This window comes from Neodiprion fabricii, chromosome 3 (assembly GCF_021155785.1).
Source record: "Neodiprion fabricii isolate iyNeoFabr1 chromosome 3, iyNeoFabr1.1, whole genome shotgun sequence".
Taxonomy (NCBI): domain Eukaryota; kingdom Metazoa; phylum Arthropoda; class Insecta; order Hymenoptera; family Diprionidae; genus Neodiprion; species Neodiprion fabricii.
In genome coordinates, this window is record NC_060241.1 from 39697555 (window position 1) to 39841733 (window position 144179).

Consider the following 144179-nt stretch of genomic DNA (forward strand, 5'->3'; position numbering starts at 1 on the left):
TTATTCAAAGAACCCTCTTGAATATGTGTCTCGTACGAATTTCAATATAAACTTAAAACCAATTGACTGAACGAAAAGACGATCGAAGCTACATATATGCAACTTGATGAAGAATGAAAAGTTTCTGTAAGTCCGAGGATTACTGATAAGGGAAATAAACTGTTTTCTCTCTTCGTTATCATCACTTTGTCGCTAACAACGACGAGTCCACTTTCTTGAAAAGCCTCCAGACTTGAAACCGAGTACTTGGGAAATTCTTGGCATGCGTGACGCGAGGCTTTGCAGGGCTTAAACGTGCAAGTTTGAAGTCGCGGATCTCCTCAAGCCCCTCGAAATATCGCGTGGCTTACAAGACTGTACGACGGTGCGACGAAATTCAGGCGACCGTCGACCCCCGGACCTAGTCAAACACCGTAGAATAACTTTACCACCCCCTTACCGCGTTCCTCAGGATGCTAAAAGTCGTTGGCAGTTTTCTCATTCTCGCACTTTTACTCACCTACGTATGTATACGCGGTCTCAGGCGGCCCTACCAGCGATGCCGGCCCCTGGGAAATTACCTTGAATTCCAAAACATGCGGGAACAGGTAACAATAGTACAGTAAAAATGCACCACATGGGATTCGCGAGTTATAGGTGCAAGAACTTTTCAAAACTAGCGAGAAGACGGTAATTTCAAAAATTCAGCAAAATACGTAATACGTTTCCAAGCTTACACTGACAAGTACTGTACATCGGATTCAGGGTTTTAGGAATGGAATGGCGGTGATTCCGGTTCCCCGAGGTGTTTTGACACCAGGTGCTACCGAGGCCAATGAAAAGGCTTGTCGGCGAGAAGAAGCCTCCGTATAAACTTCTCCAATAAAATGCTCGGAGGTACAGTGGTAACGGAGAAATCCTCGCCAATGGGAGAATTCCTCCGTTTCCGTTGCCCGGACCAATCCGGGAGTTTCCCAGATTCGGATGTGACTGCGGTACCGGATCGAACCTACGTTTCTAGGGGTGTAGGAGTGGCTCTTCGGTTGGCGAAGTCGTCCTGCGCGCAGCGGAGAGAAGTCGCGAGGATTTCGTTCGCGGCGAGTTTCCCGTATTTGTGCTCTTCATTGGTCTGTGAGTGTCGCCGGAACCAATGGCATTCCCCGATGCCGACTGCAGCCCTCACCGGCGGCGGGGTGGCAGCGACGGCTCCGGGGGCTGAGGGTGCCAGCCGGAGGTCGGGAGGCGGTAACGCCCCGACGTTCCCGACGAGAACAGAGAGGGCGACGCTTCGATCCCAGAAAGAGGGACGTCGGTGGGTGGACGGGAGGAACGTGGCGGAGGGAGGGAATCCTGGAGAGAGAGTTCTGGGTTCGATCCCAGAAGGAGACAGACACTCGGCAGCGAAGCACTTAAGCTCCCAACCCTCCGCCTCCCCCGCCCGCCCCCTTCCCCCCATCCCATCCCATCCCATCCCATCCAACTCGCGACGCCCTAAAGCTCACCGGCGAAGCTAAGACCCAGCCGAGTTCTCAGGAATACGAGGATTTTTTGTTACTTCGAGCGAGCAGATGGTGTGCTTCCAGGAAAATGCCGCGAAACTACCACACCTATACACGTACCTACATGTGCGTGCGTGTGTGTGTGTGTGTGTGCGGAGAGGGGAAACGCGAGGGTGCAGAATACCGCAGAGCACAATCTACGAACGCAAAATTCCCCCCCCTTTTATTTTTATGATTCCTACATCCGCACGTGGATTCTTTCAAACTTTCATATATGTACGCATGCCAACGCGTGTCTGCATACCGACTAAATTTACAAATACTAGATATTACAACAGAAAACAAACTCACTAAACGAGAATATATTGTTAAAATGCAGCGTCGACGTGACGCCTGACGTTTATCTGATGAACTATCCATCCATGCCCATATTTACACTTACGAGTAGCCAGAGTAGAACGATTTTGCTAGAGTCTATAAGTTTTGGGACATCCTTGGTCGATAGTTTAGAATTGGAGGAGTTTTTCAACGTGTCACCTCTGTCGATCTGAACTCGAATCATACCGCACCGCACTGTTGACTGGAAGAACCCACATTTACCTGGAAATATGATTGCTGGCCGTATCGATCTAGAGGCACTGTCCTCTTAAAGAGATAGAACGTCTTCCACTCTGACACTACACCGCGCAGCGGGAATTTCGTGGTGGATTTTGATGGAAAATCTCGACACCGTGAGATGTTCACATCCATTTTAGTGCTTTGACGGGCGTTTACAGAGGACCCAAATATCCATAAGCGTTTGATTAAATCCCCTGATGAATATTCAACGAATGAAAACAGACTGTGAAAAAATAGAAATTGATGATCAAGTCTCTCCGAACATCACGTTCACGTAGCTTTCTATGATTGAAAGCTTAACATCTTGGCTTAGCGGAAAATCACCAGGTATCACGGGCTTGAAAATGAAATGAAATTGCGTTAATCCTGGAAATTTGTCACTAGTTACTACTGCAGAATTTATGCTTCTCAATTTTTGGTCATTTTCAGCATTGAGGGCGTATCGAATGGTATCCTTCTTACCACGGACCATTTTCTCTCGATGCCTAACAATCGCTTTACGGGATACTGTAATGCGTGCAGTGTTGCATACCGTGCAGGCTGTAACCGCACATGTAAAGCCGTAGAGTATACCTGTAAATGTTCACATAGCGTTTATGTAGCAGAAACCGAAATGAACATTTGCAGTGTTTACTTTGAGCTATCCGATTTTTCTTCATACTTTTTTTCAAATTTTACAATTCTGTTGAATTTAAAAAATGGCGCGCGTCGCGTCCTTGGCCGAAAGCAAAAACACTTCTTTTATCAGAGCACCGACAATAAACCGCACCCCCTCGCCCTTCCTTGAACGGCAGGTTACGCTGGTTTCTGCCTCTTTCTCCCTCCCCCCCGCCCACTCCCACCCTCGCTTTATTTCTTTCTCCTCTTCTCTCGCATTCTCCGTACCTTCATCTCCACCCCCCGACTTTATCCCTCCACCCAACCTTCCTTTCCAACCTTACCAAGGAAAATATAAAAATCCATACAGAGAGAGAGTCGCTCGGAGAAAATATCCGTCATTTAAAATGGATGGATTTAGGTGGATATAAAAGTTAGGGGCGGTGGTGGCGGTACCGGGACCGAGAAGGTAGCGGGGATCAGCTCCGAACGGAACCAGCAGTGGGTGCTGTGCTGCTGGTGTTGGAGATTTAAGGGGGACATTTAAAATGGATGGTTCTCTCGGTAATATCTACTGGTGTGCCTCGCTCCGCGGCAAACGGGGGAAATGGAGGGAGGAGGACCTCTATAAGAGTAAGAGGAGAAGAGGGGAGGATTGACGAGGGGCCGTTGAAGCACCAGAGAAACAGACAAGGCTGCACCAAAATGGCAGCCGCAAAAACATTCCTTCGTAAATTCAAAACCAGGGCAAATATTTTTACTTCCGTTTGGCACCGAGCACAGAACTGTCAGGTACCAGAGCATGAAACGAAACGAATGAAGCCCGACTTTAAAAGTGACGTTGTGAAAACATGACGATCCGCAGGTTGCAAGCCTGGCGACCAACTATGTAATAAGTGTAGCGATACGTGGAGATCCGTGCACCTGAAGAGTGAGAATATCTGGTTGATAAATAGCCCCTCTAGGAGCACGAGAAAAGTTGACGAGAGTACACAATCCACTGGATAATCTGTTAAGAAGAAGAAGAAGAAGAAAAATAAAGTGAGCCGGCGAATGGGACCTCGGAGTAAAATTTGTCGGAACCGCAAGCCTAGGATGGTCCTGATACTTTACGTCGCAAGCCAAGACTCTCGAAACTTGGCCGAACAATGAGCCGAGTTAAAGGTCAGCTGCGTCAACGCGCGATCCCGCGACTCCGGGCTCCCAGCCTTAAGATATGGAAGGCGGCGGTGGAGGAACTGCGTCGCGACAACGACGGCGGAGGCGGGAGGCGGGGGGCGGCAGACGACATGTATTATTGATGTGACTCTGTCGCCATCCGCCCCTGCAACGCCGCCTCGTCCCACCGCGTCTTCCGTCGCCCTGAGAGCCTTACACCCGCCTCCCTGAGCTGCACCCACGTCCCGGCGATGACGTCTTGCGAAGCGTTGATCGTGTTTTAGGTTAAGGTATCCGAGGTATAACTGATAAGCGGGCGAATATGCGGACTTGGATGACCGTTTGACGGAACAACGGACCGCGAATCGGGAGGCGAAGAGGAGCGAGGATCTTATATGCCAAGCTCGAGGAGGACGCCGAGTGAGATATATCGGCGAATTATACAAGATGGCGCACCGCACGGTAGGAACGCGTTCTCCACTCCGTCAATTATGCTAATTCTGATTTCCCCGAGATTAATGGAGGATAGCATCTGCCTCGGATCCGGCCCGCGAAATCATGGCGTTGGACCATTCGGACCTGCCCGACTGTATAATGCAATTCGCTGCCAGTCGCCATTTTGGCACGCTACAAGATGACCTGGCAAAAATAACCTCCAGTTAAACCGTCCGCACAAACGATGAATCAATTATAAAGCACGTCATATCTGATTCTCAATTTTTCTCTCAACAACAGGCTGAATATTATATTCCAACTTCTCGTATCTGCGCTCAATTTCGTTAATTGTAGGTGATATTGAGCACGGTTAAAATAAGTGTTCACAATCTTCCACGAACGAAAACTTTAAATCGACGTGATTATAAATAAAAAGTCTCGTTCGGAAACGATCGTTCTAATCGTGAATCGCATTCCGTCGTTCCAGCGTAACAGGAATACTCGGTAAATAAGGAGCTCGGTTGGACGATAAATGACAACTCCACACCCGTCCTTGTATCTTGGAAACGAAATCAATCCCCTCAGGTTAACGTCCAGATGGCCTACTGCGGTAGTAGTTCAAGGCCGCGCAGAGAGAGGAAAGAAACTGCTTCTCGACGACTAGATACTAGTAGACGGATAAGAGGACGCTCATCAGTCGATCTCCGTTCCTTTCGGAGATGAAGCCTGTAAGATGAGAGTAGCGATGAGGAAGGAGGAGTAGAATTGGGGATGGGGAAAGGTGAGTCCGGGTGATCGAGCTGCACGTAGAGAACGAAAAAGGGAGAAAGACGGACGTAGGCCTTTCGGGAAAGACGGTTTAATCCAGGGTCCCACTTAATCGCAATCTCGACTTTTTCTTTCCCGCGGGTATAATGTAAGGCGGTGGGTGGTGAGGCTGCCGCTACCGCTGCCCGCATCTTGAGCAAGACGTATCGACTCGGATTTTTTCACGGAGTCATTTATCAAAGCCTGCCTTCTCTGCACTTCCCTTCACCTCCACCTCCGTCTTCAGTTCCGGCTTCGGCTCCGGCTCTCGTCTATGCCACTCGATACAGAAGTAGAGGGTCCCAGCCTCACCGGGAGGCGGTGGTCGCGGTGCCGATGGCGATGCCGAGAAGAAGTCGAAGAAAGAAAGGAAGGAAGGAAGGAAGGAAGGAAGTAAGGAAGGAAGGAAGGTATGGAAAGGTGGCCGCCTAGCAAGGCACGGTACACCGTCTATCTATCATTGCCTTGCACGCCGACATCCATCTTTCCTTGGCGCAGGGGCTGATCGAGTATTGGATGCTTGCGGTACACCTCGCGATGTTATAAGTTCCTATCGTAAACAGCAAATACTTGGAGTCCCTTTTGTCGTTGGTAGGCGCGCACTGCAGTCGACGATACCACCCTGCAATTCGGAAGAGAACTTCGAGGCGCCATTGCTTTGGCGTTCTTCAAAAACCGGGGACCGAAAAGCTTCACCTGAAGCTCTTGCTTTTAATATGGGCAGCTTTCCGTAGTTCTATTGCTTATATTGGAATACGTAAACGCAATCCCTGGATCCCATCATGCGTAGAATCATCTCTGAAACAGTCTAGAACAACTTGACTCTGTCCACCAAAAACGATTCTTCAAACTGACGTACGTACGTGCCCTTAATTCTTTTCTATTATAGAACGACGCGTGTTTCTGATTTAAATTTCTTCTGTAAAATATAAACCAACGTGAGATACCCCCATGTAGCCAGCACAGTGTCTTGGAGCAACAATGTGAAAATCAAACAGGAATGAAGCGAACTTGTAACATATACTTATAAATGAGACAAATAGCCCACCACCCATCAGATAACATATTTATACAGATCGTACGACAAGCGCGCCCCCTGGCGAAAATATATGTATTTGATTAGGGTGAGTTTGTATATTGGGTGACTGTGTATGGAGTGTGTCGACGCATACGTAAATAGGTCCGAAGTAGGGGCAGGGCACTCGTCCAAAGGCAAATACTTACACGTGCCCTCAAGATAAGGTTCCAAGTGAAAATCAGGATCTAATACGAGGAGAGTCCTACGTGATTCGTTTTGTTGCGATAAAGGACTGGAGCCCTAGCGCTATTGGAAAACCTTGGAAAGCGCCTCTATGCTCTGTGCAAAGTATCTTCAAACACCCCGTGACATTTGTTGATGCCGTTCGCGAATTTACCACCAGAGTTATTTTTCGCCACCCTGTACATCCTGCGGCTCAAGTTCGGAGAGCCTTCGGTGCAGCCTTGACGTCGAGCCGTCCTGCAAGCTTCTAGTTCGAAACTTCCATCTCGCGCTGCAGGAGCAGTACTGCAAATTGTTATTGAATTTCAAGTTCGTCAACGCCGCGAGGAGAATTTTCTCCATGCAGTCCTTGAGAGCATCCCTTATAACTAATGCAGATGCTTCCCGTCTACCACCTGCCCCTACCTTGGGATAGTGGAAATCGCCAATGAAACTATGGTGGAAATAATACCATGCACGAATCTATTCGTGATGATTGCGAAGGTCAAAAGACAGATTGCAATGTCATAGCCACGACGCTCGATGCTGCACGACGGTTCGAGATGGGTTGCAAAATGGCCTCTCAACGCGATCGAAGGTAGATACTAAAGATGCCTGAAATCCCGGGTTTCATTCGCGATGCTCTGACCCATCGGATCGGACCTCGCCGAGCAAGCAGCTCTCTACCCTAGGTTAGTTAAGCTGGTCCTTGGCACGGAGCAAATAGGCCATTCAACTCGTTCGACGAGTTTTGGGCCCTTTAAATTGGGACTCTCAACCTTCCCGGACCGGCATCGCGTCGGCTGGCGCAGGTTCACGACCTCACACAAAATAGACGGTTGTAATGGTACCCCGAAGCGTTCTTCGCTCTTCTTCTTTCACTGCTTTATTTTTTACAACCGCGTTCTTTACTCGCCTCTCCTGCATGCAGTATGCACCGAACCCTGCATAGCCTGAAAGAGGCGACGATACGCCGGGAGACGCAATGGAGAGAATATTTCTTGATATTTCGAATCAACCTGACCTTCCAAGACCAAGGGGAGAAAGGGTGCTGGGCGGGGTGGCTTGGCGGGGAGGGGTAAGACGAAACCGAAGGAGTGCACTGGCCACGAAAGACCCGCGATGCTGCTGCAGCCAAGAGGAAAATCGAGCCGAGTGTCTCTCGACTTGTACAGTGCGAGTGCTCAATTTTTTCTGGCTCATCAATATTTGGGACTGAGAATGTTGTTATGCTGCCGAGGCACGGGAGGCCTTTTGGCCGAGTGCCCGTCCGTTCGACTCTTACCTCCTCCGGACGGTTGACAACCCCTTCGTACGAACCAACGAAGGACCGTGACCTTACCTAAAAACTTTCCCAATTCCATCCTAACCGGAAAATCTACTTCTCACTCTTTGCCATCGCTGTCAGCGAATCTCCTTACCTGCGCGATATTTTGGGCTCTTTACGAATGGTCCGTTTAAGTATTCACAGTAATTTCGGATCGGCCGGCCAGCAGAATTTTCACCTTGTCGAATTCAATCGGATCAACGGAATAGGCGATATCGTGGCTTTTGACTAATTGTAAAAAAAAAAACTGAACTAGCAAAGCAGTCTTTCTTGTTCTGTACGATATTTGATAAGTCATTCTGATTTCACCTTATCCAGCCTTACTGATACTTCAATTCACTTCCATCTCAATTTTTGACTTGATCCTGCGGCTTTAACTATACATCATCAAGGAATCTTTATCGTCACCGCATTGCAATCATTTCTTCTTAACTGAGACAACTTTCGTCCATGTAATTCAAGTATAAGTAAACGCTTATTTGGACAAGCTTTACGGTAATAATATTACATTATCTGCGTAATGGAGAACAGAGAATAAAAATGGCTCGACAACGATATGGTGATAATTATTGAATGGTGTGCGGCGAAGAGACATGTTAGAAAAAGTGAATGTGGATAGATCGGGATTGTAAACGCGGAAAGTGTGTCAGATGTTTAGAATGACGCCGGAGGGTTTAACTCGGGACAAAAATAGCTGTTCCATGTTCACCTCTGACGAGTCTCTTACAATAGGTAGCTTATTTGACCCAGAGATAATTCATTCCTTTGTGATATTGTAACGTCGTGCCTTGATCATATTCGTATGAAAATATTCTTGTGCCATTTGTTTCCCCGTACAATAACCGTCGAATCTATATCGTTAAAAGTGGCTGTACAATATCCGTTTGCATCGAGCAAGGGACCCGATATTACCTGTACCATTAGATGAATACCATCAACGAATAATCGAGTGCCAATAATTCCCATCCATACTCCTCGTACAATAAAATACAATTTTCAATATTCTCGCGAATGATTTTGCGCGGTAATATCTTTTCTCTTGTGGCACGAAAACTTTGAGGACATCGGCTGAGTTTCATATTTCTTATTCATGAGAGTAGACGCGTCGTTATTCTGGGAAATTGGAAAATATAAAAAGAAGTCGTAAAGAAGAAAAAAAAAAAAAGAGTGAAAATAATCCCGCGAAGTATAAATTACTGATGTCGAGTACACCAAGGAGGTCTTCTACTAGTTTCTTGTCTGTATTTGCACCCTGAATAAAGGATCACTCCTCGGTGCAAGAGTTAACGATCGGTACGTTCAACAACGACGCTAAGAGAATAAATCAGAGATGAACGGTAATCGTGTAAAGTTGTAAGAAAAACAAAAAAAAAAAAAAAATCATTCTATCAAAAAACTAAACCGATGAATCCCTATTTGCAAAATGTTTAACCAATTGACCATTTCGCTTCGAGGTCAACTGTTTCGAGTCTTAAAATAATTTTGAAAAAAGAAATGGTACAATTAACCGAGCAGAACAGTCGCAGAATCAAGGATAATCATGGTCTTGGCTTCAAAAATCGTGCAGAAGATCGGGCAAAGTATTTTCAACTTTGGAACCGACGTTGAATGGTGGATACTTATTTTTATAAAAAATATCCGAGATAATGCAAAGGCGATGTTAAAGACGAGATACACCCGGTGACTTGGACTGCGGAGTGGTGGCAGAGAGGGCTATATAAGTCGAAAGGGGACCGAGGCACTTACCAGTTCAACATTAAGCAACGAATTAGAAGTTCCCCGCTGAAGGTCCGACGAAACACTACGGCCGAAAACCGAAGGGTCCACCGAGACATTGCGGATTTCCAACTGTTGACGGAGTTCGCGTTCATATCCGAACCGGAAGTGAGACGTCGTAGGGTAAATTATTCCCACATTGTCACCCAAGCTTCTACAGAGTGAAACAAGCAAACCTTTGTTTCCATTAATTGGCTCGCTTTTGATTGGAAATAATTGTCTACCCCACGTGTTTACCAAATCAATGTCGATCACCCTGCAGGTGTTCTTAGAACTCCAAGACCATGTATAAACCAGCCCTCTACACGGCGGCCAACGGTCTTCAACGATCGGATGCTCATGACATCACGGAGGAGTACGCCAAAGAAATCGGCCATATGTCGGGACGATGCCTCGACATTGGATCCGGTCCTGGGGACGTGGTGAACGATTTTATTTTGCCGAAGCTACACCCAAAGGCCACCGTATTATGTGAGTACGTCTCGTTTGGCCAGTCGTGCGAACACCTTGTCAAACTAAAAAAAAAAACATGCATTCCGCCACACTCCAGGTTCGGATATATCCGAGTCCATGCTCAATTTCGGGAAGTCGAAATACAGGGACAACAAACGACTGTCCTTTATCAAACTGGACATTGAGTCTTCCGATCTGCCTAAGGATTTAATTGAGCATTTCGATCACGTCGTATCATACAACTGTTTACATTGGTGCCAGAACATGCGGTGAGTTCTCGACAGTTGTCTTGATTAGACAATTGTTCATTACCTTTGATAAATTTCTAAAGAAGCAGAAATGACGATCGGTCTTTCGGAGACTCGTTTTAATTCCGCAATCGATCGGTAATTTATTATTCCCGCATATAGCTGCTGGTCGAGAGTCGGATTGGTTCTAGACGAGTCCCGAAATATTTATGCAAATTCCTGATCCGGTCTAACTGTTTCAGCAAGGCGTTTGAAAACATCTTTACTCTGCTTCGACCAGGAGGAAGCACCCTATTGGTATTCCTGGCTAACAACCCTGGCTTCAAAGCGTATGAGACGTTGGCTGCTATGCCTCGCTATCAACCCTACATGAAGGTGAGTTCTTTTCACACTCGACAACTTTCCATCCGACCGAAACGTCATCTGAGCTTCCTCGATTTGTTTACAGGACGTGGATCGCTACATTCCGCTATTTCAGCACACCGAACAACGCCGTGAGACTTTGAAGAGTTTGGTCCAAGACGAAGGGTTCGAGGTTCTTCACTGCAGCCGCAGAGAAAGAAGTTACATCTTTGACACACCGGATACCTTGACCAGTAAGATGTATTTTTGTTTAATCACTAGGAAGTAATCGTGGTAGGTGACGACTTGCCTATAGCATCATCATCGTCAAGTGTACAAGTCTATTCTCATCGTGTGATCGTGATGCTTATTTCAGAATTCATGCTGGCGGTGAATCCTTTTATAGAACGCATGCCGGTCGACCTCAGGTCAGAATATGTTAAAGATCTGGTGGCAGAAGCGGTGAAAGAAACGATTATTTTCAACAAAAGTAACAGCAACGAAAATAAATATAGTATGTTGTCTAGATATTACATATTTGTACTTTACTTAAGGAAACCAATTGCCAAGTGATATTAAAAATGAGAAAAAGAAATTGTTATCTAGTTTCTTAAGTATAACATAAAATACGCACCGGTAATCTAACAACGCAAGTATTGTTCTTCTCTTAAAATTTACATGTATATATGTTGTCACGTGGTATTTTAAACTGCGTCACATGGGTTATAATAAAGCACTCCCTCCTTCTCAGAATAACGCGAAACACGACGAAGGCACGTCTAAGACCAATACCCCAAAGGAACGACTATCTAATTTTAAGTGAAATTTATTCATTAACCTTCTACCAATCCATTTTCTACCTTTGTATCTCACTACGTGAACCACCTTCAAGAACATCGCTTCAAGGGAACCGTATATCGCAACCCAGAGGCCACGGACCGGGTCAACAACGTCACACCGTCAGCTACAGAGGGCAGCATACCGCCGATCCGACTCCAGATGGATGCCTATCCGAATTGCGTACAATGTCATGCGTCAAAACCACAACAAAGCCTCCCGTCGACGACACTTATCACTTATCAGCCTTTATTTTAACTTGAAGCAAGCTGGACGTGGTTGCCTCACGCACGCGTTTTATCGAAGGACAAGCATGGGGATCCGGTACGAGGACCATCGCGACCAAGACGTCTTGGTACAAGGGCTCTAATGAACGAGTTGGCAGAGGATCTGTACCTTCTCGATATCGATGCCGCAATTACAATGTAAGATCGTTGCATCTTCAATTACCGTCGTTTTAACTGCAAGATCTACTCACGCATCGATACTGCAATACCTTGAGAGGCACACCTTCCTCCCCTTCTTACCCGTAGAGCGAAGCAACTGAGTGCAACCCCTTTACGTATCGATCGACGGATTGATATTTCAGCACATGCCAACGAAGGAGGAGAAGACGAGTGAAGATGGACTACCGTCCGTCCTACTTGTGACCCGTCTCACGTGACCTGCTCGCCCAATTAGCGATCGAACAAGATAAGAAGAAAATTATTAGGTCCTATCATAATTCGGTGGTCACTTTTATTTCTTCACAGTTGTCCACCTGTTTGTGATAAGTTTGAGGTTATGTTACTGTTATGTAGTGTTGACGTTTAAATTTCAGAAAACATACGCAATTTGTTTTTACGCCCCGTTGTGACAATGGAAGAATTGAAAAAGTCTGTAACTGTGCAAAAACAACGCGCATTTTTGAAAATTTGTATTCTGCTGAATTATTCAACCGGACTATCGGAAAATCTTTTGCAAAAAGCAGTAAGCAAGAACGCGATCAAGAAAAGTGCAGTGATTAATTGGATGAAATCGTTCAAGGAGGGACGGACAAATACTGAGGATGCACCGAGGTCGGGTCGACCGAGATCGCCTTCCAGACAAGAAAGGCAAGAACGAATTCAGGAACTGTTGCGATGCTCTAGTAGAGTGACGTCTCTATCTCAATCAATGATATGACAACAAACCAGAATTGGATTCCGCCATTAACACCGCAATTACTAGCCTTAATGAAGATGGAACATTTAATGGGGTCAATGACCTACCGTCAGTCTGGCAGCGTGTCATCGATAGCGGAGGGGACTACTAATTGTTAAACAAGAATATCTTTTATTACCAAATAAAAGATAAAAGATTAGTTGAAAAATAAAAGTGACCACCGACTTATGATAAGACCTAATACGTGACAGCAGCACGTCAAACGCGGTCTGCGCAGTGTACAGACAGACGCGTTCTCGTTCGGTAGTTCTCTAATCGCATCTTCCTTAACGTCCTATCCTGTCTGTACATCAGTTTTCTTCTACCTGCATCTGCATCGTTGTTTCTACTCTCTCGTGAGATTTTATTTTGTCTATTCTGCGAAGCCACGAAGTTACTTGTGTTATACCTTATCCTATATCTTCTCTCTTTTCTTGTCTTTACTCGCAGTGTTCTCTGTGTGAGCCACGGCCGCTCGTGTCTATCATTTTTCGTGTCTAATGTCGCAAGTAACATGGCGACTGGTTTATACTTATTTAATGTGTAGTAACTATTGCCTATTTTCTTGATCTCGCTTTGCTTGAATTGACGAATGATCCGATATCGCTGAATAGCAACGCTTTACTATTTCTTTGTTTACGTTTGATTAGAATATCTCCAATTGCCTTGCTTTACTTGAATTTGGTAATTCATCGTTTCTCCGTAGTGATTGGTAAATTAGTTGACTTATAAATTTTCACCGTTTATCCTTGCCTCCGATTTGATTATAAGTTGCTTCCTTACCTAATATTTTTAAGTAATTAACATCTTTTCTTAATGCGTGAGGAATATCTGTGCTCTTTTCTATGCCTTATCGCTATCTCTTATCTACCGCGTATGTCGCAAGCTAGACACTACGTATTTCCTTTCTAATTTCTAACTTAGTATATATTTTCTAAATATTTCTTTGAGCATCTTTTTCCCGTAAATTGCTACCTTAATTTCGTTATCACCTGATCGACTTGTATTTCCTGCTTTCTGTATCAGTTCTAATATCTTTCTGCTTTACCTGAAAATTACCTTGACTGTTCACTTCTGCTGTGATAATACTATTCTCTCGCTATATTATTCTACATACTTTCGCTTGAATTGCTAAGATTTAATTTAAGGATCTTAGATTGTGCATTCCATGCTAGCCTACCTTTAATCAACTATTGTAAAACTTGCCGATTGTTGCTCCGAGTGATAATATCACGGCTACACATCTCTATCTCTCGCTTATCACACAATACCTGTCTCGCTAGTTTGTTAATTCTCACTTTCACCTCTTCCTCTAACTGTATCTAATTCTCTGGCTGTATTTGTATTTCTTGAATTGTTTAATTGTACCTAAATTTCTCAAATTCCTTGATTCTATTACTTTTTGCTGTTATTTATTTTAGTGTAAACACGCTAAGCTTCACCTGATCACCAACTATGATGCAAAATTTGCGGTTCGGTTGATATTTCGCATAAAAATATGCGTTTTATAGGATTAAACGTTGGCTTACCAGGAGCTTACAAATTTACGTAGCTTGTTACCATTTTTCTTACGAATATATTTGAAATCGAATAACAGCAATAATCTTTATACTTTGATATCCGTCAAAGTTACCTATTTTCTGTAAACGTTTCTATCGTGGTATGTGCAATACCAATTTATGAAAAATGTATGGGAACTGCTTGTTCATATTTTTTTTATGGAACAGAGTTTGGAATAAACGGATAATTTTCGATACACAATTACTTTACATGGTCAATGACGCAATATTCTCGTATTAAAAAATCTAATATCTTTCATAAAGCAAATTTTGAAATGATTATACCCTGCATCTCACAATTTTCCCCATATCCGTACATCATAAATTGTAACTTGTACAATATTTTGACGAGTAGTCAAAGTAAGGCATGTCAAGAGGCGATTTGGCAGTTTCACCCACAAGAACGTAACATTCTTTAGACAATCCGACTGGAAAAATTTGCTCGCAACGAGAAATGAAAAATGTAATTTTCTCAACTGAAAAAGAAAACTGCCATACCACCCCTTGACACGCCTTACTTTGGAGGGTGATTTGCATCCCCTTAAAGTGTTTAATGGCAGATAAAACAAAATACGTGTCGCTTAGTTTTTAATCTACAATAACATGTTACAAAAGATATCAAATCGGAGAGATCGACCTGGGATACCTTCCTTGTTAAAGAAATACGTGCGGCCGTTATAGAGATCGAAATTGGACCCGGCCAAAATCCTTCCAGATAATTTTATCAGCTGATCGGCCTAACTAATACGTAAGAAACTGTCTGTAAGCTACAACCCCTCTAGTACATCATACCTACTTAAGGGGGTGCCCTGGTCGATTTTGACGTTGACGTACATGTCTCCAAACATTGAGGTTCACGTATCTTATCGCGAATAAAGGCTCAACAGCCGATGCAGAATTCTGACCAAAAACGCTCCAATACATTTCAATACTCCACGGACTCTACTAAATCGCAATAGTAAGTTCGTAAAATTCATTCATACGGGAATAAATACTGATACTCCTTTGCAGCATATTTTCTTAACCGTGAAACCTTGCCAGTGACGAGAGTCATCCTTGAAACGATGTTCGAACCAGCCTTGTACTCAGCCAACGACAAACAGGTTCGTGAGGAGACCAGCGAATACATTGAAGAGTTTTCCGATGAAATTGGCCAAATGTCAGGACGGTGCCTTGATATTGGAAGTGGACCCGGCCATATAGTAGTCGATTTACTCCTTCCAAAGTTGAATCCGAAGTCTACCGTTATCTGTAAGTCTCAACTAGCGCATTGATCACAAGGCTAACAATAACTTTATTCCACACTAATTGTAAATGAATATTATGAACACAGGCTCTGACATTTCCCGACCGATGTTGGACTACGCTAAAGAAAAATATGGCGCGGAAGAGCGAATATCTTTCCTCGAGCTGGACATTGAGTCCCCAACGCTGGTCGAATATCTAGGTGAAAAATTTGATCACGTCACATCGTTCTATTGTTTACAGTTTTGTCAAGACATGCGGTAAGTTCCTGTCATTAATTTCCTTCAACAGCCCAATCAATCACTGTTACTGCCTTACAAAATCACATCATTCAGCCAAGTCGTCAAGAACATCTTCGACCTATTGCAACCTGGAGGTACTGTTCTCTTCACCTCAGTGTGCAATCATCCTTGTGAGGACGCTTACAAGATACTGGCAGCTGTACCTCGATACAAGCGCTACATGATGGTATGTTTTTGCTTTCAAACTCGTTATAAAAGTAACGTATTTTTATTTTTAATGTATTCTTGTATTATATCCATGCCTATGTAGCGATTGTATAACGCTTGAGTTTATATACACTATATTACAATTGGACTCGAGCCACGAAATTAATACGCTTCGTCAAGTGCACGTCAGCGGTTATCTCGGAATTTTTTTACCCAACATCATCCTCGATTACAGATGATAGATATTCAACACTCTCCCTGGAGTAGCGGATCTCTCCAGAAAATCGTATGATTGACCATTGCGTCGATGAAAATATTATTCATGGTTCCAATTGGCAACTCAATCTCGTTGCCTTTAATAAACAGTACATTTAGGAGAGCGTGAGAATACCAGATTTTCTCAAAAGTACCCATATTTTAGTAACACCATAGAGTATTTACGCTCATCTGAAATGGTTAACAACAGTTTCAATCTCATTACACTCAATTGCAGGATGTGGACCGTTTCGTTGGGGTATTTCAGCACGCTGAACGCCCGCGTGAGACTCTGAAAAGTTTGCTTCGAGACGTTGGCTTTGAGGTCTGCCACTGCAGTAACAGACACACGAGTTACATTTACGACACTCCCGATGCTCATACCGGTAAGTTGTCTGTTTTGGTTGATCAACACAGCAATGTCATTGAATTTAATCAATTGACAGGATTCATGGCGTCTATCGACCCCTTCATGTCCCGCATGCCGGATGAACTACAGCGGGAGTACTTGATAGATCTGGGCATAGAAGCAAGAAGGCACACATTCATCGTCAACAAGGATGGGAATGACGATTGTAGCATACTGTCCAGACGCCATACCTTTGTAGTTTACTTGAAAAAGCCATTGGTCCACCGATAAACAGCCAAATAATTAATAAAAGTCGATATATCAATCGTCGTTCACGTTCTGAAATGTTCGAATGTTCAACTAACCAGCTTTTCTTTCAAATTCGTCGCATTGAGATGAAAAATTTGTGTGAAACTACAGAGTTGACGTAGGCTTTGAGATTAATCTTGGAAACGTCGACTTGGAACCATATAATTAATACGGATTTTTAGTACTATTCAAGAACGCAATGACAACCTGATTCAAAACCTTAATCAGATAAGCTACTAAATGATATAAATAGTTGTTACTTACCCAAGCTGTTACTTTTATCTCGAAACGAGAAAATCTAAATAAACAGATATAACCCGAAGGTTATGATCATTGATCTAAGAAACCCAAAAAAGCCCTGTCTTTGGAAAATTCAAATATATTGTTCTATGTCACCGTCTTCTTGAATATCTGCAGAAGTTCTCGTATTATCAACAAAAAAAAAAAAAAAACGAAGAAGAAGAAACAACAAACAAGCCGGAAAAACAGTTTTTTTGCGATACTTTTCATTGCCATTGAGAAGCTAAGAGTCTGCGATCCGTCCGACGAACTTGCGCGATGATCTGGTAAGTGGATTATAGATGAATAATCCGAAACTGAGGACTTGGCAAACAAAAAAAGAATAAATATTAAACGAAAAATTTGAAAAAATGAAATTTGTAATAATCAAAAAATTGAGAAAAGTGTGAGAATTCAGCGCGAGGGGAATGAAATTAGCTGAGTAAGAGGTATAACGAGTGGCGTGGGACAAAGATAGGAGATAGGAGGACAGGCTAGAGGCCGTAGAGTTAATGTAAGAATAAGGAGCAATAAGTGGGGGAAAAAGTGCAGTGGTACGTCTGACGTAACACACTTAATTATATTTTTTTATCCGCGAGAATATTTTTTCCATAAATTAAAAACTAGTTTCGAGTCATTGACGTAAGTTGTTGCTCTACGAGTAATAAAATAGCTAACGTATCTTCAGCTGTGTAATCTTGTTCAATGATTTACTATTTCCAGGAAATATGTTTGACCAATCGGAACTCTTTGATTCACATAAAAATTGTCTCTGTTTATTTGCACATTCTCGAACGGGACATGATGCTGAATACTTTATTGATTATTATAGAAGAGTGACAAGAGGAAAAATAATTATTCAAAACAATAATTTGAAGTGCATACTTTGGTCGTGAATCCACTTTTGCTAAGAACTAGCGAATAATTATGGTTGTATCATAGGTCTTGGAGGGCTATCATCCCTTAGTCCTCCATTACCGTAAAGAAATCATAAGTCAAATGTAACTTAACAACGAATCAGCATGTGGCTGATCGAGAATTGAGGCTTACTCTTCTAGAAGAAACGGGCAGTTTTTCGATAATACATGTGTGTAAATCATGAAACGACAAAAATCTGATAAAATGGTGAGTGCTTTTTTTAGGTTGTAGAATCACATAAAAAATAATGAAGCAAATTGGCGGTGGTCAGGGAAAATGACCTCTCAGTTGGCATGGAATACCTCATATAGATACATACTGATTTCGAGCGGGGAATGGTGAACCAGATTCTCATAAGGTGAGTGTCCCAGTTATTGAGCTTGTTAACCTTTTTCGGTTGGATCTAATTGATCCTTAATTTTCAAATGACCAAAAAATACATTTTTAGCGTCTAACTCTGTATCAATTGGTTTTAGTCATCGAAAAATTCACAATTTGTGCCGTCAATTAATAGTTTTGTAAAATGTAAGGTTCAATAACACTTACCTTACTTATATTCTCAATTTTTTTCCCATGCACTTACAAACCTAGCTGAGAATTTTTTTCCCTCATTTGTAATATCACTTAGCAACAGGTTCACTATACTCATTTTCGTTTCTGTTGCTTTCGTTGAATATAATCGTTTCTTTCACCCCTCCTGCCAGCTGGTCTTTGACATATCCTGCCCCGAGGTCGACCGGCATGAGTTCTATAAAAGGATTCACCGCCAGTATGAATTTTGAAATAAGCATCACGATCGCACGATGAGAATAGACTTGTACACTTGACGATGATGATGCTATAGGCAATTCGTCACCTACCACGATTACTTCCTAGTGATTAAACAAAAATACATTTTACTCATCAAGACCTCCGTTGTGTCTAAGATGCAACATCTTTCCCTACGGCTGCAGTGAAGAACCTCGAACAATCGGACCAGATCACGAACGTGTGTTGAATAAACCGATATGGATATGTTGTTTATTGGTGTACTTGATCCATTGAAATTATGTATCACACACATACACAGGCATGGATATTACGCAAATGAAATAAAATTTATATCGATAGAATCGCGCTCCGCGTATTATCAGTATTTTGTTCTGTTAATGCATCGTCCCTCATGCACCTTTCCAAAAGTGCGAATGCCAAGTGATTAACCTTTAGTTGGCATCTTTATCTGGAACCTCGGGGTCATGCACCGAAGCAATTTAATGTTTTTACTTGAATTTTTTTATTTTGTTTTTGTTTTGTACTCACCGAAGTGTCTTTTATAAGATAAAAACGGTAGCAGCAACAATTTTTAATTTTAAGGTAGTACCATTCTTTCAAAGGGCAGAAACTTTCAAGTTACGAAAATCTCGATTAAAAACCCTTGGGTCACGAACGGCATTAAGGTGCCAGGTAAAGGTTAAAGTTAACGTGGAGCCAACGGATTAAATAATCTGTTATAACAGTTTTTTTTAAATACTTATCATCGCCATCCGTTAAACTGACCGGACGAACACACCTGAACATTTAGTGGCTATTTTTTTACCCGTAGACCGGCAACTTACGTTAATGAATCGAATCTAATGTTGAATTCCATAAAAAAACGTTTTTGCGGATAAAAAAATATAAAGCTGTGTGCGAGATTCAAGGCTATCAAGTATAACTTTACTTCAAATTTGATGTATTTATTGATCTCGGATTTCTCTTACCACCACCTTCGCCTTGCTCTTAAAGGCTAAACGCTGACCCCGTGAATATATAAATCGCACTATCGTCAGCTATAGTCAGTTACTAGTCGCGGTTAAAATCTCCGACTCCGCCGACTCTCCACTATTGCTTGTTGATCAACAAGTTCACCAGTCCGAGTGTTCAAGGCAGACTGAGTAATCATAGTCGCAAGGTACGCGTGTAATTAATAAATCCTTTTTACCATAAACACTTTTTACTTTTCATCACCTTTGGTAATCCAAGAAAGGTATTGGTTACGGTTAAAAATCACTTTTTTATAATTTCAACGAATCTTTACGTTTTCGAAGATCGTTTAGAATCCGAAAAACAGGTTTTTCAAAAAATATCGGTCTGCCGGTCTATCCGACAAACTCACACCATGATCTTGGAAACGGCTGGATGAAAAAAATTCGAAACTTACAGGATTTAACAATCAACCTATGCGCGTGAAAACTTGCCATTTCCCGTTTAATTTTAACTTCCGGTTCTACCGGAAATAAATAAATTTTCAATCTTTTACCAACAAACGTGCACTATTTCCTCCTCAATACTTTTTCAAAATAAACGATCATGTTTTTCCCAGTTTAAATATTTTTTTTCTGAAATTCGTAACTCATTCGTTGTTCAGAAATTTTCTGTTCAACTTTTTTTTCAAAACTTTTTCATTTCGCTGCCAACTCTTATCAGTTTCAGAATTTTCACTCAGCCATTTTCGAGATCATCGCGGAAATTTGTCGGACAGACCGGACAGATTCTTCCCTTTTGACAGAGATCAAAAGTATCGAGAAAAAAGCTGTTTTTCCGCAGTATGTGACGGAGTTCGAAATCTCTTTAACACCAGAACTATTACACCAGTCAAAATGACTGGTCTTTGATAATATCTAATAATATAATATATTTGCATGAATATAATATGACTTTTTTTTTATGCGGTATTTTTTGAAGACCAGTCACTTTGGTAAAGATAGCTTTGTCTCAATTACGGTACTTCTAATGTTACTGACCTTTAAGATTTCCGTATCAGTAAAAATAAACTTTCGTAAGCAGTACCTGTATCAGGCATTGAAATTAATTCGTAGCGTTTTAAAAACATATTTTCATACACAATTATCTGTGTTTTGATAAAAACAGGTTTGTAAAACGTTACGAATTGATTTGGAAAGAACATTGTGAGAGCAGAGTTCGATTGAATTTTCACGTACCTCATTCTATTACATAATGTTCGTATTTTGTTTATTTTTATTTATTCGCGTGCTGCATATTTCTATATTGCTGATTTCATCGCAGAAGCACACAAGCAACCATATATCCAATATGCAAATATGTGCAATTGGAATGCAGCTCAGTAAGCTACTTTAGCCTTAACTAGACATGCCCGAAAGTTAAAGGAGTGATATATGAAGACGATATATCAATTATTAGCGAGAATAAATTTTTAGAGCAACTATTATTCTTTTTGTTTATAAATACATAAATATATATGTTTTCAGTTACAGTACTAATTTGCCAAAAAATAAACTTGACATGTGTCTGCAGAAAAAAAAATACCGTCACTGAAAGATTGAGTGAAAAAGAAAAGGAACAGGCGCAACTCGACTCTTGGATCGCGTGGCCAAGATTTATCACATATCTATCTATCAAGATTGAATTTAAAATCTCGCAAATTTTGTAGAAATGCGGTGCAATTCTTATCGAATTGTCATTCGCTGCAACTAATAGTCGTCTGCGTGTTCCTAATTGTTAGATTAAGGTAGAAGATGCTTTACACTAGTTTTTTTTCCGTCTGGCACCGAATTTTACATTTTATCATAAACAATCTTATTACGCGGCAAAGCAGAAGAGAATCTGTCGTACTGTAGATACCAGGATTTAATGCGTTACTCGCAAAAATACACTAGTCATTAGAATAAGTACCTTGTATTTAGATAAATACTGAGGAACATCAGAGGTTATTTATACACCGCGGAACCTTTCCAGTGAGAGGAGTAAGTTTTGGAACGATGTTCAAACCAGCCGAGTACTCTGCAAACGACAAACTAGCGCGTTGCGAGACTAGCGACTTTATACAGGAGTATTCCAATGAAATTGGTCAGATGTCAGGAAGATGCCTTGATATCGGATGCGGACCCTGCGACCTAGTCGTCGATTCTCTCCTTCCGGTACTGAATCCAAAGGCTACCGTTGTCTGTAAGTTTCGACCGGCACCCTCATAACCAGTGTTACCAAGACTTAATTCCACCGAATGATTATACTCTGACTTCAGGCTCGGACATTTCCAAGCCCATGTTGGACTACGCAAAGGAAAAATACGGCGCCAACGATCGGCTATCCTTTCTCCAGCTGGACATCGAGTCTCCGACGCTGGCCGAAGATCTAGTTGAACAATTCGATCACGTTACGTCGTTCTATTGTTTACACTGGTGCGAAGACATGCGGTAGGTTCTCGTCACTCGTCTCCTCGGATGGCTCGATCATTATCTCTGGCTTACGGAGTCACACCGTGATATCGTCCCTGCTTTCAGCCAAGCCTTCGAGAACATCTTTGATCTGCTGCGTCCTGGAGGTTCGGGCTTCTTGACCTTTGTGAGCGATTTTCCTTGCATGGACGCGTACAAGGTGCTGGCGGCTATGCCTCGATACCAGCGTTACATGACGGTATGTCGTTGCTTTCAACCTCGTTGTAAAATCCACGTCATTCTTTTATTCTTATAAACTATCTGAAAATTTTCCTAAGACGCGTGATTTGTGATCTCAGTTAATACTTATTCCGCATTACGATAACAGTAGTGCGTCTCTGGAGATCCTGAAAATTTCCATATTCAGAGGAAAACAGGCTCACAAGTCTAGCCTGTCTTGTCATCAGCCCACGGAAGACTTGTCAGATCTTTTGATATCCACGCCAAACAACATTCTTCATTTAATTAATCGTATTCAATTACAGGATGCGGACCGTTTCATTCCAGTATTTCAGCACGCTAAACGTCCGCGCGAGTCTCTGAAAATGCTGCTCGAAAAGGTCGGCTTTGAGGTCTGTCACTGCAGTAGCAGAGAAAAAGTTTACATCTACGAAACCCCGGATGCTTTCGCCAGTAAGTTGTTTGTTTGGGCTTATTGTCGTAGCAATGTCATTGATTTTGAACCGTTTTCAGAATTCATGGCATGCGTGAACCCCTTCATACACCGCATGCCGTCTGATCTACAGCAGGAGTACAGAATAGATCTGGACATAGAAGCAAGAAAGCACACATTCATCGTCAACAAGGATAGGAATGACGATTATAATATACTGTCCAGACGCCATACCTTTGTAGTTTACTTGAAAAAGCCATTGGTCCACTGATAGACAGCCAAATAATTAATAAAAGTCGATATATTAATCATCGTTCGTGTTCCGAATGGCTTACGTGTCCCATTAACCACGTCTTTTTTTTTAATTCGATACATTGAGAAGAACGTGCGTTATATGGTGAATCTGCAAATGAAATAAAGACTTGAAAAGTTGATCAGCAAAGCTGATCTCGTACTGTAGCAACAACGTTTTCTCAAGGAACTATTCACTAACCGCAGATAAGGTGACAAGCGATTACAAAATTTCACACGATTCTCAATAATTTTACTCGACTTCGGAAACGGTTTGAAGCGATTTCAGATGATTTTAATATCAAGGATATTCAGTGGTTACGAAGAACTTCTACCGTGATTTCAAACGATTTCAAGTGATAACCGGTTGAATTCGAATTGATTTGTGCTTGGGTTCAACTTTGTTGTAAGCCTGAGTATAAATGTATAATGTGTTTCTTGTAATTATTAAAATATCACACTGTAACAGCGTTGTCTTTCTGAATGCATCTACCAGCATTTCCAAGATACAAATCTGGAACAAACTTCGCTTTCACCGTTTCGAACGTATGACGACTAATATGCTTAGAAGATTTTCCTCAAAAAAACCACTAAACGTAATATTATTTTCAAAAGTAATGATAGCGACAAATATGACAAATATTTGTCCAACTTGATGATTTCGAAATTAATATATTCTCGTAAATTTGGCGAAGTGTAGACGGAAATAAATGATTCGCTGCACCAGAAAGTTTCAGTGTTGATATTAAGACACCGGGAAGAATTGAGCGCAGCGGTTGGAAATTTTCAAGTTTAACAGGCTAGCTAAATTGAAAAGCTCACTTGGCACAATGTTTGCTATTACAGTAAAAATTCTTGCTTCGGCAGCAAGAATTCTGGCCGTGTGTATGTGAATATTATACAATTCGCTAGACCAGAACATTCTTTTTTTCCGTTACAGATATTATTTTCTTACGAGTTTGAGCCCCGTAGGAGATAAAACGTTCCCTACTGACGGTGTTGGATAAAAATACAATGAAAAATAATCCCATCATTCTCTACGTAATTTTGACGTCCCGTTTCTTTGTTCCCAAAGGTAAAAAAGGAAGTTGTTGTAATCACCCCGAAAATTAAAGTTGTGTTGTCGGTAGATCTCCACGTTTTTGAAGTCCAGAGAGAATCGCCTCCAATCATTTTCAGATTATGATGTGTATATATATGTACGTGTGGTTTGCGACATGCGTTTCGGCGGATCCAGAAAAAATTATTTCACAGCTTAGAATGCACCAAGATACGACCCCGGGACCTTTGCTTTTCGAAAGATTGCTCCGACCACTGATTACGAGCTGATCAGGCCGCAGCCGAATCATCTTTCCGAACCGCTACTCAACTGTGTCAAGAAATGCCACGTTACATAATGTAAGTATGTAATCAATATTTTTATCCGACGATATCTAGAACTAGTTATCAAATTTTTATGGCATTGGTCTCAATCTGCGCCGCTCTTCCAAACTTCGACCTGAAAAGATATTGGCCACAACAGATGAAAAATTTTACTTACGATCAGAATCCGGAGAAAGTTGGCAAGTCGGTTACTATTCACCTGAATGTGAGATGTGGTCAAGATCGAGATAACCGCAAAACAAAAATTGGACATCGTGTAGAACTCGCCAGAGTGAATGTAATAGGATGTAGAAAGAAAAAACTGGTAATTCTCGAAATTCAAAAGTTCCGCCTGGATATTTTTTTATGACGACAAGTCAATTTATTCAGTCAGCTTGTACACTGTTGACTGTGCATTGGCAATTTAGCGAACATTCGCGAAAGTTGTGACTACGTTTTCTGCCAGCATACATTACGCTTTGATCGATCCAAAAGTATCCATTCGTGTTTCCCTCGACGCATTATTTTTTGTACGTCTGAATCAACGCGATGAAATTGCATCTGCACTGCAGTATGACTTCATTTAGAACTATAAAATTCCAAACCTTGATTGACGTCGATGGAGATTATCAGCACATATCGTTATAAATATCGGTTGTTTTTATCTACAACTGTCCGATATCACAGATTTCTAGAATGACAGAAGCAATGGAATGCAGTGCGTAGACAGTTGCACATTGTACCGTGACAGGTCCGCATAATTTTAATAAGTTTACTTTAATAGTTTGTTTGCACGGTCGGCTCACCGTCGAAGAGTAAGAAAATTAGCCAATTAATAAATACGTTGATTTGCGATTCTTTAAATATCTTTTCTTCGTCTTCCCCACAAAGTGAATTTGGCCACAACCACACCTATCGGCATCCGTTATGCAATCAGCCAGTATCGCAGTGAACTTTCTCAAGTAGTGGTTAAGGAAGACCCATCATATTATCGGTTTTCAAATCGATATGTCCTCTAATCGTACGCCTGAAAAAAGGGGTATACAGGAAATCGGCAGACTAATCACTACACACGACAATCCACGCGATATTTTCCAGATTCGATCGTATCGTTGATTTTTTAAGATTAGACTGTGAATATTGTGAACATTAGAATGCCCCACCCAAACAAAATTAAAATGGTAATTCTTTGGGCTTTGCTGAAATCTGATGCTGTGAAGTATTTTGTACAAAATTTAGATACGCAAAACTTGTGCGGATTCACGAGAAAATTCCGGAATTTCGAAAAACAGTTGAGAAACTTTTTAAATACAGTACGTGTGACGTAGTATCAAGTAAAACTAAAATTCTTCGGGGTGATTTTGAAATTCAGGTTTGGGAAATTCGAAATTGCAGAATGAAATTAATAGAGATGCATATTAATTCCTTTCGCTAGAATAAATTTTTTATTTTAACTGTTAATTCCAAATACCGTATAGCAAGTGAATGGTAAATTTACAAATATAATAAATATACTACATAATTTAGTAAATTCAGAATAGGCTTTTGCGTTTCTCCAAACGAATTGAGCTAACCTACAAAATTTTATTGCGTACTTAATGAGAATGCTTGGTAACGACACTTTTGTGTAATAAATGTGTAGTAAATTTGCAAACATTTTAACAGTGTAGGTAGCCACATCGCATTGAGATGAAGACAAAAAAACTTTTCAGCATTTTTATACATCGCAGAACGTTGCTAGTAAGAGAAGTAAGTCTCACAGTAGAACGATGTTCAAACCAGACCTGTACTCTAAAATCAACAATGAGGCGCGTCGTGATACCAGCGACTTCATCGAAGAATATTCTAATGAAATTGGCCAAATGTCAGGACGGTGCCTTGACATCGGAAGCGGTCCATGTGACGTAGTCACCGATTTTCTCCTTCCAAAATTAAACCCGAAGTCTACCGTTGTCTGTAAGTTTCGACCAGCACCCTCATAACCAGTGTTACCAAGACTTAATTCCACCGAATGATTATACTCTGACTTCAGGCTCGGACATTTCCAAGCCCATGTTGGACTACGCAAAGGAAAAATACGGCGCCAACGATCGGCTATCCTTTCTCCAGCTGGACATCGAGTCTCCGACGCTGGCCGAAGATCTAGTTGAACAATTCGATCACGTTACGTCGTTCTATTGTTTACACTGGTGCAAAGACATGCGGTAGGTTCTCGTCACTCGTCTCCTCGGATGGCTCGATCATTATCTCTGGCTTACGGAGTCACACCGTGATATCGTCCCTGCTTTCAGCCAAGCCTTCGAGAACATCTTTGATCTGCTGCGTCCTGGAGGTTCGGGCTTCTTGACCTTTGTGAGCGATTTTCCTTGCATGGACGCGTACAAGGTCCTGGCGGCTATGCCTCGATACCAGCGTTACATGACGGTATGTTGTTTTAAAACTGGTAAAATCCACGTCATTTTAGTATCTATCAGCGTTTACGTAATTTTTGCATTTATAAATCATTTATCACAATCCGACACGTGTGTCGCAGTACATTTGTCGAGTTCAGAAATAATCTCATAATTTTGCTTATCAAAGGTTGTTTATAATGTGTCAAATTTGATAGCAGATATTTTTTAATACAAAATAATATTTGCGAGTTGGGGAGAGGCCAACCCCACTCCTCCGTCTTTGCTCCCTCCCGTGGAGCTGACGGTACTATGCTCACTGCTTCTCTTTCCGTCTTCGTCTCGACGTTTCGAGTACCGAAATCTTCTCCCCTCTTCAGGAATTGCCGATCTGGCGACGGCCGCGTACATTCAGTAAATACTTATTTCGCATCATGACAAAAGTGCGAATCTCTTATAAGGATTCTGAGACTCGCTAAATTGTGAGGATAACACATTTGCAAGATGCAGGCCAAACAATACTCCCGATTTATTCATATTCAATTACAGGATGCGGACAGGTTCATTCCCGTATTTCAGCACGCCGAACATCCACGCGAGAACCTGAAAAAATTGCTTCGAGAGGTCGGCTTTGAGATCAGCCACTGCAGTCGCAGAGAAATAAGCAACATTTACGACACTCCGAATGATTTCGGCAGTAAGTATAATTGTCTTCGCGATAGATTATATCATTACAGCAGTCTCGTCAGGATTTTAATCCGTTTTTAGGAGTAATGGCAGCCGTCAACCCGTTCATTCACCGCATGCCGGCTCAACTACAGCGAGAGTATGAAGTAGATTTGGGCATAGAAGCGGCGAAGAACGGGATTGTCTTCAACAAGGATAACAATGGTGGCTATAACATACTCTGCAGACATCACATGTTTGTAGTTTACTTGAAAAAATCTTCGATCAATTAATAGACAGCCAGATAACCAACGAATGTCTGTATCTTGATCTTTCTTCGTATTCTTTGTTATTGATAAAAACGATTACTTTCACTTAGAAAATTGAAAATATAATTTAAGCAGTATCGCTCGTGCAGTTGGAGTATGAAAACATACACGAGATCTAACAATAAGTTTGGTGAAAAATAGAAAATGTACGTTTTCTCCATCACTGCCTTGATTGTAACGAGTAGCTTTCGCACTTTTGAAAAGAGAAAACGCCCTGTTGTCTTACTTTTGCTAGCTATATTATGGTTCTAGCTTTTGATTTTTCTTACTGTACTTGTAGGCTCCTTATTATCATTTTACGAATAATCGTCAGAGCTAACAATTACTTTTATTATTACTAGTTATATTATGTATCATTATTAATTTTACTATTATTTTTATCTATTGATTTCCAAAAAACAAAACCGTCAACATGGGCCCTGGCAATGAATCTACCATGATATAGAATCCATCCAACAGCCACCAATAGCTTCACGACACCACCAATACCTTAACACTCAAAGTATGACTTGACGAACAATCAAATCTAGCACATCATTTTCTTCAAAATTGGAAATACAAGCACAAATTTTGGGTCTCTCAGCAACTTGTTACTTCTCCAAAAGATTCTCCTGATTTTTCCGCGACCTCGTACAGCACATCATTCCTATCCATGTATCTGATTTACCATAATATCTAAGCGTAATTGCCATTGCTTCTCAGTATCATCTTTAACGGAGAGTCTGTGAATGTTTCGAGTAGAATTAAAATCTTTCCTATAGATCTGCTGATGTTACTTACTTTACTTTTTAACGCTTCATGTGTTCGTCGGGTAAGGTCAGAAAGGCCAACCAAGTTTATTTAACCCTTTGTGGGGTTTGAGGCGACCTATTTTATTTTATTTTTTTTTTTTTTATTATTATTTCTTCGATGTTTCGTGACTTTTACCTGTACTAAGGCGTTTTTCAGACTCTTAGGTTCCTTAATGTATTCATTATGAGAAATTGGATCAACTGACTTGTTTTGTTTTGATTCTTAAAAGCAATCAATTTAAAAAAATCAATCTCTTCCGAAAAAATCGGCTATGGGTAAACGTATAAAGCTAGAGGTTTGAAAATTTTTATAAATCCTTTCTATTCTTAGTACTATTATATGTACATATATGTTTTTTACAAATTTTTGACACGCCAGTCTTTGCAAAAAGAAAAATTTATAATTTTGAATAACCCCAAAACCCAATAACCTTATAATCAAATGTGACATATCCATGTTTTACGGTGCGCTGAGTACGTAATACAATTTTACACGAGGCAAATGGCGAATGATTCCATATTCCAGCATTAGATGGCGAATACAAACCCGCAATCAAAAATCAACTCTTGAATACTTATAACTAGAGCTATTGTCGCATAGAACATTGTCTTTTCTTTGCGTTTTTTCCATTTGAGTGGAAGAATGAGAAATCATAAATAATCTAAAAACACGAAGAAAAAACAAAAAAGTAACTAATTTCATTCCATGTCCACGTCGTTAGTCCTGGGTCACGCTGAAAGGGAGAATAAGCGCCTTATTTCATTTTATGTTCAGGACTTTGGAAATGATAGTCACGACCTTGGATCCACCATCTTGAATAATGCAAATCTGATGTCTGCTTCGTAATCAGCGATTCCAAAAACCCCCGGATATCAAATTTGGCATGAATCGGTCGATTTTTCAAAATTTCGTCCGCCATCTGGAATTTCGCAAATCTAATCTCAGATTCGTAATCAGCGACCGCGAAAACCCTTTGGACCACTTGGACTCTGGTGATTGGTTTTATTTTTAAATGTGCCCCTCAAAGGGTTAATTAACGACATTTCGGCTGGCCCAGCCAATTAATCATTGATTAAATAAACTTTGTGGTCCTTTTTGACCTTACCCGACGAATACGAGGAGCAGTGCACCTCAAGTAATTAATCAGGCCCTGAAACTGCCGTGTCCCTACCTCGTTCTGGCCATTCTTGCAGTCCTCTGTTTTGTCCTTTTCAATTTTCACTCAAGTATCCATTACCGGTTGTCCACATCATTTCCTACCCGTATTTGAAGTAAATATATTCAGTTTATGACCACGTATCACTATTTACACGTTTTGAAACCGATCCAATTCTATCAGCATGCATAAAATACGTTGCCACCCCTGTGTACCATTGGATTGGAAAATTCGGGTAAATCCAATGTTCTACATTTGGATCGGTAGACGGTAGAGTTGATACGTACCGACAACACCTTAGTTTCTTCGTTGGGAATTATAAAAAAAGATTCTGGAATTTAACCATCTGCCGGAGTAAGAAATACAGCAAAAGCTTTTTTACATTGTTAAGATTCATCACAACGCTGCAACGTCAATCCATGCCAGATGTTAGAGTAAACGTGAGCTGCGTTTCTGGTCGTACAATTGAGCTTGTGATCACGACCATTTGTACTACTTATTATAATATATGATCATATATTTTTTAACTCACCATCTCTCATTGAATGTATACTTTCTACAAACGTGAATCATCAAGATTCTATACGAGTCAGAACCCATCGGGTAAACCTATTCTGAGCACATCATCGTTAGAACCTTTGGAACGATAGTCAAATATCGAAGAAGTACTGTCGTACTGACTAAGTAACTGATGCCGACATTACATTCATGTTTAAATTCCCGATTTACGTGGAGATGTTTAAAAATGCTAGTCCTGTCAGATTTCAATTAAGGGTGAAATCCGGCACGTCTACACCTGGTAATGTATGCAACTGTCCCCACACGCGCATGTCAGCGTTGATCTTTTCACGAAGTCGGAATACCAGCGTAACTCGCACAGTTCAGAAAACCTGCATAAATGATCTAATATCTTGGAATTAGAGCTGCATTTATAACTATGATTTTATGCAATTCTGAGTATTATGAGGGATAGTTCAATCTTGGACCGTTTTGGCACAGTTCAAAAGCAGTAGAAACAGCAGTTAGTAAAACGAATCCGAGCATAATAACTTAAGCAAATTACGCGGTCGACGTCGTATCAGATCCGTGTTACGTTATCAGCTTTGAGATAATTACGCCATTCTCGGAAGCCATCTACATTGATCCCAGAAAAAATGAACGGTCCACGCAGTTTTAGCACAACTTACTATCAGTTATTATTGGGTCGGCATTCGCTGAAGTCATAAGAACAGGAACTGTAATTAGAGCGGATATCTCAATATTCCCAGAAGGTAAGTGACTACATTAGTGCAAACTGTGGTTGAATGTTGAGGAGGTCCTACGATAGCTCATTAAAATATTCCGCAAAATGCTGAAGTGTATAATACGATTTACTAACGATAAGGCATGTCTTACAACAATACACCAATTCCAAGGAAAAATACGTTCCTACGTATAACGAAGATGAACGATGAGGAGATTTTCAGCGTATTTATAAACCGTAGGACCTTGCCGGTGAAAGCGATAACCATTAAAACGATGTTCAAACCAGCCCTGTACTCTAACATCAACAAAACGGCACGTCGTGATACCAGCGACTTCATCGAAGAATGTTCTAATGAAATTGGCCAAATGTCAGGACGGTGCCTTGACATCGGAAGCGGTCCATGTGACGTAGTCACCGATTTTCTCCTTCCAAAATTAAACCCGAAGTCTACCGTTGTCTGTAAGTTTCGACCAGCACCCTCATAACCAGTGTTACCAAGACTTAATTACACCGAATGATTATACTCTGACTTCAGGCTCGGACATTTCCAAGCCCATGTTGGACTACGCAAAGGAAAAATACGGCGCCAACGATCGGCTATCCTTTCTCCAGCTGGACATCGAGTCTCCGACGCTGGCCGAAGATCTAGTTGAACAATTCGATCACGTTACGTCGTTCTATTGTTTACACTGGTGCGAAGACATGCGGTAGGTTCTCGTCACTCGTCTCCTCGGATGGCTCGATCATTATCTCTGGCTTACGGAGTCACACCGTGATATCGTCCCTGCTTTCAGCCAAGCCTTCGAGAACATCTTTGATCTGCTGCGTCCTGGAGGTTCGGGCTTCTTGACATTTTTGAGCGATGATCTTTGCATGGACGCGTACAGGGTGCTGGCGACTGTCCCTCGATACCAGCGTTACATGACGGTATGTTGTTTTTGGGTGTACTTTCGTTTAGAACATACCTCCGATCGATCTGAAATTTGGTATACCTATGTATTTTGATGCGCTGATCAAGAATATCATACTCAAAACGGATAAACTTACGTTTAGAACATACCCCCGATCAATGCGAAATTTGGTATACTTATGTATTTTGATGCGCTGATCAAGAATATCAAACTCAAAACACCCGCAAATTCGATTTTCAAAGTCAAATCGACAAAAAATCGATTTTTTAAATGTTTTTCACATTTATTGCAATAAATATAAGGAAAAACCCAAACCCAAATCTAAACAAACCCACACATACACACACACACACACACACACACACACAAAAAAAATTGATTTGACCTTGAAAATCGAATTTGCGGGTATTTTTAGTTTGATATTCTTGATCAGCGCATCAAAATACATAAGTATACCAAATTTCGCATTGATCGGAGGTATGTTCTGTGACGTGGATTTTTCCCGCTCCTCGGTCACTCGGAGAAAATGACCGAGAACTTACCGCGTGCACAATAATTTGGCGTCCACGATGTACCCTGGATCTAAAACAATATCGCAAAGTTTTTGTTGGGCGCCTGGCGTGATTAACACGCCTCGAAATCATTAATACGCTATTCCTCGGGCATATGCTCGATAGCTCAGTACCGCGGAGAGGGGAGGGGTAATTTTTGGAGAGAGAGAGAGACACTCGAAATATATACGCTATTTAACAAAAGTAAAATAAAATCTTATATTTCACAATAGCGGTGATACAAAACAAAAAAAAATATAATTCAAAAATCGCTCATCGCGAGTCTACAACTAAACAGAATTACACGTAACCTACTCTATTTCTTACTCTAATGAGCTCGCGGCTCCCTAACTAAAACGTCACTCGACGATCGCAAAATCCTCATACGCAATTCTCAATTCGCAAATTCGCCATTTGTTCTCTATGGCGATTACTGCTCGAAACGAAACTAAAACTAATTATTCGACGGTGCGCCGTCAGGTCTCGCAACTTAAAACACCATGCTCAAACTTCTCGTCTCAACTGCTGCGCAACGCAACGGCAATTTCGACTATACATCGCCTAACCTCGACTAAACACTATCTTAACTAAACGTAAACTTAACTAAGCGCAAGCACCACTACATTTAACTTCAACTATACACAAGCTCAAAGTAACTCAACTCAACCTACATTATCTTAACTAACGGGTACGGAACTCAATGCAGGCGCAACTAAACGTAACCTAAACTATACGCAATCGCAACGCATCCGAACGTAATTCTTTTCAAAATCCTCCAAAACGTTACCCGCTAATCCGAGCACTCCAATTCGGTGCTTCCCGACCTACTCGAGAGGTGACACAAAAAGAAAACGATAACGCGGCTCGACTCGGTACGGCGAAATTCGGCTATACTTGGTTTCACTACCGAGAAAGATTCAACTAAAACCCGTGACTCTACTCAACTTTTTCAGAAACTCAAAATTTACTTTACTCTAACCCGCGTACTCAGGCTACGGTCATCAAGCAAGAGAATCGGCAAAAGAATTTCGAGTACTTTTCTACAACGCAAATCCAAAACGGCTATCCGTTACACGGCAAGCCTTTTCACAATTAGGCTCGAAATTCAATCGCGGGGATAGAAGCAGCGCTTACCTTCTACATCCTTGCAACCCCCTTTCCATTCCCTTCGCGATTTTTGGGCGACTCCATTGCTTCGCGAAACTCCCCCAAAACGTGACTACTAATCACAACCGCCAGAACTAGAGTGGTTTCAAAAACCTACCACCTGCCGCAACACGGATCTCGATACGCCATCCCACACGTGACGTCATACCCCCAAGAATACGCAATGATCGATCCGTCATCGATTTCGTCGATCGCGCAACTCGACGCGCACCTTCGATAGCATCGCTGCGCAGAACTTAAAGCTAGGTCGCAATCTCGTCCTCCGCGCAGCTCCATGATGTCTTGGCGGTGAGCGTGGTGCTCCCTCGTCGCTAGTCGGTCCGTCGCAAGTTCGCCGGTCAATTGTTGGCGGGGTGAAGGGGAGAGAGGCTGCGGCGCGCCGGCCGCCAGCGGGAATCGCGTCCACCTTGGATTCCCGCGATGCGGGGATCTGCGTCGGCTCCCCCTCCGCAGCCTCGACATCCTTCCTTTGCAATTGTCGCTAGTCCGCCACTTCGCACTTTCCTCGAATTCGGTGTCGACTTCTTGCCTGATGCCGTTGTAGCTCGAAAAATAAAAAAACAAAAAAAACTGAAATATCTTACGCTGGTCGCTAAAGTGTCCCCTCTCGTAGTTTCGGATGCGTGACTCTAGTCCTGGCGCTCTTTTCCAAAAACTTCGCGACTCAATTTCGGAAATTCCTAAATGTTTGGTTCCGCCCAGGGTTCAAGGAGCCCCTTGTAACGGGCATCAAAAATGCCACGTTACAGTTCTAAACGGAAGTTTATCCTTGTTTTTAAACTGGTAAAATCCATGTCATTTTAATATCTATCAGCGTTTACGTAATTTTTGCATTTATAAATCGTTTATCACAATCCGACACGTGTGTCGCAGTACATTTGTCGAGTTCAGAAATAATCTCATAATTTTGCTTATCAAAGGTTGTTTATAATGTGTGAAATTTGATAGCAGATATTTCTTAATACAAAATAATATTTGCGAGTTGGGGAGAGGCCAACCCCACTCCTCCGTCTTTGCTCCCTCCCGTGGAGCTGACGGTACTATGCTCACTGCTTCTCTTTCCGTCTTCGTCTCGACGTTTCGAGTACCGAAATCTGCTCCCCTCTTCAGGAATTGCCGATCTGGCGACGGCCGCGTACATTCAGTAAATACTTATTTCGCATCATGACAAAAGTGCGAATCTCTTATAAGGATTCCGAGACTCGCTAAAGTGTGAGGGTAACACATTTGCAAGATGCAGCCCAAACAATACTCCCGATTGATTCATATTCAATTACAGGATGCGGACAGGTTCATTCCCGTATTTCAGCACGCCGAACATCCACGCGAGAACCTGAAAAAATTGCTTCGAGAGGTCGGCTTTGAGATCAGCCACTGCAGTCGCAGAGAAATAAGCAACATTTACGACACTCCGACTGATTTCGGCAGTAAGTATAATTGTCTTCGCGATAGATTATATCATTACAGCAGTCTCGTCAGGATTTTAATCCGTTTTTAGGAGTAATGGCAGCTATCAACCCGTTCATTCACCGCATGCCGGCTCAACTACAGCGAGAGTATGAAGTAGATTTGGGCATAGAAGCGACGAAGAACGCGATTGTCTTTAACAAGGATAACAATGGTGGCTATAACATACTCTGCAGACATCACATGTTTGTAGTTTACTTGAAAAAACCTTCGATCAAATAATAGACAGCCAGATAACCAACGAATGTCTGTATCTTGATCATTCTTCGTATTCTGATATATTCAAATATCCGATCATCCAGTTTTCTTGCGCTTTTTTTTTTCAAATTCATCGAATCAAGGAAAAAATGTATGACGTGAACCTGCAGACTGAGTGAGCGACGGTTTTTCAGTTTTGTACAAGCCCCGACAGTAACTTCATCCATAAATTAAAATGAGATAAGTAACTAAGCGCAGTAAATAATTGTTATTGATAAAAACGATTACTTTCACTTAGAAAATTGAAAATATAATTTAAGCTATATCGCTTGTATACTTGGAGTATGAAAACATACACGGGATCTAACAATAAGTTTGGTAAAAAATAGAAAATGTACGTTTTCTCCATCACTGCCTTGATTGTAACGAGGAGCTTTCGCACTCTTGAAAAAAGAAAATGCACTGTTATCTTACTGTTGCTAAACCGTCGACTCTCCTTCGATTCGAAGGGGGTATTAAAAAAACTAAACATTAATAACACCCTGAGCGTGATCCTATCACATTAAATTTTATTATACGTACGTGTGTTTATATGTATATGCGTGTCCATGTATATGTGTATATATATACATATATATATATATACTACATACGCTGTCTTTGGTTTTACACGATTTAATACAGCCATTCATCATGCATAGGTACGTAAACGTCCTATAATACCTTATCTATTCGTTATTCAAAAATCCTTCCGCATCTGCCTTTTCTCTCCGCGCGCGCGCGTGTCATTTGTGTGTTTTCTCGGTGGTAGTTGGTATTCATTTTCACAGAGTAGGTAACAATTTCACTATAATCTAGCATCTAAAAAAACACACTCAAGTGTAGGTGTACATACATTAATCAATAGACATACATTTTTAATTACATATTTCGAACACCGACAATACCGGCACGCTGTTAGACGCAAAAGTCTATCGCCGATCGCGTTTTCAACTCTCACCTCGCGTCATCGGGCTGACGATATTTGGCGACAAACGGCAGAGAAAATTTGTGCGCAATTTCCGGGATAGAAAGGTTATGAGTATAACAGCTTGCCGAAATTTACAAAAATGGAAGCAACGCAATCGTAACCGTATAACTTATGTACTTGCGCGGGTATATAATATAATATATAATATATATATATATGTATGTATATATATGTATAATAATGTATATGGTATACGTATGATATTATGCTTATTACGTACGCACATGTATTCTAACAATCAATCGGTAACAACATATCGGAAATACTTTTACCTACTCCCGAACCTCTTACATGTATTATACGCTATACAATATTACGTGGTTATACATTTAATTCTCTCGGCCATAAATCGGTTTACAGATACAACGTGTTTCGGAAGAATATAAAAACTACGTGCTACTTTTCATACATCGTACGTGTCTCGCGCTATCAAACCCCGTTGTTTAACATGAACCGTACCGGGTAGACCATAATTTTAATTATTCAACAATTGATACTTAGTAAAAAAAATCTTCCTCGCTCGATTATGATCGTTATAATGCCGACTAACAATCTTATCAAAATCTTGCAGCACCTGCTCTGGAACTCGATTACGCAACAATTGCATACCAATCACAATTATCATTCACATTCACATTGCGATTCCTAATCATGCAAAAATCATCAGCTTCCCAGATTTAGGAATTTTTCATGCAACTTTACTTGCAAGCGTATATGAGTGTTAAAGAGGACACGTGATGTCTGATTATTAAACAGAAAATTTTTATTCGATCAAGTGGAAGTATCCCTCTGTCAAATTGATCATTGTTAGCGTTTGACGATATAGCAAATTACGTGACGCAAGCTGCATTCGTCTTGAAAATATATATGCGTAGAACTGATTTTTTATCAAAGTATTTTTTACACCGTATATGTACCAAGTTTAGAAAATTGTGAACTTCAGAGTATCGAAAATCGGTAATCGAAAATTTAAACAACTTGACCGAATCAGAATTTTCTAAAAATATAATAATTAGCCAAGTCGCAAGATATCCATGCAGATTCAAACAATTTGTAACATTGGTATTTCTTCTCTCAAAAACACCTTCTTCTGTCAACCTCGTATGTATATTATAATATTTTTGTGTCATTAGGTTCATGACGAACAAACGAAGCAGAAAACCTCGTACACACTATATTACTTCATCTAATTTTCACTATTCACGATACAGTATAGTATAATATGCATGTGTGCATGTACATACATACATATTGTAATCTTTATCGTTAATCTATTTATTACATATATACAGAGTGACTTCCTAACGACTGCATAGTCCGTAATGTGCTAAAATTTAATGCGCATGCGCTAGAAGTTGAGAACAACTGCTTTCCAGGGCTACCAACTGTCTTTAACCTCAACAATTTTTACAGCCGTCAGTGGCAGTTGTGCTCAATTCAGAACTGTCAAAATTTCGCCCTGACAAACAATTGCTCTCAACTTCTAGCGCGTGCCCATTAAATTTTTGCCGAACACGGACCCGTGCAATCGTTGGGAATTCACTCTGTATACGTTCACAGTGTGGCGCAGCTACGTATCTAATTGTAAGCTGTCAACAGTACGAACATATTTTCATTTAGGTATCGGAAAGAAGTTCGGAACACAGGTGTGTCTAAATTAAACATCGTTCGATACTGACAAATTGAAAGAAGAAGAAGGCATAAGGTAGGTTTGAAAAGTCAATTTTTCGATTCAATTGCAATGTGGGAAAAAGGAAGTTACATATTTTGAAAGAACCTCTCGTCACAAGCTAATAGCACGAAAAAAAATACATTCGGATTATGAATCTGAATTTCATTATATCTGCTGTATATCACGGTTCGACATGACGTGCAAAAATTAGATCGTAACTCTTTTTATGAATATCATACAAGTAGGTATGCATTAAACACTGCAGTGTATAATATTGCTAATGCCGCAGTACCTCAAATTATTGCGGCAATATTCCGTGCCACATATACGATTATAGCTATATCATGGTTCTAGGTTTTAATCTTTCTTACTTTACTTGTACGCTCTTTATTATTAATTTACAAATAATCCTTAGAGCTAATAATTATTTTCATCATTATCAGTTATATTGTGTATCATTGATAATTTTATTATTATTCTTTTAATCGTTATTCATTAATTCGTGTGTAAGTGTGTATGTGTGTGTATATGCATGTATATATTAATACCATGATGTTATACGTTATCCTACGTAGAAGCAAACATCGAACATGGAATACATTCACGTGAGAGAGTAAATAAATTTGAAAAAAATATGGTTTACACAGTAGATGTATATGTATAATAGTGAGGTGGAGGGGTGGGGGGTGGAGGGTGATTGAGGGCAAGGCACAAGTGAGTCAAAGAGAGATAGAGAGAGGGAGATAGAGAGTGAGAGAGAGAGAGAGAGAGAGAGATAGAAAGAGAAAGTATGATCACATCCGAACTATAGAAATACTTCGGTGACTTTCACATAATCGTGATTTTTTTTTTGTTATTACTTATTTTTCAATTGAAATATGGGCAAAGACATTAATTTGCATCACCGTTTAATAATATTAACATCAATTAATAAAGCTTAGATTACAAAGATTATATATCAATTTTCAAATTTCCTATTTATCATTGTACGAAAAGATATTTCAATTGGTAAAATTTCGATCTGTGAAAAAAAAAAAAAAATGATGCGCTTCGTCGATTTTACTTGTGACGATGTATAATTGTGCGGTTCATTTTTTTTAACTCTATTCTTTAGAATAGTACTTTCAGTTTAATGTTTTCCCAGCGTTTGAATCCGACAAAAATCCCCATCCTAATCTTGACCAAGTTTCATTGGCTACCCTTAGGATTCGAAGTATACTAAATCATGTCACGAATTTAGCTTATAATTAATTTTCTGGTCTTCAACGTGTCGGAATTTATAATGTTATAATTTTACTTTTTTTTTTTTTTTTTGTTATTTCTATCATATTTTCGTCTTTTCCGTTCATCCAAATCTGGATCGTGTGTCGCTACATAATAAACAAAAACGTTATTCTTTATTTTTATCGTCTTAGCAAAACGACAACTTCGGAGTTTAATATGATGAAGAAATATTACTTTAGTATTGAAATATGCGTATTCAGCATGCATGAATAGTTTTTTCTTTCGTGTCGGCAACGTATTTTCTTAGAGCATAATTCAGATTCATAAAAAGCGGTGTGCAATCAGTGAACGATATACGTGTAAATAAATCGGAGTTTCAATGACTACAGAATTTATTTTTTACTGACGAAGTATAAACGTACAGAGGTGAAGCATTAAACAAGTATAAATGCCTTTGTAATACTGTCACTACGATTATATATGAACGATTTCCTCAAGTGACACTCATTTCATATTCATTCGTATAATAATAATTATTAACAAAAAAAGAATGAAAATAACAAATCGCAATTTTAATGTAAAAAGACAAAAAAAGCTCTAGCTAATGTCGTCAGTGCCTCTATAGAAAATAGAATGTAAAGTAGTTGTTATACATGTGTATATTGTATCGTAAATGTACAATGTACGTATAATATAATTTCTATTACGTTAAGATTTAAATACTTTCAGTGTAAAATATAATATTTCATGGCATATATATATCGATGTAGGTTATATAGGTAATTATACATTATATGTAAAAGTTATGCGTAATAAGTAATGGTCAATGGAAAACAACGGTAATATATGTGTAACGCATTTATACAAGCATTAAAAATACAACCATGCAGAGAATCATACATATATATATATATATATGTGTATATAATATATAAATATATTTCGTTCGAAAATCGCAAAATAATAGATGTGAAATTATTTGTGATCTTATGTATTCCCATCGGGAGAATAATGAATGATCAACTTATTGTCGCAACGAGCATGCGTAAAATAAAGAAAGGTCATAAATTTTGTATACAGGACAGACGGACGCGATCAAATTTGTATTGCATATAAGATATAGGGGTGTATAAAAGTAGAAGTGGCAATGAAGAAGATTTATCGAAAAAATATTCATTAATTTCTTTTCGAAAAATTCTAGAAACACGGAGGTAGGTATACGGAGTGTTGTACGCATTAAAAAAAAGATCGAATCACTATTTTGGAAAAGCCGTAATTTAGAATAATTGAAATTTCATTTCAACTGAACGCTATCGTTATCATTATCATTGTTATTATTAATTTTATTATTATTATTATTGTTATCATTATTATCATTATGGTTGTTATTATCGTTATTTTTATCGATATTATTAATATTAATATCAATATAAATATTATTATCAACGTTAAAAGGTAGAATAAAATGTGTGAAGGTAAATTTCAAGTGGCGTATAAATGTTATTAATAGCTGAGTATTAGATAATTTAATAATTCGATATAACAGATTTACAATAAAAGCTTCAAGGAATCGCCCCGTTATTTTTAGTTCATTACTTTTTTTTTTTTTCTTTTCAACTGCAAAATAAATATCTCATAGTTCGCGTCTGACATTAATATGCAGAGAGAGATGTTTTTTTTTTTTTTTTTTGTTTTTTTCCTTCCATACATAATTTATCACTCGCGAATATTTCTCAGATCTTTTAATAGGGAAAAAGTGAGAACTAGACACGTACAGACGAGAGAGAGAGAGAGAGAGAGAGAGAGAGGGAGAGAGAGAGAGAGAGAAGAAAATATACAAAATAGACGATTTATAATAAAATTATGGTTGCATGAAATTATATAATCGTAAATAAACTGTGAAATTAATATTAATATAGTCTGGAAGACAAAAGCTTTGATTATGCGACGAATGGCAATAATGACCGTAGTTAATAATGTGTCACTGGCAACTATTTGTGAAGGCAAATATGGGCATACGTGCAGAATGCGGTCACAAGTAACGTATGCTAAACATTTTTTATAAAAAGAAAGATAAGTTAGTACACTTAGTAATAAAAACGATAATGATATAGTCTAAATTACTGAATAAATTTCAGTAGAAAATAGTCATCAAGAAATTTAATAAGGATGATTTTCGAGATTGCACATATCCGATAAGCCTTTTCGCTGTATTTATACAATTATACGTAATGATAATATATTTCTATTCGTTTTTTTTCTTTTTTTTCATTTTATTATTATTTATATCTTTTTTTTTCTTCTTTTTTTTGCTTTTAGTTTACTTTAACACATGATTCCTGACCCACGACATTTATTCAAAACAAAGTTCAGATAATATTCATTGTTCTGTTACTATCGATTAAGTGTATACAGAAGCATATACATATACATATATATATATACGTAATTATATATATATATATATATATACATATTATTTGCAATAGTAACTTTGGTTTCGTATTCTGAGTTAAACGTTAGCGGTGAAACAATTATAATAACAACGAGATTTATACGATTCGAAAACCGTAACTCAGGTTTAAATCTATCCATTTACCGTTTTATATTGAGCGAAATTATACTTTATCGTATAAATATATTACCAACTGAGCCTAATTTTCAGGGTATAGAGGACAACAAACAAGAGTAAAAAAAAAAAAATAAATAAATAAAATAAAAAATTGGTACACTTGCCAAAAGTGAAAGCAATCGTTATTAATCGATGTTGAAAAATACGACGGAATTTCAAGATGAGAGAAAGAGAGAGAATAATTCAGGTACAGAGAATCGTTGTAGGAAAACCTATCAATATAGAAGGTATAACAAAGCTAAGCATAGCCCTAATAATAATATAATATAATATAATATAATATAATATAATATAATATAATTATAATAACTTTATATAGTAAGTAACATTGTCGAAGAATTTTGAATCTTTGTTAAAATGTCACGAGGGCCAGGGAGCTACGATTTATCTGTAGGCCGTTAACTACACTTTCTCCCTTTCCTCCCGAATATTATTTTTTATTTAATTTTTATTGTTATCATTATCATTATCATTATCATTATCATTATCATTATCATCGTTAAAATTATTAAGTTTTCTTTAGGTTTTTATACGCTTTTTAATGATTTATTTGTTTATTTGTTTTGTTTATTTACTTATTTTTTTTTTTTTTTTTTGTTTCTCCCTTTTTTGTATTTTCATCCACTTGCCTCCTTAGCAATTATTTAACTACATCGCTGTCCTACGCTATTCTATGCACACACCCCGTTTCGATTATAAACGATTAATACCGTCGTTATACTATGTATGTATATACACTACAGAGTGTCCAGAAAAAACAAATCTGCTACCGGTGTACGTGTACATCGATATTTAATCGTGAAAATGGGTACGAACGACGGACGTGTGAAACGTTCGACAGCAGGTGAAATTAATTTAAATTAACGACAATCCTTTCTATAAAACAAGTAAAACCTCGTAGTGTTCTAATTCAATTGTCAGCTATACATGATGATAGTTGCATATGTCAATCTTGCATTTTAATTTTTCTGAATACCCTGTATCTCCACAATGTCGTATCAACTAATAAATATATATATATATTTGTTTATGTATGTCGTGCGTGTGTGTGCGCAATAATTTTCACTCTACATATCTTGTACAAAAGAAAATCGTGTGTCTGTGTGTGTGTATAAATAACTTAAATAAAACGATGAAAAATCCTGATCATTCGTTCTTAGATTTACATCAGTTAATTGCGAAAGAAGATTTGAGGAGAGTGAAGCAGTTTAATAAATTCCCTAGATTAAAGTACCAAAGAAATTCAACTATTTCGGAGGATATAACTGTAGAGATTTAAAATTCTACTAACTAGAAGTAAACATGCGAAAACAATTTGAGTTTCAAAGTTCGAGTAACAGGACTTAGTTGTTAGTTTTTAGGAAGACTGACTAATTTTAAGCGTTAATGCGTGTGAGAAAATATGGTAATAAAAGTAAAATAAATAAATAAATAATAATGTGTATTAAAAAAATAGCCTAGCCAAACAAAGATTATTTCCATTTCCGTAATAAGTTGCACGGGATAAATTTAAATCTTAAAAATTCACATGCCAAGCTCGACAGATTTTCAAAATATTAAAATGTGATACACGGGATAATGCGTTACTTTAATTTACCGAATTGTACATATATATCTAAGGTAATGCACATAGTATGTATGCACGCATGTATGTATTCATGTATGTATGTATGTATTTATGTATTTATGTAACGCTACCTTATCAATTATCATCTCTATGAACAATGATGACCATTATATTATAATAACAACATCAACAGCAACAACACATAATTAATATTTCAACATGGATATAATATATTTATCGTTATTTTGTATATAAATATTTGTGGTAGGATGAAGGAGGATGGGAGGTCAAGCTAATATATACAGACGACGTAATTACTGGGATACGAAATTCTGATCCGGAAGTTTGCACGCATAGACGGAGTGACAAAATGCATGCGCTTCGAGGTTTCATCTTCTCCTACAGTTAGCCTCTTACTCCACACCCAGTATTCGGCTAATCCGAGGTCTACGTCAAATCATACGCATCACTGTTATCCAGGTAAAATTGTACGTTGTACTATCGAGTGGCAAGTTTTATTCTAAACCTAAATTAAACGGTAACTTGTGGAACGCTGTGCGACAAAACTTGAAGAAAAAAAAACATATATATATATACGGATACAACAAAGAACCGATCGCTTAACAGTAAAATGGTTCGATTGCCGTTGCTTCAGAATTGTAATACATAAGTAGATTCTTGATAAGGAAATACAGGCAAGTATAAAAGTTGCAGATTGCAGCGCGATTGAAATTGAAATATAATTATTATTCTATACGGTATTGTAATGGAAGATCTTGGAACGCTCTCTCCGACGTAAAGGAATTGTATTAAATAATATTAAGAATTTGTACCGTTTAGTAGAAAAATCACGATGCCCAGCTCTATAAACTAAACTATTAGCACGCAACTCGTTCCCCTACTAACTAAAATATCGATTCTCTTTTATTGATAACTGGTACAGTAGTAAATTGTGACTAGGACTCTGCCAAAATCAGTGATGATAAATTTCAAAATCGCTAGCAGCAAAATTAAAACCTTTAAAATGATTACTCGTATGAAACAGTAAAGAAATTATTTGTAAAAATTGATAACTACTTGATAATTTGTCATAAAAAATAACTTTCTTCTTTTGCGTCGAGACTCTAAAAGTGAAATGATAACAGCAAGCTGAATATCTACTACACACATAATTATAACTATTCAAATACTAGGTTGTTCATCAAATGAGACCAGACATAAAATGCATGAGTATATCGATTAGAGACAAATTTTCTTCGTAAGAATTTTTAACGCGTTTCCAAATTTTTTACCAAATGCTTTGTATATGCGTTAAAAAACTTGCGAAACGAGAAAGAGAGAAGTTATAAAAATTTGATCGTTTGCATTTCTTTGTACCAAAGTTAACAGCGATGCACAGAGGTATACAAACTAACGAAATTTCCAGTGCATTTTTAAATACACACTTATGCCACGTACAACATTGTGCTATAACTATTTCTAAGCTACTGCAAAACTGTTGGTATACATATATGTATGCTTATGTATATCTACATTAATACCGTTCCTATAAACATTAATCTTACAATTTGCTAAAGGTATCAATTCACTAACTAGTTACAATACAACCCTAAGGGAAAATCCTATTTGGAAGAGGCGTTACGCTAATCATTAACTTCTTCCAAATATAGTGTAATGATACAGGAAGCTGGTACGCTCTACAGCATGAATACTATTTGTCGGATAAAAGCATCGAACTGAGAAAAACTATCTATCGTCACATCAGAAACGGCAAAGGTCGTTTAGTTGTGGTACTGTTACATCGTTACTACCAGAACTAGATCAAAAGTATTCGGTTTCACTTTCCTGTATTACTAGGCAATATATTTGGGTCTAACTGTCCAAAAATTGAAGCCATTTCCTTACAACGAGGTTCGCTCGCATCGACTATACACGTTCAATTCCAGCAGAAAATCCATATCGCTACTAGAAAAACTAGGATCGAGGCAGTAGGTAGGATAGGTAGACGATCGGCTCGAGTCTTTGTTAAGAAATGGTAACTTTTCTTGGACGTTACTATCCGCATTTACAATATGTCTGTTGCATTATTTTACTTCTCCTATATACTATTTGGAAAACACGCATTATTTCTCACGGTATAATAGTGACTATCTATAAAATGCAACTCTCCTCAACTTTTACTGGTATATACATACCATATGTACGCGCGTATGTACATGCATGCATGTGTGTAATTCTAGATTACATTTTTGTTTTTTCAACACGTTGTATTTGTATCTTTTAATATCCAAGCATCGTTATTGTGATATCCGTTTTTTTTCTCTTCTTTTCTGTCTATCGACTGCGCTCGTTTCCCCTCGATTGCCAAACATTTCCTGAATGTTTCGACAAACGTTACATTATTTAAGCATTGTTGTCTCAAGCTTGTGAACTGCTGTCGGTACACCTACTTTCTCAAGCCATTATATTGAGAATATGTCAAAATTGCAGCAATATTGTAACGGACTTATTCTGAACAATGAGGAGCAGAGAAATTAGCTGGATTTTCAAAGAACGGAAAAAACGCGTAAATTAATTCCGAAGGAAAGACAATTCCTGCGACTTATATTGTGTATAAAATATCATGTCTTTTCTCTTCGTATAAAAAATAGACTTGTACGGTACTTGAGATAAGCAGGCGTCAGGTGGTAGATATTAAAACCAAACGTGCGACTTGGAATAATATTACAACTATGGAACAATACGTCCGGATCAATATAATAATGAGATTCTTTCTCACCCTCAAATACTTATTAGCCAAAATTGTATCCTTCAACCGTGTATTCTGCGACTTATTGCATTTTAACAAATAGCTTTACTCGGTTGTGAGCAGTGTGAAGTTTAATCGCATATTTTTACTCAACCAGCTCATTTTGATGTTTTGTTCGTAACGACTTGTTTGCACTGCTACGATTGCTTTGAGATCCTTTAATATCACAACATGTCCCCTTTACATTATCTATCGACAGTCGGATTTCGGGCAGAGACGCAACGTAAAACAAATTCGTTGATTCGATGCAACAAGACATCGTTTAACCAACTTTGATATCTTAACGCCAAATAATATTCAGTCCTCGAATCCCACTGCCGTAAAAACTATGCTGCCACAATAATCAGTGAACATGCCCTATAATGATGACCGTACGTCCGATACTAATGTCAGCAATAATACCACATTGTTCCGCGAACAAGCCGATCCCCAATTCTGAGACAGTATTTCAGGGTGTTTTCCTTAGTTACCCGCGTACAAGACGAGGACGATTTTGGTGCGTGCTGTCAACGGCAAAAAACCTTGGCTTATATTCGGAACAATATGATAATTTAGACACAAATAAATAACACACTTTACAAGAAAGTTTACACACCTTAAATTTTTACCTTAGAGTTAATAAGATTAGCTTATTTTAAGTATATCATATGAATAGAAACAACAAGGAAAATGTTACAGTTTAGTTTACTCTGTAACATTTTTGATTGTCTTCCTCAAAGAGGTGATTCGACCAAAGTTCATTCTTTGATGAATCTCACACAGATCCTGGCGAACGTCAGAAGTGCTGGGAACAGCCGGTGGTCAACTTCGTCGCCTAATATTCAACATCGATAAGTAAATGAAAAGTTGCCTTGAGATTTCTTTTTTTTTTCCTGCTTTCAATAGGATATATAAAATATATTAATATTATACTTTAATCTAACTTATATTTTACACAACGTTATTCATTTCATTGAAACAGCCAATGCAGGCCCAGTTTAATTGCATGTTGTACTGACTGCATTGACTGCGCAAGTCAGATTAAGAAATGAATTAAAAAATAGGCTCTAGCTTGAAAGTGGAATTACACATACTTCCAAATTTTCAATGTCGTACGTTTTTCTCCAACAATGTACACACAAAAAAAAACAATATTTACTAAACAAGCAGGAATGCATTGGCTTTGTCTTCGAATAAATCGTGAAATACAAAAATTAGATACCTGATTTACGATCATAGCAACTTTGCGATACTGTTCGGCAAACAGCCAAGATGTACAAGTGTATTGAAACTCCATTACGTTTTCACCAATCGGTCCCAGCGCTTCTGAAGCAGGTTCTTGAGAAATGTTTTTACGTTGATTACTTTCAGTCAAAAATATGTTAAATGTGTTATATTATAATCGCACATGCCTTACGCTTCTTATAGGCCAAAGAGATTCACATAAATATTTATACATCTCAGATCTTACAAGATTTGATTTTATAAATTATAAATGAATTGATATTTCTATTTTGCATTTTTTTTTTTTTTTTTTTTTAACTTTTGTTTTGTTCTTGTTTTTTGTTGTTGTTTTCATTTACATCTTTCTTGTTTTTCTCCCTATAAGTATAATATGGTTAGAATTGTTTTCTGAGTAACATCTTATTCATATAACAACAAAGTGAATCGATATTTTGAAAAAGGTTACAGTTATTTAGAATTAGATTTCATATCTTTACTTCTCAATAGTCTGTTTGCTGAGCTCCTGGGTCACACTCGATAGTTGAAGAGGATAGTTATTACGTGTGAATTACCAACCCATTTTTTTGCTTGACCAAATTAAAGTTTCCTTCTGTCAGAAAACATCGCTGTGGCGAAGCTCGCTTTGTTTGAAAACAATTCGCAGACTTCGATCAATCAAATCAGTGTCAATTAAAGATAGCATACTATAATAATGCATGGTATGTACATATACATAAAATATCATGCTTCTTCGAAATTATCGGCATAGCTGTGCGTAGAACAATAAAAATATACTAATAAGTGTGGAAAATGGCGGTAAAGAGAAAGAGATAAATATAGAGATTCTGTAAGGTACCTAGTTGCGATTTGAAAAGGAGAGCCTCTCGATTAACACAGGAGTTGTCCACTTCTTTCGTTTGTCTCAACATCTCTCAAGAAAACTAAACAATATCTATTAATTAGCTCTTCGGTTTTACCACAACTCGATGCAGTAAGCGTTTTTTTTTTTTTCCCATCTTAAAAGTAATTAATTGAAACACGAAGACTTACATTTTGGACAGCGCGCCTATCGAGGTCCCCGAAAACACAGAAAACACCAGAGTCGGATAGTGTCTGATGGACAGTCTAAACACAGCAAGTAAGTTTCAAGGCCTACGTATTATTCTCGCAGACCCAACTTGAGGTATTAGTTAGTGTTTCCACTCAAAGACTCTGGGATGCTGCTACCGCCGGATGGAGACAACGTAAATTCGGCAATTTCAAACTTGCTGTAACGATTGTTATACTCCGCCTGCAGAGCTGCTTTTACCTGAAAAATCGTTTGTGATGAATTCCACATCACGATACACAATACGACGTCAAATATTTACAAACCTTTAAATATGGCAATTTATGTCACACATTTCAAGGAATAGCTTTCAATCTATTTTGTTTCTAACATAGCCTTAACAATCTTACGAACATAATTGAGAACGATTAATTTTCTGGGAAATTCCGATCAAGTACAAAATTCTAGCTAATTTTTACTTGACATTCACTGTACCTTCGCTTTTTCTTCTTCTAGCCTCTGTCTGACCTCTTCATGCTGTCTTTCAAGTTCAACTCGTTTCTTCTCATAAATTTCTTTCAGTTTAGTACACTCGTTGACACCTCTCTCAACCGTAGACTTAGCCAGCTCACGCTTAACTCTGTCCAACTCACCCTTATCTCTGTGAAGCTTGGCGAGTTGTTTGACCTGTCGGAATAGTACGTTGGTAATATATGCAAATAGTGTGAGATACATGAACAAAATGAGTGAAAAATATTTTTTGTGTACCTGATCCTGCCTAGTAGCCTGGAGTTTTTTCAATGCCTCTTCTCTCTCTCTCTGACGATTTTCTTTTAACAATTTCAACTGATTTGACTGTGAAACTTTCATTATTTTTTCAAGCGTTGCAAACAAACTGTCGTGATATTTCTCTTGAAGTTCCCGCTCCTGCAGCACATGCTCTTTGCACACTGCTAACAGTCTCTCGCTCTGACTTCTAGGCAATCCTCGCGGAATTCCTTCCACTCCGTCGCGTTGCTCTGCCTCGGAACATTCAGAGGTTTCGGCCAGCAGTTGAGTGCTAAGTCCAACTTCGCTTGAGAATCTGTGGAATCGAATTAGTCTGGTGAGCCCCACTACTGACGTTTGATTGAAACTATTGCGATAAGCTCAGATCAGTGCAATTAGTAAGGATAGTTACATGTTTTTACTCGAAAGTCGCTTTACCAGCATCTGGCTCACATAAAATTTAGATCTGTGCTTTTCACCGTCCAGTGATCCTTTCTGCGACTGTATTCTCATCTTTTCCTGAAAAAGGTCAACATTCAAGATCTCATTCATCTACTTCAAAATTTGTTTCTTAGAAGCTTATTTATTCACATACTTTCCAACACCAAAAAAGCACGCCAAACATATCGTTTCGGTTAGTAAATAATATAATTAGGTTTTACCTTCTCGTGTTTTTTCCTCAACGACTCCAACTTTTTATCCAACTCCATTTTTTTATCCTTAATCAGTTTGTTCTCCATTAACTTTTCAAACGAGTCGGCCACTATCTCATCATTCACTGTAATAATCGACGTAAAGTGGAAATGAATAATAAAACAAATTTAAATAGAAATAGCAATTGGTTTGCTATTTAAAAGATAACTGACTTCAATTCTATGTACATACGTGGTAAGAATACTAACCAGTACTTGTATTCACAGGACTTTTCGTCGCAGAACTTTCCGCTGGTTGTAATGTAGAAGCATTTGGGCTCTCGTCTTGTTCTTGGTTTTCGGGAGAATTGAGGATCCCCACTATGGACGGCCTGCCATGCGGACTGCCAGACAACGGCAACGATCCAGTTGATTCGCTGATTGACTGCAAGCGTTTTGCCTTTGACAACTCATCCTGGAAAATCGCATTCTGGTGAGAACTGTATGAATATAAATCTAATAATAGTAACCCTAAACATAAGGAAATTCGACTTACTGTTGATTTTGAGGAACTTGCCCCTGTGCCAAACTTATCCTTATCCTAAAACGGTCAGGGAAGGTTAGTGGATTATTGGGAATATTGAATGGTGTATATTATTCATTATTCACACAGAATCTCAAATCAGTGGCATAGAATTGTCAGTTTAAGGGGTTAAAGGTTTGCAACGCAGGGTTATTTTCACCACAATTCTACCGATCACATACCCAGGCTGAAATAATGTACAGATAATTTGTTAAAAGCTCACTTCTAAATCCCCTTCCGTGAGTTCATCGACGTCATCTGTGAAGACAGACAGCTGATTAGTCCTTTTCTCTAATTCACTTTGGTATTTAATCGGGTTGGCTAACGCTTCGGCAAAGTCGCAAAGTCCGTCGGGTACGTAATCCTTGACGATTACGTGCAGAAACAGGCTAGCCAAAGGCAGTGGTTGGCCGCATTCGGTTCTCAAAGCGACATGTCTATACCCGGGACACAAGCCAACGACTGGAAGAACTCTATGTCCGATCAGTCGACCTGAGTCCTCGTAAGCAGCTATTCGCAGAGATGCGAGTTCTGGCAAAACAACCTAGCAGTGAAGAAGTGGATAAAATCAATAATACACTTGCGCAATTGATAGTATAGAACAAATTTCTTCGAACATATCATTTTACTTCGGTTGCCTCACTACCTTTTTGAAAATGAATGGCGGGTCATCGTAAACCGGGTTTATTCCGTTATTCGGGACGATTTTAGTCCTAAACTTCTTTCTCACGGTGTCTGCTGGCAGCCCGTACATATCGACTTCAACGTAAGTGCCGACTCTCTTGTCTGTTAAAAATTGTGCCGAAATCACGTGTATGTGTACAGTTCCGGCTATTATACCGTCGACAGTTGACTCAGCAAAGGGATCCAATCGCCGATCCTTTCGCCTCATAAATTCTGGTTTAAGAAGGTATCCGCAACGATGGTTGTACTCGAAAATCCCCAAGTTGAGTTGCATGGCAAGATCTGTTTTTAAAATTCAAAAATTTTCAATAATAGATTTACCTTACAGTAAAATTGTTAGGAATAGAAATTGATAGACTTATAAATCAAAGGATATTGGTAAGTAAAGTATTGTCACGATCATTGACGCTAACTTGCCTAGAGTCTGATAATTCAGTGCGACCAGCTGGCAGCCGGCATTCCAAAACACTTGAGGCATAAAATTGCTGGAATCGAATCTGGTCCCTGCGGGATAAACCCTGGAAAGCTGGTGTTTGTTGTAATTTACAAACTCCAATGGCCTCTCCTTCAACAGCGTCGTTGCTTGTTTCTCGTCAAACGAAGACATTTCGTACATGCGATTTTTCTCTGCAAACACATTGTTACGTTATTACAAAATAGCCACAGGTCGTTTTCACTGTAAACGAGATTCTCAACTTACTCTCAGCATTTTCAAAACTGCTAAAATGCACGGGTTGCACGTAGTTGACAAGAGCCGATATTTCAGCACCCGCCTCTGTTTCCTTTGCAGTAGCAGCTGTCGCTACCTTGTCAGGTACAGGGATTTTGTCACCGATTCTCAGTTTCATATCTTCAACATTCGACTCTTCTTCGTCAGTGGTGGACTCTTCGTCTTCGTCTGTAAACAATTTAATAACCACACCGTTTCAATGAACAATTCGTTATTTAGCGATCTTCTCCCACTCAACAATATCTCAAGCATTACCAACCATCGTCATCCTGCGTACTGTCCTTGCTTCCCTGCCTCTGCTGTAGCAAAGGAGCGCGAGGAATGTCTCCATTTCCAATTTGCTGCTCGGTTGGAGCAGCTCCGATGACAACTCCATCTACGACTTCATTTTGCGGTATTATATCAGGCGGTGGTCCACTCTCACCCTCAGCTCCGATGTTCACCAGTCCATTGTCATCGGCTTCCTGTGAACCCTCGCCGGAATCCTGAGACTGTGCTTGTTGCTTCTTGTGATGTTTCTTGTGATGATGGTGATGATGATGCTTCTTTTTATTCTTTATTATTATTTTTCGCTTCAACGATGATGGCGGTGGAAGTTCTTGTCCAGGTTCTAACTACAATCGATAAAGATGAGTTTCATACTAATAAAGTTCTGTAATAAACGTATCCACTGAGTACAGAGAACTTTGGCACACCTTGTGAGATTCAAGAGGAGCGTCAAGCAGCATCTCACCAAAATACTCTCTGCAATACTGTGCTATTTTTGCTTGCTGTCTTGGATTGCAATGGTTTTCAAAACTGAGGACGACTGGATATTCTGAAGTCTTGAAGGCACTCTCAGCTATCGCCTCTATCACGTCCCGTGCATATATTTCAGGCACAAATGTGTATCTGCGAATAAGAATACATTTCAATTATTATCAATTATCATTAAGATACACCGACAGTTCAAATGGCATTATAATAAAGTAGAGAAAAACTTTACCCGTGAACAATCATGGGTTCATCAAATCTGCCGTTCCAAAAATCCAACTCCACGCAACGACATCCAGCCAACAAACATTGCCGATATATTTCAACTGAACTTTTGCCAGTTATTTGGTGTCCTGTGAAAAATTCAAAGTACATCAACATTTTTATTGGGAAAACGAAAGGGAGACGACAGGAAAAAAATAATATACATGGAACTGCAGCGGTTCACCTGTGAGGTAAGTGTTGTGACTTGAATTGATGAAGTAGTGAGATAGCGGCTGATCCATGTCGTCGGAAAGATCAAATTTTGATACAGCCATAATGGGATTATCCTCGCTCATTAAGTACCTGAGGAAACCGTCAAAACTGAGGTATCCTCTTCCCGCGTTGTACTTGTTCGGTTCATATTCGTTGATAATGTCCTTTGCCCGCGCCGTATTTGCATACGGATATAAAATCTCATTCAATCGTGGATCCCTCTGAGTTTTGTTCAGAAATTCTACAAGCTGTGCAGCTGACATTAGTCTGCGCTTCGCATTGCCCACTATTTCATCAAACACCTTTTCTACCTCGGTACGCTGAGTGAGAGATTTATAAAAATTGAAGAAGTCTTCAAACTGAAATTTCTGCAAAGATATTGCATCATTCTGAAACAAAATTAAATCAAAGTTAGTATTAATGTTTCAAACTATGTTCAATTTAAGTTTAAAGATCATTTCTTCAGTCTGTTATATATCAACTTTCTGTACAAGATGAACTTCTGCCTATAAACTCAATTCACCTACTGAAACTTTTACACTTTTTTTAGTACCTGGCATTTTTAACACGCTTCCGACACTTGAATGAAGATGAACAAGATTTATAACTTCCTTTTCTGTTACTGGCCAACAGCCAGTAAAAAGATCCAGTGAATATGATTTACTGTTTACTTGGGTAAACAAATGTTATTGCACAGACATCAAAACAATTCCTGTTTTCAAAGCAGTGTTTTACATATTTCTAAAGCAGCGGTATTGTAATAATTGCTTATTCTTCAAATTTCTAGACCAATTTCTAACCAACGGCATCAGGCCTTTGTATCGTGCTAAGATGTGCTATGGCATACATTATTACACACCGATGCTACGTTCGTCGAAAACTTGTCGTAGAAAAGACATTAAGGTGTCAGATTAAATTTAGTGGATAACCAAGGCCGTTTAAAAACACTTAAAGTAAAAAATGAAATGCTGCATTGAGAAATCAAAGCCTTGGCTGAACGCCAACGAAAACTGTGGTAGCTGGAATAGTATGCCGAATATTAGTACAAATGATAAAGGAGAAAACAAACCATTTTCCAGAACTTTAAATAATAACGTTCACGGGTGTCTAATTTTGTTTGACAGATCATCGATCGAAAATAATGACCAGCAACAAACACAGAATGGCTTCATTACTCAAATAATTCATAGTCTACTGTTCTTAGAACACAGCCATGCCAATGATCATCAATGGAAAGGTTGGGGAAATGCCGAAGCTACATCAAGAGAAAATGCTGTGTCGACAACAATTCAATGCTAAGCAATCAACATCAAATGTCAGCATTAACATACAAATGATCCTTTTATTAATTTAATGACTATCCACCTAATGTCAAGGATACAAAGAATTTGGATTTGAGCTACTGAAAATGGAGGAGGCAGATAAAAAAAGTCAAATGACTTACGTACAAGACTACATTTTTTGCTCGTGGATAATAAACGGGCTTACCTTGCCAGAAGGCATGCCGGAAATATCAAGTGCTTTTTCAACACGTTTGCGGTCTTCTTTATTTTGCGCGAACATTCTTATCACACTGAAAGCATATAAATCACTTAACATTTTGTTTGCCAAATACAGTTTGTATCTCATGTTACTAGTTTTGAGCAATCGACAAAAGGTTTCTCCATAGCTTCCCATGTCAAGGGAAAGAATTTTCTACCTTAAATGTAGTTTGCGATTCTGGAGCAAAAAAATAATGATGTAGTTAGATTTAAATTAAGTTACTCACTTTTTAATTGCAACCTTTCCAGACTTGTCGGCTGTTAAGGAAAGCTTAGTGTGCGCTTTTTGTAAGAACATTATTGAGCTCGTGTTAAGTTGCGTCAAGTTGTAAGCAACTTTCAACAGCTGATCCGTCCAATGTCGTGCGATTTCAGCTCGTGTTGTGCAAAAATTGATAAACGTCACGTTGACAAAGTCAGAGCCGTAACATACCGTTACAGTCTTCTCCTCGAGAGAATCTTGAGAGCCCATTGTTACCAGGGATTTCAATTTCGGATCCTGTGTAAAGAAATATTTCATCGATCAGATAACAGTTGACAATCGAATCCCACCCGGACCAAACTCCATTGTTAGCTGATGAGATAATAAGAAAATAATGAAAACCGAAATCCATATACACCGAACACCATTCTACGCGTAAGCAAAACGATAGTAACCGTAGCATTCAGAACTGTAACAAATACAGTGGTAGATATTATAGAAGCGTTCTGCAGCCACTTTGTTAGCATAAACTTTTCAATTGTCTTCAGTTTCTGAATTAGATAGCGAGGATCTGCAATAGAAAAGTTTTCCCTCAACGCATATATTGATTCTTTGGCTGGAGGGAGAAAACTGTTGACAGAGAACGTTATTTGTTTTGTTAATAAATTACTTTGCACACAACAAGAGGGTGAAAGAGAAGGTGTGTCAGGCAACAGGGGGGAAAAAAACCATCTACGAGTAACTATAATAGAGCTTAAGGCAGGTAACTTTCTATTTCTGTATTAGCCAACAGTAATTGTACTATATTGATGAGCGTGGTCGTTGTTAGTATCGAAATACCGGACAGTTGTAACTGCAAGATGTTTCGATATTATTTAGAAAATGTACATGGCATCGTTTATCTTACAAAAAACGTTTTGTTGGATAAATATAGACACGGGTTATAAACCTGACCAACAAGACAGTTTGTATAAACTTGTAGATCCTTAAATTTATGATTTTAACGTATACAGCAGACGTGAAAATGGGCTTACATAACGTGTGTAATTATGCTATATGAGGTCATGCCAAAATACTAATTTGCAATCAATTAGACGTGCAGAAAAAAATTCTTGTAATATCGTTCTGAACTTGGGGTGATTTGAATTTTTAGTAGCAGTATTTACCAATGATTGCTGTACAGAGGATTCTATTTTTACAATTCTGGTAATTAAGAATGCAGACTAACTGTGGATGTAAATAATTTGCATAATCAACAACACTAATGGATTGGCGCAAATTTACGTAAAAATGATAAAATTATTCATCAGCGATGAGCGATACGATATATTTTATGATACATGCGACTCTACCGTAGTCTTACTTTTGGGATTTTGGCGTATTTTCCAGTGCGTGTATCTCGTATTGTGGAAATATCCAGCATATCCATTTCATTGTTCTGATCTACCCAATGAAGATAAAAACCGAATTTATCGACCCGCAACGTGACTGGTGTCCCAACTCCCGAGTCCTGTGACAAAATCCAAAAACAATTTGGACGATTAAAATAATGCGTAGTTATATCTGCAGCAGTATTACTTTGATAAATATTTTTTATAAATGACCGATCTTTTAGTTCTCTGCTGTGAAATCAGAATCGACTGATCAAAAAAGTTACTCTGTGCGTAGACCAGCAAGCTTGAATCAAAATCTGAATTAATGACACCTGTTAATCATTCCCTACTATGACAGAATTTGTAATACAATATGTCGAGAGCTTAGCCAAGCAAAGATTTGTCAGTGCCGCAGATTGGAAGAGGAGGATAAAGTAGAACGGTTCATAATAGATTCGAAACACCCACAATAACTGGAGAATCTTTGAACCTGTTGCGGTAGCTTTGATGGTTGCCAGTGAATTCAATGAATCGTCACAGCTTTATAAACATAAATCACATAGCAGTTCCTCTCCTCAATCCATACATAAAAGAAAATACCCTTATCTCAATGGCAGCTACAAGATGTACGTAATGGGTACACAGACTTTTTCTTTGCTAATGAAAGCAAAGGTGCCAACAAAAGAGTTGAGATATATCAAAGCCGAACTTGAATGAGATGTTACCAATATTCTAATTACAGTAATTTCTTCACAAGACACGTTCGGTTTAGCTTGAGTTCCTGGTATTGATATTGAACAGAATCAAAGCTGTGATAATGTTTGGGTACTAAGAATTGTGATTCAATAAATCAGGACCGCACAACAGACAAGTGTTAACATTCAATGAATCCTTAACACATTCTTAGAATTGATCTATTTATGATGGAAATGGACAGCACTGGCTGTTTCATGATGCAATCTTCTATGAGAGTTAAGTCTGTTTTATATTTGGATTACAGCAGAGAATATATTACGGGTTTAAAAAGTTGCGGTAAACTGTGCACCTGAAGTGGAATAAACAATTCAATTATATATAACTGAATCAACAATTCAACTAACAAACGTAGTAACAAAATACTTTAGCTATATAAATTTTCATTCGCTGTCGTTAACTGAGATTAGTTGTCTGCATTTTTTTTTTTTTTTTTTAGTACTAATAATACCAAGTGGAACAAACTTCAAATAACTAATTAATGCTACATTGAAGTAATATGTGACATCAGATACACATATAAAGACTTTTGTCTGCATTACTAGATGCAAGTGAAGTTGTTTAATTACCACTTAGACTTTTCAAATTCTTGGTCAAATTCTCGAGTTTAATAACTCACTGATACGATTTGTCAATATATTTGTGAATTAATTACAATTCACCTGAATTAAAGAGAATCAATTGAGTTAACGCAAAATAACTAATTGAATGAGAATAAACTGAATTGTCAAAAAGTAACTGAAACCATGAGAATTAACTGAGAAATAACTGAATTATAAGAAATTAAATAAAGTTGATTTAAATTAGTTTGGATTCGTACCAGAATTATCTATTTATAGAGAAGAAATAGAATAGAATTCAAGTAAAAAAATGGTGTTAAATTTTCTAAATTAAGTCGAATAAACAAGAAATAGAAAAGCATGGATTGAAATATTTAAAAAATCACATGTATTAGATTGAATTATTGAGAATTATCGAGAAAAAAAATTGAAATCCATAAATTGAAGTGAATTAAGTTAAATTAGAAAAATTTATCTGAATTAAAAAGACCAATTTAAAATTTTTTAAATTGCATTGAATCACACAAATTAATTTAAATTAATTCGCGAAAAATAAAAATTATTGTTTTACTCGAATCTTGAGTTATTTCCTCCCCCAACAAATTATCTCTCTTGTCTCTCTTGTCTGTATTTAATAATCACAATATTTTCATGTCTGAAGTTTAAAAGTGAGAAGAAATTATTTAACATTTCTAGGTATGCAAAAATTCTTACATCATTTGTCACATGCTGTTTGCTAAATCATATTGTCACATAGAATGAAAAATGGTTATTTTTAAATCGAATTGCACAATGAAATGGAGGTTGCAAATTCCCTGAGGACAACCAACCCACATGAATGTGTCCAGAAACAGAATTGCTATTCAAAGTTCTACTTGCAAAATTTCTTCAACTTCCCGGTTTCTCCGGTTGAAAAGGAATGAAAACAAATAATATGAAATTCCAAATTTATGCCATACTGAAATAAAACTCTTGGACTCTATTGACTTTTCGTGACCCGTGAAACAACAAACAATTTGAAAATCATAACACGAATAAAGTTGAAAACAATATATCAGACGTTTTATTCTTAGCATTTTATTATCACTGTTAGAAGGACAGTTGTTCAAGCATGTACATCTATATCAAATTACAAATGAAATTAGATATCGATGGTAAGTCAGAATAAGAATTTTTTCTGATGCTCGATCAAATATTTCAAAATCCATCAAGTACCGTTATTCCTTACTAATATTTTGGTCTTTGCCATTGAGCAATATAAAAATTTCCTAGTATTCTTATCAGTTTAGCCTATAATAAGTTTATCTTTATTGTACAATATTTTACGAAGAAAATTTTATTCCATTGTCAACATCGAAGAAGATTGTAAAGAAGCTATCATTTTAGAGCAATTACATAATTGCGAATCGAGTGACTGGATCGTCATTAATCTCCCTAAATTTTGTACGAAAATCTGCATACGTTGGTCGGCAAAAATCAGTCAGGTCCAGGATCGGACGAAACTCATTGATAAGCAGTCACTGACATGAGTAGAATTTTTCGCGTGTTGACAATCATCGCACTTGCGGCGAACAAAGGGACGATGGGCGGAGGAGGGTTGAAAAAACACAAAAACAGGAGGAAGCCCGCGAGCAACAATCTCACCTCGTCCCATTTGACGAATTTCTCGCCGTCTTGGAGCTGCTGCGATACCTCGACCGGTTTTATCTGAACGACGTTAGCGACGGACTTTGTGCCTGCCATCGTGAGTGCGACGGTAGCTGTCAGTGAACGGACGAGCCGTTTCCCCGACTCGAAAAAAATCAAAACATGCAAAAGCGGCCCGCTTTTCTTTTCCACCCTCGGCCTTTTCTTCCGCTTCTTTCGCTTCTTTGCCCCCCCTCCTTCGGCCCTGTTGTTACTCCGCGGCAGCTCCTGTCAGCATCGTTTCAATCACGTCGTCTGCTACCCGTCGCGGGAAACACGGAAGCCCGATGCTGATACTCCAGACGAAACACGGAGAAAAGCCTGGCGGCACTGCTCTCCCTCCTCTCTCCTTTTCGCTCCGTCTTCCTCACCCTTCTCCCGGCCGCTGCCTCGCTCTCTCTCTCTCTCTCTCTCTCTCTCTCTTTCGCTGGGTAACGATCACTTTTTACGTCGTCAAACTGCACGGCCACCGCACGACCGAACCGATGCAGCGGAACGTCAACGCGATAATTGACGCGACACCCTCAGCGTTTTGGGAAAACATCGACGGCACATCTCTGGCCAATCACTGGCTCGACGTCGGGCTAACTAACTTCTCGCTTCCTCTCCAGCCGACCGTCTTCTCCTCTCGAGAGCAACGGAGCAGACGATTCCGGATTCACCTAACACACGCATTTACACAACCAAACACACTCGTCGCACCGACGGTATGTGTGGTACACACTATGCCAGGCGATAATACGGTCGCTAGCGCGCGGCCCCGATTACGAGAGACTAAGAGAGTCGAGAGGGTCTCGAGATCCCAAACACGAAACGGCAGCCGCGCACCGATAGGCGGCAGTCGGACGCACTTTCAAATTGATTTTAATACACCGCGGGCTTTTCAAACCAGCTGCTACTTTTCACTCCATGCTTAAAGATTTTTCATCAATATTTGCACAACATATTATACTTTATCCCTTTCGGTCGCAGTGGCATGCTCAGCATCCTACGTCAAAAATTTTCATCTTCTAGCCTCATTAAGGTTGATACGCAACTTGAAATGATCTTTGTTACTGCGTATAACCTCAAAAACCCCCCAGTAACAAGTTTCGATCAGAATTACCGAATTTTTATCATTTTTTCGAATTTAAATCCGCCATCTTGGATATAGAAACTATCGAATTCCAAGAACTCCCGAGTAATAAAATTCAGGCTAAAATATTGAGATGAAAAATGTGTGACCGAAAGGGTTATATCGAGTAATTCGGAGCAAGTTACAAGCCCCAGGATCAGGTCAGCTCCAAATAATATGACAGCCTATGCGAAATTTATTTGCTTGTTTCGCAAAATGTTGATGAGCTCTCTTCAGAAGTTCAAAGGAACCGCTCTATATAGTCTGAAAATTGTTGACGTACCTTAATCCACAAAATTATATTGTATTCAAAGGAGAAAATTGGCTGCAAGTTGTTTTGTTCGGACCGCGAGACAATTTGCAGAGTTATATTTCTTCACACAAATTACGCCATTCGCCCTGAATGTGAACAAGACTTTTATTGCAAATTTGGATCTGTACGCATCTCACCACTGATCTTTGCCGCACCAAAATACAGAGAGAACGTTAAAGTTTACTCAGAATTTGTCTCCTACGTAAATAAACTATATTTCTTCGCGTTCTAGTTCAATCACCATAAGCTATACATAAAATTTCTTATTTACGTGATCGACTGATACATACGTGATATATGAAATCTAGAATAAATAAATGACAATTTTTAGCTATGTGGACATATACGCTTCGAAACTGGGTCTAGTCTTACACTGGTAAAAACGTTCAATAAGACGGCAAAAATTCTGACAATGAGTTTCATTTCATAAAATATACTATAATTACAATGGCATACATGTAATGTATTTGTGATATTTAATAATCTTTGATTACCTCACGCGACACCAGCCAATGCGAGGGGCTGCTGGCAGTGATGCTCAATTTCGAAATCAAATATCACTATTCATAGGTACAACATTCTAGTGTATATTTTACAGTGAACTGTGTGAAATGTAATGTTATGATCATGGCATGTCCTAAGTAAATTGTTCACAATTTATATTATTCGAATACATTCGTCGCACCTGCGGTAGAACGATTCGAATGAAATCCTTGTTCGACTACCTTCGCATGGGAATTAGCTATCGACCGATTACAACACTCGTAACGCTGTATGGGAAAGAGTTTAATCGTTCGGCACATGCTCGATCATCGTCTCATGATTCACAAGTTTTACACTAATCTAATTTTAATAACAGGACGAGAAACAAGTTCTCGGAGTAGGTGCAATTAGGCCGCGTGCCTTGCGAACCAAATTATAATACACACGTTTATTTCGACATAGATACAGATCTTCATGTCTACCTACCCACGTAGCTATACGTGTACATACATCCGTGACTAAGAAAATGCTACTGGACGATAATAATAACGCGACGAACTGCCTAGGCATATATAACGTCTATGCATGATTAAGGGTAATTTCAACACGGTTTCGTGAGCTTATGCCGGAGAGATAAAAACTGGAAAGAGAGGAGTGGTACGGACTAAATGCCGTATCGAGCTATTAAACCGACACTTACATGTATACATGCGGCCATAACAAACGTTGATATATGTATACACAGTACATAATTTAGTGGCACCGGTAGCGAACTATTTTCGACGCTGAATTAATTACTTCGCGAATCTGTTCCGCACATCGAAAGAGGGGTGGTTTAGACGGTGTAACGGCCAACACGGTTCTACAAAGCACCTTAAGCCATGTCGAGCGGGATTTATCCCTGACCCATCCTGACGCGCAGATCTCGAGTTTCAATTAGTTTGCAAGGTTGACGCCACAATTATCCGAAAATAAATAATATGCGAGATGTGAGGCTCTAAACAAAATCCTTGTAAGAACGAAATGAAGTTCTATATCGGAACTTCATCCCCTAGTAAAACAGGGTTGGGAAAACGGGTATAGAAAAATCACGAGAAAAATCACGAGAAAAATTCACGTGCGGATAGTGAGTGATTTGAGTTTTGATGAAAGGAAGAAGGGTTCGCCCCGACAACTTTTACTGCTATCATTAAATTGATCCAATCTTGTCTCATTACTGTTGGGCTTAAACAAAGTTGAACACGGCGAGCGTCCCTCTCCCACCTACTACCATCTCTCTCTCTCTCTCTCTCTCGACCTCTTCTCTACACTTTGCCGGGGTGAATGTGAAACACAAGCAAATCACATGTTCGTCGCTGTATTACATATACGCCCTAGGCTAGCTCTCGTTGTAATCCTATTTTTAGCGGGCCATATAATCCAGACGCAATTTAGGACAAATTGCGGGTAGGGCTGGCCAGATAATAGATTTCGGTGTGGTTTTGGCCTCGCAAAAGGTTCAAAGTTATACAAACCCTTAACAGTATATACATATATACATTATAGGCATAGAACGTCCACACATACGTGTTTCATGAATTAGTGTGACCCGCATTTTTTACCACAATTAACGTATTTCAACGACAGGAATTACTGTACTTATCGCTGCACAAATTCCTGCGTCTGTTGGTGTAAACTGGAGGGTGCATTTATCACGAGAATGTACGTGATGTCGTTACCGAAAATACGCAGACTCTGTAAAATTTGTTTGTGTTATATACAAATGATGCAAGTACGGTGTACCTATACGTCTCGAATCACTGGCAATATAGCGATTCTCTGAATTGTTGGGTCAGTGTTTTACAAGAAAAATAATTTTAAAAAATAGGTAGATGCAACGCGAGTTCCTCCCACCTTCATATCAAGAGAAAAAAATAATACAACTTGATGTACATTAAATAGTCTCGAGGAGTGACACGTGCACTCACAGGAATTGCCATATGCCGTACCGAAGTGGGGGGAAAAAAAAGAAGCAAACGTAGATTTAGAGGAAAGATATATCGACTGTCTGCAGCGAAACCTCGGTTTCACGTTGTGCCAGCTATTAGTATTTAAGAAGCATGCACTTACCACGATAAATCTTGCGTTTAAAGTACGATAAACGCTCTTATACCACACGTTATACGTTATACGTCTACACTAACACGCGACTGGATAATGACTTTTGTTTTTGTCTAGCTCAAATATAACAACGGTATTCTGTTCATTTGATCCGTAACTCAATTGAACACACGCTTTTGAAATACCAAAACTCGTAACGTAACGTTAACAAGTTTTCTTTCGCTCAAACAAACAATTTATATTCTTACGTGCCTAGCATCCGCGTGTAAGAATTCACGTGTAAACACAGCTTGCGCCTTTGATTCTATAGCGGGTTTCCTTTAATTCGTTTCAAATAAATGTCTCATCATCGGGTAGCATTGTTTGGGCTGAGGAGGATCCGGATAAACCTTTGAAGTTTGAAGAGGAAAAATAGGAGGGGAAATAATGAGAAAAAATAAATAAATAAATAAATAAATAAATAAATAAATAAGGAAAATTAATCACGGCGTGTTTAGATATTTCATCTAGATGTACAAAAAGTCCTATTTTCTTTTCTATTTCATCCCACCCCCCTTCTTCGCACCGGTTTATCTTCTTTGCTTTTTTCCTTTTTCGTTCCTCATCGCGATCAACCGTCTGCAATCGCCAAAACTCCGGCAAGGCGAACGGGGTGGGGGAAAAAAAAAAACCCCAGAAGGATTCTAGAGCGGAGAATTATTGGACACCCTCCAGGGTGACCTTCCTCCTTAACAATGACTAAGGAGGGACGTTGATACGTGAATATAGCAACTTTATTATATGTATATGTGTATGTATACATACCCCGACCAAAGTACGAGCAGAGGCGAAAGCGGACAGGGAGTGGCTGCAGGGGTCGAAGAATCGAGCAATAACATGTATTCATGCAAGTATGTGCAATCCATGTATAACGTATGTACAATAGTGTTTGTATAATTATATGTATTGAACAGTTGGAGCTCCGCAGTGATGAATTCTATACATATTAAAATATACATAATTTCAGTATACATACATACGATAATAGCAACCGTTTCAATTGAACTTCGGATCGACTTTTATAATACATATTAGGTACAACTGTTATATATATATATACCTGTATATTCAATATATCCAGACCACATGACTAGCTCTACATTATATGCATAGGTATATAACTATAATACAGGCTTATACCGTTAATTTATTATACTTGCACGCACTGGCTTGAAACTTGGCGTAATTACATATGCATTACGGTACGTATAATAATTTAAAGTATCCGCGTAACTGAAGTTTATTATTATTATTATTATTATTATTATTATTATTATTATTATTATTATACATATAATTTCGGCGTTGTATCGCACCGTAGCAAGACAATTTAAATCTATTTACAGTATACATGTACACATATTGCGCCGACAACGTAAAAAAAAAAAAAAATTGGGTAAAAGAAGTGAGAGAAATTTTCGTTCATATTATAAAAAGGGGTAAAAAAAATTTTTAAAAAGTAATAAACAACGTAAAAAGAAAAAGCAACACGCGAAGTTTAAATCATCCACCGTCTGCCTCGTGTTGCAGAGAGAGGGCGGGGGGGGGGGGGGGGGGAGGAGGAGGGTCGTCGTATATATGTTTGAGATAAAACTGTTACCCGGTCACGGCGGCTAACACAGGCAATTCCGAGGGCAATTCACAGGCCGACAGGGGCGAAAAACATGTTTGAACAAAGGGCTCTACGCGTATTTACCACGTACGTAGGTATGTATACGATGATTGTTGTAGGCAAGCGGGAATGAAAACAATGAAGTGTATTGTACTACACCGATATCGCGATAGTAGAAAAAAATATACAGGACGAGGTTCATTGCGCATACCACATTTGTATTACACGATTGAAGGCTGGCCGATAATAATAATAGAAATAATAATAATAATAATATATTATACGTATGACTGGACATGGGTATGTTCGAAAAACGAAATGATCGGTTGATGTTTTTTTCATTTTTTTTTAGCCGACGGCGAAACTTTCTCCATTGTTATAATGTTTGATCGTATAATATTTTGATCTTCGTTTATATTTTAGGTTTCAAATTTCGTCTGGGGGAGTGCTTTAATCACCGAAATTCGAGAAATCCGATTAAGTAAAAAAAAATATATATACACAATGTTAGATCTTCGTTACATTGCGGACAATGTAATCAAAATAAAGGTGTATAAACGTTTCGTTGTAAACGTTTACGTAATATAAACTTTGAAGATTACATGGTGTCGACATATTTCGGTTTCGAAATCGAAAGTTGTGCAACGATTCTTCACAAACAGTGAAAATATGCAATTAACACTGATTGTAAGTGGTAAGTAAGAAATATTTACTGCGCGCATTTCAGGGGAAAAAAATAACTCAATTCAGTACTACCATTTTTGTTTTTTTTCATTAGTTAAGGAGAAGGTAACTTTTTTAATTAGCTATTTTTTCGATTACTACGGCATTGCCGTAACGTACTTATACAAGATCATATATTATATAATGATCGTGGAAATTTTCAGTCTCTTGATTAGAACCGCGATTGAAATGATACCTTATAAATTATAAATAAATTAGAGTGGTTATTACTGTACACTAATGGTCTAAGAAAAAAAAAAAAAAAAAAATATGAACATACATGGTCGAACCTTTGATGTATACATGCATGGGAAAGAAAAATTATCACAATGGATCGAAGCTGTTATGTGATTAGACTAAAACTCAACCATGTCGTCTTCGTCTCTTCTGATCGGATCCCCCTTCAGTAGCGCAATAATCATGCTGTAAAAATGATGATATTTGAGAAAAATATGCCTAGTATTTAACGCTATTGCGAAACCATGCATGCAGCGTTTTTATACAGTCATAAATTATACCGGTATATCCGACATTTTGTACGAGTTAACGGACGGGAATACCAAATATTCAAACAATCTATGTACACATGTTGTACAGTTGGAGAAATTTTGAAATATGCCATTCACGATTCACTGCGGCTCGAATGTCATCGACCGGTATAAAGCAGGGCGCAAATAGCAATTTCGAAATTGAAAACTGGGGGAAAAACAAGGTTGAAGGTATAGTAACGTTACCGTAACGAGATGTTGAAGGAAAATAATTTTTTTAATTCTACAGTGATTTTTAAGGAACTAAGATTTCGAAATATGCGAGTGTGTTTTGTCTTATTGATTGCGGTTTTCTGAATTTCAGACAATTCGAAATATCGCGAAATAACGGTTTTTCCTCAGTATGAATCGTTACGAGGAAACGTTATTAGTGGTTATATTAGTTTCAATAACATGGGAAAGATTTTCTTGTTCAAAAAGATTGCGTAAGCTGTGAAGAGAGGACACATATCTAATAAGCGCTGTGAACTTGCGGACTCACCAGTACAGATATATGAAGAAGAAGACGAGATAATATCCGAGATAGACCATGCAGTCCCTGAGGTGTTTCTTCAGCTGGCCATGGTTGTGGATCTCGGTTGGGTCGTAGATCCCCATGTTGCCTGTGGGTACTGTCAGAAATTCGTACACGAGCCAAAGAGCCATCGGTAAATTGACGACCATGAGGATCCATTGACCGTGGAAGAGTAGCAGGACGACGAGGAAGACGTGCCCGACGATTTTCGGTAGAACCCACTGCGCGAAAGGAACAATATAGAAATGTGCAAAAAGGAAAGCATCGTGGGGAATAATGAAAGAAACAATTGAACAATCAAAAACCTACAATTAGCTAAATGAATTCTTTTGTACAAGGACTGAAAGATTCTCTCATTTGCACAAACGTCGAATTGATTCGGCATTTTGAATGAAACATATATATGCCTCCTTGAAACCATCGCCTCGTATATATATATACATATTTTTTTTATCAAACGATGCATATCCGTCGAGTTTCCGTCCTCTGTAAAATGATTTCGCGATTGAAGTGTTCGCGCAGGTTCCGCTTTTGCAGTAAATGTATATACGTTGACACGTGTGTCTGTGCATCGTTGCGGTTGATAAGAGAAAAGTGTACACACGTGTGATACTCGAGATGAAAAGTAGTTGTAACGTATAATTGGGTCAAGAATCATTCGGGCCTCTCAATACGGCGTAACGATATCATAATATTAAAAGGCGTGGGAAAGTCGACGTCGACGACGAAGAAATAACGAGGTAGAAAATCGGAATATTTTTAGCACCGAATATCTTTGAATAACAATTATTTAGGCGATCGTTTTGGCGTCGAGGTTGAGCAAGACGGGAATTCCTCGATAATTGACATCGAGCAAATTGATGTGCGGTTGTTGTAAACACTGTGCACGGTGACAATTAGGCAAAACCGGAATTACCGTGTTCAATTTCGAGCAGCACTGCTGGGCGTTCAGGTAATCGCATTCAAGGTCCGAAAGCGTAATCACCTGCCGTTCTTGTTAAGGAAAATCTAATCCAAGAACAATCACAGAGCTCAGAAATTACGCCCCCCACCCCCGCACTCCTACTATGTGAGCCGCGTGCATACCTCCGCTCTGTTTCATCCTTTCCTCCAGGATTAACCCTCCGAGTCCTATTATGCCGGTGGAGATCGATATTGCTATAGGTATACATGATAGAGCTATAGGTATATACATCTGTTATACCGAGAGTCAGGTATTATACGATCGCCGCGAGATAATGCCAATAAAACTGGGTCAACGATGGATAATAACAGCAATATCTTAATTTGAAACTTTACCCTCCGTATATCGTACATTTCATTACTCCTTTACACATCATTAGCTTTTACATTTTCACTCTGGTTTTTCCTTTTTATTCATTTTCTTGTCTATATTATACCCTTTCTTTGTTCATCTCTGTTTTTTCACACACACCCAATTTTCAAACGACTATAAGACTACACCCAATTATTCTGCTATATCGTATAACGTAAGCTTTGGATATAGGGTATTATAATAAGCGCTAAATGTCAAATGAAAATGTTATAGGTATGCGTAGCTCTTGGACTCTTCAGATATAAGGATACGCAATAAACTGGTAGGATGTAGAATAACGTCTAAAGTTTATAGGGTTTACAACTCTCCGTTGATGCATTATGTACAACTCTCGACGATATTTTTTGCGTCAAATTTAACGTCATTTTCGTGTTTGAACAATTAATTATTTCAATTCATAATTCAAGCGAAATGGTTCTAAAAATTATGCTGTCGAATTTCATCAATCCTTTCATACCAGGAATATTCGTATTAATCTTCAATAGTTTTGAAGGTATCATCTTCAACTCGCGCGAATCACGTTCCGTGACGGATCGATACGGCATCTGATCGATCGTAACTTGCGCACATCTATTCCAGTTTGATTCGGTTCGGTTTGATGATATTAAGTTTTTTAATAGAGCACGTCAAGTTTCTCAACATAACAAAATGATTGTGGAATGATTATTGATCGACAACAATGAATTTAAACACTGAATAGAAATCAAAATGGCCGCCATTGATACGCTCGAAATTATAAAGATCACGCACAGACGTTGTTGCAGGCAATTTGAAATAACATGACAGTAATGTTGATTCGGTTATTACATCAATTTCTGTAGGACAGCCTATAAAGTGTATACATACATACTGAGAGAATATCTTGAAAGTTAACACTCGGTCACCGCCGACTCGGCACCACTCACATTATTCGTCTGTTTTTCGCAGGCTGGCCATCCCATATTTAATTTTAAACTGCGAAAGACCGAAAATCGAAAAAAAATCCCTAAAGCTTATCACATTAGGTGTGATCACTCATAAAAATTTCGATGGAATCAAAAACTCAAATTATTATTCATGGACGATTTGACAAGGAATGCCCCATACGTAAAACGAAAACATAATCGTCGTCGTCGTCGATGCAATCATTTTTCGGCCTTTCACAGTTTAAAATTGAATATATATAGATGTTTGCAAACTTATCGACATCACGTTAATATACAACGATTATAGTTTTTTGCTATCATTATGTCAACGTGTAATTTCGCGTCAGATGACTTCAAGCGTTAACTGGCATCATCACGATGAACGATCGCTGAAGATAAGCTATGTTTGATTTACGTTGCATACAGCAACGGTTTGGGTCATTGTACTTGTACAAAATATATACACTCATATTGTATCTACACATGTCCGTAATTAGTTTCAGTAATGGTTCAGATAAAAACAGTTCCGCTGGACACACAGCCAGATGTGGCGTGTTATTTTGGATTAATCGATATTTCTTTTGTCGTGTCCTGTACGTATAGTGGAAATCAGAGAAGCGCCTACGAACGGTTTGAACAAAGCATGTGAGAGAAAATAGCCACTGCGAGCACCTACATAGGTATAATGTATAATCCATTCTCTGACGAGCACCGAGAGCTTTGTTGTAAACTAGATGATACGTTGTTAAGGCGTCTGGGACTCGTGTAAATCGGACATTTGGAAACATTTCGTCACGGCATCGAGCGTAGGTTCGAGGCACGAATAATGATGTATGATATGTTAATCCTGGGAGGAAATTCATACCGACATCATATCATCGTTACCCGCGAGAAAACAAGCAAACGAATAAGTTTTCTAAACTACCTGTGCACGAAATTGCAAATTTTATGCGTATATCTATATGGACACGTGATACTCTGATTGCCAAAGAAGAAAAAGTTCGACACCGGGGTCAGGTTAACTAGGTAATTTAAACTTTGAAAGATGCAACGTATAGTTTTCGCAGAGCAATCTCGACACGAGAGGCGCCGCTTTAGAGCTTGCGTAATATCTGCTTGCATTAAAAACTGCAAACGACGGTGAGATAGACGTTGAATTGAGCGATTATTTAATATAGGGCTATTTTTAATTTATGTACTGCGACAAACTCGTGGCTGCTACCAATTCTCAAAAACCGTGCGGGTCGTGAAAGACAAATAAACGATATAAACTCCCCTGAAACTATGCAGAATCTATTTAAACAGAGATATAAACGGAAAGTCGTCAATGTCAATTAAACAGGTGCGTTTTGTAAGACTATTTATTCAAGACGTTTTCACATCTATAAATATATTTCGAGTTTTCATCTTCTTTTATCTGTAGGTTTCTATTATAAATCATAGACAAGATATACTTGTACGTCATATACATTGTACACGCATATTGCAGGACTGATTGTTAACCAAAACGAAACCACGATATTGGTGTCTTCTATAAGCCTATTAACATTTTTGCTGCCCAACACAGAACAATGGAACTATTTCAACGACATATTTGACGCGAGCGTTGACGGAAGTATGCAGACGGTTACCGCTGAAAAAAAAAACATTTCCAGACCATTACTCAGCGGGTAAGTGGGCCTAGAGCCATAAGAATCCGTGTTAGCGATCCTTTTTTACCTGCGGGAGCTGTTTAACACTCAATCTCGTTAGATACACAAAACCCAGTTAGGGCAACCGTCTTTGACAGTCTTCGGTCATCGCCGTGGGTTTCGTTGCAGACTTTGAATTGGCGGTTGTTGCACCCTACTACTCTCTGACGTTTATTTAGGGTATTCTAAGGCACCATGGGCGAAACATGACAACGTGAAATTCCCTAGAAATCTTGGACTACGTCAAAGCAACCGAGTAAACATCAAACAACATACACCGAGATGTTTATGCAACGTAAATTCATCGATAACGTACAGCGTAATATAACGCTAATCAAAAAGCATTACAATTAAAAAAGGATACAAAATACACAAGCAGAAAAAGCACAGCGCCGGTGTCGAATAGAGCAAACGCGAACAACAGCGGCTCGGAAACCATGATTTCTACACGTAATTCAGCTGTCAATAAGTTCTCAGATTAGAACTAAATTATATCGGGAACAAGTTTGATTCGGTAAGCGTAACACCAAAGAATTAAATCTTTGTTTTTACAGAAAAGGTGTGGGTAAATCTATAAACTACCGACTGTCGTGGGACTGTCAAAGCCTCGTCAAGCACACTTCACGCCTCTTGCCACCAAGCATACCACTTGGCCGAGAAGAAAATGCCCTAGAATCGCAGAAAACCTTCGAGGCCGCATTGGAAAGCGACTACCGTACTGTCAGTGGATTGCGTATATTTTTCAAGGCACAACCATAGACTTATAAAGGGCATAACACCTCAAATCCACTTTGGCTCTAAAGGGTGTGTTTCGAAGTTAGCTCCCAGTGCTGTCAATCATCTCTTATCTCTTTTGCGCTGCCGAGTTCGTGGGTAAATCTGCGTCTGTTCAAGGGATTTCTAGCGCTACAAACTAGTTACTAGCGAATTTAAACATGCTGATCATGCCTAAGCACAAATTTGTGCGCTTAATTTGAACACTGAATAATATTATTTACATTAACCTGATTAACTTTCCGTGCGCGTTCGGAGGGCGAAGTGGGCGAACGCTAGTCGATAATCTTATATCTTAGTAATTTGACAGTGCTGCCGGTACACGAACGCGTTTGGTAAGTGTTTCGTGGGTGTCGTTGGGCTTTCCATCTTCGTTTATTCCGATGATTCATGTTACCAACAAAACATATCTTTACTTACCGTCGAACACCTAGCTCACTTTAGTTATTAGTATAGCCACGGTATAGCAGGAAAGATTATGGTCAAAGCCGTCAAAGCCTCACGAAAGCGTGGTTGAAAGGCCGAGACAAATTAGGTTGGGTCAAGCTCGACAACAAACGGGTACACCACGCGATTCTACAATCGACTAATTGTAAAAGGAAAGTGATACCGAAAGTATACAAAGTAAATTTCGCAATGTCTGGCCAAGACTTAGTGTCGGACCAAGGACTGAGAGTCGATGGACGACGAGCAAATGAGTTGAGACAGATTCGAGTTCGAATGGGTGTCTTCGGGCAGTCGGATGGGAGTGCTTACCTAGAACAGGGCAACACAAAAGTTTTGGCTGCAGTGTACGGGCCCCATCAGGTTATTTCCTATGACGTATTTCAGTTGTTCACATCCATAATTCTCTTAACTTGCTCATTGACAATAACAATTGTTTGCTACAGCCAAGAGGAGGGGGTCGTGGTGGGAACAGAAGTGGCACGGGAATTATAAATTGCCAGTACAGTATGGCTGTGTTCAGTTTTAGTGCCGGTGAGCGCAAGAAACGACCACGCGGTGATCGCAAGACCCAAGAAACGTCCCTGCAGCTACGCAGGGCTATCGAAGCTATTGTACAAGTAGAACTGTACCCTCGCTCTCAAATCGACGTGTTTGTCGAAGTCCTTCAGTCCGACGGCAGTGATTATTGCGCAGCAGTAAACGCAGCGACTCTCGCTCTAATCGACGCTGGTATTCCCATTAAGGTACTTCTAATAATAACTTCTTACGCACTGTGCTTTTACTGATTTCTACTATAAAAACAATGAAATTTGATATGCTTTACTTACAGGATTACTCTGTAGGATGCACAGCAACGATAGCCAGCATGGGAGCTTCGGAAGAAGTTGACAGTAAGGATGAGACAGGATCTGGAACAGGAATAGTCGATGCAAATCATATGGAGGAATGTACAGGAGCGACGACATTAACTGTCGTTGCTTTACCAGGAGCCCCTGGCTGTAATTATGAGTCAGATACCGACAATTCCGGTTTAGTAGTCGTGGCGCAAGGAACTGGTGCACGACTCCATCTCTCCAGGCTCGAAGGGCTCAGGCAACGGGCATTGCAGGGCTGTCGGGATACAAGGGTGATTCTTGATCAAGCAGTTAGATTCCATTTAACGACACATGATCCTCATTTTATTTAGTACTATGTTTAATTCATCCCCATATTTGTTTTACTTATATATGTGTGTATGTATCGTCAGCTATGCATATGAAATGAACTAAGGAAAATTTGAAATGGATCATGATTTATTGTACTATTTCATTACGCTTTTTTTTTTTCCTTTTTTCAAGGTGTAATAAATCTTAAAAAATATATACATGTACACATTTACATAACAGATATCTCCGACTGTAAAAATATAAATTCGTTCTTTCAGCGTAGTTTTGAAAGGGTTCGTACTCTTTTGCATTTATAAATCGTTTAATGCAGTGTATCGTATTTACGAATAGAAGATTAGAATAGTTTGTTATTCTGCAGTTCCGTTAAAGTTTGGCATCTGGGTGTCTCTCCAGTATCATTCCAACTCCCTGTAAATAAAGATAAATGGTTCATTCGTCATTGATTACTGTAGCGTATGCCAGGCTTGAAGATCCAAGAATTAAAATTTGTGTATAATAAAATAAGAAATCATTGCTGACCTGACCACCAGCAGCGCAGGCAGCAATTAGCCCGAATTGTTGATCCTCTCTGATCATGCGGTTTGCTGTGTGAGTTGCTAATCTAACTCCAGTAGCGGCGAAGGGATGTCCGATAGACAGAGAACCACCCCAAGCGTTCCACTTGTTGATATCTGGCACACCAATTTTACCTGATCTACCCATATATTTCTGTGCAAACCAATCAGAATCCATGGCTTTCAAGTTTGCTAGAATTTGTGCAGCAAACGCCTCATGCACTTCCCAGACTCCTATGTCATTCAAGCCCAGGCCGGCTTTTTCCAACACCTGTAAGGCGTTTAATTTATATACATTCTTGTATTTCGTGCAACCTGTATTTAATGTAACTAGATATTTCCATTAATTGGGGGATCAAAAAATTTGTTCCATATGTTCGAATTTTACAGTTCCAGTACTTAAACCAGCCAAATTTCGAAATCTGTATTCGTATGACAGGGTCAAAATAAAAGCTAGGGAAGATAATTTTACCTTTGGGATAGCATAGGCAGGTCCCAGGAGCAATTGGTCGACCGGATCCTGCGATACATAAGTAAAGTTCCTCAGATATGCTTTTGGTTTCAGTCCAAGCTGCTTAGCTCTTTCTTCAGTCATGATGAGAGCAGCGGATGCTCCGTCAGTCAGGAAAGATGCGTTAGCTGCTGTAACAGTCCCGTATGGTTTAACAAACGCTGGCTTAAGCTTAGCTAGCTGTTCTGGTGTAGAAACTCGAATTCCATTGTCCTTGTCAATGACCTCATTCACACCAGGCACTGAAAAGATGTGAAACTGTGTTAATCAACAAATATACATGTGCTATGAAATTATCCAGTAACGTTGAGGGAATTACCTTTGAATGGCGCAATATCAGATAAAAATCCTTGTTGTTGGGCTTGGGAAGCGAGAGTATGCGAGCGCAAGGCATACTGGTCCTGTTCTGCCCGAGTTACTCCAAATGCCGAAGCTAACCTGTCGCCGCTGTGACCCATGGTTTCTCCGCTAGAGAATTCCGCTACCGCTGGCAACTAACAGAATCGAAGTACATGGTTAAATATTGACATTTGACACAACTATTCTTTACAACAATTTATAACTTTCCGCTTACCTCTGGAACAAAGTGGCCAGGCCTGATGCTAGCCAGAAGACCTAACTTCTGAGGTAAAGTCTTTGCTTTATTGGCACGCAGCATTAGGGATCGCATGTTGCGGTTGTGCCTGATTGGTACATCGGACATGAACTCTACACCACCGGCAACGATAACGTCGTACACGCCACAGGCAATCAGACCAACGCCAGTAGTTATAGCCTGATTACTGCTGATACACGCCATGGTTATAGTATGTGCGGGTGTCTTCTGGCTGAAGCCTGCAGCCAGTGCTGCTTCTCGACCAACATTGGAGGTCTTGACTTCCTGGATAACTGTGCCGTACGTTATATATTCTACCAAGTCTTTGTCAATTCCAGTCTTGTTTACAAGGCTCCTGAAATTAATGTTACAACAGATTGGGTATTACGTTAAACCTCTTCATTTTCAGGTGTAATAAATTTTGGTTTTAAATCTTTCAACCAAAAAAATAAATAAATAAGTACATAAAACTCACAGCAGGGCATGCCTGGCAAGATCATGAGGCATGAGCTTGCTGTATTGTGTGCCTGACAAAAGAAACGGAGTTCGAACTCCATCGATGTAGACGATATTCTTTCCAGCCGGACTTCCCCCCTTTGTCGCATAACCTCTGTCCCCATTTCTGGTTCCGTTGAGGTTTTTCAAAGCCAGAGGAAGAGCTACATGCACAAATTAAACAGATTAGCATCGCACTTTGCTCCTTCAGATGCGAGCGAAGAGTTGAAAAGTTATTTGGAACAAATATGAAAAAAATTGTGAATGGGTAGGGTAATAGACTTTTAAAAATAAAAGAAGGCTTACTCTATCAGCCGAATATGCTAACAGTAATGAATATAAGACAGTGAAGCCTGGTAGAATTAAATCTTGCCAAATTTCATAAAAATGTAGTACTTTTATCACAGTATTATTAGTGAAAAACTGTATATTGCGCTTGATTGCTGAATCTGTCGGCTGACTTCAGCTTGATGGCAAAATTAGAAAACAATGGGCATGAGGTATTCCTGTGGCAAATTACGGTTTCCTCAATCGTGTTTTGCATATTACCGATTGGCTAATTAGCTTCAATTGCAAAAGCATGCGGAACGTGACCGAGTGTACTTTGCACCGCGTTGAGCCAAGCAGGGCAAGGGGCACAATTGAATGGCACGGTATGTGCGGGGCGATGGCTCATCCAATTACACACTGAACGATTTCTTAAAGTCTATCAATCTAGCCGAGAAAAAAATCGTTATAAATCGGTGTGTTTATCGATTTTACCTGCGGTTTGTGAGCCGATACCGTGATTTAGGCGTATTAGATTTCTCGCTAGATACGTTGCCATGTTTTTAATATTACTATCAACAATATAAATAAACCAAGCACACTTTAAACACTCCGCTTTCCACTAGCAGCCTTCTGCCAAGTGCCAAAGTCTCGAAACAGTTAGCTATATCTAGAGAGTGTTTAGCTGGAATAAATTAAGATATTTACTAATTTGCCGTGTCCGGATTCAGGTTCTTCGTATCTCCGCTTGAGCGCTAGCATTCACTTCATAAACTAGCGGGATTTTTAAGAGTCGTCGCCTGAAATGATGACTGAATCAGCGTTTATTTGCACGTACAATAAGAAAACTTTTTTCAATTATAAGTAAAAATCTCAAAACGATAATTGCAATTCATAATAGACCATTAAAACGTACTAAAAATAAGAAAGGTTGTTTTTGCACGGATAAACTTAAAGATTTTGCACTGAAAATGGATTTTCAAAGATTTCGTCTTGGTACAGAATTTATGCGTTCTTTTTTACGTAGTTTCATCTGCTCTCTAGGAAAGGTTAATCTTGAAAAATTGTACAGTCGTATTATTCGTTTGCGTTTACTGCCACTTGGATTCTGTGATACCACATCTCCGCTTCGCTCCGTTATCAGGTTTCCTCGGCTGGATCGAAGATGGCACTATACTTAACTAATAACTTGAAGTCGAGTTAAAAATAATATAGTGCAACGGAACAATTATTCTACAGAGCTGAGAATTTCGCCAATGGCTATAAGTTACGCGAGGAAACGAATATTATGTTAAGCACACGGATAATCACGCGATAAAAAATAGCCAAAATATGTTAGATTTTTGCCATAGATAGATAATACGAGCATCTTCGATTACCGCCGCAAGCGTGTTCAGTCAACTCTTGACAAATCGCAGTTATTCAGAAATCTGCTTACTATAACTTTCACCAATTATTTCTACGATTCCGGTACTTTCGACTGAAACAATCGGAGGCAGAGACCGTCGATAAATGCACCGGCTTTCTTCCCACCGACCGGAAATTGGCTCGTTATCAGCACTGGATACTGCAGAATACCAAGAATAATACAACTTGCGGTTCTTGGATTCCAGCCACGGACGAAGAAGGTATCGGATATAGGTTGGGGCGCAGGTGGAAAACTATGAGGGGATCAAGTGTAATATAGGGTGCTTTGTATAATAATGCAGTGTATCGGCTGTAGAACGAAACCTGCAATTATTTACCTAGGCATAAATTCACGAGGGTGTACTTACAGGCAATTAATCTTTGTGACACAAGATCTACCCATCGGGCTATATGTATGCATATACGTTACAGATGCATCGGTAGCTATAGCCAGAGAGAAACCTCTATATCCGTGAATTATACAAGGGAGTATATTAAAGGCAACACGGAGCAAGGAACAGGGGGTTTCTGGATGTAGGTACTTATAGGTTGTAGCAGTTATACTCGTATCGTGACTTTGCTAGGTTTTTATCCCGTATTTTGGCCGAGATACCACTTGTTTATTCAATTGGTGCCTATAATAGATTAGTGGGCATCATTGTGACGTTAATGGGGGGGATTCAGCTTGGACGGGCTAAAATAATACCTATTTTCAGTATTTTTTTTCAAAGAAAATGAAAACACTTGGAGCAATTTGAGTTTGAGGGCTTTATCATTTAGATGTTTAAGAACATTTTTGAATTATTTCATTGAAATTAATAATAAAATTGCGGCATGGCGCATATAAGTAACGAACGACTCCGAAATCGAGGGCTTTTGCGGTGGCGCATCTCCTGACATCACTGTCCAACTTGTAACAGATAGAAAAAACTTTTAGACTCACAAATACCATTTTGGGTTCGAGCTCGGAGCCCAAATGTTAAGGAAAAAAATTTCAAATGTATACGATTATGAAAAAAAAATTGTTCATCAATTTGTTCAAAAAATTTGGGATTCAAATTCCAAAATCAAGTCGCGTGCTCGAAGCGATAAACAAGTTTTAAAGATTCCTGGGCCTTTTTTGTTGGAAATATTCTAATTCTTTCAGCATAACATAAGTAACATACGTCCGCACATCGGAAAATATATTCTAACAAATTACTTCGAGGGGGTTGTAGATCGCTAGAAAAGTGGTAAAAGTTATCATATTTTTAAATAAAGTAAAAGGCTTACTGTGCCTCGACAGTCGTACAATAATCAACTCAAAATATTTAAACGAAATTATGGTCAAATCACAGGCGCGATAACATAATAAAAACTTGAGTCGACAGCTGTGATTCCGAACTTTTCTAATCTCATAGCAAAAGTTAGTTTAACCTTGTGGAAAGTGACGTAATTGATTCACCGCCGCGTTCTAATTTCTGCCCCGAATATACAATATTATAGGAATAGTTGGATCGCGCGAGTTCGTGGAAAATGTTATACACGTAGAGATTTTTTTTCGAAAGCGAGAGTGCGGGCTTTACCTCGGTATAATACGTATAAGGAAGGCAACCCCTCATGGATTCTCGAAAAGGAAAAGCAAGCACTCGCTACGGCGTGACATGCCGAAAGAAAAAACATAAAAATGGTGCCGACGACGGCGGTTACATTGGTTGAGTCAAGTCAGCTTTAGCCAAGGCTCGCGGGGGTTGTCAGGCGCCGGAGAGACAGAGACGGACCGAGATAAGAAAACGAGGGGTGGGAAACTTTGGTTTCTTTTCCCCGCGCTTTGCCACCTCGCATCCTTTCACCCTACTCACGCCACCCCTTTCTCTATAATGTATTTATCCACCCGACTCGTGTCTCTTGTACCTATACATATATATTTATACATACATGTGAAGTCTGTATACAGCACCATCTTATTATAGCTCTATGCCGCTGCATTTGTGGGATCCGTCAGCCACTGCCTGACATCACAATTTTCTGTCAAATTATTCTCGATGCTTCTTCGAATATATACATGTACTCGATCATTTTCGATCTACCGAAATTATATCGTATGAAAATTCGATTCCACTGAATTGCTGACGTTGATTTGGACAGCGATTGGACAAGGGAAGAGGGACGAGAGATTGGATTACACAGATTATTTATCGCTAGAATGCATGCTGGAAATCATATTACAAACCCTATGATATCCACCGGGTTACTGAAAGATCGATGTAATATTGTACAATTGCTCAGCTGATTCATCCGCAAAAGTTCGGAGCTTGTCATGTTATTTTCAATAGAACGAAAGCGTATAATAACAAGTTTTTTTTTTTCCTCCAGCTCGTAAGTTGATAGATAAAAAATTCGATGCGTAATAATTCATAGCATACCATAAACTTGTGCTTCTTCACAAGGAACACATTATTATCAATCATAATTTTGATCATACGACTGGTGAGCAATTCGTTAATACGTGTACGAATAAAGCGAGTTGTCGTTTATCAGAATGGAAAAGCAATATGGGGACTTTCGGCGAGAGAGAATGGGAGAATATTGTATGATACTGCTAGAACAAAGAGGTATTCGGAGTTGAAATTGAGTGCTTCAGAACTTTGTCCTTTTAACCACGGGTACTTTTTCAGTCGGACGTAACGCTATTAATATCAGCATAGCTGATTCGGTGACATTCTTCAAGCTCCCGCTTCGTCACGTTTTCGTTTCAAAACTCTTTAGACCGGGTCGTACATGTTCCAGCATCCCTAATCCCATAAATTCCGAAGTCATCCGACGCTTGAAATACGTAAATTCTGGATGATCTGGGCGCGAAGCTCGCAAAGCTCGCGAAGCCGAGCAGAAGAGGGCGGCGGACCTCGGAGTGAATCGGGCTGTCTGGCAACGAACAGGGTTGAGCTACTGCTCGGTGCGCGCGTCAGTTAGTAGTCGGCCAGACATCGCGCGTCTCGCATCTTCTTCGAAGCCGTGGGTGTCGGTTCGGGAATAGTCGAGGAGTGAGCACGTGTCGTTGCAAGGGGGAACGGGCGACGTTCGAGGGTGTGAATTACAGCGTGGGGCATTTAAATCAGATTCGAGATTTCCTGGAGGTGCTGATTAACTCGACGAAGAATCGAGGAGGAGAAGATATTATGATATATGAATATACGTGTATATATACACATTTATATCTATTGAACACGTACATATTAAACCGAGAGCAGAGGAAGAGAGAGGGGCGAAAAAAAAACAATCTGAAAAATTTAGGCACCCAGCCAAGTGACCTCGAGTATAGCACAAAAATATATGGCCGTCTGAAAAATGGATAATTAAAGTAGCTCCGTGCTCGTTTCTTCGCTTCTCGATATATTCGCTGTGGAAATAATAACCTTTTTACATCTATTTTCGAATACAGTATACAGTATATGTGGGGATAAATTGGAACGATCATTTTTTGAACTGCGGATTTTTCCCAGCTCGGTTCCTCGCGAATCGGGGTACTTTTTCACCGTCTGTAAGACTGTAGCTTCCGTTTCTTGTAAACTGGATTGAAGCTCGGAGGAAGGATTTCCATCCGGCCGGAGGTTATACGGGGTCTTATCTGCATGCTTGGAAAGGCGGAGGCCGACTCATGCCAAACTTTCTACAGGGTGGAAAATTGCATTCCAGAGACGCCTCCGGAGAGGCAGCTGTTTTAACAACAGCAATTACCACCTAGGCGTTACTTCGTGGCGGGTAAATTTTCGGCGGGAAAATTTTTAGCGAGAGAAAGAGAGAAAAAGAGAGAGAGTGAGAGTGGAAGCGCCGAGCCTGCGATAACCGGCCGGTTATGGCATCGGGGCGCCAAGAGGGGGGAGATAAAAGTTCGAGAGGTAGATAAGCGGGCTGTTGAAAAACGGCCGTGAGGGACGACGATTTTGCGAGATGTAAAACGGCCGCGGAACCAGAAGCTTCGGGACTACGAAGCTTATATAAGAGGAGGAATCGCATCCGACACCGAGGAAACAGAGAGAGAGAGAGAGAGAGAGAGAGACCGATCGGTGGTCATCATCGCAGGAGGATAACCGAGGAATTTCCGGTCAGCCAGTCGGCGTGAAGCCGACGTTTTTCTGCACAGCGTAAAAATAGCCAGTGGTGAGATTGTACTGTTGGGGGGGTGTAAAAGTGGAATGCGATAGTGAGCGTGAAAGTGAGTCGTCGACCCATCACCCTGCAAGAGGCTTATTAAATGTTTGAGTGGCATCCAGAATGGTGCAGGCGGTGGTTCAAATCCTGCGCCAACTTTTACCCGTACTTCTACTCGGTGAGTTGATTCCTCGCTTAAGTCTGGCCCTTGTAGTTCACCCCGTTGTCTAAGGGAAATAAAAAACTGTACGGGTCACACCTTCTAAGGGTTTAAACCTCAACGGTGTTACGTTTATTGGTGGGATCGTCGTTGGTATTATTCTTAACCGGATTTCGATGTAATCGTAAAACAGGGATGGCTATGAAATGTATCCTGCGGATGTGTGACAGGGAAAAATTTTCTCTTGTTGAAACGGTTCCGAAAATAGAATTGTGCATTCATTGCAAAATTTCCAGTAAATATCAGAGAATCATTCTTCCTGTATTTGTGAGCATATTTCTGAGAAAAAAAAGACTAAAATCTTCAACAAGAATTTATTGTTAGATATAGATGCTTTACTTCAAATTGCTTCAAAGTGGTTGCAGGTATAGTAGATTCATTCGATTTCACTTCTATAATGGTTAATTTCATTCAGAAAAATATTTTCTGCAAACCCGTTGACAATAAGAGACTTTTTTTGGTTACGTTGATATCATTACATATCTACTTGATTTTTAAAAATTGTACTGGTATCGGTATTTTGATCGGCGAATAGCGTTATCTTGAATAAGCACAACTCTTGAATAACACACAGCGACTGAAAATCTGTTAGGGTTAATTTGTAAGAATAGTTTCATTCCGCAAAACACGCTATTGCGAAGTGAAATCCAACGAGTCTACCCGATTTTTTCCCTTGTATAAGTGATTTGAAATTAGATCTCGATATCCGAGCTCTGACTGAGAACTTTGGTATTTTTTTTCCAAAACTCAAGAACGGACATTAATAGAAAATCCAAAAAAATTTTCGTAATGAAAGTGAGAGGTAGAATTTTTTTTGTACCACGAAGCTTATCGACATCGCAAATCAGCGACGAACAGTATATAACAGACAAAAATATCTAAATCCCAATTAGGTTTCGACGCTATTCAAAGCTCATAGAACTGGTTTTCTAATTTATCTGCATTTGACCGCTAGACAGTTTACATATACATGTTATATGCGTGTCGCATAGATTTCGAACTCCAGATCATTAAAAGCTTCAAAAGCCTGCTGTGGCTTCTGTTAATTACTGTATCTCTATGTCAGACTCGGTGTAGAAAAAAAGAAGGAAAAAAAATACCTTGGCAGGCGTGGAGTAAATGTTCGTGCAGGGTGTATTTGTACTAAAAAATTCACACCATCTCGCAGCTTTTAGCCGACGCCTTATCCAGATTCTGGAACACGTTGTACAGTAGGATAAGTATATTACTACGGGTAGAATCTCGAGCTGAAAAACAGAAATCATGTTCATTCCAAAAATCATGCTGCAGGTTTCCTCGCTTTTGCTTTTCCTTATTTTCTCCACCGTAGTTGCTCATTCAATTTTTCAAACTTTTTATTTTGACAGTAAATTTCTTCTCCCTGAAAATCGAATCAAAACTTGCTTGGTGGCATGCATACACACCACTTACCAATTGACGGAAGACCATGTTTTCCCTTTTCTGTCATAATCGAGTCAGGTTCGATTATTTTTTTGGACTCGATTAATCGATGCATCGATTAGTTTTAGCTTAGTGGCCATGGCAAACTAAAAGCCGATTACCTGCGTCTTATCGGTAAGGCAGCTCCCGCCTTTCGAAGCAGAAGGAATTTTTCGCGCTTTCAAGAGTCAGCCTTATGGACTGCAGGAATGCCAATATCGCTGAAATTCCCGCCTCGACCAGAGCCCGCGATTCGTGTCTTACGGATCAGAAACGAACTCTCATAAACGAACGAATTGACTTTTCTTCATATATATTTTCCAGTCGGGATACCACGTCTGGTCCCAATCCTGCAGCGGGATAATTCCAGGCCGACTTTCTCGCATTCTTTGGAATCCTCGCGTTCCAGGCGATTCCAATGTCGCTTTCTGAAAATTCCAAGTGTTTGCGAGCTCTTCTCACTTCCGTCTTTCCACAACCAAAAACCGTCCGTTCAGCAACATTATTACTTGCAAACTTTCTCATTGCACCCGCTGATACCAGCAGCTTGCTTTACGCTGAGTAATTTGATCACGTGCAAGTATTTCAAACCTGCCAGAACCTCTTTCTGAATTATTCTTTAGTTTAATCATCAAACAAAACGAGCTCAAAATCATCAGAGTCGGACCGTAAGCACCAGAGTTTAATCATTTTGAACATCATTATTATAAAATCTTACCTGAAATTATTTAAAATCTAATTCATCGATCGGATTTGCTCAGAATCATTTCATTTGCACGGGATTTTGTTCAATTCGTGTTCACTATGATTGACACAAACGGCAGAGCTGAATATTTTTCATTTCTCGTCTATTTCTCAACTATTGATTCAGGGGATGCGGTTCATGTCCTGATTTCCGTCAAAGCAACGAGGACCGTTGTATTTTTTTACAAATCTTTACTGATGTACGAACCTGGAAATAAATATAGGTAATGTTCCAGCAGCTCCTCTTCTCTCTCCCTCCATCGGTATTTTTTGCGGTTAATCTTTTGCCCCGTCAACCCTTCTCAGACCTTCCTGCATTACAGTCTTTTCGGCGAAGGTTTTTATCCTTCCGTTTTCTCGTCAGGCTCCCCGTAGTGCCCGGGGGAAACCTTCACAGGCTGAGCGTCAGGCGGCTAATTAATTGAAGTTTAGGTATGGTTGAATGCCGTTGGATCCAGACGTCCATTTCCATGCCCCGCACAAAGAGTGCGAATTATAGGTGTGTGTGGGCTGCGTTTATCTATGGAAAAGCTGGAGAAGCGGCGATAGTTTTCATCCGGCTAACGATAACGCATATATAGTAGGTATACCTACACAGCCCATAGCTGAAAGCCATGGAGCCTTTCAGCTTTTGACGGTGGTTGCGGAAAAGCGGCGAAGCAAATGACGTCCTTTATTCGCAAACGACACCAAGTCGACGATGCGCGAGTCGCTTGACCGAAGCTCTGCAGTCCGTATGCCGTTAATGCTCGTTAACTTCCTCCTCCTCCTCCCCCTTCGCGTCCCCCAACGAGCGCTTATGAAAGCGACGTTTGTCGGACAATAATGCCAGCCACCGGATGTGTACGCGTGCAGGCCGACTCGAGGGGAGAAAATTGAAGGGGAAGAGCCGTCGCACGTGGATGCGCCAAATTCTATGTCGCATGTTGTGACGAGGGGCGTTTCACGAATGTGTCACTCATAATGGTAAAAGTCAAGGTCTTCGGTGACTTGATTTTTTTTTTTTTTTTTTTCACCTTTTTTACTTTTTCTCTTCTCTTACTTTCACCAGCTACAAATTCGCGAGTATTCGAGACTTCATTCAACAGCGATACAGAACCACAATTAAATGTCAACCGTGTTGAAAAATTCACCAGTAGAATATTTTCAACCTCGTTAAAAATAAACGAGTCTCCAACAATGATCTGCATCCGAATGACGGGCTGCTGTTTACTCGAGGGTTGAAATGGTGAAAGTGAAAGCTCGAACGCGGTGTATAACAAGCTTGGATAATGCCGACAGGGAGGCGCTTCGTTGTTTGCCGAGAGAGCAGGTTGCGGCTCGATGCACCGTGTAACTTGGGGGTGTTGGTGGCGGCGCCATTTCCGTTCCAGTCAGACCGCTTCCGGTCAGACTGTTCCGGTAAACCGTTGTCCGCGCCCACCCGGGCGTAACGTATGTCTGTAGAAACTGCCAGTGACGGTTTGCAACTCGCGGATAGGCACGAACAATAAATGGGACCGAAGCTCGGCCAGGCCATCAGAGGAACTTGCGGTTGGGAGAAAAGACGCCCCCCATAATCGAGCTGAACATGGCGATGGCGGTCAGCTAACCGGCCCAGACGCAGATTGAGTAACGGAGTTTTAGGCGGGCGGGGATTCCCTGAAAAATTGGAGCGTTAGTAACGTCGGTAATCGATACGTTGTCTTCTTTATCATCAGTCGATAAGGCGTGAAGTATTTTCTTTCCCATTCATTGTACGAGAAAACGGTAAATCTTGCAATGCTGAGTGAACTACAGTGTATGCAAAAAATAATTAAACTCTGTCGGATCGCGATATCTTACCGCGGCAATATTTTCAACTGCAAAACAGGGGGGCCAACTTATTCGAAACGGAGAATGAGATATCAAACTCTGACGCGTTGAGTGGTGATTCTAAATTATCTTTTTATCGTGATTCGTAATAGTCGTTGGTCATTCAGTTGACAGTAAAAGTTTTCCAAGTATGCTCGAATCACGAAATCGACTATTCTAGGTCAATTTGACCTAAAAAAAATTTCATCACATACAATAAGCCGCGTTTTGTAGCTGAAGCTTTAGGTAGCCAGCCTGCACGAAAAAACGAGGAAGCTAACGCGTGCGCAGTCGAAAGTTAAATCTGCTGAGTTACACTCGGTAGACTTTTTACTATCTCATAGTGATCTATTGTAAGTTTATTTTCCATGTATCTTGAAAAATTCAATAAACGATAAAGACGTGTATAATACATCCGCTCTGAGAAACAGCGAAGAATTTAGGTTGTTTTTCACATCTCCTACAACAAGAAGATAACGAGATATTAACAAGTAAAGTGCGTGAGTCCACGGCAACCGCTCAGCCTCAAGGAAGAAGAAACCGTCCACCCCGCACCGTGTTAAGCGAACCGTGGATAATTTATAATCTGGGGTCGCGTCAGGTTTGGCAAACGGAACTTGCTCGGCCCCCGGGGTGCGACTGCTCACCAAAAAAACCGCCTCGTCTGCTATGCATCATCTCGTTTGCCGCGGTTGAAGTCCGCTTCTCTGCCCATGTCGTCGGGAGAGCGAGATAGCTGACTCTATGTGCTACCGAGGATTATATGTACAATGTACATGCGTTATACTCTATTAATGCGTAAGGACTGGCCAGCAAAAAACACTCTGTTTCATTCCCCTGCATCGCTACGCCACCCGTAGCAATCACAGGGGTGCCTACGCGGCGTACATATTTATTATGGCGTGGGCGTTGATTATGAGCCGCCCCGTTACGTCTGTATTCACACAATGAGATGTAAGCGTCATTCATGCAAGCGTACGCATTTTTCTCATGAATCGTAAAGTATTGAAAAATTTTCCCATGACGTCAGAGCCCAGTTGTCGGCGCCATTTTATCACGACATAACCTAAATTTTTAATTTTAATGCAGACAAATCGTAATTCTTGAGGTTTCAAAGTACTCATGTCACATAAATTAATGAATCGTAATCAATAATATACCTGTTCTACCATCCACACGCGAAAAAATACGGTCAACGGTTATCTGTCGGCCTGGTTGCATTAGTTTGATTTTTTTCCACCAGATGACGCATTGCAAGGTGACAATCCCAATAGGGGTCTGGAGTTTAGATGAAGAGTGGCGTGGAAACACTTCAATTGTATGAACCAATTAAGTCAGATGCATTATTTTATTTTATTTGTTTTTTAGTCTTTCTTTATGTATTTATTCGGAAATGCAACTGAGGTTATAATCAATGTGAATTTGGTCGAAACAACGATCGAAAAGCGATTTCTGCAGAATTCATTTATGAACACGATGAGCTGCTACTTTTCATTGAAACTGGAAATACCACACGAGTTTGACATTTGAAAAAGATGCTCGACGGTATCAGCCATTTTACACTAGTCACTTCTGAATAACTTGGACAAAAATAAAAAATTTTCAATCAATTTTTATACCAGAGGGATAGTTTCCTGATAAAACTTATCAAAACTTGACGTACGTATTCGTTATACTCTCCTGTTTTTTAATTTTTCAGTTTCTTTGACCGGACTGTACACCTGATGAATCCTTATAATTATCGTCTCGTCACTGCGATCAATCATTCTCAAGAACTCCGGGCCAAGTTTTAATGAGATTCGACGATCTAATCATCTACAGAAGTTCCCGGTTAAAATGCACAAAAATTTCAAGCCAATGCCACGACAAAAATATTTTTTTCCTCCAACTTAAGCCTCTGTAAAGTATTGCAACTTTGATACAGTACGGAGAATTTCTGACTACACAAGCCACAGACTACATGGTATCGAAAAACCAACTAGTAGTATCATTCCGCGTGTGTCAGACTCGATCAAGCGAAGTCCTGACGTGCGCTGAGTAAAACTACTGGCCCGTCCTAACCTACGGTTTTTTCTACTGCGGCGTTGTTGGATTCATTCACAAGGGACGGCCTCACGTATTTGACTTGTTTCACTGTCAGCTTGACCGCGTTCCAGACGACTAATTTTACGTGTTTTTTGGGGTTTTTCATTTCTCATTCGCAAGTCTCTAATGCCTGGTGAAAACATCACATAGAAAAACTATTCGTTACAATGTTTTAACTTGTAATTACTTTCCGGATAAATTTATTAAAAAAAAAAAAAAAAAAAGAAGAAATTCCTAATGATTTTAACGAAAAACTGATTCGATATATCATTTTTTTTTCTTTCATTTCAATTCACTCTGTTAAAACCCTGTTATATGTGTACATACCTATATATGTATAGTGTATCCGGATATGTATTGTATAGGTACGTAGCGGGAAAACTATGTCTAGGCTAAGAACGAACTGCTCAAAACCTGGGCATCAGCCAAAACTTCCTCAGAGGTGTGGCTCGATCGGCTTATATCGTTTTCTCATTTGAATAATACAATACCTACTCGGGCATGGTTTCTTTGCAATTCATTTATAAACGTCTTTCACGACTGATTGTACAAATTGTACGTTTACTTTTGCTCGTGAAAACCTGAGCAATGAGATTTTGCAAAATTTAACAAAACGTGAAAGGAAGTCATTTGAAGTAAAATCTTTCAAACTCAGTTTTTTGTCAAACTATACTCTAAGATATTTTCCTGCAAAGTGAGGCGTGAATCATTCGCCAATAGAATTAGTAAACTCCAACGAAATAAATATTTCAGAGCAAAGTCAAGTGAAAGATCCACTTCCGATACCTTCGGGATAAAATTGCTGCTTGAAAAATTTTTCTGAAGTTCGTCGACAGCGCGATTGAGATGCGAGGCCGCGAGGTTACAGCATCAGCCAACTTTTCGAACCGGAGCTTTTTTTATTTAAGAAGCGCGCGCCCTACCCGGGCGTAACTGTCAGCTGCGTCGCGGAACTTTCATAAAATTTATGAACTACGCGTACCAGTACTTTATGTACCAGCCACTGCACCTGCCGCCCTGTCTCGGGATGTATAACGTGCAGAATTCTCCCTACTGAATTATGGACCACTCTCTGCACAAGGCTGGCCCTTCAATGGGAGGAGGGAGGGATTAAGGGATTATGGTAGTCGATTGTTTGAGGGTAAGATCATAATTACGAAGCTTCAGTGAAAAGACGTGCTGGTAACAGCCAGCCCACCCTTCCAGCCCTTCTTCCCCTCACCTCACTTAAATTGTAAGACCTTTCAGCCCCCCGTTAATTCCTGTTGAACGCTTTGCGGGACAAGTACGAAAAATTTTTGTGTAAAAGCTCATCAGGTTCATTTGTTCCTTAAGTATAATTTATTCAAACTGATTCTTTTCTCTTCTTTTTTTAACTCCTAAACCAACCCCTCAGCCTAATTCAGGATTCAACAGAACTTGTCACTCTGTGGTTAAGTGTCTGTCAGATGTATGGTCTGGTTAAAAAAAGTGAGAGAATTAGAAAATTGAGAAACCAAAAGCAAGAATTATTGACTGTATTGAGTTCTAAGTTAGTTTCATCATAAAATTACCGTCATGGCATAAGAGGAAAAAATTGCCAATCGTGAATATCGATCGCATTAGGTTAGCAGCTGAGTTACAACGTCGAGAACCTTCTGTTACTGCCAAACTTCATAAATTGTGCAATTTCACTGAAAAGTTGCTCGTTTAATTCGTAAATAAGTTCTACACAAATCATGTGATACGGATTTTACATACCAATGTATATATTTTCAGATTAAGCAATCAAGTTCTTTAAACGCAACTAGCATTGATTCATTAAACCACAAGGTGTTTTTCCGTTAATTCAGAAGCCGAATCAAAATTTCATTTTGAGCACTATTTGCAGATAATCCATTCACAAATCAAATTGGCTATAAGATATTGAAGTTACACGTAGAGTTGTTTTTTTTTCATTATTACGATTAAAGGAAAGACAGAATGAGTGAGATGTTTCAAAAGTTATTGATAGATGAACTCTTTTTGTGCAAATCTGTTTCTTCCGGTTGTCCGTACTGTTGGAACATTGTTTAATCATTGTAATTGTTAGTCATTATTTCGCGATTCATTCAGTTTGACGTTATTTTGACTACATTGTTTCGGTTTTCTGTATTCGTACGACAATTGCGCAGCTGCATAAATTCTGACTTTTCCCAGCGGTTGTTTTCCGTTCGACTGAGCCGGACGGCGACCGGAAATAGCAGCTCCTCCGCAATTTCCTATTTTCTTCGCGTTGACCGTGCAGCAGTGCGATGAAAGTACAGCATCACCCAGAGCCAGCGATTCTTGCTGTGTAAGACGAGCGCGATCGATGCGCTTGTAATAACTTCGAGCGCGAAAGCTCCCGGGTTCCACGTTGAACCTCGTTTTTGCCGAATGGATGCAAAGATCTGTTTGGTGAAACCTCGCTTCTCTCGTGCTGCGTAATCTGAATGGCGGGTTGAATTCGCGTCTTCGCAATTTGAATTATACGCACTGAAAGGTACGCCTGATGAAGATAAAAGCCAGGTATTGTCTGCAATCTATATTGTATATGAGATCATTTTAACAAGTCGTCGGTAAGGAAGGAATTTAAAGTGTCGAAATTCGTCGCAAGCTTTGTTCCATCAAATGTAGGTACCTAAAGAAACACGTTTCTACTGGTTTGAACCAGTGACCCGGTACGAACCGAAACCAATTTCTAGTGACACCTTGTCGAAGGAAATATTATAATTGTATTTAAAGTTTATTCGAGAACTTTTCGGATCAAACTGATTTCTAAAATTGGAGTATTTCAGCTGTTGAATCGCATGTTTCGGTTCTATAAATGATATATGATAATATTGCAAGAGTGAAAGAAACTGTAGAACCTTGATTGTGAATTTATTGGGTACGCGGCAAGAATGACCAAAGATAATCGATTCTTTTTTCCGATTGAATCGCGTGTAATCGATTATTTTTCAAACTCGATTAATCGACCGACTCGATTGTTTCTACTCACAATCGGTTTGTGTTTTTTACTCCCATGAACGATGGAATACAATATCAATTTATGTGATTAAAATATCAATTCTTATCATTGTCTTACTTACTAAGTACTGATTTGATATAATAAGTGAAAGATGAATGAATATTTCCACCTGAAATTGAAAAATATATCCGAATAAATGCATGTGCAAGAAGCGGAAAATTTTATTTAGGTGTATTTGCATACAATTTCCAAAAACGTTAAGCATTTTACGTTCCGCAAATATTCAAATTATAATCAAACGTAATAGAACGCCATTATTTCATTATTCATATAATATCAACAGCTCCCGCAGTAAAATGTGTAGAATTCCGTAATCAAGATCGTTGAGTTTTCCAACTTCTGCCAACTTGTTCGAACCTGTCTACACGGTGAAAGAAGGTTCTGTCAAGTGACGTGAAATTTTGAGGGAAGGGGGAAATTAGCATAGCGCGGCGTCGAATAACGACCTCTGACTGTGTAAGAATCACGATTCAGCCAAGGAATAGAGCTGGAGGTCGGAAATTTTTTAAAGAATTATAAGGCAGTGTAGCTGTCGTTAAGATTATATTCTTAGCGCTGCACGTATATACCTCACGCCGAAGCCTGCAGCGGAGGCCCCGCGAAGAACTATAAAACTTTTTCTTACGCCGGCTGACTTTCAGATTTACCCCATAAATCCCGGACCGGCGCCCCATAGCCGACGATTCTCTCCTACGCGCATGTATACGTGTACGAATGTGTGCGCGCGTGGTTGTGTATATTTCTTTCTTCCTATTGCGCCGCTTTTTCCGCAAACCGGCAACTTTTTACTCTTCGGCACTTGTCACGGTCCGATTCTCCGACCCGGCGACACGGGGATTTCTTGGCTCCGTTCCGCCGTTCCGTCATTCAAGGTTCGCCTGCAAGCATGCAACCTCGCCAAAAATGTCTACCGCAACGTACGCGCATAAACTTTTATTGCAGACGCCGGAAATCTCGGAGGCTCGATAGCCGGGGATAAACTTTTTCGCCGAGGAGGTGTGTTTTAAATCTCTTATTCCTCGGTCTGCTGGGGAAATCTCGGGAAAAGGGAGGCTTCTTATACGTTAAGGCAGGTGTGGCGAGGCTAAAGTTGCCGCACTGCTCGAAACCTCCGCGCAAGCCTGGCTCGGGCCGTAAAACGGAAGTCGACGTCGCGCCGCGTGTACGTCGTAATATTTCATGCCAGCTAGGATATAAAAAGGTGGAATGAAATTGAAATGCGTAATTCCGTTTCGTCTCGAGTATTTCGAGTCGAGACAATTTTCAGCCGCCTTTCTATAAGTAATTCGAAACGCGAGAGAGTAGAGACGAGATTTCGGCAAATTACACTTCTCAAGAAAAACGACGCGCTGTTTTTCGACGCCGCGATAAGGGTCTCGCGTTAAGGGTGAATATGAGTTTCTTACAAGAATTAACCTATACGGGAAGTAATAAAATCACGGCTTAGAAAGTTGAGCTCAATTTAATCGAGGTTAATTGTTTCAAAAGAATCTCTTCCCTGTTATGTCAGAGATATTAAATTACGGAAATTCGAGTACCTACCCAAAGTTTACTTATTCATTATTTTAATGAGGCCATATTATCTTTCCTCTGTAGGTATAAAATGTGAAACAATTTGAAATGGATTTCGAACGCGCGGTTAATGAGTTTTGCAATAAAGCATAAATTTATTTATTATAAGCTATAATAACTTTGAATACAATTAATTTTTTTAACAAGCGACTCAGAACCGTCAAAAAAATTTATCTCGGGCAATTTGTGATATGCATAAAATTTTTTTGGTAGTAATAAAATAGCACGGTAACTTGATTTGCAAGTAAACCCTCTCGATTTGAATTTGGGTCGTTTCATTTTTTGCTGAATCTAGAAGAAGTTTTCTCAGTGAAATTGAGCTCGACTGATTGAAGTTGAAGTTACTAAACACTGATTTTGAAACATTTTTTGTATATTCGATTAAATCCTGAATGAAAATAATAAGCCGTGCAGATAAAAGCAATTCAGATTTAAACTCTCACAGAGTGATCACATATATGGAAAATCTGTAAAGTTTTTGTACAAAGCATTAAATTCTGAATTAGCGTGAATTCCGTTCCAAGAGCTTACGACAGTGATTAAAAACGTTGCCAGTTATTAATTACCGAAAAATATTCGATAATTCAAATGACGGCGGAGCGACAAGCAAAATCTCTCAATCTCTAATATACGTTAAAACCTTATAGATTAAAAAATTCCTCACAACATCCTTGTAGATATAATTATTGAGTTCAAGAGATGAAATTTCTCTTTCGCCTGAAATCTTATTTCCATATCTTGAGTGCAAAAGCTCGATGAAAATCCAATTAAAAAGTTCGGTCATTCGTAGAATTAACGGGCGATTCTCGTGGGCGCGCGGAGGCGACGAAAAAAGCAAAAGTCCAGGAAAGGAAGCTTCTCCTTTGCCTTTCCTTCCATCTTCCAATTCACTTACGGAAAGTCTAAGTCCAAGCCAAGCGGCAAGCAGTTGCTCGTGATTTCGCTTGACAATGCGCGGCATGCGCCGAGGGACTTCTTGGCCCCTATCTAAATATAGCCCGACTCTGAGTCGCGAGTCCACACATTAGCTGGTCCGAAAATGCACGCCGGCATTTTTCGACCTCGATTCACAGCTGCCAGAATCAGAATCAGAAATCGTCGCTGAAATAGTGCCGCGCCGTTTGAACCAGCAGCCACTGCCCTGCACCGAATCCTGTACTTGTAGCGCGCGTTTTGTCGCTAGCCAAGACTCGAATCTGCAACAGGTGGACAAATTGTCGCTTATATTGACTCGCCCCTCCGAGTCTTTGTCGTTTTCCACTTCTTCCCGGGAGTTGATTGATTTCAGATCCTCGGTGACCTGATTTCTTCTCCCCTCCCCCCATTTTTTTTATTGTCCCTCCTTTCCAATCAAATTTGCGGCTCGAATCAACCGAAGTGAGTCTTAAGATTTCTTTGATACACGAAAGGCGGCATGCAGATGAAAAAAGTTGACCTTGGACGCAAAACTTGGCACCGGAACATCTCGTCCAATGGAAAAGCCTTGCGCCCCATAAATCGTGTAGCGCTTTTAGGAAGAATTCATTGAGCTACAGCAGATCGTTGGGGAAGAACGATAATCGTTATATATTTCAAAGTTACGAGCTTCGGCCGAGACGTTATCTGAGAAACTCGAAACCTCGAGAACGCTGCGTGGCTTGATTTAGAACGAAGTAAGCATCTGCCAATGTATAATAACACAGTGTGTACAAAATTGCAAAGATCTGGCAAATGTCTGTCGCAACTTTGACACAACGTTGCCGATGAATTAGAGCCCAGTAGCTTTCATGCTGTAGGTATGAAACACCCTCATCTGACACAATTGTAAAAAATTCGTGTAAACAACGATTATTTTCCCGATCGAAAAATAGAGCTGGACGCATAGCACATATAATGCACGGTGATACGATCAGGAACGCGGAGATTCGGATACGTAGGTACTGTAAAATATTCCCAACGGCATATTTCTCGCATCTGCCAACTGCACGTGGAAATTTGAATACTTTATAACTCTATACCTTATACCTTGAACCTCACGCCAGAGGCAGAGAATATGCTAGAAGAGAAAAATTCCTTCTACTAATTCCACGATTTGCTTTAAGGGGTTCTTTTGATCCTCCGAAAAATAGAATCTTACCATTCTGTGTAGCAAAAATAAATTAGTAATTTGGAGAGGTCGAAACCCCACCTAAAGAGTTGTTCATCCTGCAAATTTATGGTTATAATGTGTTGGTAAATGTGAATTTCGTCAAATTTCGTCGAAGACTTGACCGAATTCATATAATCGTGTCGCGGATATGAGAAAATACGATATAGAAAAGTGGCAATAAAAGGCAGGTACCTACGAATATACAGGGCAACGAGGTCAAACCTGGATTAACTCCTGACGCGATATTGCTTTCAGCTCCAACTCGGCTCGGAGCTTTCACCTGCGCCTTACACAATAGGAAGACGTTTCTTCCCCTCGACGAACGACGAACCGCCGGATTCAACGAATCTTCTGTGACGCGTTGAAGAAGGTACGGCGAGGACCGTTGACTATCGGAAAAACACGTTTCCTCTGAAAGGATGGGGATTAAAAAGCGGTCGACTTGAGGCGTCGACGCGATCTCTTCAAATAGGAAAAAGATGTGGAAAATCATGTTGTGTATATATCTGTGGCATCATCCAAGACCGAGATCCGTGTTCGAAAATGTCTGAAATTTAGTATCAAAACGTTACTTTCTGAAAGGACTTGCGAACAATGTATTATATCCTCTCGGTTCGGCCTCAATCTACTGTAACTAAGAGAGGCGAAATACTTGTGGTTGAGTCTTGTAAGCCTGAAGCAGGTTCTCCATCTTCTCAAGTGGATGGACATCGCTGCACGTCTATATCCCGCAATTAAAATGCCACTTTTAACTATATGGACCTAATATAGGCCCCAACAAGTTTGTCGAGGCTCAGAAGTCGCACGTTATGACGAAGAAAGAATATAATACGCAATACGGGATGAATTTCAAGATTCTTAGACCAAGGGGATGATGTATAAATAACACGTTTTAACTAAACCACGAAGATGAAATGAGTTGCAGGATGAGTTTCATTCCGTTCGATGTAACGGTAGAGGATTAGCGATTGGTCAAATCTGCGTAGTCACAATGCAAGTAGCACTTTCCGAACATTTGACGATAGAAATCCAGGTACAGGAATTTAATGCACCCATAACAAGCCCGCTAATGGCGCGAAGCATTAGTGCATAGTAATTGCAAAAAGTAATAGCGTCCACTAGAGAACCCAGTCGTGAGAGCCATAATCCTCGTCTCATTATTTAAGATCGGTTGCTCTTATAGTGGTTTCAGCCACCACTTCTATCCTGAACTAGTCGCTTTTGTTCCATTCATAGGAACCCCATTCTCTGGCTGTACCTATCCTACGGAAGAAAAATCGTAAACCAATCGAAGCTTGTATATCACCACTCGCTTCCAGACAATATCCGGCTGCAGTTCAAGCTTCGGTTGCTTTTGCGGAGGCAGTCGCAGGAAATACCACACGAAGTCTTCGTTCTCGACCAGTCATTTGCAATTTGCTTGTGTCGATAACTGTAATCCATATTGGAGTAATTGGACATTGGAATGGTAGGTCAATGAAGTATGTCACATCATTTTTTCCGTTAACAAGAACTTAGAACAATATATAGATTCATTAACACTGTGAAGAACAAAAATGAATAATGAGATAATGATCCAGTCTCGCAATCACATCTATATAGAATATGAAAAAGATGATTGTACTTACTGAAAATCATGATGTGACAAAATGATGTGACGATTGACCTACAATTCCAATACCCTTCAGCATTCTTCATACAACCCATATTCCTGTCCAACTACGCGACAAACAGTTATGATAGATTGTCCAATTTCACCGTTTGTATTCATTCGCCTTTGTCCTGGATCCAGAATTATTCACAAGCCAGATTGGTTCGCTCGTCTGTTTCAGCCGGCGCAGCAGCGACTGGACTTACGGGAACGGTTGGCAGTCAGTTTTCTGGGTTCCGTTCGAGTCCGTTTTACGGTTCTTCGAGATCGTCGGCAGAGCCGAGATCCCGAGTTGAAGACCTCGGAGTAGTCGAACGGACTTCGATAACGAAAAGACAGCTGCATTCCGGGGACGGAGATAATCGCGATGTTCCGAGCGGCGGCGCGTCGGCCGCACCTTCGTCCCTCTCTTCCTCAGCTTCGGCAATCGAATCCATCCCCATTTCAGTTTCTGGATCAAGCGACTTGCCGGAACGAGGATGGAACGGAACCACCCTAACGACGAAGGGTAGCCTCCTTCGGGACGCCTCGGCGAACGAGGTCGGCTTCCTGCGGCTGAATTCAAGCCGCGGAACCAGGAACGCGCCGGGAATCGACTGCGACAGTTTTACCATCGGTAAACCGGAGAAGCAGGAGTTTTACAGCCCAAATTGGCCCGACAATTACCCCAACCAAACGGACTGCGTCAGGGTGCTTACAGGTAGGTGAAAATTGGCCGGTGACAACCATCGAGAAAATAATATGTCAGTCGCCCCTTCCACTACCGGGTAATAGTTGAAATAGTATCATTTAAAGTGGGCATTTAAAATGTAAATTGCATTTTGCATTTAACATTTTACCCATTTAAATTACGTTTCTGAAAGGATTTTCCATTTTTCATTTTAAATGGAGCTATCGAAGCATTTTACCCAGCAGTGGTCCCATCGTCCCAAATTTCGTTCCTTGATTCGGTGCGATGATTGAATCGAATAATTTTACCCTGCACGAGGTCGCGTTCAAGGTTATACATATCTCGAAGTCAATTGATGACGCGAACTGGTGGGTTTATTCATCGACGCGATATCCGCAAGCTTGCAAGCTTCCGGGATTTTTCCCATACGTCAAGCGCGGGTATGCAAGCTGGAATTGATCCGGGAGGTTATACACCATTGTGAAGAAATCGCCCGGTCGTCTCCTTGATATAGAGTTTGGTTGACGGGAAAGCTTTGTCGGCTTATCGTGACGCCTGACGCTTATTGTTAGAGCTCCACATCCCGAGTTTTGCCTTTGCTTCTCGAAGAATGAAGAGCTCGACCTTGTTGGCCAGCTCCTCGTGTTCACTTGCGACTTGGGAGAAAAAAATCATATCGATGATGTAGGGAGCGTGTATACGTACTTAGGGTGGAAGGGTTCGACCTGACCGGACTCCCTCCTCCTTCCCTTGGCATCGGGAAAAACACTCACGGCACGGAAAGGCCAAATTGGAATTGTAACCGGAGGATATAAACGAGACACTTCCGGTACGACGGGAGCTTGCAAAGCGACTCGGTTTAGGATGGAAACAAGCTCCCTGACCTGTTCCACACTTAATTGTGTCGTCCTCTTTTATTACTTGATATTCAAGCGCCAGGCAAACTGTTGATTTAACTCTCTGTCACTGACTGAATGTTATCTTAACCAAAATGTTACCTTCGACCATCTGGAGGATTGACTAAACAGTGCGCAAAAGGTTCATGTAAGTTGGATCATGTTGTCGTTAAATTGACACAATTAAAAAAAATTTGAGGTCATTTATTTTGTAATTTGATGTAGGAATTGGCACATTTGGAACTCGATACTCACTTATGACGGTAACATGTGGTACCTCAGATTTTTTTGTCTCTTGCCGAGAAAATGTGTGTCAGTAATAAATTTCACAACTCCATATTTGGTCGAAGGTATTAATAATAATCTTGAAAAGCATCCACCCGTTCAGGGAGAAAAATCGGAAATACGTCGTACCGATAAGTGCTCGCAGATCGATGCGAAGGCGAGTAAGCATCCCGATGGCCAAGGCCCGAGTCAAGGAAGAAGACATTCGTCGACGTGTCGACTGCAGCCGTCTGTCGAGTCCAAGCCTAATTTAGAGAGTCCCGAAAGTTATTTATACGGGGAATCACAATGGCTTCCCGCAGGGAAGAGACCTGACCGAGTTCTCTGTGCTAGAACTTTTTCCCTGACCCGGATTTCGCAGCCTCGCGCCTGCAGCTGGAGAGATAAGTAGCTACCTAACTCTGCCACATGTGATGCCACAACTGGTCTAAGTTTGATTGAATCGATTGTCTCGTCCGTTTTGACTTCCTATCCCAATTCCGCGACACCCGTGGATCTTCCCCAACACTGCAGAGGTTTAAATTATTTTTGGTTTCCGATGGTTTAAGTAACTGCGCACAACTCTGGTGATAATAATTGGAATCCACCTTCAACTTTTGGAGTGTAAACATTGCGTGCTAGAAACTGGGATTGTCGACCTTGGTCGTCAGACTTGTAGGACTGTTCCTCCACTTCGCGTCTGTAGGTATATATTTGTTGTGTGGGTATCAGAACAAGAGAAAGAGAGAGAGAGAGAGAGAGAGAGAGAGAGGAGAAGAACGGACGAAATGGTTATCGGGACAGGCAAGTCGGCGACGAATTGGGCAGTCGGCCTATATCCTCTGGTTAGAGAGGACCAGGATTACCCCTCCAGATTAGACACAACAAAATTAGCCAATCCAACGACCGAACTTATTGATTGAAAAAATATCCACGAAGCTGCATTTTACCACTACCTCGTCCGCATCTGGGGATTCGACACTTTACTTAACCACGACCCGCTGTATCACCAGCTGATGAGAGGCCACGAAGTACGAGCACTCTCTCTCTCTCACTATCAATCACGACGTCAATCATAATCAGTTAGAAAGTACGTTGATTTAAATTATATTCGTGATTTTCTTTATGAACAATTTGATGAACTGCATAGTGTATAAACTGCGATCACGTCCCGATTTTGCTATCACGATTAATCTCTGTTTTATATTTCTTAATGGAAGTCAGATTGGCTGCCTAATATCATCTTGTGCGTAAGGTAATAAATTTAATTTCACCATCAATAACCTCCAACGCTTCGGTTACCTTCCTCTTTTTTCCGATTCGTCACCTCCGATTTTCTCAATTTCCTGATATAACATGTTACCGATATTGAACCGTATAGGTAAAATAAGTGAGGTAGGTACGGTTTTAAAATCAATTCTTACAATGCATACATACCTATATATGTATATGTATTTATATAGATGTCGGAAAATAAACTCTGAAAGTGTTTTATAGATAGATAACTAGATTCACGAGTTTTACTTTGACTGGAAAAGTTTCCCCCGCCTATTAGACACGAGAACTTTTATATCTACTGCGAGGATTAAGAAGTTTGGTGGGAATTTGATGAGTCCGAGTTTCATTGCAAGTTTGTCGCTCAAGTCTTTGGTAAAGCGATAGGAATTATAGCTATGTATGTGTATGTGTGTGCAGGGTGAATTATTTAGTGAAACAAGAGAAAATGGTAGGAATATCGTTTTCCTCATCAAATGTTTGATTTCTTTGAAAGTGATGTAGAGACCAATGTTATTACGTCCAAGTTGAGACTACGATCCTATCGCACGGTGGAACCGGATCTGTCGAGCCATTAAGTCAGTCAAGTCTCTCGGAGGGAAATTCTAATGAAAAGGGAATGGTCCTTACGCTCCCGCTACTTCCTCGCTCGGGATTTTGAATCGGCGTAAGCGATCAACCGCGTCTATTTAATGAAGTCGATGAACCCATACCCTGCCTCATCTTACTGGAAACTTCCAACACTACCTACCGCTGCCATTTGCATATTGCTTCGGTCCCCGAGCGCACACTTAAAGTCTTCGTTTCACTCGAGATTTGAGTTATTTACTTTTTTGATGATTGGGAGTAATCCACAGGCTGCATGATCCACCCTCACTGGGACCATCATTTTCACCTTCTGAAGCAACAGTCATACGACAAGGGAAAAAATATGGGCATTTTCAATAATTAGCACTTCGTATCTTGCTTCACATAGTTGCAAGGTTATTCAATGTCATGCTGAAATTTTAATTATTAAAAGTACTGTCCTCGGATGATTTCAAGCACATCGATATTTGCCGTGCGCGATAATTTTGTAACGAATATACTACATTCTACGTTAAAGGATACAGTAGAGAACTTGCGGAGGTCTTAAAGACGTCCTAATTTGAACCTAACAGTGGAAGAAATTGATATATCTGCCGAGTTTAGATCAAGAATAGGATCTCTTGTCAATGCAAGGATAATCCTCCGTAGGTCCTGTTACCTCCTCTGCAGGTCCTATCTACCCACTACCGAAGTTGGTATTTTGCAGGTTTACATTAGGGCCAAAATTCCAACTCGGGTGTCCGCTGGTTGCGGGCTGATTTCATTGGTGCAGATAAAACCCGCAGGTCTTAGACACGCATGCAGCATCGACGCAAACTGCAGATTCCGGTCTTGCCTTCCTCTCCTTATCTCAAAAGACAGAAGACTGTTTTGGGACTGGCCGATCAAGAGTGAAAATAAAAACGTCGCAGCTGAAAATAAGCCTTGTTTTTTACCACCTTATCTTTTCCAACGCGGCGAAGGCGAGACCATTTCCGGGTAACACGGTGACCCTGGAAGAAGGAATTCGCGATAGGTCAAGCCTCGTCAAGATGGGTGGAACGTGGACGTAGAGAAGAGAGCGCGCCGCGATCCCGGAGCTGGAATTGGCAATTCGCATTCGGATTGGGGATGTTTACTCAGGCTCGTATACGTAAACACAGTCCCCAGTTTTGCAGATAAACTGCGAACCGTGATTTCTCGTCGAATTCGCCCGGCCTTTTCGACGTCGTCCTCATTCCCATCCTGGACTTATGGAATCAGCGGAAAAATCAAACGGCCAAGTTTCCCAGCTCTTCTTCTTCTTCCGCATGGCTGTTCCAGCTCTACTTCGGATGGCCTAATCTTCGTAGCTCTTGGCTATCGACGGACAGCCGTCACGTCTATTGATTATCATGAGCCACCTACTTCCCATCGCACTATCTGCAGAACTTTGACGTACCCTGTCCGCAACAAGTTATTATACAACAGCGTCAAGGTCCAACTTCTCTGCAGCTGTGTTCCAGGCGGCTTTGTCACCACGATAAACTGATTGTGGCAGGCGTGTGAGCGAGTTGATGAACACGCGGGGCAGGCTGTGTTGATTGACGAATTTCTCTCCCTCTCTCTCTACTCACGTCCTGGGTTTTTCCACTTTCTGATCATCCCGCTGGACGTTTTTCTCTCATACTCAAAAGAAGAACCGAGCTTATGAATTCTACAAGAGTTCCTCTCTATCATTTATTTTAACCTTGACTCTAGAGCTTCCAAATGGTTCAGAGAACCCTCGAGCACATACATTATTGAAAATACCGTGTATCTAAAAGCAGTGCTTTATACGATTAGACAAGTGGGGTAGTTTACACTTTACGACCTGTTCGAATGGGTTTATCGATTCAATCGACGGTGTTGGGGATATATGTATAGTATATTCAGCTGCAATCCGGTAATAGCGCCGATGTATAAATTTTTATTTCCACAGTGTAACGAAGGTGTTCGCCTCCCAACTTTTAGATTAAACGCGTTATCGTTGTTTTCTTTGATATCGCGGCGCTACAAGTTTCTACTTGATCTTGGAGTTTGTTTAAGTTCAGCTCTTTTATGGATCCGGTACCTCACGATTACTTCGGACGTTAGCTCATGCTCACACTGCAGTCTAACAAACTTTTCAACTGAGCTTTCGCCGAAGTAGGTATACACACACCGACTTGCATGTAAGGAACTTATACGCGCGAATGGCCGGGACACCTAACGCCGTCGCCTTTCTCCATCACCTTTGTAATCGGGCGAGTGCTCTTAAGGGACATGCCGACCGTACAGAACACACACCCATCCGCCTAGGAATAAAAATGTCCGGCTTTTTTCTCCCTTATAGCTCTTCATTCCGCCTCCCGGCCGCTGTCGCTTCCTCCCCGACGTCTGCAGCCTGTCGTCTTTGGTTATCCAGGGAATTATTCAACCCCGACGCATCGTTAGGATTCACTTTATCTGCCGTTTCCGCCTAGCTCGAATCCGGGTCTAAGAGCCACGTAAAATACGAGGACGATATGGGCGCCGCCGGGGGTCCGAGACGGTTCGAGTAAAATTATACGACTATTGGCACGGTTATTTGTATACCATACACAAGCCTCGAAATTCTGTATTCCAATGTACGCGGATACGGAGGCTTGTAGAAACGTCTCATGGCCTGATTTCCTTCATGCCATCAAGACAAAGGTCCTAAGACAGTTGAGAGGAATTTGTTAAACGAAAAACCAAATAAATCCACTTGTGGTTTCGGAAAGTCAATCTGTACCTAAAGTTTTGCGAAAGATTTTAAAATTCATGTGAGCTGAATTGTTTCTTTTTGGCAGGTTTTACCATCGTATAAAAAACATGCGTGGAAAAAATATAAAATACCAGGATGAATTATTCACTGCCTTGGCATGGAACACCCTATGTACACTTTAATATCCTTAAGGGGGTGCTATAGTCAGTTTTTACCGACTGCGTTGAATGTCTTTTATGTTGGATGTTATCAGAGGTTACGCATGGGGATGGCAAAAAAGGGGATAACAGGCCTATTCTTCATGTGATCCCGAACACAAACACACCAACATATTCTTGGCGTAAAATTAAAATGTGTCGTCGTTCGAAATTTCATGTAGAATTTCGGCTGTCATGTTCAATTTTTTCAACGTCTCTGATATAAGTAAAGATAGGAGACATTTAACAGAACGAAGTCGGTAAGAGATGACTACAGCATCCTCGCAATCGACAATATTGTCCCGGGAAATTTTCAAAATCACGAGTAGTACCCTGGCCGCAGGGATTACAGGGACAACAATCCCGTACAGGAAGGGATTAAAACTGAAAGCGGACGAGAGAGGGGGCGGAATGAAAGAGGAGATTGGTGAAAGGGGAATAAAATTTCTCGAGTAAATGGCATGCAATTATCCGATGTAATCACTCCGGTTCCAGGCCCGCGGCCATCCAGAAGAAAGGAGAACCGGCAGAGTGGGCGATCCGTAGCCTAGCCGGGAGATTAAATGTTCCCTCGATCTCCGCCGGGACGGAGGAACGCGTGTACGACGGAGGCGTTTGTTTTATATTTGATCGTCGGCACATCAGGACTCGAGAGTCCAGGATGTTTATTCTTGCCGGGTCTCGACGGCATACCAGACGGCCGGTTGGCCGGCTGGCTGATGGGATGAAAAATAGCTCGGGCCGCGACGATCGGCCGAACGACGGACAGGAGCAACGAACGTGCCGACAGCCGCACCCGTAACACCCTCCCACAATTTCCGTCAATTCTACTCCCTCTGGCTGCCGCCGAGAAAGAGAGGCGGAAGAGGCGGGAGAGGCGGGAGGGGAGATTTATCGGGCGCCCAGGGACAACCACCCTGCTCGAAGCGCATGCCTCGATTTCGATGTACACTCTCCGGCATTAATACCGTTCGCGAGCCTTCCACCCCTAGTGCCACGTGATCAGGGGCAGGATCACCAACCCCGCTATAGTAAGGTGTAGACATAAAAATATATAAAAAATACTGCAATAATTGGTAGCGAGGTAGGTATAAATATTTTACTACCTCCTCCAGGTTTTATACTATTTTTTTCAGTATTTGTCACGAGTTTTTCGAGTGACAACGTAAAAGAAAGAAAAGTTAATAGATGAATCATACTGCGGTATAGGCACGCATCGCCGCATAAACACTTTCCGGATATCTCAAAGGTCGGACTAAGCTTTGCGGGGTTCGCGTAATCTTTTCATTCGCGCTTTCGAAGTGGTTCAATACCGGACGGAGGTTATATCTGGAGATGCGAACGTTGTAAACCCCGGAATTCATACCGAATCGACCAAACTGTGACCAAAGTAAGCCTTGTCGATCATGTCTTTTTCTTAGCCAACGTGAGGGTATCGCTTAATCTTTCCTACGATTGAATTGACGTGTAGGATCGACTGAGCGCGATACATTGATGAGTTGATCCCTTCGGTGGTCGATGGTATAAGCTTCGGAGAAGAGTAATTGAGCTCTCTAGTGGTGCAGTGAATTCAATTGACTTGTGAAGTAGATAAAACAGCAGAGAAACAGTATAGAATAGAGAGAGAGAAAAGAAGGCGGGAGTGTGGGAAAACGACTTGAGTGGAAAAGACAACCCATTGTCGCACTATAGCGAAGGCTACTATACACGAGTCTTGGAAGAGAGGAGATTAGATTGGATAAAAGACAAGTAACGCGTAACAATACGATATAAAGATAAGTAATGGCGGTATACCGAACTTAAACAAGACCAATTAATCAGCACTGTGACGTCACAGAGAGCAAACGTCGAATGCAAAAAGGAAACCTGCCGACAGGTTTTGTGAGACTAGCAACCATTGGTGCGATTGATCGAAGGTGTGAAAATGGACCGTTGGATAAAAAACTATATTGAACATTGACACGATTCATTCTTACCTCTTTCCCGCTCGATGTAAATGAACATATAATCGTCTAGCAAGAGTAGACAAACTCGCCAAGGACATCGGCCCGGCCATGAATGGGACCTAGACTTGGCTGAGAGATCGAAAAAGCCCACGCGAAGTATGCGACTGGCGTAAATTTAAGTTTCGTCTCCGTGGACGCGGCTCGGATTAAATATAGAAACACACCGCAATTCCGATGTGGACATGGCAGTTACCGTATCGCGATGCTGACTTTACTTACCTGAAACTTTTTCGCTGTTATCGAGCCTACGAGTCGGCACAGAATGCGTAGGAAATTATTTCGAAACTCGTGAAATACGTGTCGATGGTGCTGAGGTATGAGTGACAACAAGGCATTTTCGATGCGTGAAGCAAAATTAATTATTCCTCTAATTAGCTCGGTACGAAACCTCCGACACTAATGTATAATAATATTCTCATTTCGACCAAGGTGTAATACTTTAAATATCTCTTACTTGAATAACAATTGGGGTGCTGGTACATTTTGAAATAGCTGTTCCGCCATCTGGCTCTCACTCATAATTTATTCGTTGCATATTTTCAGTCAGATAATTTGTATATTAATCAATCCTTTCGAGTCTATGTGATAACACTGGTCAACGGTGGTTTTGTTGCCCTTAATATTTGAGTGGACTTAGTAAGATTCGATGTCAATGACTCTAGGGGTAAGCATAGTTTTTCGAAATTGTCTCCAGCTATTTATTTTATCGACATTTTCATATATGACTCTTTGTTGCCCTGATTTTATCCGTGAAACTACGTGTTTGAGAACGAAGAATTTACGAATAAAATGAGGGCAACAAAAAAAAATCTTCGTGTAATTTGGGTGAGAAAACATGCCTTTTTTTTCTTCCTACGTTTCACAAGGGAATCTAATTTCACCTTGATGTATTCACATTCCGTCAAATGTTTGTTAAACGTAGTTCTTTGTTTAGAACAAGGCAAAACGTTGATTAGATCGTTTCCACGTTTAGCCTGGTACATTCGTGATTCCTACCTTTCATGTTTTTGTCTATCGTGACAGCACCGTTGAATGGCAAAACGCGAAGATTAAGGGCACGGTTCAAACTAAATCTTCCATGATAAATTCAGAGGATTTGTTCATTCCTCAAGTCTCGAAAGCACATCACGAGGCAATTTCAAGAGTAAAGACTCGCTAATATATTATCTTATAAAGATGCTTTTCATGATCAGCATCGTATTTGATCTCTACTGTACAATCCGCATACTCGTTTCACCTTTGCGAAACCATAATTCCAAGCCTCGTCATCTCCAAAAGGAATCCTTTTACTCCACCGAGACATTATTTTCCTCGCTAAGATCGATGAACTTTGTATCTATACTTCCTGGATCAATACATCTGCGCATTTCTATACATAGCAACAATTGCAACTGTACACTCAAAGGTGCATTCTCGCGTACCTCTCCAGAGACGGTCGGGTGGGTGCTTTAAGGGATGAGCTTCCATTCGCTAGGGCAAACACATTGTAAACTCGATGGTATATAACCGGTACATGAAACGACGTCACTTCGGGAGGGCAAAAAGCTTCGCTTCACTCGCTCTCTTTGCAGGCCATTAATCCGCTTCTGATGCAACCGCGACAGTCAAGAGTTAATCGAGTGTGTTCACTCTCTGTACGTTCGTCGGTGTTTTTGGCGGGTCAACTGTAGGAGTTAGTTTAGATCGCGTCATTTTGACGGTGCCATATTTGCCTCATGGGTTCGAAAAACGTGTCTAAAGACACCGAGAAAATTCGTGTTCCATTTGATGTTCCGGTAATGAGACTTTTGGAACAAACTTGAAACTTTGGCTATGAAAATGATTTCCTCTGCCAGACAACAGGAATGTCAACAGCGTGGTGTGAATCGATATGCACAGTCACGTCTGGTCGGAACCCGACTGAAGCTTCCACTTAACTTCATGACGGTGAAATACAACTCGGCAGATGACGAAGAGACGTTCGAAGCTTTCCGCTTGAAAAGTTTGCCTCTCGATGCCTCTGATGTGGTAGAGGATGAGACAGGTCTGCTCGCTTGGGGCCGCTACTCAAATTGAGTTACTATTCCACTCCAGAGGTAACGGGCTGTCAAAGAATCTCTTTAAAGTCATCGCCGGGCCAAATGGCAGCCACCGTGAAACGCGCATGGTGATTTATACCCGGTTTCTCTGTAATGGCGATACAATTGCATCACGCATGATGTAGCGTTGAAGTTGGTGCGATAAGTCCGACCAATCTAGGCCGAATCCCGCTACCAGCTAACAAAAGTTTTACATGACAGCTCATCCTTGACTGCGAAAGAACAAGTAAACAACGGTGCTTTTTCCCGCCAGCGGACAAGGGCATGCTCCTGAAGCTCGACTTCCGGGATCGGTTTGACATGGAGCCGAGCGATGGATGTCGATTCGACTTCTTGGAGGTTCGTGACGGACAACATGGGTTTGCCAAAGAGATTTTTCATCGGTGTGGCAAGGAGTTTCCCCCTGTGGTCATTTCGCAGTCACGGTACCTATGGCTGCGATTTCACAGTGACGAGAACATCGAGTACGGGGGATTCAAGGCCGTTTGGAGCATGATACCCCGGCCCACGGATAGTAAGTCGCTTGAGTTGATATCAAATCAATTTCGATACCCCGAGACCATTTCTTATTCATTTTCTGACCAAAGTTCTGAACCGTTACTTCAATGCCTCGTAGATGCGAGGGGAAATATTTTTTATCTTACAGTGGAGTACCAAGAATCTTTTGACGTGTGCAAGCGTATTCTTTTCACATTCATGTCTTGTCCATGAGAATATCAACACCCGCAATAATTTGATTCTACTATTTCAACGCACAGCTCGAGTTGATTGCTGCTAGTTAGTGATGGGTGTTCAGTAACAGTTCATAGTTTTGACATCAGATGAAGCGACATCCTGACTAGCTATTGAACGCGCTAGAAATTAAGATCGAGACTTCTTTGATCGTGCATCTAAAATATCCATAAAAATGCCCCGATCCTTGTTTTAACACTTTGCGGCACAACGTCTCATACATGGGACACGTTTTTTGAATCGGTTATTCAAGATTTATAACCAATTTTTGGGATATTAGTGTCATTTTTTTTTTTTTTTTTGCACAATTGTGCTTCTAAGATGTCAATGTTGACGTTTTGAGAGAGATCATGATTCCGTGAATATAGTGAGCGCTATAAATAAACAAAATGTTGAAAATGTCGGTTTTTACAGAATAAATGTAATTGTTGGAAGATTATGGGGACTAGAAAAGTGGAACTCGGTAGTCTTGGGTTAAAATTTCAAAATGAAAGCGGATTCAATACGGTGGACTCAAAATATAAAAATTGATGCAATTCGCTTGAAATTTGTTACTCAGGGGTTTTCGGTGTCGCTGAAAACGAATCCGACGTCAGAATTTCAAAATTCACGATGGCGTATCCAAAATGGTGAATTGAAAATATAAAAATTGATTCTATTCGCTCGTATTGAGTCCATTATTTTGAATTTTGAAAATTTCTCAGATCTGACCGCATTGAATTTGACTGCAATGAAAAATGTATGCTTCAAAGAGTTAAAAAAACAAACTTTGTGTCTGTTTAATCCAAAGAGGTGATACCGGAGCCAGAGTCCTGCATGATAAATAAAACGGGGTTCGAGGCGAACATCAACAGCGAGGAAGTAGAGGAACAGAAAAAAATAGCGGAGAAGAACGGAGTGGCTCTTGATTGTATGTGGGTCGTGACGGTCGAGGCCGGATGGAAGGTAGTTTGTCGTCAGGTCAAAAAGCTGCGTCGGAGCTCGAAATCGGAACTACGTGTAACTTGCGTTTATCCTTCATTTTGCCACAGATCCAGCTTTCTTTTACAAAATTCAAACTGCAGAGGCCGAACGAGTGCGACAGCAACTTCGTCGACATCTTCGGTGAGCGGACTGACCTCCCCTCCCGGCTGAAGAATTTCTGCGGAAGCACCGCTGACCTTGTCAGCACTGAAACGAACACCCTTTTTCTCCGGTATTACGCTGAGCCAAGGGCTCTCAATAGCACCTTCACATTTCTCGTCACCGCCTTTAGAGAGAAGGGGGGCGATAGCTCGAGTGAGTCTGCATCGTCATGATACGTAGCTGAAATTTTTTCCAGTTAACGCGGAGACCCTGAAATTCGAAAGTTTTTCAAAAATTATACGATTCTTCAAAAACCTCATAAATTCTAATTCACCGTCACATGTCTCGCAAAAACAATTCGATACAATTCTGCAGCTAATCAAGGTAGGCAGTAACAAATAGTTAACATCCAATTGACAATATTTAGATATATTTTCAAGTTCGATAATATAGAAAAAATCTGATTTTGTGAATTATTTCAATATTCAATTTTCACATGTCTACTGTATTAAAAGGAATAATTTGATATTCAATAATCAGGCTGAAAGTTTAATTGCAACTGTTGTTCTGAATGCGTGTACAAGGATTGTGACGCGAGGAGCTTTTTTAAGAGCACTATAATTTTTGGCGTTATTTCAACCAACATACGAGACCGTAGTGAAATACAACGAATCCAGAGGTGGAGAGAGAATAACGTATCATGTATTGATATCGTTGAAATTCCACGTCAATCGGAAAAGTTTCGAGTTTCAGGATAGAAATACAAAAAGGGATCCGACTCAAATTTTGCAAAATGTATGTATTTGAATCGTCGTATTTCAATTGATTTTGAATTTCCTTTAAAAATTCCAGAATGCCGTGACGGAGAATTCGACTGCGATGACGCAAGATGCATCAACGGCAGTCTGAAGTGCAACGGAAATGACAACTGCCGTTTCCGAAATGACGAAGAGCCCGCGAAATGCGGGGTGAGCATAATTTTCATCGAAATGACGTAAACCGCGCATCAAAGCGTTTCCGTTCATTCTAAATATCAATTTTCCATTGGGCATCCAGTTTCCTTTTTACCGTTCAGCCATACGTGCAAATCGGATATTCACCACCTATTAGAGCCCCGTTTCGCGCATTGCGCCGATGACTGGTATTCCCGTGATTACGGTGAACCGATCGGGTGGCTTTGGCCCCAAACGCCGCTCGTTATCGCCACGGATCAGGGATCGGATCGATACTTGAACGCCCCGCGGTCCTGTTTGCGAAACCAGGTGGACAACGGTCTGATAGTTGCAGGAAACCGCAACGTCGCCGTGTGACTGTCGCTGTTTGCGACACTCTTTTTGGAACACAGAAGTTGTGAAAAGAGGGTGGAAAACCGGAGGGAACGACAACTAGAACGGAAGCGCTAAAAGCTTGCGGGGAAAAACAAGTGCTTTGCAACATCCGGGAACTCCGGAATGCTTGGTTAAGATTAGGCGGTCGGTAAAATCCAGCGTACGAATTTTCCCGGATCAACGACCTCTCGGTGAAACAAAGAGACGGAGAAACGTTGTTAGTCATGTTACTGATTTCCTCATTTACGTCACTCCGTTTACCGTGGGAACAATTCGAGGATATTCTCCGCGACACCCGAGGCTGCTGCCGAAGCCATCCACGAGAGTGAAATACAATCGATACAGCATTCCGTTTCCCCTTGTTTCTGCTTTCGCGATGCCAATTAGACACCGAGATGTATAGAGTTCATCAAAGTAGAAGCTTATAAGAGCCAATCTGCGGCCATTCGCACTCTTGCAGGGCTGCATTAAGTGTCCTGAAAAATACTAAAATTTGGACCAATTATATGTGTCTTGAAAACTCGAATGTCCAATGGATTTTTTCATTTGTTTCGATCAATAATGATACCTCGAATTTTTCTAAACTTTCCCGCCATTTTGTAAAAATGTGGCTACCCGAAATACTTTGGACACGGATCAATGAATGTTTTATTGTAAAATGAAGACCTCGATAACACATCTTTTCGTTATGGTTCGAAAATGGGATGAAAATGGGATGTTACTTTTAATGATGGTTTCCTGTAGTCAAACTTCGTCTTTTTAAAGTTCGATTTTCTTTTTAATTCAAGAGTTGACCGAAGGTGACAAATTTTTTTTGTTCGAATTAAGCATCTTTGGTTGACGATGACCCGTTGGTTTGATAATCCCATCATCAGAATAGTGATCCACGCTCTGTGTTTATGAATTTAAAAATTCATAATTCCATCCGTTGATTTTTGAATCAAATATGAAAGTATTCCCCACCAAGCCAAAGCACGGCCGACGATCGGGTCGCAATATACGAAAAACGGGGGATCAAAGTGTAAGACACCATTCGGCCGTAAAGCAAAGTGATAGGAACGCGTGCAGAAACGGTAACGGAGAGAAAAGAGAAACTCGTGCGAGCGACACTCGTAACAAGTTGATTATCCAGCGTGCTGAACTCGAGCGATAAATATCCAATCGCGATTTATAGTCTATAGCTACCTTATGCCTGCCTATCCCACACCGGCATCAAGTATAACGTAAAGATACTTTGATACTGTACGAACGAATGGAGCGAGGAGTCGGTGAGCGGACGGATCGTAGCCGTAGGCATAAAATGAGCTCTAGATCTTCTCCTCACGCCTGATCCCCGGAGGGTGCGCCAAAATCTATTGGACACGCGGATCGAGGCAAGAGAGGGTTCGTCCCAGCTCTCTTGTGAATTTTAAGTCGAGCCAAGCGCGTGATATGTTCCATTATTCTTTGCTGCAGAACACGGGAGGCTCCGTATCGATGAACTCGGAACACATAATCATCATCCTGGTCGTATTCTCTCTGATAATGTTCGGCATGAGCTTCGCCTTCGTCTTCAACTGCGTCCGGAAGCTGATCAGAGACCACAGAATAATCCAGGTGAGAACTGACAGAGGTCACAGAAAAGCTCTTCCAATTTGTGTTTTCAACTTCTTCCGCAACTAATTCGAAACGCAGGAACTTCCTGTTTGAACGTGCATAATTGAAAAGAAAAATCCCGAGACTCATCAGCTGTAAGCTAACTTCCGATCGTTCTACGGGCTTTTCTTTGTTTGACTCGTTTAATGTATACGAGGTATACAGGTATCGGAAATTCGGGGGAAAGCGCAGAGCTCATCACAATGAGATGAAAGGAGGATGCGAATTTCTTTGATATTCCTCTCTTCAAGCGGCCCGAGAACGCGAAACACGGTGAACTCGAACATTAAAATTTGCGATCTTGCATCGCCACGAATAAAGCCACGCCAACATTCGTATAACAATGGATTCTAAAAACGTTCGTGCATCCGGCAGCGTGTTAATTTATACGCCGGGCAGATTTTCGCCTGCAGTATAAGCGGTGCAATCAAATCGCAAATCGGCCACTCTGCTCATGCCCAATTAGTTGAAATTTCAGTAGCTGAGTCTCGATATTCGAAATCCTGTATTTGCAAATATATGAGTCGATCCTGGCAGCAATCACTCGCCCATTAGCGAGCACATCGTATTCGTTAATTGAAGTCTCAAGGCTTCTTCGTTATACCGGAACCGGAACTCGAAAGCAATATCATTCTGACCGGTGATTTGAAATCTGTAGAGTAAATTGATAAGTCGGCATCGCGTCGTCTTCGAAATATCGTGGCAATAATTCTGGCTGGTAAATATGTACATTTCATACGGTAAAACCGGATAAATGTCAGTCATTTGTCCTTTCCGACACTATTCGACCACGAAGGTCTTTATTCACGTCTGTAGCGTTCTGACAAACCAGACGCGAACGTAAAGCACACGATCCGGTAAGATGGCATCATGTCACGAACTCGGTGAAAGCAGAACAGATTCGATAACAAAATATAATAAAATTAAATAATATATATGTTTGTATAATACAATTTGAATCTATACGTAGACCAAGTCACTGATCAGGTAAGAGTGATAGTTAGAAAAAAATGTTGGAAAACTGATCTTCAATACAGGGTTTTACAGGTTACCTGCATATTCGGCAGAGCTTTATCATATGAATTATTAAAATATTTCTGAAAAGTATCGGTACCACAAGAGAAAAAAAACCAAAAAAAAATAAAACAAACGATACGCATATTGTGTGTTGAAATAAAGATATAGGAATATTTTTCATTTTTTAAGCTGAAAAGTTATGTTCCGTTGTGTAATTTCTGAATAACTTTTATGATGATAACATGGTTCAAGGTTTTTGAATATAATCTTTGAACGAGTCATTCTAAAGAAACCGTGCGCGATATCGACCACAGTGCCAAATCGATCGTACTTATCCCAATCGACTGTCTACGCCAATGACTCAGCCAATCTTAACATGGCTACGCCATCACACGAAATAAATCAATCGTTTTTAAATAACGGTTTTCTCGGTAGTTCTGAGACTGTTACAACAACCGATAGCACGAAATTATCCTTAATTTTTTCGCTACAAGTGTTTTTTTTTCCGGAACAATAATGACAAATAACCAAAAAAACCACTCGTCAACGTTAGGGACAAATTTGGCCACTCACGGCGCTACTTGTACTCGCGCCCGGTTCCTATACGTAACCTATACAGAACCGAGTTACTCGTTTCATAATCATGATTATTCTGCTATTCATCCTGGGAAATTTACCAATTGCAAATCAACAAGGCACTTGTCTCTGACTCTTTCCTCTGCAGGAGCACATCCGTCAGTCGCGGGAGAACCGGCTGGACGAGATCGGTCGAAAAACCACCCCGTGCCCTCTGTCGTCGACGCGAGTCGACTCGTGCGATCACCGAGGATCCAGCGAGTCGCCGAGCCTAGAAGTGGCGCCAAGCAAAGAGCTGCTTCCGCCGCCTACGACGACGACGACGACGGGTTCGTCCTGCGCGTTAATGGGCCACGATTACACCCGAGAGCTGCTGGCGAGGGAGGCGGACTACTCGGCGATGGAGATAAACGACATCCACCGCAGCAACAACGCGAGCAACGCGACCCAGGAACGGCTCCAGGAGTCGAGCGAGGAGCCCGAGACTCGCGACAACGCCTGCCAGACGAGGGAAAGCCTCTTCGACGGCGTTCCCATACCCCGAAGGACGACTTCCGGCTCCCACTGTTCCGGATGCGGCTGCGGTCCGAGCGCCGCCTGCGCCCGTCACAGCGCCCTCATCCCGCCCCCTCCCCACGGATGGTCCCTCCACGACCCCCGGTTCCCAGAGCCTCCGGACTACCTCTGCAGCTACCAGCGATTCCAGAGCCCGAAGCCGGGGAACCGCGAGCCCTTTCACTCCCCGGGGAAGTTCTCCCGGCAGAGCACCCTCGACTCGGGAACGACCGGGACGACCGCCGGGTCCCAGCACTCCTCGGGGAGCGCCCCCTCCAATCAGACGACCGCCGGCACCCCGACCTCCAGGCGAAACGACCCCAGGTATCGGGCCGAGGCCGTCATCGAGCTGCCTGAACTCGAGCGGCGACCATTCAGCATCGAGAGCACCAAGAGTGCCCCCGACGTTATCGCGACGCACTGACGGCGGAGGACCGGGGGCGAGTGGGAACCTTACCGAAGGCGGCATCCCCGACGCGTCAGCGTCGCCACCCAGAGCTCCCTCGACGACGGCGACGAGGATGAGGATGAGGACGGTGCTCGCAGAGACGGCTCTTGATACTCCGCCCCTCCGCCGTTCTATCCCACCTGGCCTCGACGGGGCAACGATCGGAACGTTCGGGGCTCGGGATTCGCCATTCTCAACGGTTTTCGGAGGGGGGACGAGGTCGGCGCTACCGTTCGATTTTAAAATTCACTGCCGTTGTAGGGTAATTGGCATCGATTTGGGTTATTCGGAATTTCTCAAAATCGCGAATTACTGCACGCAGCGTCCATAAATTATGTTATCGGTTTTAGGGGGGAGAAGTACAGAAGTTATGACTTTACATGCAAAAAGCGAAATTCATAAATAAAAAATTAATTATCGATAAAACGTTGTTAATAGTTAACAAATCATATTTGGCTCAACTAAAATTTGATGATAATAACGAACCGTTTATTTCGCCATATCCAAACATTCGTTTTTTAACAGTAAATAAACTTTTTTCTCAGTGCGGCTCCGGACTAGGGTGGCTCCTATCAAAGGTAATAGATTAAAATTTCTCTAATGCGTATACTTCGTTTAATTATGCTAATGTAAAAAAATCTTGAGCCGAGAAATCGTATTCATACACACCTAAAGAAAAATATGACGGAAGGGGAGGTGGGGCGGCAATTTTTTTTATGTCATTTAGAAGGGAGGGCGAGTCTTTGAATCTTACAGAAGATGACAGAAGGAGGGAGGGAGGGGCTCAAAAACCCTCAAAATTCGATGACGTAATTAACGGACGCTCCTATATTTCAAGCGATTCCTAAGAAATCGGTTACGAATCGTTCAAAGGCGCTGACAATTGCTTGGAATAAGTGTTGAAATCGTTCAAAAATCGTTGAAATATCTTAAAAATTGATATCCTCTGAAATCGCTGTCACTTATTCTGCAAGTGTTTGTATAGCCCCTCGGTTGTTACGCCGGCTGCCTCGAAGAAGCGACGGTGAAGATCTTCATTCCGGTTTGAAGTATGTCGAAGGAAAATCGTGGTAACTTCTTTTGCAAAAAATGAATACTATGTTCTTGGGTGAACCGTTTTTCGGAGGATCTCGATGTGACAAATTATAAATACATGTGATAGCGTTAGGTAGAAGAATTATATGACGCAAAAAACGCTCGTTTTATACAGATCAAAACTCTTGGATGCGTATAGTATACATAAAAATTCCATTTAAAAATTCAATGCCCACGGATGATTTCTTTTTTGTTTAATTATCGTGCTCTTTTAAACCCGGTGCTTAGAATATCACGAATTTGTTTGGACTTAGGCGTTTGCTTCAAAGGTTCCATTTCACGGAAAAACTACTCTAACGTTTAAAAGAATTTTTTACTCCGAACAAGTTGCTGGAAACAACAATAAAATACATATCTTTGTAAAGAACGCATATAAAAGTATGCCGTAGGTGTGTCTTTTTTCATCGCCGAAAATTATCGCGCATATTTTGTCCTGCCTAATTGTTACTCCCTTATTCCTTCTTTATTCAGCTCCAAAAATTTACATTTCCGTATATTACAAATATCGCATCACATTCGCATCAGGCTTCACTCTATCGTAATTATCATTTATAATGCACGTTGACAAACTTTGACACGTCTTTATATTTCATAATTTGTAATCTATGTATATGTATATGTATAATAAGTATGTAATTGTAATACTGTAATATATAACTGATTAGGATGACTATTTTTTCATCATGACTCTCTGATAGCCGTATACGTATAATGTATAATCTCAAGAGTTTAAAGTCTACGCGCGTTTCAGAATAACGGAGTTGCATTTATATGTGTATATATTGTACCAACATTATATCTATGTAATAATTTATGTTGATAGTTGATGTAACTTATACACAACCTCGAAGAAAAAAAAAAAAAAAGAAATATTTGGTAATCGTATTCTATAATCTATTGGTTACAGTTTTTCAGCAGTTACACTTACATCTAAAAATCAGCTGAAGATCTTAAGCTGAAACGCGCGTAGCCCGTTTCCGTACGACCAAGAATAATCAATTTATAGTCAATTACGTACCAAATATGTTCTATAAGGTGTACAAATGATGAAATACGCGCGTCTCATTATTGCGATGTATGTATAATACTTGTATAAAGAAATAATAATAGTGGAGAAAAATGAATAAATAGATTACGAACATCCGCGATGTATTAATTAAATTTGCGAGGCTTTTCACGCCAGCCAACAATGGCTCACGTTCTTCTCTTTTCAACGTATCTCGGTTATTTTTTTATTTTTTATTTATTTTTTTTCATAAAATTTAATCTCCGGCTTGAATAATACATCAGCCCAACAGCTATATATTCAATTCTTCGACCTGAAGTATTGACGAATTATAAAGAGACTCGAATCGCGCGTCCTACGTCAATTCTCGTTTTATCTAAAAACACTTTACAATTAATGATCGTCTCTCATCTGGTATTCAATTTTTTATTCTACACTGAAAAGCCTCATCAGCGATACAAATCTGATAAAACAGGTAAATAATATGTATTTCACTACGCACTGGTATAATATAATAAAATGATATTACATGTAACATAAATTGAACAGAAATTGTGATGTATACATTTGTATATAAGATAATAAACTACATGTAGAAAAGGAGAAGAAGAAGAAAAAAAAGAAACTGAGAATGAAAAGGGGATAAAAAAAAATGATTCCGCGTGAAAAAAAAGAATCATGTGTAGTACAATATAAAAATGTATAACATTATACATGATAATCGCGAAACAGCGGCCAGAGATGAAGATAATAAACGGTAATTTTCGAATACACGAATACCAGCGATCGTTTTATTTTCTCGTAAATTAATTCCTCGATATCCCGATTAATTAAAAATCACGGACTCATACCTGATTCGGATGGCGGGGTTCGCATGAATAATCGCATATTATTGTGCTCATTAGCGTATCTACAGAAAAATCAAAGCTGGAGCGTAAAGAGGCCCTAAAAGTATGAGAAGGGTGTTTAAAACCGGGGCCGAGAATTTGTTATACAAGGAAATGGCGGCAGCCAATTCATCCGCAAGTGATCGCCTTTCGATAAACCGTTCCGAGTGCTACGTCCTCAGTGCCCATTTTTCTTAATTTCCCGGCTTCATTGCCGCAAAGCTGAAGTGTGCAATTCCGACTCACCCCGAGAGGGAGAAAAAGCTTTGAACCCGGAGGCCGAACAGGGCGGCCATTTGTCAAGGCTTTGTACGCACGGAAATATGCGTATATAATTGTTATAGAACGTGTATAACACGCCTCTGCACTTAAAGTCACAATCAATCCAACGTTCGCGGACTCTCAAATAAAATCCGACGGTTCATTGTCTTCGAATTTTTGCCGTCAATTCCGCGGCTTGCTTGCCAGATTTTCCTGTAATTTTGCAGGAACGCCGCGAATTATTCAAGGGTCCTCCGTAATTTGCAGACTCGGTGGGTAAATTGTCAGGTGCGTAATTGTCGAACGTGACTTCGGTATCGGTTCCCTAATTTTCGACCACGGCACGTAGATGGACCTCCATGTTATACCACAACCCCGGGTTTTCATATTCACAGGCTCACCTTGTACACGGCTATCAATAACTACGCCCTGTTGCCGATCCGGTAAGTATGAATATTCAATAAAATCAGTGGAAAGTAAAGAAAGAAAAAAAAACCAAACAAAAAATATAGACTGACCTAAAAAGAACGGGACAGTCCTGCAACGTCGTGGGATTTTCTCAGAGAACTTGGAAATGGAACTCGGTTGATTTGTCTGAAAATCTGGACATTTTTAAATTAAACAAGGTCGAACCGATTGACTTTGAAGTTTCATCTAATTTAGTCCGCACGTTTTTCAGTTATTGTCAGACGGAGATATTTACATTTTTCAAAATAACACAGCATCGGCTAAGCAGAAATTCTTCTAAATCTAATCAACTCTAATTTAGGAACAACTCCATCGATTGAGATAAAAATCGTAAGAATCCACTTGTATTCGTTTTCAAAATATTGTCGGACAAAAATTTTTTCGCACATCTAGATGTACAAATAAAAATGGACGGACCTGATTCTGGACCTCAAAACGTCGAGATCTTATAATGAAATTCGACTATTCATTTTTAAAATTATTATCATAACTTCCTATCTACGTATATACATAGGTATTCTGTGAAGGCAAATAAACGAGAAGTTAACAACGAGCAATCAAGACTTGCAATAAAATTTCTCACCCGTATAAGAAATCCATCTACTAACCATGTATATTCCAAGTTATACCTGCTGTATGAAAAAAAAAAATGATGACCTTAATTTTTTCGCCACCAGACTCGAGCTTCCGCAGACTCGTGGTTTTCTTTGAATCATTATCCGGTCTGTGTATATAAATTATAAATTAGGCGGAAGAGATAAAAAAAAAAGCGAGGTGGTTAGGGGCCAGGTCTAAGCACATAAAACTCGTTTGTCTTCGTTAGGCTATTCAGCTTTGTTGCTGCTGCTGGATTGTCCGGCGTGTTTTATCCTCGGCAAACGCGGCCTTTGGGTTTTCACCCCACCTCAAAGGAAATGGGAAATCACGTGTGCGGATTATCACTGTGCACACAGTAGGGTGGTCCTTAAACAGATCATTTTTGAATTTCGACCGGTGCGCCCCCCAAATCGGCTCCACGTAATTCAAAAATAATTCACTAATTTTTTCACCAAGAGGGTGGATTTCCCCATTCAACCCATTCAATGAAATTTGGTATAGGGAGGTTTCTTGGGTCGCTAATTACGAATCTGAACTCAAAATTTGAAAATTAGAAGCGGCGGATCCAATATGGTGGACCGAAACCCCAAAAGTCACTTGATAATGCCGTGTTGGATTCGCCATTTTGAATTTTGTAGTTTCAAGTTCAGATTCGTAATCAGCGACCTCGAAAACCCCCGATTACCGAGTTTTATCGAAATCCGACGACTTTTTTGATCTCGCTCTGCCATACTGGATCCGCCAATTTTAATTTTAAAATTTTGATTCAGGAGGCGCGCTGGTCGAAATTCAAAAACGACCTTTTTAAGAACCACCCTAGTGCACACGTATCTAAGCATTTCGCACCGCGTTCTCGTCTCGGAATCTCGCAATTGCGAGTGAAATTCGACAGATCGGCACTTATAGCCAAATAAACTTGCAGCGCTCTGTTATCGCTTCTGCAAGCTCGTTTAAACTCTCATCATCCATGTTCTTCGTACACATTCCCAGCTCAAGATCCGAGTCGGAATTAGTCCGAGCACGGAACGAAGTCTCGTACAGACTTTATTCCGTAAAATCGAATCACTGGCAATTGAAATTTCGCCAGCCATTTTCGTTCACCCTCCGCAATTACATTGTAGAGACATATAACGGTCGAACTCCTTTCGAAATTGGTGCCAATTTACGTACAATTCCATAGTTTTCTTGTTCCTCGTTTTCAGCTCAAGAGAACTCGTGTTAAATTTAAAGAGCAACACTACTCTAACGGCCGAAAGAAGCCTAACTTTGGAAGGAATAGGATTTATTTTCAGTGGGTATATTTATCACACATTAATCGATTCTTGGCCAGAAAATAAGCAGCAGATTGTTGACAAAAAAAAAAGCTTGCATTGAATTAAAAAACGGCTATGCACTTTCATAGAAAATGTAATTGTGAAGCTGCTGTCAAAATTTCAATTCAATCCATGCAACGGTGTTCGAGTAATCTGTCCTCCCAGTTTGAAAAAAGTGGTTTGGAGAAAAATCCGCTTGAAGTTTTGCGAGCACTCAACGCGCGCTTCGAGGCACTGTGGCAAAATCTAGAATCGAACCTTTTAAAAAAAATCTTCACTATAGAACCAACTGGATATTGTTTTTATGACGCTAAAATCTTGTTTAAGCCGAAGCAAAACAAAAAAATCATTTTTTTTCTAAGCTTTTTCCAGTCATTGCTATATTTTGGTCTTCAGATTTTTAACCATAATTTCCCGTCAATCGAAATATCTTAAAACATCGCGTTTATCGAAACTGCAGATATTAGAATAAAGGCGGGAGGCGTAGGGTAAAACAATTCATCTTGCACATCGGACGTTGATTTTATTCATTGCTCGACTAGACGGAATTACGATCGATGGGTTCTGAGCAATATCGGTAAACGGCTGCGGGCGGTTTTCAGACACTATGCAGTGGCTAGGCGTGACTAATTACAAACTCTGCCGATGACTAAAGGTGCGAAAACCGGGGAAGATTAACGCTGCACAAAAGCAACGGACAATGGGGTATTATTCAGGTGCATCTGGAGTGCAAACGTGGCCGGGTTATTACGGAGATCTACGCGCATCGCAAAAGGTGCAGCGCCTACCGAGCCAATATACCTAATTATTATACACACGAAGGTGCGCCCGGACGCATTAAGCAAATGTTCCATAAGCTTGACTAATGACGGGCTGGATTATTTCGTGCCGCCGCGAAACGCCATCCTGGTAGGAATTCCTCATTTTATTTTAATTTCTTCAAACATTGGTTCGCATTGCGTATATTCGCGCGACGCATAAACATTCCATTTTTTTCAATCAAGCAAGCACACAGGATCCAAAAGAGCTGTCGCACCAAATAAATTTTCTAATTTCAAATGGTGATTTTTCGTTGTTATCTTGCGCCTCTTGAGAATTAATTTTAATATGAAAAAACGTAGCGCGCTGAGGTCGATACGTAATTATCGAGGGTTGCCGCATATTAGACCTAAATTTTGTTCTTCCCCGTTCAAATCTTTCAGGGGGACATCAAGTCTATCTAACGGACTTGCAATTTGGTAGAGGGGGATTTCTCGGATCGCTAATTACGAATCTGAACTCAAAATTTGAAAATTCAAAGTGGCGGATCCAATATGGTGGACCAAAAGCCCAGAAATCACTTGATATTGCCATGCTGGATCCACCATTGTGAATTTTGCAATTTCAAGTTCAGAAGTACCGAGTTTTATCGAAATCAAATGACTTTTAAGATTTCACTCCACGATATTGGATCCGCCATTTTGAATTTTTGAATTTTGACTTCAGATTCGTAATCAGCAGCTCGATAGATGCGATGGGCCCCTGACAGGATTGAATGGAATCCACCCTCTTCGGGGCACGGGTTAGAGTTAAGATGAAAATCTGAAAAAATTAGGGAATTATTATTTATAAATCATCCGGAACCGATCGGGGAGGGTGAGCCGGTCAAAATTAAAAAATTACTTTTTTATGGACCACCGTAATGAACGCGAAGTGAATTGCCAACGACTACACGGTTCGTTATCTGATAAAATTTAATCCGCACGCACCATAATCTGAGAACGGCTGTTTGCCAGGGCGACCAACCGACATAAATTTAGACAATAGCTCGCCGCGGTGTACGTAATTTTAGTTTTTACAATGGGGGGTGAGAGTTGTGCTGAATTTACAAACGTTAAAAGTTTTGAGGTTATAGACAGTTGGCTGCCCTGGCAAACGGCCGTTGTCGGAATGAGACGCATGCGCATTAAATTTTAGCAGACGACGGAGAATACAGTCGTTAAAAACTTACTCTTTACAAGTATATATATAACTTTCGCAGGGTCAAAAATCAGCAATACTGGGCGATAAAATCGAGGTAAACAAAACACAAAAAATCGGTAATATCGGGGTTATAACCAAAGCGGGGTTGTTTGGTGACCGAAGGTCGTTCGATGTCGCGCCATCGTAGTTTCTCGAGATGGCCGCGCTCTATCGGCTCATGGCAGCACTGGTGTCTGATTGTCGCGGATAAGCGAGCAGACGCGCGCGCGAATTTTGAGCAGTCGTCAGAAATACGCGCTTCGGAAAACACGTTCACGACGAGGCCTAACGCCGATACACATCCAACCTCACGATCCTTTGCAGGTACGTACGACGTCCGTTTTGCATTAGGCCGATTTGATATCATATAATGATATCATATAATGATAGGATGTACACGTAACGATAATATAGGAGAAATAAGATCGATATAACGTCATGGGTTTTTATGCCTCAGGCTTTTCCCATGCTAACAAATGATATTACGGTTCGACATCTCAATCATTGTGAGTTCTCATTCAAATTCATAACAGACCTAGAACTCCGATCCTAGATCATTGAAACCAATACGAAAATCCGAAATAACTTCGAATTGAAGAAGCTTCGACCATGCAGGGATCAAATATTAAAAAATCAGGCGAAAGATAAGGCGCATAAAGAACGAACGCAGCACGAGTTGTGCAGCTGAACGGTTTCGTAAAGAGTTGCGACGAAGTCGTGGGATTACGAAGAAACGGTTTTATTTTATAAACGTGTACTCAACACATACGAGAGAGTTTGTTTTCGCTATGAGACGTGGCGGTAAATTCGCCCGGAGATCAACAATAAATCTCAGCTCGCCGCGAATTTTGGCCGTTCGTTTTGCGGGGCGTAAGGAAAAAGCGCACCGATGTGGATATACATATATAGGCGTGTACATAGTCGGCGACGCCGATAGCATCGGAGCTTTCGCCTCCCGCCGCTAATGGACCGGTCGATTAACGATTACCTACGGTTCACGACCACCGGTTATACGCCGTGCCAACGGGTGCCGTTTACTTACTTACCTTTCTCCCACCCTCGCTCCCTAGTTTGCCTTCTTTCTTCGCCCTTCTTTCTCTCCCTATTAGGGCCCCCTTCATTGTCTTCCCCCGTTCAAATCGTCACCTCATAAGAAGGCGGGAAAGGTTGCGCAGACAGGTAGCCGGTTTTACATTAACCCCTTAGCACCTGACGGTCGTAATTTCGGCCCCCGGTTGCCCAGGAATTCATTTACTCATGGTTCTCGGATGATTGCTGTTTCATTGTCTCAGGATTTTCTCGTTTATTGATACTGCAACGCCTGTGATGTAATCTTTAATCACTAATCACTGTTTTTGGATTACGGTGGTTTTTTTTTTTTTTTGTTTTTTTTTTTTTATTAGTAATACAGAATATTAATCGCTGCGATATTCGACTGACCGATGTTTCAACCTGGCGAATTAAAGAAGTGCGGATAATATTCGCGTTGTTTATGTGGATTATCTTGATAATGGGCCGGTAATTCGGCTCGGCTAATTACAAAAGTGATATAAATCTTATTTTTAGGTAATGAAATACTTTAAATAACAAAAAACAATTGGATTCGTGTTATTTCTACCAATTCATATCATTTTCAGTTAAAGACAAGTTGCGGCATTACGGTTACGAAATGAGCATATACGTGTTGAATGAACAGTCCAATTTTGATACTTGAAACAACATTACACAATGCGTCCGTAATTCTTTTTTCAATTATGATTATAATTTTTTGCTCGCATATTCAAATTGATGTGAAAGAAACTTATCGTTAGCGACGTCCGACGTTTTTTGCGTAATTGGATTCTGGATTACAGGAGTGACCCGTAGCCTCTGTAGCGATGAAAATGAGGAAAGCTTTGATCGCTTTAAGAGGCCGAGACTTCTGGTTTTATTTCTGAACCGTGACATTGTGCGGAAGAGAAAACTCGACTTGATAACAAGACGGTATAAATAGTGGATGAAAGGAGTTATTTCCCTCACAAGATTCTCCTTCGAGCGATCCGGTTTTACCACAAGGGCTTTTGTGCAAACAGAAAAAACTCGTAAGTAAATCCTATCAGAAAATCTTCGGTTGGATTAACTCAATCATTTTCCCGCCTGCGCCGATCCTTTCGATCAAGAGTAAGTTTATATACACTCATACCAAATTCTGCGTTTTAATATTTTTCAAACGTGTTATCCCGAAAAAAAGTAACTTTTTCGCGCCTATACAACAAAGTTACGAATAGAATAAAAGGAACGGTTAATTCCAACTTGTTATCCATAGAGTGTAAAGTTGAAAAAGTAGATGCGGAACCGACGGGGCCGAAAATTCCGTCATGTTTTATATTCAGAGCGTTCGGCATGGAGGAAATTGAGCACGGCCAATCTCTCTATCTCTGAAAAAGGAGAGAAATTAGCCGCCGCGAAGGAATGTCAGAGTCCATACGTCGTAGGCAGGCGTGTCACGATTCACTTGGGAGGAAGGGTGTGAGCGCTACGGGTGCCCAAGTAATTAATTTAATACATGAAACGCTATTAGCTTTACTCGGTAGCTGACGACAAGGCCGAAGCGTAGCCTTGCGATTATCGAGTTAACTTTCTCCTCTAATAATCTTCCCTGATTTAATAACCCAGTCTAAGGACGCAGGGTCAAGTCGGAAAAGACGTCAGTTCTCCTCGTCCCGAGGTAATTGTATTATCTGCATGGTGTATAAGGATTATCCTGCAAATCAGAGAAACCTTACCGCGGTAGGATTCCAAAGGGTGAATTCAATTCCTTAATTATCATTCAAGGGGATATCAAAGTACCGACGGAGTAAGCAAATCGCATTTTCACTAAGCTGTTTCAGCGAGATTTTGGAGAATAGTTTTCTGGGTAAAAAGAGTTATCTCAGAGGTGAATAGAAATACGCTAGATTTCTTGCAATTTGAAACGGTTTTGAATGAAAAATCTATGGCTGAGCTACTTTATTGCTTTTGCTCTTGGAAAAGGTACTAAGACAGAATTTTCCCAAATCTAGAAATTTTCTACGAAGATTTGTATTTAGATAGTTTATAATTCAAGCCGTTTACGGGTAAAGGAGATTCGAAAATATTCCGATATTCGTGTTCCCATGTTATTTAAATGAAGAATAAAAAAAAACAAAAGAGGCACCTCTAAATATCAAGATTACGAGCTCATAATTGGCTGAGATATTCTATTTGAGATGCTCTACCAAAATTTCGATTCGCGTTTGAAAAAAAAAGTGTCGAACATACAATTGCGATTCTATACCCTATAATTTCCCAAAGTTTGTCCGATTTTCTCGCTAAGGTAGAGAAAAAAAAATGTGCAATTATAAGATTAAGCTATAAAACCTTGAAGGTTCAACATCCCCTTGGCAATGTGACTTGGATGCGTGCATCTGGGTATTATTAACCTTCCTGGTAGCAGCTGAGACCGTTCGAAGGAGTGGCTGCAGAATCACTTTACGCTATGTTTAGGTATACGCGGAGGAATATCGATACATCTATCCAGCGGTTTTACCAAGAAAGCCTGTTTAGCAATTTACGAGGGCTACTGGGGCTACGAAAGCCGACGAAGACGAATGGTGGACTGCCCGAGAGGGCCGACCGCTTCCCCAATAGATTTCCACACGATTCTCCCTTGGCCTTTCACAAAATTTCGCCGTGTAACAATACGGGCATTCCTACGGGGACTTAAAAGGAGACTTAAATACATCACAGCCACGCGCCGGCTCTCCTAAGGTAATTCAATTACATCCCGGATTTCTTCTTATCTTTCTACACAAGCCTTGACGCTTAGCAATTAAGCACTCCTTTCACCTTTCGGGCGTTGAATCGAATCAGCCTGTCCCAAGTTACCAGCCTCTTTCTGAAAACCGAGCCGACGTCTACAATTTTCGTGGATAAATTGAAGGTGAATAAACGAAGGGAAAGTTGAAGAAGAAAAGTGAAACGAGAAGGGAAGCAGACGGGCGGACGGGCGAATGATTCGTTTATTTCAAATTAAGTAATTTCTTTCCGAAAAACACTCGGAACTTTTCTTTCATTATACGTTATACCTAAATTAACACTGTTGCAGAACTTTGGCTACAACTTTTCGATCTGAGAACTGTCGGACGATATCATTTTAAATACTTTTCATCGTTACCCGCCGAAAATCGACTAAAATAACAGCGCGTTTTATCAGTGATTAAAATTACCGTTGCAATGATTCCACTGGAATGAAGTTTACTGGCAATTTGAGTTACAGCTCCTTCGTCCATCGCTGCCCCGCCTCTCGAATACACGTATATAAGGGTTCTTCCCTTTCTTATTGATTTAGAATTGACAAATTATGTCCACCTCTGATGTCTTGCTCTGAAAAAAAAGTTTATTCCATTAATTACAAGTTCTGTCTACCCCATTTACAGAAACTCTTACCTATAAACAAAGAAACGACGTTTAAGTTTTTTGTTTAAATTGTCAGTTCCTTTTTTTCAATCTTTATAACCTATTTTCTATACAAACTGTTATCACGTACATGGTATCTTTACTTGTAAATGTTGTTCTACTGCCGCGTAAAGCTGTTCCTACTCTACTCGCACGGAGCGCGGGAAAATTCAAATTAAAGAAATACATTTTTTTTTACATATGCACAACAAAACTTCTGCAGAATAGTTCGCTTGCAAGGTCTCCACCCCGCAGCGTGCAAGTTTCATTTGACGATGAGACAAACGTCGAGACGCCTTGTTATTACGCGTCAGGTTATAAACGCCGTGTAACTTCGTCACAGACACGATCAGAATCACGTCTATCCGTACTACCCGAGTCAAGGATCATACACCTTGGGACCGAAATATGATTATGCCCGAACCGAGATCCTTGCCGTCGATACAACACGCGAAGCGAGGGTGGATGCAGACGCACAAAACCTTAACGCTAAAAGGGTTAGGGCTGAGGGTTCGAGCGAGTCTCTACCGAGGAGCTGTGAGATCAGCCGATAAAGATCTTCTGAGGTGTAAAGCGGAAGCCCGCGAAGCCCGTGTAACAAATGAATATTTGATACGCTCGATGCGCGAATATCCCTTTGCAGCTGTACCGTACGTATAACCGTGTTTGACAGAATTCCTTCTCTCGGTTCACCGGCTTGATTTAGTGCTATTCGGGAGATATACACAGATGATTCTCCCAGGCTTCTCAGCTCTCTGGAAGCCATTCGCTTCCGGGATATCGATACGCGGACTAACTTACCATCAGTAGGTAACTGAACCCAACAGTACAGGTCCCCGTGATTACAGTCATGGGTGTCGATTATGTAATTTCACTTTTCACATTTCCCACAATCCACGCAATCTGATTGGTTTTATAGTCGACCAATCAGAATGCTTGGATGGTGGGAAATGTGAAATTACATAATCGCCCCTCTGATGAAAACCCTGAATTGATATTGGAAATTGGCTTACTGAGTATTGGGATTGTCACTTCGCAATGCGTCATCTGGTGGAAAAAAATGTAATGTAATTACCAGGCCACGTGACAGATGACCGTGTTTTTTTGCGTCTGGATGGAAGAACGGGTATATCATTGCTTACGTTTCGTTAATTTATGTGACATGAGTAATTTGAAACCCCAAGAATTACGATTTGCCTCCATTAAGATTAAAAACTTAGGTTACGTGCTGATAAAATGGCGCCGACGACCAGGCTCTGACGTCATGAGGACATTTTTTAATGTCGCACCAGGTATTCCTGTGGTTTCGAAAGACTTCACGTGACCGTGCGTGACTATCGACGGGCTCTGAAAAAGCTTGGAAGGCATTTCGATGGTTTCGATTGACTTCCGAGTGACAATGAACCGGTTTTGCACACTCAGCCGCGGTAGTTCAGAGAAACTTGAATATCCTTTTCCGGGGCTTGTCGAGAGACTGCGAATCACTTGAAATGACTCTGTACGCGGGTTTTGAAGCGAATTGAAAGAGCTTTTCACCGACTGCGCGACCGACTTGAAGAGTAGTTACCACCTCGCCCGCGATCCATTCGACGTCTGAATCGCGCGGTACGGGAGCAAGAAGGGGTTGAAGGAACGAAGCGGAAGGAAGGAAGGAAGGAAGGAAGCGGAAATGGGATGAAAGGGATCAGGGAGTCGAGGTTGACAATGCCAGAGCTAGCCACGTTGAGGATACGCGAAAGGTGCGACAGTCTTCGCCTCGAGTAAATATGTGTCGAGGAGTTGCTTCGCGATGGTCGATTACACTTATAGACGGAGTAGAAAATCGACGGCGCAGGCCTTCACGTTCGTTAGCGATATAATGAAAAGCAAGATTTACGCGGTCTCGCCTGCAACACAGGCGTCCCTTGATTCCTCGATTTAAAAACATTGTTATTCCCCGTTGCAGGCCATATAAATGCAAATTCCGAATCGCGCCATGGCCGACTGCTGCCATGCAAAATCGCGAAACGCTCCAAGAGGGTAAAACGAGCCGTGCTTCGCTTTGCTTCGGTTTGCCGGCCGGTTTCAACCTCTGTGGTAAATTCTGAGTCTCTGTGTTTTAAACCTTCCCGCAAGTTGACGTGCAAAAACTCAAACCAACATTTCACACTGTTTTTCTTTTATAGAAAGGTATCTCAGATCGATCTCTCCAATTTGATTTTTTTTGTAATATGTTATAGTAGACTAAAACCGAGCGACACGTATTGCTTTGTTCTCTTCCGTTAAACACTTCAAGGCGATTTAAACTCGACTCTCAAACTGTCACAAAGATTTTCATTACATACCCCGAATATAATTCTTCAAATTTTTAATACTCCGCTCCAATTATCCTTTGACAATGAGCTAAGTAAAATCTCTTTAGGAGGTCTAGTCTTTGATTGAAAAGACTGATGCATGTGCATACCTACAATAGTGGAATAAAACTTCCTCGAAGAATGTTTAATAGAATTCATAAAGAAACATCCAAGGATCAGTATCTTCGTTATAAATTTCCCATTTGACTTCGGAAGCACGCAGGACTTCCGATTTCACATACAGCGACGAATCCCGCCGAAAGGGCGTTACGAATCGTAAACTTGGTCCATTCGGGTGTATAAGGAGAGAACTCGTAGCCGTTGACTCTTAGCGTATTTGCATATCCACCGCACCTCCGAAGCACCTCCCAGCGGTCGGATACAGATCCACAGTCGTCGGTATTGTCTGAGGACGGTGGCGAAGGAGGGTCGTATGACTGTACGCGTGCACAGCCATACATATATTCAATTCCAGGGATTCGCGATCCCTTCCTGGATGCGGTCGCGACTCCCTGGAACCAGCAGCAGCTGGGAATTCTGGTCCGAGAGCCAGAGATCCAATTCGCTTAGTGAAAACCGTTGGGATTGAGAGGTGAGAGGTCGGCGTCACGTGTGCAGTCAGGGTTTCCGACTCGGCTCAACTCTTAAGCCAATTACGAATCAATATTGTAATGTATTCGGTGGCGCGCGAATTAAGCTTTCTCCTAACTCCTTTAACTCGGCTTTAGTCCTGCAGTTTCGATGCGTGTGTTATGTGAGGACAAACGAGTCGTCTAGCGTGTTTTGAACGGCAGATTATACGTCGTGTCGATACTTTATCAGGATATATAAGCGCACGTGAAAACGTCCGCTAGTGGCGTGAAACTCCATTGGGATCTGATGAAAAGCTGGCTCTTTTGCTACACGTATACATACAGACCGTCGGATTGCCAGATGGCTTAGGGTTCTTACAGGACGTATGGTTGGAAATATACGTGCAAGTTGGTACGGTCTGTTTCTTTCGATGCACGTAACAAAAATACGCTCATCTGCAATATTGAACTGAAAACATTTCATGTCGCAGGTGTGCTGAAATTTTTATTTCTAAGTGTTAATCATGGGATAGAGGGATCGGCGTTGATGAGCGGCTATCAATAACCCTCTATGCCCAGCCAAGATGTTGTTTTGGATCTCTTCGATCGGCTCTTGTCGGTACCCTTGGCTCGTGGAAAGGTAGAAGAAGGAGCAATTATCAAGATGGAGAAGATTTATTCTAATGCGTAGACGATTTATGAATCTAAGGAGGAATGTAAATGTGTAGACGAAGTGGATTTTGGAATGGATTAAATTGAGATTTGAAATTATAACAGAAGTCGAGTAGGTTGGACGCAGCAATAGATGTTGATTAGACGAGCGGTGGTGTAAGAGTGCGTTGATGGACGATGGAAATGCAGTCGGAAGACGTCGGAATCCAGAATATTCAGGGAACAGAATTACCGGAGTCAGGATGATAGCGAATGGCGTGAGACTGGATGGAAATAGAAGGACTGGATGGAAATAGAAGGACAGGATGGAGCTGACTATGATGTTACTGTGAGGAAAGTGGCGGAGTCTGCAGGAACAGCTTTTAATTGATAGGTATAATCTTTGTATGGTTTTCTGTTACTTTAATTTGAAAAAAGAGAGAGAAAGAAATAAAAAGAACGCAATGTTTATTACGTACTCTGGGATAATGCTCCCTGAGAGTACCGTGCAAGTAGAAGAACGGTGTTAAAACATTTCAGACTGTAGCGCAGATAATTTTTTTCACCTACACTGTTGGCCATCCCAGAATCTTCTCTTAAAGTTGAGGTATAAAATTAAATTTCACAACTAGGACGGTCTGTTCTAGATAATCTAGTATATTCGGGGTGCTTCTTTACAATTCTTCGATACATGCTGAGCAAAACCTAAAGATTTATCAGGTATTCAGTTCAGTAAGAAACAAATTGAGAAGAGAAATTAAGAAACAGAGACTTATGCTTGAAATGAATCGTTCAAATAAGTTGACATAAGTTTTATCAGGTAACTGTCGTTTTGGTATAGAGAAAAAAATTGGCATTTAAGAAGAATCTAGTGTTTTCATTTCTAACTTCTTCTTCTAGCAGCATTCTTTCAGTAAAATGGTCATAGAATAGTACATTTCGTAACGAATTCGGATAAGACTGTAACACGCGAGTCAAAAAACCATATCCATGCGAGTTTCGACCCATATTTTTTATCACGAGAGCCAAGAAACGACAACGAATTCGGGATTTTGATGTTAAAGTGGTAAGAATGGTAAAAAACCGTCTAAGGGCGTATTCTTCGTTTGAAGTTACAGTTAGAAGAATCGTGAGGTGTATAAATGAATTAAATTCTTGAATGTACGGTAATAACTGTGCGAGTAAATAAAATAGAAAGAAACAACTGATTCCTTCATAAATTTTCAAAGCCCTGACATGTAAGGAGATTGAATTTTTATTGACGTAGACTTATATCGTACTTTTTCGGAGGTCATTTTTTATTCGAGTTGAAATATTCATAAATAAGTGATTTATTGAGGCATTGCATGATTGGTCACGAACGATAAGCTTCACAGGAATCGCACGGCGCATTTGCCTTTGAGAGGAGAAAATAAGATATAAAAAAAATAAATGCAAATACCCTGACGAAGGAAACGGCAAGCAAAGTCAGCCGCGACCCTGTGTAACGTGTGTGTAAACTGCGGGGTAGAAAATTGGGGAGGGATTTGACTAAGGATGGTCTAATCGTGAGCTGAACCGCGATTCTTGGGTCCAGGATGGCCGAAGCTGGGTGTAAGCGGTTATTGACGACTAAAACCGCCAGCCGCACTAGAATCTCGTCCTTTCTCGGCACTTACCGGCTGCCTTTCTCTCGCTTCCTTCCTTCCTGTCGGATGTCTCCCCCATCCAACGACGCCAACCTTCCTTACTTCCTCACGATGGCTTTTACATCTTTCTCTAGACGTATAAGAAATCACAAGGAATTCGTTATACCTCTTGCCTCGTCGCGGTAAATGGAAAATGGAAAATGAAAAATGGAAGAAGATGTTGGGCGACCCAAAACCTCCGCTTCTTTTGTACGGGGTGTTTCCTTACATTTATTCGATACTTGCGGAGCAAAACCTGAAGACTTGTCAAGTGTTCAGATCAAGAAGAAACAAATCGAGACAAGAAATTAAGAAACAGAGGCTTAGTGTTGAAATGAATTATTCAATCAAGTTGTCATAAATTTTATCAAATAACTATCGTTTTGGTATTGACAGAAAAATTGAAAACCACGAATCTTTGATCTAAATAATTCAGTGAATAAGCCAATTTCACTTAATAGCGAAACATTTTGATTTTAAATGAATGCTGGCTTCGATTTTTGATAATGTGAATATTTTTTTGAACAGAGCGTACTATTTTATTTTATGCAACCCGTATTCCTTTTATATAAGTTGTTTTTTTCTGACAACTTTAGAGCTGAGCAATAATTTAATTTCAGATGATTCATAGATTATAGGGTATAATCAAGAAATAAAATGAGGAATTATTACTGAAGCGACATACGTTACAGTTTTTCATGAAAAAAAATCACAACATCATGATGTTTCAAAAATTGTTGATAACTGATTGCGAGCTTTACTTACACAGACTATAGTTCTGTGAAAATTCGTTGGATTTATTTTGTTTCTCCATATATTGAAGACATATTATTTTAACCTTCATTCGCTTGGATATCTTGTGGACCAAACCATAGTATTAAATTTCCTACTCTGCAATACCGACCGTCACAAGCGTCGGTAAGACAGAATGATCTAACCGATCCGAAAACTAGCCTAAAAACAATGATTCTCTGTGGCTCTTATTCCGTACCCGTATTTTGAAGAATGAAAGATCGTGGGGTGCGAAATTAAGGATCGACAGTCCAATCACCCGGTATCAGATTCACGGCCTGTAGACTTGGCAGTTTTGCATGATACGGTGAGAGGAAGTTCCGGGACGTCGTCGCGACGTCTGCAGTACCGGAGAATTAATTTAATGGTGAATAGGGACTAAAAGGGGAGAATCAGAATATCCCCGCGTTACTTAAGCGTACTTATATTCGATTCCCTTGTAATTTTATCGCGGGCTTTATTGTGATTTTACGGCAACTTTATAGTGATTTTATCGCCCCTTTACGACATGCAGGTAGGTATTATACAACTCTGCCGGCGAGGGGCTTGTATTTACCTAGGCGGAACACCTACTACCCTCAACCACGTGTTCATATACCCCATTCCCATCCTACGCCTCTTTTTAACCGCCCCCACATACTATGTAATTAGACGAAGAAAAGACGTCGTTCCGCTCCCTCGCAGCTTTAACGAATCGCGTTCTACCGACACTCTTTACTTGATGGGACCGTTCTGCGTGTCTGAAAAAACTCTTGCGCTTTGCAATACGTATAAAATGGACCGTTTCGTGGCTTGCTCGAGACGATACGCTACGTGAGAAAATTAAAAATTTGTAAGATCGTAAAATTTTTACTATGCTAGTCGTTACAGATGCCCGTTTATTCGGTCAGACAGAAATTTTGAGGCAACCTATTGTCACGAATCAAATATAAAATTAATAAAATTGTGAGAATTTAAGTTTGAGAATAAGTTCAGTCACGTTCACACACCTAAGAGTTTTTCATGTAGTTTTCAGCAAAGTACGTCACAACGAAATTGGGAATGGCAGTGATCCAGGAACGAGTGAAAACACGTCTGGAATCCTCTATGACATTGTCGTGCCCACCAGTTGATTAAATTTTAACGAGGGATGAAAAAAGCGTTCTATTCAGCTGCAAGCCCGCTTGTCGAGCTTGCAGAGAGAAAGTCACAGGTGCGAGGTGCGGCTTGACGCTCTGGTCTTGAGTTACATCTTAGATAGCAGTGCTGCCCAGGTTTGTACATAGGTACATATCTATGTACCTATGGCAGATGGGAAGAGAGGTAATGGAATATTTATTACACCCTAGGAGCAACTCTGACAACTCCTATTTACATACACGAAGCTTGTAGACACAGGATAGCGGCGAGACAAGCGGATAGGTCGGCTTTGATGATGAATGAAGGAAGGTCGATCAACAGATACAATCACTTAGTAACCTTAGTGGCCTTTTAGGTAAGGTATTCACAATGGGAAATCCAGCATTCGACTATGCGAAGTGACAGGGAGACCGGGTGTGAATCGAATTTAGAACCAGTGGAATCACTTACGGATGAATATGTCGTAGAGTCTGAATCAATATTAGGAAAAGAGAAGCAGAAACTATTCGAAAAATCTCTTGCAACGTGATTTGCGCGAGTGATGGTGAAATCGAATGAAACAATGTCCCTGTCGTGCAATGGAATCTGAGAAAAATCGAATAACACGAGATATCAACAACTTGAGAAAATGTTTCACGATTGGAGAGTTCAAAATGATTGAACTTTTCAGCAGATGTTTTTTACCATTTATCCTCAACATCACAGAAACAAATAATAATTGCACTGGCGGCTAGCCGTGTTTCACAGTTTTTCAAATGAAATAACTGGCCTCAAGAATCACTACTCCCAGACCTCCCATATTAAGGGTACCTAACAAGGAAGGTATCCCATATCGATTGATCGATAGATCGATCACTTCGGTTTGGTTTTCTTTTGTAATATGTTATAGTAGACTAAAAACTAAGAGTCGCGTATTTTTTTTATCTGCCATTAAACACTTCTAGGGGGTGAAACTACCCTCCAAGGTAAGTCATGTCAGGATGCGATTTGACAGTTTTTATTTACTTATTTATTTTTTTTTTATTGAGAAAATTACATTTTTCATATCTTGTTATGAGAAAACTTCTCCAGTTCGACTGGTTAAAACACCCTATGTTCTTGTGGGTAAAACTGCCAAATCACCTCTTGGGTTGCCTTACATTGGAAGGTGGTTTCACCCCCTTGAAGTGTTCAATGGCAGATAAAAAAAAAAAAAATACGTGCCGCTTAGTTTTCAGCCTACTATAACAGATTACAAAGGAAATCAAATCGTCGAGATAAACCTGGGATACCTTCCTTGTAAGTATCAAGCGGGAAACAGACACATAGCTGGGTAGAGGCAAGCACATGCGTCACGGAGATTTGAGTGGAGGCGTGGCACGTGCAAACCTACGCGGCCTATTTCCTCGTTTTACTGCATGTAACAGCAGTGTCTCGGCTATGTCAGTGTTGGGGGAATTCCCGGGTAAATTAATTGTCGGTAACGATGCTAATTCTCGGGGCGGAAAAGGAAAGGGTTGAATACAGAGGGGCGGAAGACCTGCTGGGGAGGGTAGAAAGCGCTCCTGCATGTGCCGCGTCTAGCTCTGCAGCCTTCGGCTCGATGATAACGTTCCTCCTGCAGACTGCCGTATATCGGCCCTTGTAATCCATAAGGACGGCCGTAATTATCGTTGGAGTGCTGCCGGAATATTAATCCATCCACGTTTTCGGCTGCGGTTGCTGCACGCATAACGACTTTGCTTCGCTTATTTATTAAACGCGTCTACGTTATGGATATACCCAGGTGTACTTGTTGCGATACTTGCGATTCAAGCAGCTGACAGATACATCATCTACCACTTACTCTTAATCACTTGCTTGGTGGGTTTATTCGAATCAACATCAAAAGGTTTCCAAAAAACGACGAAATGTTGTCCATTATCTCAACATTATGATCAAGTATCATTTTGAATGGTAAATTTATCGTCAATCTTAAGAGAATGTCTTACCTTCAGTGCTCATCGACGACTGTTGATTTCTATTGCCCGTTGATCGTTGAAGGGTTATTTTCGTCCCGGATTTCAGGTAAAAAAAAAAAACGGGACAATCGTGTGTAAATATGTCACAAAAAAATGTAGTGTATTCAGAATTTCATTTATTATTTATTCAGAAGACCATTCTCCTGCACAATCCAACCTAAACTCTCATTTATAATTTTCCTATTTTTTTTCTCAACACATTTTTAAGAAAATCCATCGTTGCTTATGAATATGTAACTTGATAAATACCACAGGTGCGGTCACCTCGTAATAGAATTGAAGCAAAGCTTTGATTCCCAACTCATCGATTTTCTAAAGATCATTAGAATCATAGTTTTGTATTACTGATATCTTCTTATTATCATCTTACAAAAGTTTCTCGGAAATAATCAACGTCACAATCCATTTAATGGTTTCGGCGGTTCTGGGTTCAACTGTCATTGCCTGATCCTCCCGGATTTACCTGCTAGGATGAACCTGCCAGAGGAGATTTGCCACAGCACGACGTACAGCCTTGTGTATGCACAGAGGAACTCGTACATCAGGTACTTAACTACACACACACACATATATATATATATATGGCTATGTTCCGCGAGAACCTACGTAGGGATGAATTTATTTCGCCTGGCAAGGGGGTTCTCGCAAAATCGAAGCCACTCGGTGAAATTGGACGAGCAATATGTACGGAAGGGGGCGGAAACCCTCGAGCGAATTATGCCCAAAGAGGGTAGATATAAGCCTGCATAACCTCGAGTTACCAAATTACCGACTCACACGTTACCACAGAAACGCATTTCTCAGCTCTCCTTGACTCACAGAGAACCTCGAGTAAATTTCTGCACCTGTATCTGCCGGGACACACACTGCGCGATATCGCACAATGTATTCGCGTCCATGGACGCCCTGCAAAGGCCAACACAAGTTCACTCCTCCAGACCCTGCATAATGCGACTTCTCTGCAACTGCTGATGTAGCTGCGAAGATTATTCGTTACAATAGATACGAAATGCGGGTTCTACTGGGTGCGAAACGGGGGCGGTATCGGAGATGTAATACACTGAGAGCCCCATCTCTCTAGGTGCATATTTCTACATGCTGCAGGTGTATCGATGGATACTACTTTCGAAAATATATCAGGCAGCTTAGTTTTACCGATGAAGACTCGCTGAGGCACGAACATTCGAGACTCATGCTCATTTCAGACTCCATTTTCAATTACAGTTACTGTTCGGTAAAAAAAAAAAAAAAAACCAATAGGAAAAGTTGACTGGCCAGAAAGAATCATAATCTCGCACTATTTTTACGGAGCTTTTTAAATGACGCGGAACCAGTAGACCATATTTGGTCAGGTAAAGCCGATCCATTCTTGAGTTGTTATTGGATAAAAGAGTGAAATTGCAGTTTAGCCGATATTGCTAAAAATTCAATCAGTTGACATGTTAGGGGAGACCGTTTTGATTGAAACCAATGTCACGAAAATTTGTTCGTTCGTTCTCGAGGTATAATCGTCGAACGAAAAATTAGTCGGAGGCGATTCTCTAAACGTCGAAACGCCGTGACTGGGTGAAAATTGAACTTTCCATTTTCAGGAATATTGTAAAAACTACCCTTTCCTCCGAATTCAAACGAGGAGGCAATTGAAATTTGAGAACATGTTGCAGAAAACAGAAAACGGAACTGTGCCTTCTTACAAATTGCCCAATATTCGGTAAGCAAAAATGAAGTGAAACCTGACTAAACTAATTACGTTGGTAACTTCAACCCTCCCAAAACGTGAATCTGTCATTTTTCAGGAGTTGAACACGGATCCAGTGTCTATACCTATAATACAGTGTATAGATTGCACCGGAATGCCATGGCATTGTAGATAGGCGAATACAAGGTATGTACCTATGTATTTATGTAGAGGAGTCGATAGCTCGTTCCGCATATACGTATAAATCCACGTACAGCGGCGTCTGTGATGAAATTTATGGGAATCCGTAGAGAAGTGAGCATCCGATTTTGGTGCATATAAGCATTCCCGCACACGCGGACAAGCATGAGATACCAAGCAAGCCACGCTCAACCCCTGCAAGAACTGCAGCACGTTTCCTTTTCCAACGGTTTGTTTCTCCCGTTTGTACTCTTCCGCAACCCGCAGACAAGAATAAGATATGCCCCCGCGGGTGGGACAGTCGGAGTTGGCGGTGTTGATAATAATGTCCCGGCTTGGCAGCCAGCTCCCAGGGTAAAGTCGCACGACATACGCTGTGCAGGGATAAGCGGATGGTTTAATGCCGGGATAGCGCCGTGTCGGTTCTCATTTTACACTCATTGTCACATAATAACTGCACGAACTGCTTCCATTCGGCGACTTTGAGGATTCACGAGCGGAAAGTGAGATCCAGAAACAAGGAGAGATTTATGCGACGTACGCCTTCCCGTTTTCTCGCGGTACACAAATGTCGGGAGGAAAATAACTGTAAGAATTGACGTGTCAATAAGTTTGTAAATTAATTATAATTCAGATGAATTATTGAGAATTATTTGAATTAACGAGGATTAACTGAATTATGAAAAATTAAGTCAAGTTGATTTGAATTTGATTCGATTCCCATCGGAATTATCCATTTACAAACAAAAAGAATTAGACTCGAATAACAAATTGGGTTAAATTAAAAAAAAAATAATTTTAATTAACAGGAAATACAAAAGAATGAATTGAAGTTTTTTCAACATCACTTGCATTCGAGGGAAGTAAAGGAATCTATCTGAATTACCAAAAATATTTGATGTAAAAAAAATTAGGTTGAATTGCATGAATTTATTTAAATCAATTCAACTCAAAAAATTATTGTGTCATAAAAATCTCGAGTTATTTCATCCTCGACAACTGCTGCCGAGTGTTGTCAAAATGTGCTTATTGGGATTGTCACTTTGCAATGCGTCATCTAGTGGAAAAAAATCAAACTAATGCAACCAGGCTGACAGATGACCGTTGACCGTTTTTTTTTTTTTGCGAGTGGATGGTAGAACAGGTATATTATTGGTTACGTTTTAATAATTTATGTGACATGTGTAATTTGCAAGCCAAGAATTACGATTCGCCTCCATCAAAGTTAAAAACTTAGGTTATGTGGTGATAAAATGGCGCCGACAACCAAGCTCTGACGTCGTGAGAACATTTTCCAGTACAACAGTAAATATGGACGCGCAATTTTACTACGTCAGATAAAACTATTGGTAATTTTTGGTGTGAAATTAAATGTTTCAATTCTTTATCGTAAGTCGTTCTTGCCAGGCAAATTGAATAACTGATTGTGTTTTTCTCTTAATGATGCACAGATATAAACGGCACACGTACTTTGAACTTTCTCTTAATATTATTCCAAATGCAGAGCCGCAGGCAACGCTGTTCCATTATCCAATGGATCTCATTGTCAGTTCGCTTTGTAGCGTACATCGCAAGAAACGCATACACAAAAGGTATATTTCATGCCTGGGTGAATAAACCTGTTTGCGTAGTGTCAACATTTTTATTTCATTGCCCCAGAGAACAGGGATAATATAGGCGTATGCACACAGCTTTGCAGAGTACGTACAGATAAAAAAAAAAAAAAGGTTTATTTCTCATGAAGAGGAATCTGGACAAGATCAAAATTTAGAATGGAATAAATAATTGTACAAAGAAGGTGGGAGTATAAGTTTATATACTCGTGAACTTTACTTATAATTATTAATTAGATTAATAATTTTTGACAGTCTGCCTGACAGATTCAGATCCACATTACTATCACAACAAGTGACATTATATGGGGAGATCTGGACGGAGTGGGCCCCTTACGAAAGGAATAACATAAGACCAATTTTGGCATCGCAATTTGTTTTCTTTGGCCTAAAAATACACTTCAAGCATTGTCGATATTTTTTTAAATCCATTCCATTGTACAGTGGGTCCACTTTGCCCGGTGGGGCCCATTTTACCCGGCGTTCCCGTACTAATGTTTTCAATTTATTCACAGTTAGGTACCCATAATTCACTCTTTACTCTTTACTTCGCTGGTAACACTGCACTACAGTTTTCACCGCAGTTTTTTTAAACCAGAAAATTCCGAGGGCAAACGCAAATACAGCGTAAAAACCATGGTGGGTGAGTTGCAAGTTGAATTTCTTCTTGCCATGTGCGTGCTGAAGAACCCAAACGAGAATGGCTGTCCTGAACATCCGTCAGCGATGCGAATAATTGATTTTCTCCACATGGTGCTTGCCATTCGGTTCCTAGAAAATCCGAAGCTAACCGGCTGACGCGTACCCGGAATATTTATACGTTATGCCCAGATTTTCCTGTAAAATAAGTCACCGAAATTCGGCACACTGCGTTTCATGTCATAATCTTCCAGACCACACTTATATTCGTCGCATTGCATAATTGTATTTGTTGTAACATATCGTTCATTCAAGTAAAATATTTATAAACCGTGAAACGAGTAAAATTCTTTCCGAAATTTGTGCTCGGCACGAGGCCGCGTAAAGAGGATGAATTATGCAATTATATGATAATTCTCTCGCTGATCGACCCTAATCGTCGTTATTTCGGTCGAAACTGTCAGCCCCTCGGCGTTTTTGACAACGATTAATCCCCCCTCAGAGAAATCGCGATCCCGTTCGTAACCACGCCAACACACGTTTAAAGACTCGGTATTATTCGACGGTTTCCCTCCGGCCGTAAACCGAAAAATACGAGCGGCACTTCCAGTCAGCGAATCTGAATAATCCGAAGCAATTCTCTCTCTGATCTCTCCGATCCACCTCTCGCCGTATGTAGGCGATTCAGAATAAGGGCTGCGGAGGTTTCACTTGGTTCTCAGTGAAAAGACAAACCTACGGGAAATAAAATTCTGCAGGTATTTCAACAAGAATTTATTACCGATATAGTTCTTCTCCTCTTGAATATTCAACTTCTCTGCGAGTATACCCTTACATCTGTGAAAATGTCTCGTCGTTTCGGCGGGAAAACAGACAATTTTCAAACATGGTGATTCGCAAACTGTTAGCCACTCCATGATCGAATTTTGGAACGTAAAAAAAAAAACTCCTTGTCGAGGATTTCCTAACGTTTATCGACTCGCCGTATAATCTGGATTTGCTATTCAAAGATGATACTCGAATTTGATACCATGTCTAGTTAATCGCCCAGCTTTATCAGAGGCCCTGCGAATATAACGAGCGTAGACCTCACGCTGGTAGAATAATAATCATTACTATCTTGGCTATTATATTCATATCCCGTCTCGTACCGTGAGTCGCCGCCTCGGTAGTATCGTCCGGCTAGAATTCCAGGCATGCTAGTGCAGAGATCCTCTCGCAGACCTTCGATAAACATACGGGCACATATGGGGCATTCCGTGAAAATTGCTGATTTCTCGTTTGGTTGAAACTTGGTCAGACCGAGACTTGTAAAAACATGTCTAGTTTTTCGTGCGTGTAAGGTCTGAGTGTTGAATTCTCAAACCTTTTTTTATTCCATTCGGTTTTAGAATACGTATAAAAAAAAAAAATTACAATATATTACATTTCTTTATTTCGATCATTTTTTTATTTTTTTTATTTTTGATTGTTCCTTTGAACAGCTTGAAATGATGAGAATTTCGAATTTTGCATACGTGTCAAAAATGTCTTACTGCTGTATAATATGAAAAAACAAAATTGTCTTATTACAAAGTGGATGGAATTTTTTGAGTGTATTATGAAAAAATGACGAACTACAAAAACGTTTAGATTGTTCGTAACTCGAATACTTCTGGATTAAAAACTGACAAAAAATGGGAAAGTTGTGATGACGCTGTTATTACTTGAAAAATTTCAAGCAAACTGAAAATGGCATAGTCTAAACATCTGATATTGGCTATGGAATGTCCTACACGTAGCGTAGCCGAGATATGGCCATTAATTTTGATCTTAAACGGAATTCGCTATGCGCTGCAGTATCAGCCGGCTCTTGTGGTAGATAAAATGCAATACCGGTATTGCAAGTATTAATTTTAGCGACTTGACGTGGACAACGTGGACCTGGCATTCGAGCTTGCGGCTAGGAACGTCGACACGAAATCCACGATCCGCATTGTTGACGCCAGCATAGCGCAGCTCAGCTTGTCGAGTGGATAGGAAATAAATGTCTAGGGTTGGAATTTTGAATCGAGGATTGCCTCTGTAACGAGTTTCACAGTCAGGCACTTTTGATCGAATTGCAAAAAAACGAATTACGTTCGTCAAAAACGTGGCTTTGCGTGAATTCTCTCTGGACGATGTATATTTATATAAATGAGGAAATTTCAGATGGAATCACTCAGAATCCGCTACTTTATTGTCTCTTATTTTTTCAGCCACCCAGCTATTCGCGTGTATTCGAAATTTTTCCAGCGAGTAATCAGCTATACTTGTACCTGTTTATTTTCCATGCACGTTACAGTTTTTTATTATCCATCGTGGCAAAAAAAAGTACAGAATTTATGCTACGTGTGTTTCCGTTCTTTTATTTTATTAATCAAAGCGCGAAGTTTATCAGAATACCAATTATGGTAATGGAATGCGACTGTCTGCAGGGCGACGAAGCGTGAATTCATTGTTGGGCTGGACTTCAACCATAAAGACAAGAAAGCTCGTAAAAGAAAGTGCTGATCAACGATACAACGCTATCGACGATATGAATTCATTCGCGTCACATTCTTGCCGATTATCGCATTAATTAAATAGTTCATGGAAAAGAGAAACTCAGATGTACCTTAATTCACCTATCTCGGTAAAATATTTTTTCTACTCGACAAGAATTTCGAGTTTCACAATGTCAATTTTTTCATACGTTTCCAATACACTACCAAATACCCTGTAAAATTTACAGCGAAATCGAAGATGTCGCATTGAAAGAAAAAAAATAAATTCCATCTTTTTTCGCCGAAAATAGTCTTTTTGATCCCATCAAATATACAACATATATTGCGTTGAATAATTCACAGAAACACATAACTTTTATGTATTTCAATTTTTTTCCTCCGACTTCAATCTTCCGTGATGTACGGGTTTAAAAAAAAAAAAAAAACGTTTCGGAAACGAGTAAATTAAAAAATCTGAACAAATTCACGGAGAGTACCTTTAAGTAGTACTACTATATATATATATATATATATATATAACCAATTATGAAACAGATCCGAGAGGGTTAAAAAAACTGCATCTGTGTTGGTGGAGACTGCCTTTTATGTGCAAAAAAGTATTATTCGGTGAAAGAGAAAATAACGTAGTTAAAGATGATCGAAAACTAATCGATTCCCGTGTAAAAACTCATCTGATTTTTCGTACACCGTACGTAACGGTTAAATGGTGTTTATTCCCCTCTGCGATAAGCAAATTTCGTCACGAGTTTGGAGCCGGCCGAAATTCCTTTCGGGTAAACTTTGTAGATTAGTCACGAGCACATACCTTATACGTCTTCTGCTAAATTTTTTTCTACAACTTCGGATCGTTAATTAATTTATAACGAGTTTACGATTATCCATAGACTGGCAAGCATAAATGCGGCCAGTCCACGAACATTTATTATTATATTATTATACCTCCATTCTCCCCCAAGAATGGGACGCTGATCATTAATCACAAGAGGAAGGAACGTGGCAAGTTGTTGTGTATAAATTTTGGATGGCAAAGAGCAAGAGAAATTGAAGAAAATTTAAAACCTGCGTACTAATTTGTGAATTGAAGAGCGATATTATATCCATACATTATAATTGATTCGTACGAATTAGGTGGCGTCAATCAATCCAGCTATGCTTAATAAAGTTCCCTGCAGCAAAGGAGCTTTCAACCTGAACCCGAAGTGTGCCAGGCGAATTGTTGATCGATCCGGAACGGTCGTCTCTGTCAAAGGATCGGCTCTCAATTTCTCCCACTTCCTGCTTTCCTCTGATTCGTCACTCGTGCAGGGGGTTGATTACTCTCGCTCTTCGCAGCTGGACTCGTGGCCGAACGATTCTCGTCTAATAAATTGCCCCTTGTATCGCGATCCCGGTGATCCTAGTGATCTCGGTGATGCGGGTCGTACTTTCTCTTCGCAGGTCCTGCGCCTATGTCTCATAAATACGAGCTGGAGTGGGACGCTTCACCGAAAGCTCGCATAAAGCTGACGTTTGCGATACCAGACCTTGTACGCAGGGCTGATCTTTATGCGATATTGTAATCCCCTATTCAGCTGTCATCCTCCTAGTTTAGGCATTTACCTACCTACCTACCGTATTTCAGAACGTACTAGAGTTTCGTCTCGCCTAACCTAACCTAACCTAATCATACCTATTTGGAGTTTTTTTTTTTTTTTTAAGAAAATGTAAACACTCAGAGGGATTTGAGTGTGAGAGCTTTGTTATTTAGAGTTTCAAGAATGTTTTAGAATTTTTTCATTGAAATGAATAACAAAATGGCGGTATGGCAAATATAAGTAGCGAACGACCACGTTTTCAATTTTGACACAATCTTTAAAACTTGTTTATCGAATCGAGCTACCGTGGCTGGATTTTCGAATTTCAATCCCGAAATTGTTCGATAAAATTTTTTTACAATTTTTCGTTCATAATCGTTTATAATTGAAAATCATTTTCTTTTTCAAAAAAAAAAATATATGTCCATCTTATCATTAATGCATGTCAGATGATTTTTGAAGTACTTATTCACGACAAAAATGAACTATTGTTGATTCACATTGGGCAAATCATACGAATTTGACATTGACAAAAGGTACTTGAAAATATATCTCGTCCGATATTATTAATTACTGAAGTATTGCGATAAAAATTTATGGATTTCAATTTCTTTCCTACATCAAGACTGCTGTCTTCTGTATAAACTCATCAAATCTAAATTCAGTTACCGGTTCCAAGCCTTTACTTCTTAATTTTTCCCTCTTGATAGTTTTCGCACCGCAGACTACACACTCGATTTTTCCTTAATTTTCGCATCATATTTTGTCGATGTAATGAAAATATGTCAACACACTTCACCATCGACTCAATATACTTCTTCCATCATACCCAACCACCAAATCCAAATTCTACTCATACGAAAAAAACAATCCCCAATTGGAAACGACGAGTATGCTAAGGCATATATCTTTCTTCGTTTCGTATCGACTTGAGTCGACTCATCGTCAGGTCGCCTTAGTCGGAGGACGGTGAGTCCCTACAGCTACCGGTTTATCACGTCGCGATCTTTCTACTCGAATCATCGACGTGCGGTGATTCTCCTCTCCTCTCCTCTCCTCTCCTCTCCTCTCGAATTGCTTCAAGGACCTACTCGGAGTCTGTATATA

The 144179-nt window shown here is 40.3% G+C and overlaps 10 protein-coding genes across 28 annotated transcripts; 7 read left to right on the forward strand and 3 right to left on the reverse strand.

Moving 5' to 3' along the window:
• Positions 1-9416: 9416 nt before the first annotated feature.
• Positions 9417-11074, forward strand: LOC124177189 (juvenile hormone acid O-methyltransferase-like). Its single transcript, XM_046559305.1, has 6 exons — positions 9417-9559; positions 9699-9907; positions 9987-10158; positions 10380-10512; positions 10586-10733; positions 10856-11074. The coding sequence occupies exons 2-6, from the start codon at positions 9721-9723 to the stop codon at positions 11050-11052; spliced, it is 837 nt and encodes a 278-aa protein (XP_046415261.1). The 5' UTR covers positions 9417-9559; positions 9699-9720; the 3' UTR covers positions 11053-11074.
• A 1666-nt stretch (positions 11075-12740) lies between these two features.
• Positions 12741-23445, forward strand: LOC124178952 (juvenile hormone acid O-methyltransferase-like). Of its 6 annotated transcripts, none has more exons than XM_046562810.1 (8): positions 12741-12854; positions 14673-14805; positions 15069-15308; positions 15391-15562; positions 15638-15770; positions 16245-16392; positions 16453-16634; positions 22951-23445. In XM_046562810.1, exons 3-8 carry the CDS (start codon positions 15122-15124, stop codon positions 22957-22959), a joined length of 831 nt encoding a protein of 276 aa, XP_046418766.1. In that variant the 5' UTR covers positions 12741-12854; positions 14673-14805; positions 15069-15121; the 3' UTR covers positions 22960-23445. The 6 variants fall into 6 exon arrangements, with proteins under 6 accessions (XP_046418766.1, XP_046418771.1, XP_046418770.1 ...); XM_046562814.1 differs by having other exon boundaries at positions 12745-12854; positions 14718-14805; XM_046562815.1 differs by lacking the exon at positions 14673-14805.
• Positions 19641-23445, forward strand: LOC124178950 (juvenile hormone acid O-methyltransferase-like). 4 transcript variants are annotated; one of them, XM_046562799.1, is made up of 7 exons: positions 19696-19791; positions 20907-20964; positions 21597-21806; positions 21883-22054; positions 22142-22274; positions 22561-22708; positions 22769-23445. In XM_046562799.1, the coding sequence occupies exons 2-7, from the start codon at positions 20934-20936 to the stop codon at positions 22957-22959; spliced, it is 885 nt and encodes a 294-aa protein (XP_046418755.1). In that variant the 5' UTR covers positions 19696-19791; positions 20907-20933; the 3' UTR covers positions 22960-23445. The 4 variants fall into 4 exon arrangements, with proteins under 4 accessions (XP_046418756.1, XP_046418757.1, XP_046418755.1 ...); XM_046562800.1 differs by lacking the exon at positions 20907-20964 and having other exon boundaries at positions 19641-19791; XM_046562801.1 differs by lacking the exon at positions 20907-20964 and having other exon boundaries at positions 19644-19791; positions 21545-21806.
• Positions 23446-25054: 1609 nt separating this feature from the next.
• Positions 25055-30206, forward strand: LOC124178951 (juvenile hormone acid O-methyltransferase-like). 7 transcript variants are annotated; one of them, XR_006869924.1, is made up of 7 exons: positions 25812-25829; positions 26054-26297; positions 26374-26545; positions 26633-26765; positions 27112-27145; positions 27281-27428; positions 27481-27613. XR_006869924.1 is itself a non-coding variant. In XM_046562805.1 (6 exons), exons 2-6 carry the CDS (start codon positions 26111-26113, stop codon positions 27688-27690), a joined length of 831 nt encoding a protein of 276 aa, XP_046418761.1. In that variant the 5' UTR covers positions 25055-25156; positions 26054-26110; the 3' UTR covers positions 27691-30206. The 7 variants fall into 7 exon arrangements, 5 of the variants coding, with proteins under 5 accessions (XP_046418761.1, XP_046418760.1, XP_046418764.1 ...); XR_006869923.1 differs by having other exon boundaries at positions 25813-25829; positions 27500-27713; XM_046562805.1 differs by lacking the exons at positions 25812-25829; positions 27112-27145 and adding an exon at positions 25055-25156 and having other exon boundaries at positions 27500-30206.
• Positions 30207-30853: 647 nt separating this feature from the next.
• LOC124178953 (juvenile hormone acid O-methyltransferase-like) lies at positions 30854-38036 on the forward strand. Its single transcript, XM_046562816.1, has 6 exons — positions 30854-30945; positions 31206-31379; positions 31456-31627; positions 31715-31847; positions 34829-34976; positions 35048-38036. The coding sequence occupies exons 2-6, from the start codon at positions 31286-31288 to the stop codon at positions 35236-35238; spliced, it is 738 nt and encodes a 245-aa protein (XP_046418772.1). The 5' UTR covers positions 30854-30945; positions 31206-31285; the 3' UTR covers positions 35239-38036.
• Positions 38037-39520: 1484 nt separating this feature from the next.
• LOC124178949 (1-phosphatidylinositol 4,5-bisphosphate phosphodiesterase classes I and II) lies at positions 39521-59879 on the reverse strand. Of its 5 annotated transcripts, XR_006869922.1 has the most exons (21): positions 59100-59879; positions 56133-56279; positions 54795-55066; positions 54515-54599; positions 52998-53415; positions 52782-52902; positions 52492-52687; positions 52056-52410; positions 51767-51964; positions 51484-51693; positions 51029-51348; positions 50606-50926; positions 50356-50400; positions 50070-50274; positions 49830-49945; positions 49580-49686; positions 49168-49483; positions 48895-49086; positions 48402-48660; positions 48208-48292; positions 39521-48120 (listed from the first exon to the last, which is right to left on the reverse strand). XR_006869922.1 is itself a non-coding variant. In XM_046562796.1 (19 exons), exons 1-19 carry the CDS (start codon positions 59196-59198, stop codon positions 48538-48540), a joined length of 3846 nt encoding a protein of 1281 aa, XP_046418752.1. In that variant the 5' UTR covers positions 59199-59879; the 3' UTR covers positions 39521-48537. The 5 variants fall into 5 exon arrangements, 3 of the variants coding, with proteins under 3 accessions (XP_046418752.1, XP_046418753.1, XP_046418754.1); XR_006869921.1 differs by having other exon boundaries at positions 39521-48292; XM_046562796.1 differs by having other exon boundaries at positions 39521-48660.
• Positions 59880-63899: 4020 nt separating this feature from the next.
• Positions 63900-71171, reverse strand: LOC124177633 (protein cornichon homolog 4). Its single transcript, XM_046560202.1, has 4 exons — positions 70884-71171; positions 67504-67572; positions 66555-66808; positions 63900-65948 (listed from the first exon to the last, which is right to left on the reverse strand). Exons 1-4 carry the CDS (start codon positions 70956-70958, stop codon positions 65882-65884), a joined length of 465 nt encoding a protein of 154 aa, XP_046416158.1. The 5' UTR covers positions 70959-71171; the 3' UTR covers positions 63900-65881.
• A 480-nt stretch (positions 71172-71651) lies between these two features.
• Positions 71652-73083, forward strand: LOC124177632 (exosome complex component RRP41). The gene is made up of 3 exons (XM_046560201.1): positions 71652-72100; positions 72184-72483; positions 72570-73083. Exons 1-3 carry the CDS (start codon positions 71930-71932, stop codon positions 72924-72926), a joined length of 828 nt encoding a protein of 275 aa, XP_046416157.1. The 5' UTR covers positions 71652-71929; the 3' UTR covers positions 72927-73083.
• Positions 73011-75985, reverse strand: LOC124177631 (trifunctional enzyme subunit beta, mitochondrial). The gene is made up of 7 exons (XM_046560200.1): positions 75824-75985; positions 75042-75225; positions 74546-74921; positions 74291-74465; positions 73933-74213; positions 73426-73731; positions 73011-73314 (listed from the first exon to the last, which is right to left on the reverse strand). Exons 1-7 carry the CDS (start codon positions 75885-75887, stop codon positions 73270-73272), a joined length of 1431 nt encoding a protein of 476 aa, XP_046416156.1. The 5' UTR covers positions 75888-75985; the 3' UTR covers positions 73011-73269.
• Positions 75986-79677: 3692 nt separating this feature from the next.
• Positions 79678-116334, forward strand: LOC124177856. Its single transcript, XM_046560727.1, has 8 exons — positions 79678-81044; positions 95752-96270; positions 106523-106783; positions 107792-107946; positions 108033-108279; positions 108919-109034; positions 110850-110990; positions 112771-116334. Exons 1-8 carry the CDS (start codon positions 80990-80992, stop codon positions 113599-113601), a joined length of 2325 nt encoding a protein of 774 aa, XP_046416683.1. The 5' UTR covers positions 79678-80989; the 3' UTR covers positions 113602-116334.
• Positions 116335-144179: the final 27845 nt, after the last annotated feature.

Coding starts and splice junctions, on each gene's coding strand:
- LOC124177631 (XM_046560200.1), bottom strand. CDS start 75,887: ATGGCAACGTATCTAGCGAGAAATCTAATACGCCTAAATCACGGTATC. Junction 75,226..75,823: donor TATCGGCTCACAAACCGCAG/GTAAAATCGATA, acceptor TTGTGCATGTAG/CTCTTCCTCTGGCTTTGAAA. Junction 74,214..74,290: donor TGATATTGCGCCATTCAAAG/GTAATTCCCTCA, acceptor ACATCTTTTCAG/TGCCTGGTGTGAATGAGGTC.
- LOC124178949 (XM_046562796.1), bottom strand. CDS start 59,198: ATGGCAGGCACAAAGTCCGTCGCTAACGTCGTTCAGATAAAACCGGTC. Junction 52,688..52,781: donor GAACCCATGATTGTTCACGG/GTAAAGTTTTTC, acceptor TCTTATTCGCAG/ATACACATTTGTGCCTGAAA. Junction 48,661..48,894: donor TAGAAGAAGAAAAAGCGAAG/GTACAGTGAATG, acceptor ACGATTTTTCAG/GTAAAAGCAGCTCTGCAGGC.
- LOC124178951 (XM_046562805.1), top strand. CDS start 26,111: ATGTTCAAACCAGACCTGTACTCTAAAATCAACAATGAGGCGCGTCGT. Junction 26,546..26,632: donor CACTGGTGCAAAGACATGCG/GTAGGTTCTCGT, acceptor CCCTGCTTTCAG/CCAAGCCTTCGAGAACATCT. Junction 27,429..27,499: donor CACTCCGAATGATTTCGGCA/GTAAGTATAATT, acceptor ATCCGTTTTTAG/GAGTAATGGCAGCCGTCAAC.
- LOC124177856 (XM_046560727.1), top strand. CDS start 80,990: ATGGTGCAGGCGGTGGTTCAAATCCTGCGCCAACTTTTACCCGTACTT. Junction 81,045..95,751: donor TTTACCCGTACTTCTACTCG/GTGAGTTGATTC, acceptor CGTCTGTTTCAG/CCGGCGCAGCAGCGACTGGA. Junction 108,280..108,918: donor GAAGGGGGGCGATAGCTCGA/GTGAGTCTGCAT, acceptor TAAAAATTCCAG/AATGCCGTGACGGAGAATTC.
- LOC124178953 (XM_046562816.1), top strand. CDS start 31,286: ATGTCAGGACGGTGCCTTGACATCGGAAGCGGTCCATGTGACGTAGTC. Junction 31,380..31,455: donor CCCGAAGTCTACCGTTGTCT/GTAAGTTTCGAC, acceptor CTCTGACTTCAG/GCTCGGACATTTCCAAGCCC. Junction 31,628..31,714: donor CACTGGTGCGAAGACATGCG/GTAGGTTCTCGT, acceptor CCCTGCTTTCAG/CCAAGCCTTCGAGAACATCT.
- LOC124177189 (XM_046559305.1), top strand. CDS start 9,721: ATGTATAAACCAGCCCTCTACACGGCGGCCAACGGTCTTCAACGATCG. Junction 9,908..9,986: donor CCCAAAGGCCACCGTATTAT/GTGAGTACGTCT, acceptor GCCACACTCCAG/GTTCGGATATATCCGAGTCC. Junction 10,159..10,379: donor CATTGGTGCCAGAACATGCG/GTGAGTTCTCGA, acceptor TAACTGTTTCAG/CAAGGCGTTTGAAAACATCT.
- LOC124177632 (XM_046560201.1), top strand. CDS start 71,930: ATGTCTGGCCAAGACTTAGTGTCGGACCAAGGACTGAGAGTCGATGGA. Junction 72,101..72,183: donor CAGTGTACGGGCCCCATCAG/GTTATTTCCTAT, acceptor TGTTTGCTACAG/CCAAGAGGAGGGGGTCGTGG. Junction 72,484..72,569: donor ACGCTGGTATTCCCATTAAG/GTACTTCTAATA, acceptor CTTTACTTACAG/GATTACTCTGTAGGATGCAC.
- LOC124178952 (XM_046562810.1), top strand. CDS start 15,122: ATGTTCGAACCAGCCTTGTACTCAGCCAACGACAAACAGGTTCGTGAG. Junction 15,309..15,390: donor TCCGAAGTCTACCGTTATCT/GTAAGTCTCAAC, acceptor TTATGAACACAG/GCTCTGACATTTCCCGACCG. Junction 16,393..16,452: donor CACTCCCGATGCTCATACCG/GTAAGTTGTCTG, acceptor ATCAATTGACAG/GATTCATGGCGTCTATCGAC.
- LOC124178950 (XM_046562799.1), top strand. CDS start 20,934: ATGCAAATATGTGCAATTGGAATGCAGCTCA. Junction 20,965..21,596: donor TGCAATTGGAATGCAGCTCA/GTAAGCTACTTT, acceptor GAACCTTTCCAG/TGAGAGGAGTAAGTTTTGGA. Junction 22,055..22,141: donor CACTGGTGCGAAGACATGCG/GTAGGTTCTCGT, acceptor CCCTGCTTTCAG/CCAAGCCTTCGAGAACATCT.
- LOC124177633 (XM_046560202.1), bottom strand. CDS start 70,958: ATGGTTTCCGAGCCGCTGTTGTTCGCGTTTGCTCTATTCGACACCGGC. Junction 66,809..67,503: donor GCTGCTCGAAATTGAACACG/GTAATTCCGGTT, acceptor CCTTTCGCGCAG/TGGGTTCTACCGAAAATCGT. Junction 65,949..66,554: donor TTCTTCATATATCTGTACTG/GTGAGTCCGCAA, acceptor TCATTTTTACAG/CATGATTATTGCGCTACTGA.